The sequence below is a fragment of the Carettochelys insculpta genome, chromosome 2, assembly GCF_033958435.1.
Source record: "Carettochelys insculpta isolate YL-2023 chromosome 2, ASM3395843v1, whole genome shotgun sequence".
NCBI classification, from domain to species: Eukaryota; Metazoa; Chordata; order Testudines; family Carettochelyidae; genus Carettochelys; species Carettochelys insculpta.
Window position 1 is genome coordinate 8,939,821 of NC_134138.1, and position 144,179 is coordinate 9,083,999.

General features: G+C 46.3%; 1 protein-coding gene across 1 annotated transcript; it reads right to left on the reverse strand.

The window, feature by feature from the left end:
• Positions 1 to 11,896: 11,896 nt before the first annotated feature.
• On the reverse strand, positions 11,897 to 99,040 carry ADGRB1 (adhesion G protein-coupled receptor B1). Its single transcript, XM_074988051.1, has 13 exons — positions 98,940 to 99,040; positions 91,884 to 91,986; positions 84,208 to 84,358; positions 80,662 to 80,731; positions 67,831 to 67,897; positions 60,494 to 60,579; positions 43,263 to 43,434; positions 42,045 to 42,140; positions 38,701 to 38,755; positions 34,391 to 35,094; positions 31,963 to 31,998; positions 30,492 to 30,596; positions 11,897 to 12,094 (listed from the first exon to the last, which is right to left on the reverse strand). The coding sequence occupies exons 1-13, from the start codon at positions 99,038 to 99,040 to the stop codon at positions 11,897 to 11,899; spliced, it is 1,944 nt and encodes a 647-aa protein (XP_074844152.1).
• Positions 99,041 to 144,179: the final 45,139 nt, after the last annotated feature.

A 144,179-nucleotide genomic window follows, 5' to 3' on the forward strand; every position in this document is an offset into this window, starting at 1 on the left:
CCAAAAGCGACCACTTTGGCAAAGCAGCTCTGCTGAACCCCTAGGCTGTGTCTACACTTGCATTCCTCTTTCAAGAGAGGTATGCAAATGATATTCGTTTTTCAAAAGAGCTCATTTTGAAAGATCTTCCCATAAAAAAAGGGAAGAAGGATTATTTCGAAGATGGGGTTTACTTTCGAAAGAGCAGTGTCTACACTGGTTCTGTTCTTTAGAAAGAAGCTCTTTTGAAATAGGAATAGGCAAATGAGGTGCCAAATATGCAAATCTACACCTCATTTGCATTTTTGATACCACTAATTTGCATACCTCTTTCAAAAGAGGAAGGCAGGTGTAGACACAGCCCTAGACAGAAAAGATGTGTCTATGCAACTACAATCTGCTCTTGAGGGCTTGTATCCCCATGATATCACATGATGTTGGGGAAGAGCTCATTCAGCTCCTGCTGACAATAACATCACTAATTTAGTCGAAAGAGACAGGTTAATAGCCCTAAAGACTATAACCCTCTAGGAACCTGCAGGACAGGTTGACAAATATCAATCTTCTCACATCCTTCTCTACAGGGACCTTCTCTGGGATTAAAGTCAGAAGTTCCATCTCTATGGCCAGTTTTGTCATCAGGCTCTGGGCCAAGACTAGCAACAAGATGGCCAGAAAATGAGCCAAGACTGCCTAGTTAATTCCTCATAGGACACTGCAGATCCATCAGATATTAACAGCTACCCTCCCTCTAGTACTTACCATGCTAATGAGGCATGACATTTTTCTGGCAGACTGTGCACTCATAGACTGCTCAGTTTGTGTCCCTAAACATTTCACCTTAGTATAGAATTATAGATTTTAAGGTGAAAAGGGCTATTATGAGTCTCTCGTCTGACCTTCCATATAGCACAGGCCAGAGAATTACTCCTAAACAACAGGTCCTGCTTTAAACCTCCCTGCTGTGGAATGAAAATCTAAGTTAACACATCTGTGCTTCACCACGAGAGAAGCTTAGGCCCTTGACTACAGAAAAGATACGCATCCAGAGTGAAAGCAGGTCTGACCACAGTCAGTACTGGGATGGAGCACAGGATAGAACCATCAGACTCCCTCCATGCTGTCTGATGAGAGCTCTGTTGAAGGATTTTCTCTTTATCTAGTCAAGCATTGGGCAAGCTTCAAGCCTGGCCCCTTAATGAGGGGCCAACCTTTTCCTCTTTCCAGGGACACTCAAATGAGGGAAAACAAGCCAGGATGGATCAGTGCTCTCCTTTTTCTCTCATCTGCTAAGGGACTTGTCACACCCAGGTTTTTGATAGCATATCTTCAAGATTCAGAACTTAACTCCTTACCTGCTCAGTCCAAAGAGAATGACCTGGCCAGGAGAATAAAATGAAGAATTATTAATGAACAGCCTCCCTTAGCCACATTCCTGAAACCAGTTGGTCCAGCTGCCCTGAATGAACATTTTTGTACCACCCACCCACCATAAAAGTCACCATAGCATTAGAAGCAGCCCACGGGCTTTTTCTCGGCTGTGGGGCAGGAATGGACTGATAAATGCTGAGGCAATTTCACAGTGTTACAACAAAAACCACAATGCTACCTTGGGCTCTGGCTTATCTCCTCTCGGACATTACTCCACCTTGGTGATTCGGGAGGTTACCATCTGGAGTTGCCACAAGAGCAAATAAAGTCAGAAGCTGGTCCATACCCCTTAGTTCTGACAAATGGTGGCAGTCAAAGGGCTGGCACACAGAGATGAACCTCTTTCTCCGGAGCAAGGACCAGCTCAAGTCTTCACCAGAAGCTCAACCTGAACCCAAACTCTGAGCCCTTTTTGTGGTTGTACAGGTGTGTAGGAAAGCATGGAATTATTGAATGCACTGAGACACAGAGATACCTCCACTGGTGTCAGTGAATACTGGCTCAGACTCAAAGGCTACCTGTTTTAATTAGTTGATAAACATGTTAAGCCAATGGTGAGCAAAAAGAGGCTCCACTGGGAAGCCAAAAAGAGTCTTACAGTTTATCTAGGGGAAAACTAAGGATATGTCTCCACTGCAATGAAACTGCTGTGGTTAGTCCATGTTGGCTGACTTGGATTTGTGGAGGTTACCAAACTGCAGTGTTGACATTTGGAGGTAGACTCTGGGACCCCATGACCGGTGAGAATCTGGTGGGACCTGGGCTCTGGGACCCCATGACCAGTGAGAATCTCAGAATATGAGATCCAGCCCAAGCTTCTACACTGCAATTTTATTGCCTCCACAGCCTGAACTCCACCACCTATATTTAGTAACACAGGACATCCAAGATGTTGTACTGCAGTGTGGACACATCCTTTGTTTGCAGAAATCTGGGGTGCAAATCTCTGCCAATTTAGCCTGTCACACATTAACTGCCCATGTGGATCTTGCTACCATGTAGTAGAAGTCCCACCATGTGCTTTGACATACTCCTTTTGGAAACGTGAGCAACGGCTACACAGAAGACATGCAAAGCCAGCAAGTGCAGGTTAGATTCACACCCTGGCTTGACATGAATCGGAAGAAGAGAACGAAGAGGATCAGTTGCAGGATTGGTGGCTGATAAAATAGGTTAAACAAACTTCATATTTTGCGGTATGGTCCAGTGGGCTCCAGGATGTCCGTGTTCTATCTCCAGCTCTGCCACTCACCTACTTAGAAACTTTTGGCAAGTCCTTTCACTGGGCCTTAATTTCCGCATCAGTAAAATGAGTTGGATACAAAGTGCTTTGAATGCCATGGAGGAAATGCATGCTGGCCATGAGTGTTAGTATGGCTGAATATATAAAACTGAGATCAAAAATACTCAATAATAGGTCATTTCTTTGGTCTTGTTTTTTGTCCCATGACTACAGCCCAGTTTTACCAAGCACCAAATGCTGAATATCCCTGTCACGGTGATGACAGGTTCTGTCCTTCTGCCTGTCGTTGCAGTTGAAACTTGCCAAGTTTTCTTTTATCATAATAAAGACTTTTTAATACCCTTTAGTCCAAGTGGAGCTGACTGGTCTTCTCTAGTCTGAAGCTGAGAGACTTGCCGTTGTTTCATTTACACCAGGATGCTGTGCTGTTGCTTGATCATTCATCTTCCCAGCCAATTATGAAAGCCAGTGCAAAGACGCTTTGTCTTAACTAGGTGTTACCTGAATACTGCACCTCCTTCTGAGCTGCTCTTCTCAATTTTAGGGAGACACCTTCAGATTAAGGCTATTATTTAAGATGCTTTGCAGAGCGCGTGATAAAGTATGCAGGTACCTTACCCCAAAATTTAGTGCTGGTTTCAAAAGTGGTTTGTTCTTTCTGTGGTTGGCTGGAGAGCATGACAAAATTCCCACAGATGGAATGCAATCTTCCTTCCCCTCCTTTTTTTGTGGGTGAAAGGGGCAGGGAGATACACTCCTAAGCTGCCACCATTAAAAAATTAACTAGGACTGGAAGAAAGATTGATGGAAAGAAAACTCTCCAGTCCAGGTGCACAAATGATGCTAAGCTGTGTATGGTTTGGTCTAAACTAGGCAGGTAAATTGATTGCAGATATGCAGTTCTAGCTATGGCAATTGAGTAGCTTGAATCAACTTATCCGCAATCGACTTACCAGTCCATCCTCACTGATGACGGTCAATGTGACAGTGTCTCCTCCTGACCTCCCTTACTTCTTGTGATAGCCAGGAGTATGGGGTCGACTGCAGACCCCTGATAGCTCGATTTCACACATCTCTACCAGGCATGCAAAACTGAACCCTGGAAGATTGACTCTGAGTGGATCAATCTTCCCAATAATATAGATATGGCCGAAGGTGGTGAGGCTGAGATAAAGCCATCTCTAGCATGTTGTTCTCATCATGGTTAACCTTGCCATCAGCCTAGGGGTAGTAAAATTACCTTCTTTGAATGATCCTTGTTCAGACTCCATTCTCTCTTGACTGTCCACTTCCAAGAATTAGGCCCTGCATCACTCACTTCATACATCACAATCACTCACACCATAATCAATCCAGAAAGAGCACTTCTGCCCCTGAAACATCCCACAACTAACCAGACAAGTCTGAATCACAGAATCATAGAATCACAGGGCAGGAAGGGACCTCAGGAGGTCATCTAGTCCAGCCCCCTGCTTCAACCAGGATCAACCCCAATTAAGTCATTCCAGTCAGGACCTTGTAAAGCCGGGACAAAAACCTCAAGGGATGGAGAATCCACCATCTCTCTAGGCAACGCATTCCAGTGCTTCGCCATCTTCCTGGTGAAGTAGTTTTTCCTAATATCTAACCTACACCTCTCCCTCTTCAACTTCAGACCATTACTCCTTGTTCTGCTATCTGACATCACTGAGAAGAGTTTCTCACCCTCCCCTTTTGAGCTCCCCTTCAGGAAGTTGAATGCTGCTATTAAATCACCCCTCAGTCTTCTCTTCTGTAAACTAAACAAGCCCAAATCCTACAGCCTCTCCTCATAGGTCATGTGCTCCAGCAACTTAATCATTTTTGTTGTCCTCCTCTGAATCTGCTCAGGCAAATCCACATCCTTTTTATACTGGGGGGCTGAAAACTGGACACAATATTCCAGATGTGGCCTCACCAGTGCCAAATAGAGGGGAATAACTGCTTTTCTAGATCTGCTCAAAATGCTCCTCCTAATGCACCCTAGTATGCTGTTAGCCTTCTTGGCTACAAGGGCACACTGTTTACTCATATCCAGCTTTTCATCCACCATAACCCCTAGGACCCTTTCTATCGTACTGCTGCTGAGCCAGTCGGTCCCCAGCCTATAACAATGCTTGGGATTCTTCCACCCCAAGTGCATGACTCTACACTTCTCCTTGTTGAACTACATCAGATTTCTTTTGGCTCAGTCCTCCAATTTACCCAGGTCACTCTGGAGTCACTTTCTACCCTCCAACATATCTACCTCTCCCCTCTAGTTTTGTGTCATCTGCAAGCTTGCTGAGGATGCAAACCAGTCCCTCAGCCAGGTCATTAATAAAGATGTTGAACAACACCAGCCCCAGAACCGAGCCTTGCGGCACTCCACTTGAAACCAACTGCCATGCAGATATTGAGCCATTGACCACTACCCGTTGGGCCCAACCATCAAGCCAGCTTTCTATCCATATTATAGTCCAAGGATCCAATCTATATGTCCTTAACTTATGGACAAGAATGTTGTGGGAGACTGTATCGAAAGCTTTGCTGAAGTCAAGGTATATTATATCCACTGACTTCCCCATGTCCACAGAGCCTGTTACCTCGTCATAGAAGCAAACCAGATTGGTCAGGCAGGACTTGCCCCAGGTGAATCCATGTTGTCTACTTTTGATCACTTTCCCCTCTTCAAAGTGCTCAAAAATGGATTCCTTGAGGATCCCCTCCATTATTTTCCCAGGGACTGAGGTAAGGCTAACCAGTCTATAGTTCCCTGGATTGTCCTTCTTTCCTTTCTCAAAGATGGGCACTACTTTTGCCTTTTCCCAGTCATCTGGTATCTCTCCCAGTCTCCAAGAGTGTTCAAAGATAATGGCCAAAGGTTCAGCAATGACATCTGCCAAGTCTCTTAGTACCCTCAGGTGCATTAAATCCAGACCCATGGATTTGTGTACATCTAGTTTTTCTAGATATCTCAGATCTTGTTCCCTCCCACCAGTTGGCTGCCCTCCACCTTCCCATACTGTATTGTCTAGGACCATTATGTGGAAGTTGACTTGTCCATGAAGACTGAGGCAAAAAAAAAACATTGAGTACTTCAGCTTTTCCTACATTATCTGTCACTAGGTTACCTTCCTCATCCAGTAATGGCCCCACACCTTCTCTGATAATCCGTTTATTGTTAACATATCTGTAGAAACTCTTCTTGTTACTTTTCACATCCCTTGCCAGCTGCAGTTCCAATTATGCTTTTGCTTTCCTGATTAGTGCCCAGCATTCTCCAGCCGTATGTTTATACTCCTCCTTAGTCAACTGTCCACGTTTCCATTTCTTGTATGCATCCTCTCTGAGTTTAAGCTGACTAAGGAGTTCCCCGGTAAGCCAAGCTGGTTGCCTACCATGTTTGCATTTCTTACTACGCAGCGGGATGGTTTGTTCCCGTGCCTTCAGCAAGACTTCTTTAAAATACTGCCAGTGCTCTTCAACTCTTTTCCCCTTCATCTTCATTTCCCAAGGGATCCTGCTCATCAGTTGTCTCAGGGAGCCGAAGTCGGCTCTTCTGAAATCACGGGTCTGTATGTTACTGCTCACCCTTCTTCCTTTTGTCCAGCTGGTGAAATCTACAATCTCATGGTCGCTGCAGCCCAGGTTTCCACCCACTTCTATTTCTCCTACTAGTTCTTCCCTGTTTGTGAGCAGCAGGTCAAGTTGCACACAGCCCCTGGTCGGTTCCTTCAGCATGTGTACCAAGAAGTTACCCCCAACATTCTGCAAAAACTTCCTGGATTGTCTGTGTGCTGATGTATTGGTCTCCCAACAAATGTCTGGGGCTGTTTCTACACATGCCACGCTAATAAACAGCCCAAAATATGCTAATGAGGCACAGATGCAAATTCCCCATGCCTCATTAGCATAAGGCCACATGATTTGTAGTCCAGAAGATGCTCTTCCGGGCTCCAAATCACATGACCTTATGCTAATGAGGCATGTGGAATTTGCATCCGTACCTCGTTAGCATATTTCAGGCTGTTTATTAGCAAAGTGGCATGTGTAGAAACAGCCTGGATGATTAAAGTCTCCCATGAGAACCAGGGCCGGTGATTTGGAAGCTTCACTTAGCTGCCTGAGGAAAGCCTCATCTATCTCAGCTCCCTGATGTGGCGGTCTATAGCAGATACTATCTACAATATCACCTCTGTTACTTCTGCCTCTAAGCTTAACCCAAAGACACTCAACTGGATTTTCTCCCTCCCTATACTGGAGCGCTGAGCAATCATACTGCTCCCTCACACAGAGCACAACGCCTCCTCCTTTTCTCCCCATCTGTCCTTCCCAAACACTTTATAACCTTCCATGACTGTGCATGACACTCTGCACTTAGTCTGTACTACAGCTTGGGCTGTGGGCTCACCACATATTTCCAGTAAGTTATGCTAACCACGAGGTTTCACAAGAGGTGTGTTCAATTCCTCTTAGAGGTACAAACCTGTAGAAGATCCTCTGAAATTATGTGGCATTATTTATGATCATGTGCACAGAAGCCATGTACATTCCCTCATTCATCCTTAAAGGAAGAAAGTATGGCTTAGGCTACGTCTACCTTACCCACGCAGGGTCAATCTTCCAGGGTTTGATGTCACATGTCTGGTAGGGATACGCAAAATCGACCTAGCTAGGGTTGGCATTGACCCCGTATTCTTTATGAGACCCAAGAAGTAACAGAGGTCAATAGGAGAAACTCTCCTGTCAATCTTCCTCAGTGAAGATGACCAGGTAAGTCAATTTCATATGTCGATTCCAGCTATGCAATTGCCATAGCTAGAGCTGAGTATCTGAAATCAACTTAATTTCCTAGGGTAGACCTGGCCTTAGTCGATACAGCACTAAATAAGGCCTCAGGAGACCTGCATTCTCTTCCCAGCTCTCCTTTGCACCCACAGGCAAGACTTTGCTTATGCTTTCCTTTCCCACATGCTCTTTATTTAATATCATCCTTGTGGCAAGGACAGTCCCTTGTGATGTGTTTGCACCGCCTTTGCATAATAGGGCCTTCTGTTTAGTTGCGATTTGGATAGTAGTGCACGCTGATAGAATAATGTCATCTAGCTACAAATGCGATACAACACAGTTGGCCTCAGTCGTCAAGATTCCTTCATGGTGACGATAGGCCTCAACGTTGTGCTAGAGTGGCTCTGTAGGCCTGAGAGATGATTTTAGTCTTCACTGACTGCTCATCATTTTGGATGAGAATGTCAGTGAATGGGGTAGTTAGTGCTAATGGTGAAGGGTGAATGTTGGCTTTGGCTCGTTTGTGGAAGGCTGTGTGGAGCATGGCTTTAAGAACTGGCCTGAGGACCCAGTTCATTTTAGGCAGGCCCCCAAATAGTCAGCCGACACTTTTATCATTTGGGAGCTGCCAAGAGACTGAATCAAGGCCCTAGAATTTAGTAGTGCTGTATCCTACGTGCCTATCTCCTCACCTCTCCGTCATCCTGTCTCCTAACCTCAACCTGCAGCCCACGGAGTGGCATGGAATGGAGTCAGAGAGAAAAGAAAGTTTCTCCTTGGGAAGAGAATCCCTAGAACTTAAAAAGCAAAAGAAACCTGACTGTTTTTGCCTTCAGTGGCTTGGTGTCATTTTCTTCCCTAACTTTAGGTTTTATAGTTGGGTCACTGCATGGGAGCTACACTTCTTCTGGTGGTAACCTGGACTCCCTCTGTTTGCTTGGGGAGGTCTCTGATGACTGATTATACAGACTGCTGCTCAGTGGTAGGGTAGCAACAGTAAGAAAAGATCTTCCCATTGTAGCTCTGTAGTCTTTATAAGCATGAATAATTCATATTTGAGCCACCTTGGCCCATCATCCCAGCACTCTTCCAACAATCTGCCAATAACTGTGTCATTGGAATACAGATGTTACTAAAGGCTAGTACCATTGTGCCACATGACAGCTCCAGCTGGACTGTCGTCTAGTGTTTAGGGGACAGCTAGAGGGTTGAGGCTGGTGACATGACCTTAGTTCATAAAGACCTTTAAGGGGATTATATGCATGAAAAAAGGGAAATGTCCAGTGTCTGTGAAGATGGTAGGATGAGGTGTAATGGCTAAAAGTTAAGGAAGGAAAAGTTCAAGCTGAACAGTAGGATGATTATTTTAATGCTCATCACAACTGGGCTGTGGCTATGATTCCTAGGAGAAATAGTTGAGGCAACATACGTCAAGATATTTAGGAAGAAGCTGTCAGTGGGAAAAAAAAAACAAAACAAAACAAAAAGAAAACTTTGTCCTACAGAGGGCAAATGCTAGAGGTTATGAAACTGGCTGAGCATAGCAAACTCTTTGGCCCTTAATGTCTATGGGTGAAATTCTGCAATCTTCAACTACACTGGGAAGGCAGAAGGACTTTTGCATGAAAAAGAATAACCCTTCCATGTTTGCCACCAATACATGCCTCTCCCTCCTATGCTAGGTGCCCTTGGCATGAGACATGGAAAGGGCCCTTTAAAAAGCAGACAAGACTAGAGTTTACACTTTTTATTAGAAATAAGACACATTCATTTGTGCTCTGAAAACTGTACAGAAAAAACTGACAAACACAGAAATAAGGGATGAAGAAATGGGAGGGGCAGGGAAGGGTGAGGAGAAGAACAGAATTAACCAGAGAAACTGAGCAGAAAAAGTAGAATATCAACAGTTATTAAACAAACATTTATCTCTGTAATTACATAACACTGTTAATGTCCTGCATCTTGCTTGGAATGAGAGGAGTGGATGGGAAAGGTATGGAAGAAAAAGAGTGGGAAGATTGGCTGGGCAGGGAAGGGGTAAAAGAATTAAAACACAGTAGAAATATATTTGTATGCTAAAATTCATTATGTGTAATTATAATAATTACAATATCATACAACCCAGCATTTAAGGGAGGCCTTTGTGCTTTCCTGTTTCATAGAATAATCTAAAATCTGACAATTACATCACAGTTTTTATACTTTTCTTTTAACTATTTGGATTTTCTAACAAGATTAATGGCATTATACTTCAACAAAAATAAACGGCGTGGCCTGAAATGAAATTTTAAAAAGCGCTTGCATACCAAACAACTGCTGTCGGTGGGGTAGCACAAGTTGATTTCATTGTTTTCAGTTTTGTTCTCGTTAATAGCTTTTTCCTAAAAAAAGAAACACACACCCACATCCGCAAGTGTGCGCACACACACACACACGCACACACACGCACACGCACACGCACACGCACACGCACAAATCAAACCCTGATCTACATTACCTGCTGTTTTGGCTCAGTGTGATGTTTTACAAATAGGTGTGTCACAATGGCCATTTTAGAGCTCATGGAAAATGGTCAAAATTGAGATGACTTCTTTTGCTGAAACAAATGTAGTGGAAAATAATTGGTGAAAATTATGTAAGAAATTCTGATTATAGTTGTTCAAAAAGAAAAAAAAAAAACAAAAAACCCAATAACAATTGACCATGTTAAAAAATGTTGATGGAAACTATTTAGCTTTCAAAGTCCAGACAAAAAAATTGGTCTTTTTGGCAGGCGAGAGGGGAGGGATGTTTTGTGCAAACATCACTGGACTTTTTTGCATGTAAAGATGCAGATGAACTTTTTCCATGAAAAAACACTGATGCTCAATTTTTGATAATAAATGCCCATTTTGTGGCCAGCTCTACTCATTTCCTTTCCTTCCACTAGTAACAGAAACCTGTTTCCCAGCTCTGTGAAGTAGTGAAGACAGAGTGGGGGTGTAAGAAAAATAAGCAGCCCATGTATATGAGCTGGGATAACTACAGTAATACAGAACATTCCAACCTACTGTACACAAGGGCCTGTTCATTTCTTATCATCCCAATTTTTCCACAGGTGACTACCACTCAATGTTTGGGAACCAACATTCTTGTTCCTCAAATGCACAAAACCAAGCCACGGAAAGATATTTGAAATGACAAGAGCCAAAGAAAGGAAAGGTCTCGGGTTTCAAGTTCTGTTTTATTGAAGAAAAGAAAAGAAGAAGAAAAAATAGATTTTTTTCCAAGTGTATGTTACTCATTTATCAGTTCGTCTCAATGTCCTACGGCAATATTCTCCGTATATTGGATGTCTCCAGGTACATAAGCAGGTCACTGTGGTTTCCAGGGGAGGTGGCTGGAAATAGGATGAATCAAAACAAAAAAAGGGGGAAAAGACAATGAGGCCAGATGAACCTTTTTGCAAGGTTCGCCTTGAGTGTATCTCTTTGTTTTTAACAGTCAATGAAATGACCTACATTCTTTCTGTTGTTTTTTTAACGTCTCTATCCAGAGACAGGATGAATGCGTTTGTTGTTGATTTAAGAGAAGTTCTCTTCCCACTCTGCATGTTCCGCTCTTCAGAGAGTTCAGGAAGTTCTCTGCAGAGGAATGGGGCGGGGGAAAACCCAACATGCTTCTCTTGATGGCCAAATGCTACAATTGCTGGCACCTCCTGCCCAACATCCACTGAGCTGGCTTGTATAGGTCCTCAGCTGAGGACTTCATTTTTCAGATTGGCGCGGGATGGTCTTCTCAACCACAGGATGCAACAACTTGGTACCTCCAGTTCTCTTCTTCTCCAAGAAGCTGGGCCAGGAAGGGAAGGGGAGGACGAGGACTGAAGTGAGGGGGAATTGTTCTTTCTCCCTCCGACCACCAGGCAATGGGACATCAGAGGCCAGCCAATGCTGAGCTTTCCACTAGAGTCTTTGGCCAGCCACCATCCTGACTAGGTTCCCACTGAATTAATCCCTGCGTCATTTTCCACCCAAGAGAACCCCAACCCTCTTGGCTTTTCCGCTGCCATATTTTCTCCCAATGTCCTTTTATAGCTCCCAGTTCCAGAGCAGGAAGACTCAACGTATCTGGTGATACGATCATCCTCGATCATCCTCTCACCACTAAAGTGTTGTGTTGGAGTTGTTCCCCACCCACCCCTCCCTCTCCCCTCCATTATTTTTCCAGGCTCATCTCCTCTTTGGGCCTACCCAGGGAAGATCGCACTGTTCTGTACCTACTGCTACTGAGTTCTATAAAGTAATACTCCCCTCTCTGCTGAGAATAATACAAAAGTTACTTCTCTTTTACCAAAGGTTTCAAAAGAAACCAAACACTCTTCCTTGTATAATTTTGATTGAATTTAATCCGTTTTTTAAAATTTGTTTGTTTTGTTTGTTTTTCTGGAAAAAAAGTCCCTTTTTTCCTTTCCTCTCAGACCTCCGTCTGAAGGTCTATAATGTCTTGTCCCACCAGGGGTATGGTGGCACCTGTTTTCTCCCACTCTACAGTTTTTAGTTCTAAGGGAGACTGTGGTAATGGTTCCATGTCTTTTTTAACCCATGATGGTGGTGAATGGACCTTCCTGATTGCTTCCCAGGGTCTCTTGTTTGGTGTCTGCTGTTTTTCTTGCTACAAAACAAAGGAGAGAAAGAGAAAGAAAGAGGAAAAAAGTTATTGTCAATCCTGCTACCATCGTCTTTCACCTACTAGATTTCTTCTTCTGTCTTTTTGTTTTAAAGACAGGGTTGGGTGAAGAGTTTCTGTTACAAGTCTTTCTGGAAAGAAAATTAGCTTTTCAAATAAAGAGGTTTGTTTTTTGGTGTGTGAAAAATGACGGCTAGACATGGAAAATTTCAGGCTTTCTACAAAATACTGAACTCAAAATATTTCTGTCTTGAGACAAACATTTTAGGTATTCAATTTCCCACCAAAAATCTAACATTTACATGGAAAATTTAGAAGACTATTATTTAGTTTTATTTTTCATAGATTTTTTTTTTGCTGAAAAATCATCTTTCATCAGCTGTATTTAAAGGCATGCAGTCCATTTTCTTACATTCATACCTATAGATACCCCCAATAAACATCTCATAAATGTAATTGCTTCTTGTATTAACGATATCTGTGACGATTAAAGGCTTAGTTCTGCAAAATCAATAGGAGTTTTTTACGGATTCCAACTGACACTTTTGGGACTTGATTCACCACTATGTTAGTGCAATTTTATGCCAGTATAGTGCCATTGATATCAACCCAAGAATTGCATTCTGATGTTTCTAAAGATACTGTGGAATGCTCTGGTGTGTTTTGTAGGGGTAACAAAAGGTTCCATAATTTGTGGCATGTTCTCATGCTCATATATGAGTGAAAAGGCAGGCACAGGTAATATTACCAATCAGCATACCATGATGCTTCCCCACATTTTCCCTTTGTAATAGAGATCTATCTCATGCTTTATCAGCCCTACAAAGATTAGACTAAAATGTGTTCTCCCAGACACCAGAACAGTGTGAAGTTCTCTGCAAACCACCTGCCAAGTGAAAGGGTTCGGTCTGGAAGAAATATTGGCAGAAAAGACAGATAATTCAGGTTAAGAGGAGCAAGAAAAACAGGGGTGAAGGTGTCAGAGGGGGAGAAGATGCACCTAGATTCACTCTATAGTTCTTGTGCTATTATTCAGCAGTATTGACCAGAGGAATCATATCCACACACTGAACTGTGGTGTTTTGGTGTACTTCCCGTGTGGGACACATCGTCTAGTCCCCGGTCCTGGATGCTGTTCTTCACTCCGCTACTGTAGACAAGTCCTTCTAGAATTTAAGACTGGAAGGGGTCTCCTGGATCACTGTATCCAGTCACCTGCTGTTGCAGGCAGCCCCACCACATAACCTTTTTTATTAACCTAACCAGCTGGATCTTCCAGCTACTTAGGTTTTTCGTCCCACTCCTCCTGTTGTGAAGCTCTTCCAGAATTTCACCCTGCCAATGGTGGGAAGAACCCCTCATCTAACTTCCTGCTGAATTTTATTCTTGGCCACATCATCCCCATTTGTTCTTGTGCCAGCACTGTCCTGCAGCTTAAACAGCTCTTCTTCCTCATACTTACAGGGACCAACCAGAGCCTCTCTCAACTTTTGTTTTTCTAAGCTCAACAAGCCAAGCTCCATCAATGTGTTCTAATCAGCAAAACTTTCCATTCTGTGATCACCCTAGCAGCCCTCCTCTGTACCTGGTTAGGCTGGAAACGATATTTCTTGCAAACTGGAATTGTCTGCATTTCCTTTCATCCATGTACTGAAATCCTGGAATGACAGTCCCTGCTGTATGAGCACCATAAGCTTACTTGGGCTGCAGCAGTGTAAATCCAGAGTAACACCATCAAAATCGCAGTTGTTACTCTTCCTTTGCACTAACGTAACTGAGATCAGAACCTGGTCCTTCATGGGTACCTGTGCCATGATCTAACTCATCTCTTCCAGTTTCACACGAACTGCTTCAAGGAGCACTTGAACTCCGTTTGAGAACGAGGTGGGATGATAGGCACAGTGTCAGTAAATAGCATCCCAAAGACAAGATGTCACAATACATTGTAGAACCAGTGGCTACTGATCTCAGTCCAAACCAAGTCCCCATCTATGGTGCTTCACAGAAAGGTGCACAAATGGTTGGATGAGTACACGTCCATGAGGCAACTCCTCTTCCTTCTTTCAATGCAAAGACCTCCTTTGATCGGGTTATTACTAAGGCCATCTTCAGCAGCAGGACTTTGTTATTTTAAGACCTGAGCTCCCACGCAGTTTCAACAGTTTTGCCAATGCACCTCAGTCCTGACCATAAGCACCCTCCAGCCCTGCCTCTCCACTCCTCAGTTCTACCCACATGGCATAAGCTTAAGTTGGAACTGTCCCAGTCATTCCTGTGCTGCAGGTCTTCCAATCACAGGAACCCAAACAATCTAACCCAGTGGCAAGCAACCTGCGGCCCGTCAGGGCTCTCTGTTTGGCCTGTGAGAGACTGTGTTCAATATTGCCTACAGGCAGGCTTGCCAGATTCTGATGGTTTCCAAATACATAGTGTTTTTTCACCTTTCTGGCATTATTAAAGCAACATGCATATAAAGCAAGGGGGCACGAGAAACAAAGTGCATGCTGATTGCACACAACCCTGACTGAGAGCTATGCGCTCTCCCTGCATCCAATCCAAGTACTGCTAGAGTTCAATTGGCTCACCCCACAAATTCTAGGTGCACAAGGGCAACAAGCCAAACTACCTTATTGCAGGAGATCATCTTGGATATAATGAACTTGCTGCCCACTGCGATGACAGAGGGCCACTGGAGCCTCTCCAGATCCTCTGGGTGGCTTTGAAAATCCAACTAGAATGTATTCTCCTGGGCCCTTCAATTCTGGGGCCTCTCAGGACAGAGATGTCCAACAAAGAGCTGCTACTTCTCTTCTGGAACTGGACTGAGACCCACCTAAATCAGACTGCAGCCCTTGGTCAGTCTGATTGCCTGCAATATGTCTCAGACTATGCCCACATCGAGAAACCTCCCCAGTGCAAGTGGAGTAGTCGGATAAGCTTGCACGCAAGTATGTCTTTTATGATGTGTCCTGGAAGGTACTTCCTGCCTTGAACTGTTGAGTAGCTGTTCACTCCTAAAACAAACACCGGCCTCTATGCCAGAACGGAAGGCACTTCTATGAAAGCTGAAATGATTCCTATGTGTTGCACAGAGTTCATGTAACGAGTTGGTCAATAGCTTTGGTATGAGAAGTACTATATAAATAAATGATAAGTGAGGGTTTTTAAAATAAGTGCCTAACAGTTGGTTCCTACCACCATCTTTTGGCACTTCAACAAGTGCCTTGATTTTCAAAAGTGCTGAGCACCCACTTGCTCCCAAGGACTTCAGCTGTTTGACAAAACAGGACATTTTTGAGAAACTGTTTTGACTGAATGAAAGAAATTGAATCTTTCTGAGTCAAAGCCCTTTGATTTTTTCCTCAGCTAATTTCCCTTTCTAGCTGCACTTTATTTCTTATAAACTTTTTAAACAGGACTGAAACCCAAGCAGAATGTTCCAACTTTTATAGAAACAAAATGGGTCAATTGATGACCCAAAACAGTTTTTTTTTAAGATTATATTTTTTCCATCAAACAATTTTAAAGCTGGGTGTTTGTCCCAGTTTGGGATGAAATATTTTTTGAAATCTCAACATTTTTCACTGTACAGAAAATCCATTTTCTCACCAGCTCTATTACCACTTCAATTGCATGTAGTGTAACGTACCAGGCTCACTGTAACCCACAGGCCTGGTAGACCATGCACTACCCAAGAAAGGCAGGCAACACTGGTGCTCTTGGCCCACCAGACAGGCTCGACATTAACGAATGTGTCACCTACAGAGTTGGTGGAATCTCCACCCCTAGAGGTTTTTAAGTCCTGGATTGACAAAGTCCTGGCTAGGATGATTTTGTTACGGTTAGTCCTGCTTTGGGCAAGGGGCTGGACTCGATGACCTCCTGAGGTCTCTTCCAGCCCAATGATTCTGTGATTCTCTGAAGGAAAGGGAGTGTGGGATAACAGGCAGCAAACCCTGATGTGCCAGAAGTAAGAGGCACACCAGCATTTAGGAGCCAGGACTCTAGTGGAGCAATGGGAACCCTCTCATTGTTTTGGTGAGTATTTCATCTGCCTGCATAGACTGATGATGCAGCACCTGTTCCCAGCCAGCTTGTCTCATTTTCATTATGTTTCACAGCTGCATTTGACTGAGGCACTAACAGTGCAAGGCCCATATTTTCCAGTGTGCCCTTCGACTTCAAGCTCTACAACTACATGGGTGCGCAACCTCCAACATCCTGGGCCCAATTATAAGTGCTGACCACCTGCAGCCCCCCCAGCCCCTGACTTCAGCTGAAAACATTTGTCTCCAGGTACACGCCCCAAAGTTACAGAGGAAGTAAATGGCTCAGCCAGAGTTAGTACCCAGAATCCTCCAGGCTCATGCACCTTTGTTCCACCAATTTGATAAATCAGCCTCTTCTGTTTCAGAAAGCACTTGCTGCATGACAGGTTAGGGGACAGTGGGCAGAGGACGCATCCTGCAGTTCTGAAAACCATGTAAGGCAGATAATACTGGCTGTCCTTGGTGACAGTCCAGGGATGGTAGATGGGCAGCAGGGTACCTGATGTAAGTAACAGGGGATGGCGGGGAACAGATGAGCTGGATGGCATGCAGGACTGCTGATAGCCAGTATGTGGGACACTGGATAGGCTAGAGATATTTGATGCCTGAACTAATTAAGATTCTCTGTAATTTTCATAGCAGAATTTATTGTAACAATTATTAGGCTTCATGTCACATTCCCTGGAAAAGACACTTTAATTTTCCTTTTAACAACTGCTGGTTATTGTTCCATCAAGCCTTTAAGAAGTGCAGGGAGTATTAAACAGGAACTGTAGCAGGGCCGGCCAGCCTGAGAGTGCAGGGCCTGGCTGACAGCCTCAAGATGCTTAGGACTGGGTTCCTAGGAACAGACTCTGTATTTGAAGTCTGATACAGATACTCGCCTTGTACCCCTGGGTGCTCAGCCCAGAACTGTGCACTCTGCTCCGGCTGCTGGGGAATGGAATTTTCCCACCCTGAAGAAACACCTCCAGCTACCAAGCCGGCTGACTGAAAGACAGCTAGCCAGCCAATGAGTGAATTCGCTCTGATATGCGCTACTGCATGCGAGGCAGACACATGGCCCAGGTTACTAATTACCTACAACAGTATGTTCTTTGGGAAGATCTGAAAAGCCTTTGAAAGCTCAGACTGGCAGTGGGGGGATGGTAGAAAGGAGAGTTTCTTTGGAAGAGCCTTTGATGAGCCTCTGAACAATATGGAATGTTTCTGACAGTGCACACCTCCATCTAGAGCTGTGTTTGTAGCAGAGGTCATAGAGACACAAAGCAGAGCTCTTCAGACTTGTCCATAACAGGATTCCCACAGATAGACCCTTGCCCCTGGCAGGCTGGAGATGTAACTTAACAATCCTTTCTTCCAGTCTGAGATATGTTGATTGGTATCAGAGCTGAGTAAATTATTATTATTATTATTATTATTATTATTATTAGTATTAGTATTTTGGTTCTGTGGCCAAATCAGAAATATGAGGGTGTCAGGGTGGGAGATTATTTTAGTTTGAATGAAAAGTTTTGCTCAATCTGAAATGATTTTTATATATTTATTTTCCATTACAATCTGGTAGCTTTTTTGATAGGATAACAAGGCTTAGGGATAAGGGAGAAGCAGTGAAGGTGGTATACCTAGACTTCAGTAATGCATTTGATATGATCTTGCATGATCTTCTTATCAACAAACTGGGCAAATACAACTTAGATAGGGCTACTATAAGGTGGGTGAATAACTGCTGGATAGCTATTCTCAGAGGGTAGTTATTAATGATTTGCATTCATGCTGGAAGGGCATAGAAAGTGGGGTTCCACAGGCGTTTGTTTTGGGACTGCTTCTGTTCAATATCTTCATCAATGATTTAGATACTGGCATAGAGAATATGCTTAGTAAATTTGCAGATGAAAGCAAGCTGGGAGGGTTTGCAACTGCTTTGGAGGATAGGGTCAGAATTCAAAATGATCTGGACAAAGTGGAGAAATGGTCTGAGGTAAATAGGATGAAGTTTAATAAGGACAAATACAAAGTACTCCATTTAGGAAGGAATAATCAGTTTCACACACACAGAATGGGAAGCGACTGTCTAGCAAGGAGTACTGCAGAAAGGGATCTAGGGGTCATAGTGGCCCACAAGCTAAATATGAGTCAACAGTGTGACACTGTTGCAAAAAAAGCAAATACGATTCTGGGATGCATTAACAGGAGAGTTGTGAGCAAGACACAAGAGGTCATTCTTCTGCTCTTCTTTGTGCTGATTAGGCCTCATTTGGATTGTTGTGTCCAGTTTTGGGCACCGCATTTCAAGAGGGATGTGGAGAAATTAGAGAAGGTCCAGAGAAGAGCAACAAGAATGATTAAAGGTCTAGAGAACATGAGCTATGAGGGAAAACTGAGGGAACTGGGCTAGTTTAGCCTAGAAAAGAGAAGACTCAGGGAGGACGTGATAGCTGTTTACAAGTACCTAAAAGAGTGTTACAAGGAAGAGGGAGAAAAATTGTTTTTCTTGGTGCCTGAGGACAGGACAAGAAGCATTAGACTTAAACTGCAGCAAGGGAGTTTTAGGCCAGACATGAAGAAAAAACTTTCCTAACTATCAGGTTGGTTAAGTACTGGAATAAATTGCCTAGGAAGGTTGTGGAATCTCCATCACTGGAGATATTTAAGAGCAAGTTAGATAGACCCCTATCAGGGATGGTCTATGGTGCTTGTTCCTGCCATGAGGGCAGGGGACTGGCGTCGAAGACCTCTTAAGTTCCCTTCCAGTTGTAGCGTTCTACAATTTTATGTCAATGAAAACAGCAGTGAAACAGGCACAGTCCTCTGACAATTGAGAAGGAGTAACTGATTGCAAAGTGGCTGGCTTAAACCATGTCTGGAGAAGATCACATGAGGCCCAGGCATGACTATCTCACGGACAGAGCTAATTTTTTGTTCAGCTGAATTACTTACTTGTTTAAAAAAACAAAACCAAAAAAAACACAAAAGTTTCAGCCCAACTCAAATGACTTGTGAATTTGAGTTCAATCCAATGAATAGTTCTGGCCAAAAGGAGACAAATAAAAATAAAAATAGAACATTTTGTTTCAGCATTTCCTAAGTCACATGTTTCAGCTTTTGGTTTCTTAATAGTATTTTGTTTCAGTATGTTGCTGTATTATTTGACTAAACAAGCAAACAAAAATAGGGAACCTTTCCCCAGATAAGCCAAATGAAAAATAAATAAAGATCAAAATAAAATAATCCGCATCCCCACATTTTTCTGATTTCGCCACAGAACAAAAGCTCTGTGTAAGAACACCCTCTATCAGGAATCAGCCAAGGTACAAGGCTGGACAAAGGTTTTATGCCTACTTTCAGAGTTTGTTTCTGTGATAGGTGCCTGCCCCAAGCTGGGCTCTAACGAGTTAAGGAGGCCGTGCAGGAAGCAGCCAATCAGAGAAAGGCTGAGAGGAGCAGCCAATTAGGGCCTGGCAGGCCCATAGAATAACAGCTGCAGGGCAGAGCAGCTCCAGTTAATTCTGGAGCTCCAGGATGGCAGACTTAGCACAGGGGTGGTGAAGCTATGGCCCGCGGGCAGGATCGGGCCTACAACTTGCTTGGATCTAGCCCACAAGACGTGGGGCTCCCCTCACCCACAGCAGCACTCCAGCCACGTGGGGTGCCTCACAGCTGTGCCAGTGTTGACTGGCTTGTGCCACTGCAAGGAAGGGGAGCTCCTCGCCTCATTGGCCTGATACAGGCAAGCCAGGGCCCAATCTGGTTCTCAGGCTCTGCCACGCAGGCCAGAATGCCTCTGTGTGCCACAAGGAAGTACTCAGTGACAGCATCAGCCCCCACCCCTTTTGCTCTCAGTGGCCAAATCGCACGGCCAGGCTTCAGAAGGAGTATAGGGTCAGGTTTTAATGTGAGATGGACACTGGGATGAGCAAAAGGCCAGATTTTGGAGTCCAAGTTTTGGGATGAAGCTGGGACTGAATTCTGGGCTGTGTCTGGGCCTCTAAATATATATCTACACAGGGTTTTGGAATGGGTGCAAGCACACCCCCCAGCCCAGCTTAACAGATTCAGGCTAGAGCAAAACTGCTGCGTTACAGAGCTTTGAAGTCTTGGCTCGAGCTGGGCTAGGCTTCATTGTCTGAGCTCTTGTCTGAACTCCGCTTCAAAGCATTGTCTCCACCCCTATTTTCAGAGCGCTAGTGCCAGCTTTGCAAGCTTGAGTCTGATGACCTTGACTGGGAGGCTCACTTCAGCAGGCTCCCAAGCTCTGTGTAGAGGTACCCTACGTGACCTTCAGCCCATTTCTGGTTCTTCCAGGAAACATGACCTGCTCAGGTACACTGGCCCTTTGAACTCTGGACTTTGCTCAAAGCCAAAAGTCAAACTAAGGCCGAGGTGGGCTCCCAAGCCTTGAGAGCTAAAATTAAATGTGTGCAAGAACCTCCAGCACTAGGAATCCACAGCATTGTACCTGGCTCCATTTGGAATCACATTTGCTGGTGTCAGCGCAAGTCATGAGCCAACTGTAAAACTAGATATAAAGAGAGCGAGAGAGAGAAGGTGGGGGTGGGGGGAAGGGGACTTCAGTATTGCTCAAATTCTCCCAAGGTGCCAGATCAGAGAACACCCAGTGACAGGAAGTGCAGGAGAATCACTTTAACTGCTCTCAAAGCAGGTTCTAAGCCCAGCAGAAACAAAGGGGACCCTTACATTGAAGCTGGCAAGGGCACATCTTTTATACGATGCTCTTGCAGAGTGTATTGCCTTCCATCAACACTCAGTACAAGCCCTAGAACCTCTGATTAATTTACTTGAAGGAGCAGCTTAGTGGCGCTATATGGCTCTCTACGGCCCCTGCTTTAATGTTCACAGCTAGTGAGAAGAGAGAGAGACAGAGCTTCGGGGAGTGGATGCTGAGTATCTGGCCCGGTAGTCTGTAATGGGCAGGCAATGATTAGCATTTGAATAGAGAAATGTGTTAGCAACAAGGTTTCCAGCAGCTTTACTTGTTTTTAATATAGCAGATAGGATCTGGGCAACAATTTGCAACAGCCAAAAAAAATGATGCAACGGGAGGGACCCAAAGTGATGCTGACTCCTCTGTAGGTGGAATGCAAACTTATGAGCCAGTAACAAACCAGGCAGAGCGATGTAAAGTGATCTTAAATTGCCAGAGAGGGACACTGTAAGATCTCCTTGGCTGGGAGAGAATGAGAGCTGGTGGAGTCTTAACTCAGATTGCAGTGGGGAAACTAGACAAATTGGAGGATTAGGCCAAAAGAAATCTGATTAGGTTCAGCAAGGACAACTGCAAAATCCTGCACTTGGGATGGAAGAATCCCAAGCATCGTCACAGGCTGGGGACTGACTCGCTAAGCAGCAGCGCTGCAGAAAAAGACCAGAGATTATAGTGGATGCGAAACTGGATAAGAGTCAATAACGTGTCCTTATAGCCAAGAAGGCTAATGCTGTATTGGTGTGCATTAGAAGGAGCATTTCCAGCAGATCTAGAATAGTTATTATTCCCCTCTATTTGGCACTGGTGAGGTCACATCTGGAGTACTGTGTCCAGTTCTGGGCCCCCCAGTATAGAAAGGATGTGGATGCAATGGAGAGGGTCCTGCAGAGGGCTGGACTCGGAGACCTCCTGAAGTCTCTTCCAGTCTTATGATTCTACAATTCTACGTTTCTATGAAACTGGAGGGAGTGGAAGAAGGTATCAGCTGCTTCTGTTGAGGGAATGTGCCCATTTTTTGCAAGTTTAAGGTCTGTTGAATGCCCAGATGGCAACATTTCCCAAGAATGCTTTTAATCATTTGCTTTTGCTCAGGAGGCTGCAGCTACTTCCTTTTGGTGCAGATGTTTCTCTGGCTCTGTGACCCATTGTCACCTCCAGATGGGGCTGCCCCAGTGTGCCGTTCTGGGTGATAATGGCCTGAGAACCTTGGCAGCTTCAGCTGTGCCCGCTCATTTGTACTGGGGTTTTGCTTGCAGAGTGTGTGTTGTCCCTTCGCTCTGATATCTGTGCTCCAATGGCAGCATCTTACGAATTTTTAAATGAGCTGGGCCCTGATTACCTCAGAGATCACCCTTCCCCATACGCTGTCATGACAAGCAGCATCCTCAGAGGGCCCTGGGATAAAAATCCAACCCAGTTTAATCATGAGCAGATTGAAAACAGATGCTTCTTGGAGATGAGATTGATAGATTCCAAGGCCAGAGGGGCCATTATGACAATCAAATCTAACTTCCTCCATAACGCAGGCTGGAGAACCTCCTTCAGGGATGCCTGCATCGAGTCCACTAGCTGCTGCCTGAGTTACAGGAGATCTTTTAGCAAGCTATTCAATCTTGACTTGAAGAATCCAAGAGATGGTGAAGTTACCACATCCCTTGACAAGCTGTCCCAAGAGTACACTCTGTTGTAAAAATCTGGATCCTTACTTCAACTTGAACTTGACTGATTCAAAATTCCAACCAGAACTTCTTGTTATGTCTTTGTCTGATGGATTTAAGAGTCCTAGGGTGCGTCTACATTAGGAACTAACGTTGAAATTAACTTCAAAGTTAGGCACTACATTGAAGTAGCCAGCAGAGAGTCTACACACTTTTTTCCTTACTTCAAAGTTAACTTTGAAGTAGGGAGCCCGACTTTGAAGTCCTAACTCCATTCCTGGGAATGGAGTAGTGCCCTGCTACCAAGTTTAACTTTGAAGTAAGGTGTGTGTACAAACTCATATTTGAAGTTGCTTACTTCGAAGTTATTTTTGTAATGAAGACACAGCCCTAGAGTATCTTTTATCATCCCTTTAGCAGTGAAATGTCCCTGATTGGTTCATCAGAACCCAGATGTGTAAGGCCCATTTATTTTATCTGCAGGACTTGGGTAGCAATGAGAGGAAAGTCTTGCTTGAGATACAGCTGGAGTTGGAGGGCACTGCCCTTATGTATTGACAATCAGTCCTATTGGATGATGTCATTTTTATCATAAACTTCTGAATGTGCACCCACAGCACTGGATGGACATGTTTTCCTAAACTGAAATAAACAGAAGAAGAGGTACAGAGATTACATATTACAGGGGATGATCTTGGACTAGGTGACTTAATTGGCCTCTCAGGCAAAGGATTAATTTAATATTGGCAATGCTCTGGAAGAGGCATCTAAATAATTGCTGTTAATACTGCTACTTCAAACTGGACTCTTCTATCTGGACTAGCTAGGGCTAGGTTCTCTATATAAATGCTGTTGGGTTTTGTCACAGACCTAAAGAAACACAATAGTTTATCTCTCTCACTAGCAGGAGTTGGTCCAACAAAAGATATCTCCTCACCATAACCTAGGACACTGTAAGATCCCCTTGGCTGGGAGTGAAGGCAAGCTGGCTGAGTCTTAATCCAGATCATATTGGGGAAACTGCAGAGGTTGGGATGCTGTCTGGCATCTTATTCTGACATTGTAAGCAACTTGGGGCAGGGAATGTATTAGGTTAGTGTTCAGACTTCACCTAGCAGAATAGGGTCCTGGTGCATGACTAGGGCTTCTAGTTGTTTCTGTAATAAGAAAATCATTCAGAATAATGATCAATACCACTATTTCCATCTCAGGGTCTTTAGGTCTGAGTGCTAATATACTTGTGAGGCCAGGAAAATAGGGCATGAGAAGAATGACATTTTAGTAGATCATGCTTGTGGCTGGTTTACACCAATTGAGGATCCAAACATATGTGTACCTGAGAAAGAGTGTCTAACAGGCAGAACAAGATACATGTTGAACCTGTTACCCTCAGGACCTGACTGGTGCCGTTTCAGATAATTTGTTGGCCCACAGGAGGTCAACATTGTTCGGCAGCATTACTAACACTTTCACTACTTACTGGGCTCTTAGAAGACATGTAGAGGTGAATTACAACTAAATAACAGCACAGAACACTGAAAGGCAGGACTGGTGGCTGTAAACAAACTTTATGGGACCACGGGAAACTTAGCTGGATGTTCATTTATCATGGGTATGGCCAATGAAAATCATGCCAGACCATGGATGTTGCTAGATCAGAGTGTGCCAGACTACAGAGGTTTAACCTGTACAGGCATTCTGGACTCCTGAGTCCTAGTCTGAGTCACTGCTGAGCATCAGTCTTCTACATCTGTGAGAAAAGTGCAATAAGTGCAATCCAGTAAATTCTTGGATTGTAGTGGAGACAATTTTTTATTCCAAAAGGTTGAAAAAGCTACCGAGTGGAGGCTGTTTTAGATTTGATTTTAACAAATAGGGAGGAATTGGTAGAGAACTTGAAGGTGGAAGGCAGCTTGGGTGAAAGTGATCATGAAATCATAGAGTTCACAATCCTAAGGAAGGGTAGAACAGAAAACAGCAAAATAGAGATAATGGATTTCAGGAGGGCAGATTTTGGTAAACTCAGAGAGCTGGTAGGTAAGGTCCCATGGGAAGCAAAACTGAGGGGAAAAACAGCTGAGGAGAGTTGGCAGTTTTTCAAAGGGACATTATTAAGGGCCCAAAAGCAAGCTATCCCGCTGTGCAGGAAAGATAGAAAATATGGAAAAAACTGCCTTGGCTTAACCAGGAGATCTTGCATGATCTCAAAATAAAAAAGGAATTGTATAAAAAATAGAAACAAGGAAAAATTACAAAGGATGAATATAGGCTAACAACACAAGAATGCAGGAGAAAGATTAGAAAGGCTAAGGCACAAAATGAGCTCAAACTGGCTACAGACATAAAGGGAAACAAGAAGGCTTTTTATAAATATATTAGAAACAAGAGGAAGACCACGGACAGGGTAGGGCCATTGCTCAGTGAGGAGGGAGAAACAGTAACAGGGAACTTGGAAATGGCAGAGATGCTTAATGACTTCTTTGTTTCGGTCTTCACTGAGAAGTCTGATGAAGGAATGCCCAACCTAGTGAATGCTAATGGGAAAGGGGTAGGGTTAGAAGTTGAAATAAAAAAGAACAAGTTAAAAATCACTTAGGAAAATTAGATGTCTGCAAGTCACCAGGGCCTGATGAAATGCACCCTAGAATACTCAAGGAGCTGATAGAGGAGGTATCTGAGCCTTTAGCTATCATCTTTGGAAAATCATGGGAGACAGGAGAGATTCCAGAAGACTGGAAAAGGGCAAATATAGTGCCCATCTATAAAAAGGGGAATAAGAATAACCCAGGAAACTACAGGCCAGTCAGCTTAACTTCTGTGCCAGGAAAGATAATGGAGCAGGTAATTAAAGAAATCATCTGCAAGCACTTGGAAGGTGGTAAGGTAATAGGAAACAGCCAGCATGGGTTTGTAAAGAATAAAGCTTGTCAAACTAATCCGCTAGCTTTCTTTGATAGGATAACGAGCCTTGTGGATAGGGGAGAAGTGGTAGATGTGATATACCTAGACTTTAGTAAAGCATTTGATACGGTCTCTCATGATATACTTATAAAAAAACTAGGCAACTACAATTTAGATGAGGCTACTATAAGGTGGGTGCATAACTGGCTGGATAACCTTACCCAGAGAGTAGTTCTTAATGGTTCTCAATCCTGCTGGAAAAGTATAACAAGTGGGGTTCCACAGGGGTCTGTGTTAGGACCGGTTCTGTTCAATGTCTTCATCAATGATTTAGATATTGGCATAGACAGTACGCTTATTAAATTTGCAGATGATACCAGGTTGGGAGCAGTTGCAACTGCTTTGGGGGATATGGTCATAATTCAAAATGATCTGGATAAATTGGAGAAATGGTCTGAGGTAAACAGGATGAGGTTTAATAAGGACAAATGCAAAGTGCTCCACTTGGGAATGAACAATCAGTTTCACACATACAGAATGGGAAGAGACTGTCTAGGAATGAGTACAGCAGAAAGGGATCTAGGGATTATAGTGGACCACAAGCTAAATATGAGGCAACAGTGTGATGCTGTTGCAAAAAAAGCAAACATGATTCTGGGATGCATTAACAGGTGTGTTGTGAACAAGACACGAGAAGTCATTCTCCCGCTCTACTCTGCGCTGGTGAGGCCTCAGCTGGAGCATTGTGTCCAGTTCTGGGCACCGCAGTTCAAAAAAGATGTGGAGAAACTAGAAAGGGTCCAGAAAAGAGCGACAACAATGATTAAAGGTCTAAACAATGTGACCTATGAAAAAAGGGTGAAACAATTGGGCTTGTTTAGTTTGAAAAAGAGAAGATTGAGGGGAGACATGATAGCGGTTTTCAGGTGTCAAAAAGGGAGTCATAAGGAGGAAGGAGAGAACTTGTTCTTCTTGGCCTCTGAGGACAGAACAAGAGGCAACGGGCTTAAATTGCAGCAAGGGAGGTTTAGGTTGGACATGAGGAAAAAGTTCCTAACAGTCAGGGTGGTCACACAGTGGAATAAATTGCCAAGGGAGGTTGTGGAATCTCCATTGCTGAAGATATTTAAGAACAGGTTAGATAGATGTCTATCAGGGATGGTTTAGATAGTACTTGGTCCTGCCATTGGGGCAGGGGGCTGGACTCGATGGCCTCTCGAGGTCCCGTCCAGTGCTAGTGTTCTATGATTCTATAAGAATCTTCTCACAGAAACAATGAGAGGGAACCCCAAGTCATCATGCCTAATCCACTGTGATCATGGGCAAAACCACCATTTAATCCCATTCATAAATTTATCAAGGATGCATTAAATGATGTAAGTGTACAAAGTGTTTTAAGGGCACCTGGGGAACAGCATCCCACAGACTGCAGAGGACTCTTGTTACTAAGCTGTAGCTCCTTCCTGGAAGTATTTGGAGATGCATGTTTTAATAACAAATATGAACAACTTATAAACAGTGACCACGTGTCATGGCTGCATTCCCAGGACATCTTCCCAAGCCCCACCTGTGAGACAAAAGCCAGTTCCTCCTCGCCCTTTCTGAGAATGGTTTCAAAATGGTTCGTCTACGAGACTCAAGCCAGATGGTAGACTCAACATTTTCCAACAGAAGCGAAGCAGCTCAATGGAACAGCAAGGGGGATTGTTACGTAAATTCAGAACAATAGAGCAAGCATCAAGCCTACAATTCAGTAAAAGCATTTTAACTCAGGCAGATACTTGCCCTGAATTTCAGCAGCAAGTTTCCTATCTGAAGCAGGTGAAGAGGAGTTGTGGAAGGATTAGGTTCTTCATTCATTCATTCAAAGCTTCATAACAAGGAGAGGAGCTAAGGCAATGAAACATGCTGCCCCGTAGGGGTTGGAAAATTGCTGTTGCTGGGGATAGTCAAGGCAAGACTAGATCACTGTCAGTGGGAGAGGTGCTTAGGGAGAAGGAAATTGAAGCTTTAGCAATGCAGGTGAATGGGCTAGAACACCCACTAGCTGTCCCTTCTCCTCCATGATACAGTGGAAGTTATGGGGCATTCCATGGATGCTTGTGATCTCATTTGTGTACAAAAGATGAGGCGCTTTCTACCCATGAGGAAATGTTTTTGGACACAAGCATCGTGGCAGGGATTAGGACTTGTCTACAAGGCTCTCCGAGGTGAAGCAGAAAGGCAGACTTACGTTAATGTTAGCTTTACCACTTCCACCAGAAGAAACGCTCCATCGTTTTATAACCTAAACACACACAGGACGGAAACTGGGGAAGTGTTCATGGTGTCTTGTCAGTTGCCTTCTCTGGCATGGGACCTTCCTTTTAGGGCAGATGGGAGACAATGCAAAGGAACAATAGTTTTTCTTACCGGCTTAGGACCTTGCAAAAACAAACCCCACTATTGACCACTGAATACCAATGCTCAGAAGGCTTCTTACTTTGTGCACATAAGGAAGGAAAGGGCATGGCCAGGAAGTGAATTAGGCAGCCCAGTTTTAACATATACATCTTCTCAGTTTGACTCCAGCACAGGTTGGGACAGCAACACCGCCGTCCTCGAGCAAGGAGGAATCCCAACCATTCACAACTTCCTCAGGCAGCGGCGGCTCCGCTGGCTTGGACACGTCCACAGGATGAATGATGGAAGGATTCCAAAAGACATCCTGTATGGTGAGCTAGCCTCTGGCAAAAGACCTCCCGAATGCCCCCACTTGCACTACAAAGATGTATGCAAGAGAGACCTCAGAGAGGTAGACATCGAGCTGGACAACAGGGAAGAATTAGCAGACGACCGCAGCAGATGGAGGCAGGGGTTACACAAGGGCCTTCAGAAGGGCGAGATGAGGATCAGACAGCTAGCAGAGGAGAAGCGAGCGCACAGAAAGCACACTAAGGACTTTCCAGACACCCACCACATCTGCAAGAGATGCAGCAAGGACTGTCACTCTCGTGTGGGTCTTCATAGTCACAGTAGACGCTGTAAATGAAGTCCTCAATTGAAACTATAAAGGACGCAATCCATAGTCTATGCAGACTGAAGGATGCCTCCAAAAACCTCTGAAAGCTGTTACCATCCAAAAGCCTTTTGATGGTGTTTCTGGAACCCAGTCTCCTAACATTAGACTACCAAATAAGCTCAAATACTTCTCTGAGTTATCTGAACAACCTGGATTTGCCAAGCTGGTCTACGACTCTTTCATGGAGAGGCCTCCTTGAAATATCAGGCCCTTCTGCCTCCAAGCCTGGGCAAAATCAGGAAATATGGAGGACCCTAGAAAGTGAAGAGTAAATTAACTGTTTCTCAATCTCAAATAGCAAGCCAAGGCAAAGGTTAGGGTTGGCTATTGAACAACATGAACCTGTTTGCCAGCCCTAGGGCCTTAGTCAGTAAAAACAGCCAAACTCCACATGCAGAATGCCTGCAATAAACCACCATGCACAGTAAAACTGGGGATTGCATGGAGCAAAATCCTTAGTCCCAGCACCAATACCTATACAATCCTAGTCCAGATCTCACTGTAACATCCAGGCCTGGTGTTTACAATGAACCAATCTAGCTTGCCTCTAACTACATCCTATCAAAATGAGCCCCAGCCGTCACTCATTGGCTAGTCCTCTGGCCGTGCACAGATGGCCATGAATGCCAACTCCACCCTCTTTTGAAGATGGATGGAGGACATGCCAACCAAAACAGAAAAATTCCACCTCAGAGCAGTTCCCAAGGGTCTTATAGAGAACAGCCCTGATCCAGACCACCCACCACTCTGCAGATTAAGCTCCTCGCCAGCCATTCAGCACCCGGCTAGCAGAAATGGAGGGCTCAGACACCAGACAGATAGTCCTTCAGGCAGCCTGCTTTTCCTTCCTGGGGCAGCTGAAGGTCTTTGCTGAGATGGTTCTTTCATGCTGGAGCTCACACTCGTGTGAAATATGCCATCCCCAGTGGTTTGCTCAAACCCTGCATGAACCACCTCATTGACTCAATGGTTTAGGACTTTTCATGGATACATACATTGGAATTGATGGCAACAATATAATTCATAATCGTATAGGACCTGAAGCAGCCCATGGACCTTCCATGGTTCTACCTCTTATTTTCTGCCCCTCCATGAAAGGTTGTAGCTTTTCCCTGTATTATTCCAACAACATCATCTCACTGCCCCTGAAGGGCACTCAGGGGAAAAAACAAAACAACAACAACAACAACAACAAAAACCAACACGACTTCCTGGATGTTAAAATAGCAGGACAATGGAAGGGACCGCTAAGGGAGGTTGGCATCACTGGAGGTTTTCACTGGTTAGACATCAGCCTTGAATGGTTTAGACACAACAAACCCTGCATTGTGGCAGCGGGTTAGGGTATCTGACCCTTGCAGCACCTTCCAACCCTTGGATTCTAACCATCATGCAACAGGGCAGAGCTGCAAGTAGCTTTAATGGAACCTTATCCTGAGGTCAGAGTCCTTCTGCACCCTCACTCACCTTTCCCAGACCGTCCGACGGTGCTGCTGCTCCCACAGCATAAACCCCGTCTCTGGGTAAGTCCAAATGTGACAACTGATGATGTCCTCTCCTGTTCTGGACTTGAGACCAGCTCACACCAATGGAAAAGGGGATATGACCCATCCCCACTGCACCCTTCCTTTGCTCCCTTTTCTTGCTGTAAAGGTGTTAAAGACTCCGTTGACTAGGTGCAGAGCAAGGGACACCACAGACATGAGCTGAACCACACTACTCACAACACACAGGGAGCAGAACTCAGAACTCTCTGCATCAGCACCGCAAGCTAATGCCAAATGAGCTAAAGGAGAGGGAATATTCCATGGGCATTGTGTGTGTACACACACACAGACACACGCACACACACCAGTAGATTGAGTTTGAGAGCGGAGTAACACTGAAGTGCAGGGTTCCAATAAATGCCCCTATATTTTCCTCCATCTCTGATCCCCTCATGGTGCTTGGAGCTGGAAGCCAGGAGCACCAAAGGTGCATGACTAACCTTAATCTCCGTTGATGGAGACTCCTTCTCCTTTTCCGCATGCTGCAGCTTTCTGTTCAGGTCCTGGAACATGTCCTGGTGACGCTTTCTCGTGTGCATGATTTTCTGAAGCAAAGATGTGTGCGACAGGTCAGCAAACCCTTCTCCCCTTAAGGCGCACAGTCTGCCCTGCCCTCACCAACAAGAAAACTGCCTAAGTGGGACCTGGGTGCAAGCTGAGCATCTGAACCCTGGAGAGTATAAAACTAGATCTTGCTAGAGGCAGGAAAAATCAAACCTAGGCTAAATCATCTGAGTCCTGCCAGGTTATAGGATTTGTCGCAAACAGGAATCTCAGCCCAACAGCTCTCCAAGCATGGCAAAGCTTTTGAGGGACTGCGAGGCCTACATTCAAAGCTAGCCAAACACGGAGTTCCAGAATTTGGTCCTAGTAGGTGGGCCAGTTTCAGACATAGCCCAGGGTCCTGGGTTTTGGAGCCAGATTCACAGCCTGAGGTTTGAGCACACTCACTTCTTCCAGGGGCTGACAGCTGATTTTGGAATGAAGCAGTCGCTTTGAAGAAAAAGGACGGTTTCATGCCTTCACCACCCAACCACCCTTCCTCTGCAAAGCAACAGCTTCATGGCATTGCAATGGGACTTGGGAGACCTGTGTTCAGTTCCCAGCTCTGCCACAGCAACCGCATTCCTCTTCTGTGCTTTAGAGTTCCCCATCTGTAAAACATGGATGAAACCGCTCATCTCTGAGGGGTGTTGGGAGGCTCCTTTTCCTTGTGAAGGATTCCCAAGCAACAGGGATGGAGACCAGCTGAGAAGGTTTCACATTTTGGGTGGGTCTGTGCATACAGCATTGCACCAGTGCAGCTGTACCGCTTTATTGATGACACATCTAGGTCATTGGGAGAGCTTCTCTTGTCAGATTGGTTAATCCACTTCCATGGGAGGTGGGAAACTCTGCTACTGACAGAGCACTGTCTACATGGGTTGCTGTGACTCCATCACTTGGAGTGTGGATTTCTCACACCCTGCAGTGAGGTAGCTACAGTGATACAAGTGCGTAATGCAGACCTGGCTTAAGACTCAGGATACTTCAATTCCTCTCCCGCTGGCTGCAAAGTGGCCCAGATACCTGCTCCTAGTATACTGGAGTATCAACTTTCTATTAGCAACTCACTGACAGATGAGATTGTTTACAGACCTTGTGTGAACTGACTTAAAATCTCGATTGACAAACATTTACTCAGCAGTTGCTGCTCAATAAATTAAGCCGGGCCAAATAAGAGTAAATCCAACGTTTATTTAGCTGTGCATGGTAAACCCCTTGTACAGCCAGGGTGGCTGCAGCCGCCTGTCTGCTGTGAGACCTTTCCCCGGCTTTTTGGCTAGAAGAGCTGCTGCAAAGCAAAGCAGAGCCCGGTCCTCTCCCCCACCTCACCCCTCCATAAAAGGATTTAAAGGAGGAAACGCTCACCTCAAAATCTAGCTCCGCATAACGGGATTTCCGTCTCTGCAGATTCAAAGAGAAAGAGAGGTCAGTCAGGGAGGATAGGGGATGAGTACCTCCCTGAACAGTGGCTAGATAGAGAGACCACCCCTGCCTCATTCCCTGCCCAGATCTGACTGTGTTGTGCAGCTCGCACTCGGACTGAAAGGAGACAGCTGGAATGATTGAGGCAGCCTTAGTCACTGCCATGGGTCAGGGAACCGGTTTGGGTGCTCTGGGAGCAGCCGGCACCAAGGCCAGAACACACAAGAGAGGTTGAAAGCAAAGGAAACAGGTGCTGCAAGGCTGTTAGAAGTGGGCAAGAATAAGAACCACACTGGATTCAACCTCTGCTAAGAACCTAGCTGGATGGGAATTCTCTCCCCGGGAGAGGTGTTAACAGATGAAATGAGCTGCCAAAGGACGGAAAGCAGAAGAACCATCAAAAAACTCAAATGAAGCATTCAGACAAATCCTGTGCAATGCTACCAACACCAATCAGTCTGAACTGCGCACATGGAGCTTAACTGTGCAACCAGTGGTGCCTCTGAGGACAGGACGAGGAGCAATGGGCTTAAATTGCAGCAAGGGAGGTTTAGGTTGGACATTAGGAAAAACTTCCTACCTGTCAGGGTGGTCAAACACTGGAATAACTTGACTAGGGAGGCTCTGGAATCTCCATTACTGGAGAAATTTAAGAGCAGGTTAGATAGATACCTATCAGGGATGGTATAGATGGTGCTTAGTCCTGCCATGAGGGCAAGGGGACTGTACTCTTATGACCTCTTGAGGTTGCTTCCAGCTCTAGTGTTCTATGATTATATGATTGTAACAGATCTCTTTTCAGAGGGGCTGAACTCATCAAAGTCCACCCAGCCGCTTAGTCACCACATGCCTCCCATTAAAATGGATGAGAGCGGTCTGGTTAAACCCTATGAATCATCTTTAAACTCTCTCATTATGTCCAGTTTCCATCGGGCTGATGGGAAGTGGCCAAGAAGTTCAAATAAACACAAGGCAGCGGCCTATATCTGCTGGATTTAAAAATGGGGTCCAGAAACAGTTTGATTCTCTCCCTTCCTAAACCTTTAACCACAATACCAGTGCTGGAACTAGGAGAGAGAGAAGGCTTCAAAGACAGAGCAGAGGTTTGTAGGGAAAAGAGTGAGTTTCTGCAATTCATAGAATCATAGAATACTAGGACTGGACGGGACCTCAAGAGGCCATCGCATCCATCCCCCTTCCCCAACAGCAGGACCAAGTACAGTCTAAACCATCCTTCACAGACATTTATCTAACCTGTTCTTTAATGCAACTTAATGGCCTACAGCAGGAGTGAGCAGAATAGAGTTCGGAAGTGGGAAGAATTCAGCCCACCACACATGCAGGTCTGGCCCATCAGGACACTCTGGGCTGCCAAGGTCCTGAAGCCCAGGGGCACCCTCAGGCAGGCTCCCCACCCGCTGAAGCCCCGTATGCCACTCAAAGCATTCGGCTGGTGGGGCCCACGTGTGTCTCTATGCAGCACACACCCATTGAGGGGAGTGTTTCTGTGTGCTGCCACTGTCCCCAGCACAAGCCTTTCAGCTGTCACTGCCGTAAACTGCCTGGCCCATGCTTGTGGGTGCACGCAGCACGTGGAGACACACCGCCTCTCTCCCCACCAAGGGCCACGCTGTGCAGAGACACACACTGGCCCCAGTAGCTGGTCACTTTGAGGGGTGTGTGAAGGCACATTAGGCGGGCAGCCTGCCTGAGGGTTCCTCTGGACCAGAGCCTGTCCCTGGTGCCCCACCCCCTCCTGAACCCCAACTGCCTACCCCATTTACTACCCAAGTCCTCTGCACCCCTGCCCCAGGACACAAGCCAAACCTTCTGCACCCCCTCATGCAACCTTCCCCCAGGTCTGAATCCTCCCCTGCGGCCCATCCCTCTCCCAGATCCTGCACCTTCTCCTGCACCCCAATCCTCTGTCCCACATCACAACCCTCTCCTCCACTCAAACTAACACCCAGAACCCAACATCCCCTCCCACAACCCAAACTCCTAGTCACAGCTCCCTGCCGTACCCAATTTCCATCCGAGATACTGCACCACAGGCCTTGACCACATACAAGATTCTTGAAGTCACTCCCACGATCAAAAATTAGTGCCCACCCCGACCTCGGATGAAAACTATAAGGATTCTTAATAGTCAAACTTCAAGTCAGCTTGGTATCACTAGCAAAGATCATGAAATAAATCTCCCACTGATTAAATGGGCACTGAAACCACATTGCTGGGCACATTAAAGGCCGGGCTCTTTTCCTGGAGCGTTGGTTACTGTAAGACAGCAGGCATCAGCCCAGGAGGAAAAGGGTGGCATGAACAACAGAACAAACCAGGATGTGACTATGGGTGAAAGCAGCCTGTTTACCTCCAAGGAGCTCATGGAGAGGGTGGAGACGGTCTCGCTCTTGGGCACTAAGCCCAAGTTCCCTGAGTCACCTGGGTTGCACAGGCTGTTGGGGAGCTGCGACTCGCTGGAGATGTTCTTCTTCTTCTGCTGCTGCTGCTGCTGCTGCTGATGTTGTTGTTGTTGCAGCATGGGAGAACCTTGCACCTCGGTGCATGTCATAGCGAGGGGCTCCCTGGGTGGGCTCTTGATGATGAAACCCGGGTCAGTGGCCATACTGAGGTGGATGAGCCGGGTCTGGGGCATCTGATCTATGTTGATGCTGTATTTGCTGTCATCCTTGGGTGGCTTTGCCCGCAGGGTGGAGGAGCTATTGGTGGGGAGGATGACATAGCTGGTGTCCAGGGCTTGCTCCTGTGCCCTTGAGAGCTCAGTGTCCAGCTTCTTGAAGATGTCCCCATCGCAGATGTAGAGAGATTTGGGTGGCTGGTTCTTCTCCTTCTTCAGGGTGAGAGTGTGGTTGCTGAACTCATTCAGGTTAATGGCCCCCAGGTAGTGAGGGGAGCCCTGCAAGTGCATCTTGGAGACATTAGCTGGAAGACTATTAAAGTTCGAGGACCCCTTCTGGTGGTTGAGCTTCAGCTTCTCCTCATCCTGCAGTGAAGGGCGCTTCAGCGTCCCTGTGATGGTTGAGGTCCTGCATGTGGTGATGTCTTTATTCAGCACTGCACAAGAGACAGAGACGCATCCTCAGTACCTCAGATATACCTCCCCTGAGTTCACAGAAGAACATCAACATCTCACCACAGTCAAACTGCCTTGGCATGTTCCCTCCACTCTTTCAGAAAGAGGCTATAATGGCAGCTCTTAGACCTAATTTGTGTACTGTCCCACCATGGTGACTGGGCTGTGCTTATGTTCCAGGATAGTTATACAAGGGGCTTTGAAGTTAGCCCTCCCTGCTTGGAAGCCAATGGGAGCTAAATGAGTGCTCATTATTCAAAGAGGAAAGAACCTTCATCTGAGGGTGGGTCAATCATGCCAATTCAGAGATATATACAGGACACACACATAGACAGTATCATCCTTTGAAACAAACTCATTCAAATCTGCTTTGCTCAGCTGGTTCTAGGCTGCAATAGAAATGTTAAGAAGCCCGGGGTGTCAGCCTTGATCTCATCCAAGGAAAAAGTGAGACAGGGTTCTGGGGTGGGGCTGAATGCTACTTACCCAACAGTTCAGCCTGGAAAAGGGGAAACAATTCCAGCCAAAACCAAACTAAAAATGAAGATCTTTGTACATGCTTTTTTCCACAGCAGCAGGCAGAAGAGACAAAGAAGGAGCTTTGTTGTAACCTAGCACCGTTTAGCCATTCTCATTTATGGTCAAGGTATTGTATGGCATAGGTGGATTTCTAGGGCCAGAGAAAACACAGTGCTGCAGTTTCACTGCTAACTTGTGCCAGTGGGGTGTAGGAACTCTCCTTGCATGCAGGGCGGGCAGGTCAAATCAAAGGGAATACAGGAGAAAGTAACATTGTAAGTCAAACATGCTGCAGGGTGACCATCTTAGCCATTATATCTTTGCTACAGGACAGCACTTGGGTGGAACTTTGCTTTAGTCCTGTTTCATGAGCTAAATTCTGCCCTAAATTCGGCTCTAGTGAAAATGCCACCAATTTCCTCAGACCCAACTCATGCCTGTTAGGGAATCAAGCCACAGACTTGTGTGGTTTTTTTTACATTATGACATGTATGCAAAGAGCTTGGCATGTGCAGGGGGTGTGGGAGCTCCCTGAATTTGGCTCCCCCGGGGCAGGGGTTAGGTCTTGTCTTGAGGCAGTGGTACACAGCAGGTTGGCATTGTTCCATTGCTTCTCCACCGGGATTTGAAGACTTGAACTGCTGGCTGCCAGGCCAGGATAGTGAGCAGAAGTAGAGATCAGGGGGTCTTCTGTTCTGCAGTCACCTGAAATCAGTTGACTCCCTCCCCTTGCTCAGGGAGACCCAATCTGGGAGCAAGACACTGTACAGCATCACAAAAAAGTCTAATGCACTGGAGGAGCCTGTCTGAGGCTCACTGCTGATTTTTAGGATCCGATTCTCAAAAGCACAGGGCTGTGCACCCAAAATGGGCCTGGCCAGTTAGCACACATCCAGTAAGTCAGCCGGATGTGCAAATTGGTGGCTTGTGTGCACATCTGGGGCCATCACGTGAACTTCTTGTGTGCACTTGGTTTATGCAGTTTTTGCACCTGCCTTTTGTGAAAGTCAGGTCCCTAGCATGAGAAAGGATGGGGAGAGACAGCAGGAGAGAGAACGTTAGAAGTATGGTGTGAGAGAGAGAAGCTGCGTCTACACGTGCATGCTACTTCGAAGTAGCGGCACTAACTTCGAAATAGCGCCCGTCGCGGCTACACACGTCGGGCGCTATTTCGAAGTTAACTTCGACGTTAGGCGGCGAGACGTTGAAGTCGCTAACCTCATGAGGGGATCGGAATAGCGCCCTACTTCGACGTTCAACGTCGAAGTAGGGACCATGTAGACGATCCGCGTCCCGCAACGTCGAAATTGTGGGGTCCTCCATGGCAGCCATCAGCTGGGGGGTTGAGAGACGCTGTCTCTCCAGCCCGTGCGGGGCTCTATGGTCACCGTGTGCAGCAGCCCTTAGCCCAGGGCTTCTGGCTGCTGCAGCGGGGGATTCATGCTGCATGCACAGGGTCTGCAACTCGTTGTCGGCTCTGTGTATCTTGTGCTGTTTAGTGCAAGTGTGTCTGGGAGGGGCCCTTTAAGGGAGCGGCTGGCTGCTGAGTCCGCCCTGTGACCCTGTCTGCAGCTGTGCCTGGCACCCTTATTTCGATGTGTGCTACAGTGGCGTGTAGACGTTCCCTCGCTGCGCCTATTTCGATGTGGTGCTGCGCAACGTCGATGTTGAACATCAACGTTGCCAGCCCTGGAGGACGTGTAGACGTTATTCATCGAAATAGCCTATTTCGATGTCGCCACATCGAAATAGGCTACTTCGATGTAGGCTTCACGTGTAGACGTAGCCAGAGAGAGACCCTGAAGAAGGTAAAGACAGAAAGTGACTATGGAATTACATACCATGAGGATAAGGGCTATAGAGAAAGTGATAATGATACAGAGAATGGGAAGAGAGAGAGAGAGAGAGAGAGAGAGAGATGGGTGTGTTGATAGATAGATAGATAGATAGATAGATAGATAGATAGATGAACTCTTCTGTGATGCCCCCTTAGGCAATGTCTACACGGCAGGTGCTATTTTCTGATACAGCGGTATCCCAAAATAACTGCCCATGTCTAAGGAATGTGCCCGTTGCCACAAAACAGTTTGCAGGAGGAGTACTGGGATGCTTCACAATAGCTCTTTATTTTGGCATGTAGCTGTTTAGACAGTGCCACCTGCCAAACTCTCCCATTTTGAGGTTAGACTGTTGTGTAGACACAGCCTAAATGAGCACACAGAATCCAAAGTCCATGGCAGATAGAGGGAGATCCTGGTTTGGAAGAGGCGGATTATACACCAGGGCCAAATGAACTGGGAAAACTCTTGCTTGGGAAAGGGGGGGCTTCTGGGTAAGCCAATAAGAACTGGAAATTCTGCAAAATGGTTGATCAAAATCAGCCAATGGGTCAAGCATGCCGAGGGCAGGAGGGAACAGAACCTGCAAAAAGGAACGAGCAGCACAGCAGACTGGACAGCACTTTCAGACACAGCACAATGGGCACAGGACAAACGGGAGGGACCAAGGAGGTTCTGTGTCAGCAGGAACTTCTGGTCCATGCAGTTCTACAGGGCTGCAATGAATGGCTGTGCATGAGAAAGGGTGGACCATCTCCCTAAGCACAGTCTGCTCTATGACTGCCCAAGAGGTTGCAGCTCTGGATGGATCAGAAGGGCAATTGTCCATTCACCTATAGAGGTGGGATGTGCCAGATTTATACACATTTCTCAGGATACCTAAGAGGCGTGAGGCCAGCCTGAGAGATGACTCTCTGAGCAAAGACAAAATTGGGCACCCCATAGTGAAGATCCTGGCATCCCACCACCCCTGCCAGGCAGGACAGAGGCCCCAGATAAAAAGTGTTAAATTGAAACAAAACTTGGCAAGAGGCCAAGCAGGGTGTGGGTGGGGGAGAGGATAAGCAAAGCAAAGGGGCAGAGTTAGGAGGTGGTGTGGGGACGGGAGTGAGGGTAGCCCATACACATACACACACACAAAACACCCTGGGACGTGGACACACACACATAGTAAGGTAAAAAAAATGGCCAAGTTCAATCCCCAAACCAGGTCACTTGTTGATAGCTCACCTGTGATGTGCTCACCTGATCTACAAGCCATATCCACATCCTTCTCAAAATCGGTCTGAAAGACAGAGAAAGCAGAGGGTGTGGTCAATGGGGCAGGGGAGGGGAGCATGGGAAGTGGAGAGGGGAGGGAAGCCTGAAGTCCCGTGAACATGTCTACACACAAAGTAACATAAATTCAGATGGAATGTTGAAAACAAGGGCTCTGTTCACAGCTCTGGAGTCAGACTCTTTGCCTGCTGGCCTCGACGTAGGAGACGCAGGCCCTCCCAAAGAGGACAGTGGGCACTTCAGCCCTGAGCAGACAATGTCCTAAGTAGCTGTGTGAAGCTTGCCCTTCCACTAAACCAGTCCCTGCCTTGGAATGCTTGCTTGCCACCATCCCAGAGTATGGGAGAAATGGAGTCACACCAGAACATGGGCTTCCACGTAATACTGTTAAAAACGGCGTGGAAAAGACAGACCTGTTTGATAAATAGTAACAGAGAGGAAGCCGTGCTAGTCTATACACTATCAAAACAAAAAGCAGTCAAGTAGCACTTTAAAGACTAGCAAAATAGTTTATTAGATGAGCTTTCGTGGGACAGATCCACTTCTTCAGACCATATCCAGACCAGAACAGACCTGGTCTGGATATGGTCTGAAGAAGTGGGTCTGTCCCACAAAAGCTCACCTAATAAACTATTTTGCTAGTCTTTAAAGTGCTACTTGACTGCTTTTTGTTCTGTTTGATAAATATTTCCATTCTTGACTGGCTAAGAAGCTGGATGATATTCTCTTATCACAGGAAATATTGTTGAGCTTTCCAGTCCATTAGTAACACAGGAGGAGTTTACGCAACATTTACTATAGATAAATGTTTTGAAATCAACAGGCCCAGGTAATCCGCACTATTAAAAGAGTCAGCTGAGGAGCTCTGTAGGCTTCTGTTGTCAATTATTAATTATTCTTGAAATATTGGGCAAAGTCCAGAGACAAGAAGGTCACAAATGAAATTGGCAAGAAAGATCACTTAGGTACTATATGCTGGTTCATCTGACATCAATTCCACGCAAAATAATGGAAAAGCTAACAAAGGATTCAACTGAAAATAAGTTAAAGGTGAGGATTATAATTAACACCAGTCAACTTGCTTTTTTGGAAAATAGATCTTGTCAAACACACTTGATTTCATTCTTTGATTAGATGGCAAGGGTGGTTGGTAAAGTTATAGATTTTAGAAGGCATTGGACTTGGTTTTGCTCAATCTTCTGATTACAAAATTACCATTATAAAATAGTAATACAGCATGAGCAAAATGGATTAAGAACTGGCTAATTGACAGATCAAAAAACAAATGGCTTTCAATGGGGAATCTTCCTTGAATGGGAGTGTTTCTAGTGGGGATCTGCAGGAATTGTTACTTGAACCAATGCTATTCAATATTTTTATTCATGATCGGAAATAAATATAAGAACACTGATGGTAAAATTTGCAAATGAAAAACAAGATTGGTGGAGTGGTAAATAAGGATGAGGACACTGCAATCACACTGCGTAATCAGAATTGCTCGGTAAGCAAGGAGCTTTCAAGCAGAATGTATTTTAATACAACCAAATGCCAAATTATACTTGTAGGAACAAGAATTTCAGGCCGTACCTACAGAATGGGGGATTGTACCCCAGAAAGCAATCTCAGGTTAGTCTGTAGCTTAAACATGGAAACCTATATATCTGATAGAACTGGAAAGGACCTCCAGAGGTTGTGCCCAGTTCCCTGTACTCACAACAGGACCTATCATCATCCCACAGAGATTGTTCTTTTTTTTTTTTTTTCACATTTTGCTTTCCCCTTAAAGAGCTGAGCTCATTACCCTGGGTTTATTATGCCAATGCATTAACCACAGAGCTATCCCTCTCAAATAGCAAGCAGTCCTGTGGCACCTTAGAAACTAACAATTGTATTACTTCATGAACTTTTGTGGGTATAACCCACCAGTGACTCTGAAAATGATCTAGCTGTTCGAGGGGACAAGCAGCTTAACACAAGCTCTCAGAGTGATGATGTGACAAAGAGGGCAAATGCAATCTCCGTCTGTTTAAATAGAGGAACAGTGCCTAGGAGCAGGAAGCTGATTTGAACTCTGTAGACAACATTGCTGAGAACAACACTATAGCCTGTTCTCCTGCCCACATTTTTCAGAGGGCACAGAAAAAGTGGACATAGCGCAGAAATGAGCTCCAAAAGTGATCTGAGGGCTGGAGACGAGGGCATATGTGGATAGACTCAAAGAGCTCCATGTGTTCCAACGATCAAACAGAAAATTAAGAAATGACTTAATGACCATTTGTCGGTATCTTCATGAGGACAAAAGAGAAGGTCCTATGGAGCTCTTTCATCTAGCTGAGAAAGGTGTCACAGGGACAAAAGGCTGGAAGCTGAAGTCAGACAAACTCAAATTAGAAATAGAGAACAAATGTCTAGCAGTGAGAGTGATTAACCTGCTGAGGGAAATGGTCTATATACAGGAGGTCAGACTGGACGATCTGATAGGCCAGTCTGACTGAGAGCTTTATGAATCTATGAATATGTTGCCTCTCTGGGCCTGGCTGGCTGGATACTCAGGCAATAAAAGAGAGGAGAGCCCCAACAGGCCTGATGTGGAGCTCACAAGAACCTTGTAAACTGTGAGATTGACCTACTTACCCAAAGCTTAAAAATCAGACATGAAAGACCTCTTTGGACATCCAGTTCATCACAGAAGGGGCAGTGAAGGGTTGTTCTCTATAGCATATTCTCCCAGGGCTATATCTAGTGTAGTTTTAGAGGACTCATGTAAGAGGGTGAAGTTTACTATCTTTGCAGAAAATAAGCTTAAAATAAGCATTGAGAAAGGTACATTACTGGAAGGGGGACGAAAAGTACATTGGAGAGATATAGTCTCCTCATAAAGGTTGTCTTGAACATTGTGACCATGATGGGACATGCTCTGAGGGAAGAGATGTGAAACTGTTGTCTCCCAGCACCATGTTGTACAAGACAGGAAGAGCAGAAAGGCTTGGAAAATGTCTCATCGGAAGGCAGCTGCATGTGAGTTGTGTTGTCCTTAGACAGCAAGGGTCTGGCCTAATTGAACAACAGAACAGCCCTGTGGGTTGGGAGTCTGAGACCTTCCTTGTTATGAAGGGAATGGGAGATATAAATGGGTGGAACTGAGGCTCACCCAAGCTCTAGAATGGTCCAAGCACGGATGGAAAAGGAGGAGAGTGATGACTGCTAAGACTAAGCTGTTGAAACAGAGCCCTCCTTGGATCCAGGCTAAACACACCTGAGCCCTTTGCAACGAAGCGTGAGGCACTTTATCCTACCATTAGCTGAGCATGTCCATTCTGAAATGACCCTCCCGAGTCTCCATTGCCCTCTTCTTGACGATCCACTACGCGGCACTTCACTGCATCCTGGACCTGCAGGGGGACATGAATTTGCACACGACTGAGTCACACGACAGAGGCACTGTTTAAAGCAAAGCAGCGTTCAACCCTGCTGCAGACAGATTATCATTCCCATGGGCTCTCAGTTTGTTTAGCACTTACACAATGAGTTCCAAGAGGGCACGTATCTGACACACGAACAGGGCAACTCTGAGGTCCTCCAGGCATATTACATGGGATAACTGAACTTGCATAGGCAGGAATAACCACAAATCTATACTGTAACCCATGATATTTACAAAGGATCTGTTGCATGAATCATGACATGGGGGTTTATAATGTCAGTTCAGGAGTCCGCACTGTCTGACAGTAAGCTCACCGATCTCAATGGAAAGACTCCCAATGGCCATATTATGAGAGGGCCTAAATGCATAATGAAACTAGTTAAAAGACTCAGGTTAGGTCTTTACATGGTGCAACTGCCCTGATTTCAGTGGCCTGACATGGGAATCTATCAAGACCATTTATTTTAAAATAATTATATCAATTTCATCTGCTTGTATTAGAAAGCTACTTGTTGATGTTATCACCTCATTTTATTGCATGGAAAGAACTTAAAAATAAAAGATCTCACTTGGTTAAAGTGAAAGAATGTTTCACTTCTGCTTGCAGTCCATTTTAATTTATGGATCCCATAAACTAATACTATTCACGTAGTGTTTGGGTTTCCAACACAGCTGGGGACTATTTCAGTACAACTACTTGAAAACATGTTTGTTTTTTCTTGTTACAGTCTTTAAACATGGATGAAACCTTTTATGCAAATCCTAGGTTTTGTAAAAAAAACTTTTTTTTTTAAACAAAACCTAGCTTTTGGACCAAAGATAAACTAAATGAGGCTTGTCTCCAAAACTCTATGTCACTGTGCATTTCTAGCATGACTTCCGGCCACCTAGCCACACATCTATCCAGGCACGTAGGTTCATACTCTTCACTGGGATATCTGTATAGTTGAATAGCATGACCAACTGCTCAAGGGATCAGAGGACTCCCCAGACAGATGGTGGGAAAGTTTCAATTCCCTACCCAACCTCCAGGAGATGGGTCACATGGAGCTGTCTGGGCTATGCAGTAGGAAACACTGGTGGTGCCCACCTCTCTTCTCAGGATGCAATGAACCATCACAATGACAAAACCTTCCAAGGAATCAAAGACAGCGAAGAGGATCTGGAACAGCGCCGACCGCCGATCTGTGATTGCCAGAACTGCAGACATCCACGTGAGTGCCAGGAGAGGTAGGACGACACAGGAGCTCCAAAGTGACGCCCTATCAGGGAAGAGAAAACAAATCCAAGTTCAGATGCACCCCCAGCCAGTTAAACATTGTGCTCACTTGCAGTAGCCACTTCAGCCTCCTGATCCCAAAGGGCAGTAGAAGAATTTTCCTTAGTAACAATGGACTTGTTCTGGGTGATTTCTGAGCTCCCTGGGGGACGCAGGAGGCTGCTTGGCTCATCATTGCCACTCCCTCAGAGCAGACAGCAGGCATGTCGAGGGGACTGCTTCTCAGTGGTGCAAGCATGCACAGAAACTCGGGGTGGGAAGGAAGGAGGCAGGCATATCATGTCCCTCTCATGCCCCTCCCACTCCACGCTGCTAATCGCACGGGTGCTATTGTCCATGGATAGGACAGAAGATGCAGCCACTGTATGTTGCAAGAGGGAAGCGGAACATCTACATCAAAGCCAGATTGCCTTAGTTAATAGCTTCTGGTGCCTGGACTGTCATGGTGCTCAGCATATCAGTATTGTGTGGGCTTTTATGTGGAAGGTTAGGATGGCTAGGCTAAAAAGGAGAAAGAGGAACCTGGACACTAAGCTCATAGGAGCACTTCTTGCTCTCCATCAAATTTTCCTGACAAACAAGCAGCAAGACAACTAAGGAGGCCATTGGCATCTGTGTCCTCTTATCAAGGAGCTACTCAGTGCAGATGGAACCCTGCCAAATAAACACCCCCAAAAGAGCAACCAGTTCTAGCTGATGAACCTTCAGCTAATTTTGCAAGTGAATGTACTGCTGGCTTGCTGGCCTGTAGGATTCAAGTTGTCTGTTTAGCCATGGTCACACCACAGTCAACCGCAATGCAAACATCCCTGTGCTTTCTGAGCCAGGTGCTCCAGGACTGAACTGGACAGATCACCTCTCAGTATGAGAAGGCATTTCCATCTCCATGGACCATGCTCACCCTCTTCTTCAACAAGGGAGCCAAACAGTGCAGGCTATGATAATATATTCTAAAAATCTGGGGACAGAAGTACACAAAGGTAACCATGGGACCCTATCTACAGTAGATGCTTAGCAAGACTACACACAGAGATGGAAATAACAAGGGGACCTCAAGTTTTTCTGGGTGGAAAATCTTGACTTATGCATAAAGACACATAAATAGGTAGCATGGCATATTATAGGACACATATCATGACTCACTTTACAGCTCTTACATGGGAACCACTGACCATTCAATGACACATGGTCAAGTAAGTCCTTACCCAATGCACACTCATTTGTTAACTAGGCACAACTCTCAAGGACTTCGCTGAGAGTTTTGCCTGAACAAAGATGGAGAAGAGTGACTATGGACTTCAGGATTTACCTACACAACTTTTCTTGAGTAAGGATTCTCCAATCATTCCACTGCAATGACTGTAGATTGCAGTGATGCGTTATTTCTGTAATGAATTATGGTACATCAACATTTATTCACACCAACCCAGGGCCAAGCTCATGAATTTGGCAACTACCTGTGCAATTAAGCAACAACCTGAAAGAGCAAGTAAATTCCAGTGTCACTCCCCTTTCTCCACCAAGAAGACAGTTTTGTGTTACTGCATAAGCAAAGAGCCATAACGTGATATGCATGCCCTATAATTGCACATTGGACATTGAATGGAAAATTTGCAACTGACTTTTGAATGCTCAGTGTTTGCAGACTGGCTGTAGCTTTTCATCATAGTCATAAACCAGGCAAGTGTTTATGCCCCCTGCCTGCCTCCTGCTGAATTGGCTGAGTGCATTTGGTAACAGAACCCTCTGAGAATCATCCTTTGAAACATGATGTCAGTGAAGCTGATGGGTGAACACAACTGAAGTGGCAGAAAAGCCCAATGGAAGGATGAGATTTGCCTGATGCCAGGATGCCAGAGGTGTATGCCATGCCAGGGTCAGAGAGTCCAGCACACCAGCTGTCTGTCTGGGCAAAACAGCTCATTCAAGTTGCTCACCAGACTTGTGGTGGCTAGAAAAAAGGAGGAATAGAGGGCACTAGAATGGGTTTTGCCTCTGGAGTTCCCTGATCTATCACACTCCTGACATACAGGAATGGCTACATTAAGGCCATGAGCAGCGAAGCACACATCTGGCTCCAGATACTACAAAGGGCCTGAACCACAACTTAGGTCTGAACCACAAATCCGGTTGTGGATGAGATTCTACAGCTTGAAACTGTTGCTGCAACAGGATGAGTCCAACCACCAAATGCAAAAAAGTTTGGACTCAGGTTCAGAGTTCAGAATTGAGGCTAGATTAGGGGGCTTTGGCTCAGGCCTGGTTCTGATCACATTCACACCGTCTACTGCCGTCAGTGAAACTGCTTCTGATTTACGCTATGGCCAGCTTAGAATTAAGCCCAGGAGCTCCAAAAATAACACTTGGGAGTTAATGTGTGCACAAAAATGGACTCTAAGGGGTCAGGGTTGAATCTGCTTTCCAAAACTCAGACACAACTGCCGAAGATGGTTCTTGGATCACCTTAAACAACCCTCTTCCACCCTTGAATCAACATCCCTTCCATGGTTCTCCCGTCCTTCTGAGTCTAGACATTGTGTTGGATGTCACTCCAAAGCTCACTGCAAGCAACCTTTACAGCTGTTATGACACAGCAGATACAACCTGCTCTCTCTAGCTGTCTATACTACAAACCTCTGTCTACAAAAGAGGCCTTCTGTCTATAAAACTAAGGAACACCCACACTACAAATGCATTCTGTGTAGAACCTGTTGACAGAACTCAACCTTTTTCCTGGAAGAGTTTTGTCTTGAAAGTTTGAGACATAGCACCTCTGTAGACAGATTCTGTCAACTAAAAAATAGTGTAGGCACTCCTGCAGGGCCTCTGTTGACAGTGAGGGCTTCCAGTTCATCGGGTTGCCCTGTTTGCAGAGCTTCCAGTTGGCTGTTCTGTTGACAGAGGGCTGGGTAGTCTGGCTGCTCTCTGTCAACAGAGGGTGTTGACACGGGGAGCCTGTATTTGGTGTGGACGTGTTCTGTAGACAAAGGTTCTGTTGGCAAAACTCTGTTGACAGTCACTTATGTAGACAGAACTTTATAGTGTAGACTCAGCTTAAGTCTCCCCTAAAAAAATAACTCAGAGAATAACTATAAAAATAACACTGGGCTAGACCCTCAACTAATGTAAATTGATATAGTGAAATGTGCTGACACACCCACTAAGGATCTGGCCCAGCTTTCTGATTTGTTTCTGCTTCCTCTTAAAGGGACTTTCTCAGACATACTCACCCCTTACAACTGTGAGAGAAATGTGACTTGACACATGATGTGCAATTTTTTTCCCAGGTGGCAGATGGCAACGGACTATAAATCACTTTGATTCCCCTTTCACAGCTCTGCTTAGCTTTTGAAGTATTAAATGCAAAAGGGTTAGGTTATTTTTTAAGCACATGTCAAGCATGGGGCTTAAGAAGAAAAAACACAGGAAAGAGAAACACCTGCTGTGCATTGGTTCTGTACTGTGATTCACATGTCCTATATCTTTAGGACAGGGCTCTTTTCACTGAGTAATTTGGAATCCATTAAGCCTTACATTGTCTTGATATAATTCTTGAGGCCTTTTCACAATCATAGGGCCTAAATTCTATGTCAGCATGTCATGGCACTGGATTGCAACGTGACATGCAGGTATTGTTAACTAACGGTACTGTGATGCAAAAAGGTTATATAACAGTCCTCTATCATAGTTTGTTAGAGGGGATTAAACCCAAGACCCTTCTGACCTGAGATCAAGAAATAAGACTTTTGCCTGGCAGATGAGGTAGATGTTTGTCCTCTTATGTGTGTATCCATGCATTAGACAGAGAAAAAAGATGCACATTCTCTGGGGTCCTTATAGCATGGATACCATGTTATACCATAAGGGACCTTATAGCATGCATACCAAGCCACTGGAAGACTGAACTAAGATGCTGTTTTAATAAGCCATGATCATGGCCCATCACTGCTACATGACAGCACAGAAACTGTACATGTCCAGGGGATTACGTTAGTGTTCCTGTGACATTGTAGGATCCAGAGAAATGGTGTAATGACATCATGTGAGAAGGCCATAACATAGACCAATAATGTAACATTATGATGTCATGTGACCACATGCCATCCCAAGGCGGTGGCTGTCACATTTCATCAACAGAGCACGTTGGCTACAGTTACACTACAGCGATCTGTCTACAGAAGTTACTGTTGGAAGAGATGTTCCGACAAAACTTCTGTTGACAGACTTGAGTGTACACACGAAAGCCTTAGCAATCTTTGGATCCATTTTGTCAACTAAAGGGCCCTCAAAGCATCCACACAGCTTCTTTGTTGACAGTTTCTGTTGACAAAACACATTTTGTGTACTCATGTTCCACAAGTTTTGTCTACAAAACCCCAGTTTTGTCTACAAAACTCAGTGTAACTGTCATCATTGTGAAAAAAACTAGCAAATGCTAGTACGGCAGCTCATGTGGGACCATATTCAGCCTTGTAAAAAGCAAATAAATGTCATGGGCTTTAATCAGAGGATATTCACCAAAACTAGACCCCAGGAGCTGCCCTGTCTTGGCATTCCATTTTTGCTGCAGAACAACTATAAATGAGGGAGAATTCAGAGGGGAGTGCCACAAATGACAAAAATGCTTGGGGAACAAAGACCTGCAATGATGCAAGTTTAAGAGGCCAGCCCATACAGAAAAGAAGACTAAGGTGAGGAGACATAATGGCTGACTAGTGATGTAAAGGCATGGTATAGAGTGGACTGAAATCAGTTATTCTCATTGCTCCAGGATGGCAGAGCAAAGATAAAGATGCAGCAGGAAATACACTTAATAACTCAAAGAGCAGCTTAGGCTATGAAAAAAGCTGCCAGGAGAGGTGGAAATGCCAAAGCTGGAGACAGAGAAGGCTGGGACTTGACACACAACCATCATAGGTGATTTAGGGATGGTTATGTCTGGCGGACTGATGCAGAAAGTAGCAATTGGTTGATCTGGAATTCTATCTTAACCCAAATGCTTCTCTATGTCAATAACTGCCCTCCTGTAGGAAAAGTGGTTTACAGACCACAATATACCTGTTGTCCCAGACAAACCCAAAAGCAGCACAATGGCACTCCTCTTTCCAAGCTGCCCTCCAAGAGGGTGACTCCGAGTACCTCAAGAATGCCATAAAAAAGCTAATACTTGTGTTTGCAACCAACGGGCTCTAATGGATCCATCTGGATATGACTGCCCATTTCCCTACAATTGCTACTGGGGACTGCACTTCACTCAGGGGCTGGATTCTAAGCCTTGTGAATGGAAGATTGCAAGACCTGACATCTTGCATACATGAACCAACTTCTTCAGAATCACTTCGGGAGATGATACAGTAGTGGCTGGATGGGTGCCATTCTTAGACACTTCATTATAGCATGGATAGATAAGGCCATCTTGACAAATCAATCCAAAATATACAAACCAATAGCTTGCCCCACTAGGTCCAACTAGGTGAGACTGGACGAAATATAGATTTTTTTTAACCAGTCTACGCAGGGGCCTGAAGTGACAGAGAAGCATCTATATATAGACGGTCCAATCCATTAATCTTCACTCATGGTGCATAGCACTCCCTGAAGTGAGCAGTCCCACTGATGGTACTAACCAACCAGGGAAGAGCTACTTAGAGTTAGTAAAGGCCAGAGCATGAGGCCCCAGATGTTCAGCACTTGGAATTTTATAGAAGTGACCACCCACCAAGGAAAGACTTCAATGGTCTGAGATCAAGAAGCGGACTGAAGCATCTCTGGAGGACAGGGAACAGCACCTCAACATCCTGATCAATGAAAAATAGAAATGGAATGTCAAGTGCGAGGACGTCCTTCAAGGACAGTCTCCATGGGAGGCCAGAGAGCCAGAGCAAGGTGCACTAGTGTCTTGATGGAAGCTCATTAAGTGAAGGCAAGAAGCTAGGAAACCAGCAGCCATAAAGGACATGGCAGGGCACAGCTCATAGAACAAGTTATGCCCAAAGGTAGCCTGAGACCTCGTGATTCTATACCTGATTCATAGGGAAATTCCATAAACACAGCAAGCTTCAAACTCTGGAAACATGGATTCCCATTGGTTATGACTGTCCAGCAAGAGCCACCCTGGAGACGGCTGAGTGGAGGTGGGTAGCAGTAAAGGATGGCAGCACACTCCTTGGGCAGCAGGGTATCCCATAATTGCCCACTGCAGTGCCTTTTGCACCTTTCTCTGGAACAACTGGGACTGTGAACTTTTGGAAACAAAATACCAGAACAGATGGACCACCAGTCTGGTCTGCTCTGGCCATTCCTAAAATATAGGCATCCCTTGCTTCTGCTGCAATGAACAGACACTGCCAGTGTTCCTCCACAAACAAACTGGGAAATAAAGGACTGATCCAAGGACCACTGAAATCAAGGGGAAGCCTCACGTCAGTGGACTTCGAAATCTCCTTGTAAAGTTTCTGAGACAAGGTAAGATCATCATTTTTTCGAGGAATCCCCCAAATAATCATTTATTTGTTGAACACAAATATTGTAAGTTTTAACTGCATGTACATTCCAACGATCCTGATGAGAAAACATGCTGTACATTTTTTCCCCTAGACTATGTCTACATGGCAGCAGTATTCTGAAACAGCTATTTTGAAATATCTTATTCTGAAATAACATAACCACACACAAAACACATTTTGAAATAGCACCCAGCTATTTTGAAATCACATTTTCGGTCCACAGCGCTATTTTGAAACAGTGCCACTGGATTCCATTATGGCCTATTTCAAAATAGGTGTTATTCCCCATGAAACGAGGTTTACTGGAATCAAAATAACACAGCTGCTATTTAGACTGTATTTCAAAATAGTGTATGAGTCATTTAGTTACTGCCAAAGTTATTTCAAAATATCTGCTGTTATTGCAAGATAACTTCACCATGTAGATGCAGTCCCAATGGGGACACCGACCACGGGCTGGTTAACTATGGCCACCTGAACTGCCTTCCCATGTTTCCTATTTTCCTGAGATTCGCTGGTGGGAGGGGAATCCTAGGTGAAATCAATCTTGGACCACCTGATAGCCATGGGAATTTTACCACTGATTTCCCTAGGGCCAGGATTCCAGTCCTTGTCTTTGAATGCATCATAAAAAGAAGTATCTTCCCTGACAGTAATTCTAGCTCATTATCCACTGTATCAAAACAACAGTAACCCACATTTTCTGCAGGGCCACCCCCTTTTTGTAGAAAATATGGACAGAATTGGTAGGGCTGACAGAACCCTACATAGCAGACCAAACCTCTTCCCTTGCGGGGGGGCGGGGGGGGGCAAAGACAAAAGGAGGCACTGCTCAGGGAGGAGGGAGCAGGCATGCTTGGCATAAACCAGCTGAAAAGAAGTGCCAGGAGGAAGGAGGGTTCATTCACTATCCAAATGCCCATAGCATCTTATGAAACAACAGCCTAGCAGGGAAAGCAGTTCTACAGTACAGTAGTAGGGAGCACAGAGGAATTAATTACAGGACACCTCTGGGCTTCCTGGGTCAAAGAGGCCTAAAGCTTTCCACCTTCTCAACTGTTTCAGTGCTTCCCTAGACAAGAAACCTGGTAGTTTCCGGTACCCCTAATCTTTGCCCTGCTCCCATGTCTGACCTAGCCTGGTTTTATTCCACCCATTCTGAGAATGACAGAGGCCAAACTCCTCTTTCTCCACCTCTTCATCACTCAGTGTTTTCATGAGCTTGGTGTCTGAGAGTACTGTGACTTCTCAAAGCCAAGCAAATGGAAATCCTGCTGCGTATTTTCATGCACCATGGTCCCGGATGTGCTCTGCTTTCCAGGGGACTGTCATGTGTGATGGGTGATGCCTATGATGGACTGAAACATGGAAAAAACAAGCTCTTACTGTTCCCTCTCTGCCTTTCTCCACCAAGCACCACAGTCACTGCTACAGTCTGTGTCAGAGATAATCCGAGAATCCAGTCTAGACCTGCCCCACGCAGTCAACTATTCATCCAAAGTCTGCAATATCAAGGCCAAAACTGGCTCCAAACCTGGCAACCGTGACTTGAAGGCCCAGCATAATGAACCGTTAATATCAAAAAGAGGCATTGTCAGATACTTCACAACTTTCCCCCACTAGCAACCTTGTCTGCAACAGGCTCAGAATGGGCAAAAAGGTAATAATGAACCACAGAACTAAGTGGATGATGGGAAGAGGGTCGAGCCCAACTATAGAAATTCTTGTTCAGGTGCTCAGATGTCCTTTGTCAAAGGCAAGATCACCACCAAACAAAAACTTGTACTGAAATGTACTGACAGGGAAACAAGGCATATATATTTTCTTTTCCTAAATCCCTTCTGATTTTTATCAAACCAACTAAATAAACAGAGAACCTCTTGGGATCAATAGATGGTGATATGCTACATCCCAGTACCATTCACATTTTTATTTTACATTTGAATATGAATTAGATCATGTATTTTGTAAAGGAACAATGTCAAGTAGAATAGGACTATATATGTGAATTTGTTTCAAAAAAGTGTGGCTTAATATGAATTACATGTTTATTCCAGAAAATACATAATTTTTATTCATGATCGTGTTTCTGCTAGATTTAAACATTCCTCCTCAGTGGTAACACGCTGAAATTCAACAATGTGATGCTATTTCACATGAACTGGCATGTGACACACAAGAAAGTGTCACCTCCAGTGTAGTTTCACCAGTTTGGCTGGTGAACAAAGTAACACGGGATCAACACTGGAAAGTAAATATGATTTTTTAAATTCTTGCAGTTTCAAAAAATTTTAAAGTGGTAATGGAGCTGATTGAAATTTTTCATTCAAAGTATTTTGAGGAAATGTGGTCATTTTTGATAATGAAAATTTTAAGAGAGCCTTCCTGATTTCTTGATTTTTCCCATTTTTCAAAAAAAAATTCAATAAAACTTCACTGGGAGAAGGTATGTTTTGATTTTTTTTTTTTCATTGCAAAGTTTAACTGGTTAGTTTAGTCAAATGATGGGGATTTAAAAAAAATCAAACACATTCACTTTTGAAAAAAACATCAAAATCAAAACATTTCACTTTTGACAATCACAATAAACATGAAAAAAACACTGCTGCAAAATAGCTTTCCACAGAAACTTACAAAAACCCGAAACTCTGAGCCAGTAAATAACAGCAGAACAGAAACATACAGATTTTTTAAATTTTCAACCATCTCCAGTTAGTATCATCATTACGACATTTGACCATATTTTATTATTGTCACTTGACAGTGTCCCTTCAATGAATGACATCTAAATCCAGTGCAAACTTCTCCTAGTTTCGATAAGACTCACATATATAGAATCAGGGGTCTCTTTCCTTCAAGGTGATGAGCACTCTTGCATGATCCAGAAAAAAATGCTTAAGTCTTGATTCAACAAAACTTCAGAACATGTTCAGTTCTAAGCAGCCTGTTGCACTGAAGTCAAGGGGACTGAAGTACATGCTGAAATGCTTTGTTAAAGGAGAGCTCAAGGCCTTAATCCTGGGAAGTCTTATGCCTTGTGATAAGCAGGAGACCAGACTACATGATCACAATGGTCTCTTTTGTCTCTTATTTGTCCATCCATGAGCTATGAAAGTCACTAAATTTGCACCCTCAGGAGTCAAGCCCCAAGTGCTATGCTGAATCTGAGCTTTAAATGTGCGCTCAAGTTCAAGCAGAGGAATGGCCCCATTGATTTCAGTGAGACTAGTCATGTGCTTAACTTTAAGCACATATTAAAGTGTTTTACGAGAGTGCTCAACACACTGCAGGGTGAGTCCATCCTCCGCTTTTAACTCTTGGCTGACTTGCTCCAGGGGCATTTCAGGAAGCCCACTCTTAAAACGTCTTATGGCCCAAGGGGTTGGGCAGGCAGGAGGGCAGGTGGGACGTGGGGAGAAAAAACAAATGGGGAATAAAATGAAAGAGGGAAATCAACTAAAGAAAGTGAGAAAGAAAGAAAAGAAGTTGAAATTAGAGGAACTAACATGGCGTTACTGGTGGCTGTGGCCGAAACTTCAGCGGAAGAAACTACTCCACACTTGGAACATTTGAGCGTCATGCCGTAAAGAGGCACTGCCATCTGACTGCAATTAAAATCAAAAGACTGAAACAAAACAAAACACTTTGCTTGTGAACACAAACGAGGAAAGGAACAGAAAAGGAAAGGAAAAAAGGAACCAACCAACCACACCACACCCAGTTTGAGCAAACAGATCAAAAGATGGGAAGGGATAAAACTCTTGCCCGTGCCATTCCAGAAGATGGAAGCCAAGCCAATAGTCATGCTGGTGCCACTGGAGTGGATGGAACCGTGCTGGGAAAGGTTTTGCTGGACTCAGGGGGTATGTCTACGTAGGAAAGTTATTTTGAAATAACGGACGCTATTTCAAAACAACTTTGCTAGCATCTACACAATGCAACAGCTATTTTGAAATAGTAGATGGCTTATTTCAAAATTGGCAAACCTCATTGTATGAGGAATAGGGCCTATTTCGAAATATGGGCTGTGTAGACAGGGAATAAACCTATTTCAAACTAAGCCACAGTGCGTGCAATGGCTCTTTTACTAAACAAGCTCTATTGTTCATAGACACCTTATTTCAGAATAAGATTTACTTATTCTGGGACTTCCCTGTGGTGTAGATGCATTATTTTGGAATATCTCATTTTGGAATAATAACTCTGAATAAACTATTCCAGAATAACAGTGTAATAGCAGTGTAGACATACCCAGAGTGACTCTCTGGTGCCTCCATTGCTGATAACCTTTTACATTATGTTTTTGTTTACCTCCCAGCCCTGCCTGCCTGTTTTTGATGTTGAAAATATTTTCTCTTCCCATCTATCCTTCTTCTGTGTTGTTTTGGCTTCTGTGACCAGCTGTAGTGTTTTACAATTGAAAGGCAAGAAGTAGGTTGATGGGACCAGCACTGTGTTGACTTATTTTGTTTCATAAAGCAGAGTGAAGTGTAGATAACATGCTTATTCGACTGGTGGTCAACACTGTCTAGCACATTACCAACACTTCCACTGCTTACTGAGCTCTTAGAAGGCATTTAGGTGTAAATTACAGCTAAATAACAGCACAGAACACTGACAGCCAGGACTGGTGGCTGTAAACAAACTTTATGGGAAAGTAGGAAGCTTGGCTACACCCATAAGCGTACATTCGGCTAACTAAATTCATGCCTGACCATGGATGTTGCCAGATTAGAGAGTTTCATCCTGTATAAATCTTCTAGAAAGTGTGCTTCAAATTCGTGGACAGTGTAAATCCAGATAAATCAATGGAGTTGCACCAGGAATAAATTTGGCTCTGTGTGTGCCTTGCGGAAACACATGGACTGAATGACCCTTGAAAAGTGATTTCTCCCCAGATTTCCATTGTGGGCCACAAGGGAGCAAGAACAGTAAAGAGCAAAAAAAAAAACAGCTCTAATGAGACGTTTGATGGGACATAAGCATAAGTGACAACAGAGCACCAGGAGGTGGAAAGAGGTCTGCTGTCATGTGTATCAGGTGAGTAAACACAGGGATGGGTGGTTCATATTCCAGTGTGTGTTTTGTGTGGGGACAGTTGACTGTGTCCATTATGAGGAGCCCTGTGCAGTACAGTGAGGGCAACAATAAAGGTAAACTGTATTCAGAGACTTTAGCTTTGCTTTCTGCTAGCTAAAACAAATCACAGTCAGTTCCCAGGTGTTCATGAGGGGCTGGACTGTGATATATTTATTAACTAGAACCTGAAGCCATGACTGTTGAAGAAAAAAGTACAACTCAGTGTTCAGGGATCAGAATCTGAACCCATCTGAATTTATTTGACAACTGTGCAATTGTTTTAGTTGATACACTGACAGCAGATAGTGTATTCACAATTCATGCTGTGTGCATCAATAAAACCCAAATGCCTACTGTCTGCAGCACAAAAGGGATACTGTTAGGGAACTGAGTGAGTATTCAGTGAAAACATGATACACTGTTTTCTCCAGCTCTAGTTTACAGTGTGATGATGATTAGATGCATTGATTTATCTATCTCAGTGGTTCCCAACCTTTTCACGAGTGCAGACCCCAACCACCCAGAAACTTTTCATGGACCCCCATGAAAGCCAATTCTAGCTGCTATGTACACTTCATTAATTGAAAAAGGAAACCACAACATAAATTTTTTGGATCGCAATTAATAACATTATTGGCAGATATTTAATTTAAAAATAATAATTGATTGTAATTTGGCAATTTATTTAAAACTTATTTTCTTTGACCATTTTTATTTATCTTTTTTCAGAGACCCCCTGTAATAACTTCACAGATCCCAAGGGGTCGATGGACCCCAGTTTGGGAAGCACTGATCTACCTGCATGTTGTATCTACACACACCAATGTCCTATAAGACTCCAAACCTCAAAGGTACACAGGTATGTAATTCCCCACTGAAATCAGTGGGTGCTAGATGCTTGCAAACCTTTGCAGATCTTGGCCTAAGCACTAATATGTATGATATTCATCTGAGGTCATTACCATTAGAAAGTCAACATCTCCCAACAATACTGACACAATACTCAGTTATTTGCAGGTCTAAGTATAGGGAACAATTGGTTGCACCTCAGATATGGTGACTGTTGACTTTTTAATGAGAACTACTGCAAGCTGGGTATTTTTTGTGTTTTTGTGTCACATAGGCTGTGTCTACACGTGCACGCTACTTCGAAGTAGCGGCACTAACTTCGAAATAGCACCCGTCGCGGCTACACGCGTCGGGCGCTATTTCGAAGTTAACTTCGACGTTAGGCGGCGAGACGTCGAAGTCGCTAACCTCATGAGGGGATCGGAATAGCGCCCTACTTCGACGTTCAACGTCGAAGTAGGGACCGTGTAGACGATCCGCGTCCCGCAACGTCGAAATTGTGGGGTCCTCCATGGCAGCCATCAGCTGGGGGGTTGAGAGACGCTGTCTCTCCAGCCTGTGCGGGGCTCTATGGTCACCGTGGGCAGCAGCCTTTAGCCCAGGGCTTCTGGCTGCTGCTGCTGCAGTGGGGGATTCATGCTGCATGCACAGGGTCTGCAACTCATTGTCAGCTCTGTGGATCTTGTGCTGTTTAGTGCAAGTGTGTCTGGGAGGGGCCCTTTAAGGGAGCGGCTGGCTGTTGAGTCCGCCCTGTGACCCTGTCTGCAGCTGTGCCTGGCACCCTTATTTCGATGTGTGCTACTGTGGCGTGTAGACGTTCCCTCGCAGCGCCTATTTCGATGTGGTGCTGCGCAACGTCGATGTTGAACATCGACGTTGCCAGCCCTGGAGGACGTGTAGACGTTATTCATCGAAATAGCCTATTTCGATGTCGCCACATCGAAATAGGCTACTTCGATGTAGGCTTCACGTGTAGACGTAGCCATTGTGTGTCCTACAGTCAACAGTAATTCTTGCCTCTGCTACCGATTAACCAGAATATATTGGTTATACCAGTTCCTCTCCTGTGCCCAAATCCAAAGCTCTCCAGTGCAGTTATTTGTCTCGTTGGTCTCCAGAATTACTTTCCAACACGGCTCCCAAGCCCAGGCAGCATGTGTCTGGCCAAATGCAACAAAGATCTCTGAGGTTTTTCAAGGTTCTCAATGGGTGTGTTTCAAAAGGAGAATGAAATTGGCAAAACCGTTAAACACAGAGAACATTTAAAACAATTGCACACGCACACATGGAAATGAAAGAGGAGAAAAGACAAGAAGTGGGGGAACAAAGAACATCAGAAAAAATGCGCTTTTTTGTCAGTTTTCTTTTCCAAGTATAACATTTGGTATGATCAATAACCAGCTGGCATCTTTTAAACAAAGACTTTTGGGTGTTTCTGGTCAGAGAGGGTGCGAGACAATAACCCTCTCCTCGGCTTATCCAATCAATGACTTAACCCAACATTCACTGTCAAGTGTAATTATCATGCAACAGACTCTTGGTCTAGGTTAAAGTATTTTCTCTAGTCCTCTCTTTGTAGGGCAGGCAGTAAAGCCCTGGCTCTTAGTAGCAGCAAGGTGCAACAGTGCACTAAAAGTCTCTCCCATGTTCTGCTCTGGTCCCCAGCAGCATGGGCTGATGCATTTGCAATCTTTCCCACTGTTATACATTGGTGTCAGCAATTTATGCTGGTGCAAGAGAAGAATCGGGGCCTGATCCTCAGCTCTTCCAGCATCAGTTTAGCTCTGCATAATACTATTTTAGATGCAAACACTGACTCCGCACTCACAGGAATGATCCTCTGGCACAAAGGGCACTGGAGGGTCTAACATCTGTGCTCTTTGCTTCTCTTCTCTGCGACCTCACTTCCCAAAGTCAAGCCAGAAAAAAACACATGCTAATGTAAATATGCCCCAGGGCTGTCTAACTGGAAAGACTGTCATCAAAGAACACCTCATCTCATTTTACCAATTACCTGTTCCATTTGGGAACCTCAATATCTTGAATCAAAAACTCATTTTATTGAAATCCTCTTATTTCTTAGCAAGGATTAGGAGCATCAGCGAGAGTCAGGCATAACACCATTAGCCACTGACTTCAGATGGACTCTGTTCTTACTGTGTTTTTCACCACTGGCATTTTAAGGCATTATCAGGGCCAGGAATCCTGTCAAATCCTTTGGCTTAGAAAGAAGCTAACTGCATGGTGAACTGATGGCAAAGTGGAACCTGGCAGCAACTGGACTGAAATGAATACCTGGGGACTGTCACACTGTGGTTTCCCTCCCCTCCAGAAAAAAAACCAACCCTTTTTCCAAACAAAAACAAACAAACAAAAAAAAACCCACCAAGGCATTCACACAGCCATGCAGGATGAGTTGAATAAGAAGGTTTTTCCCTCAAAATAATTATTCCAGCTCTGTGAATGACTTTTGCTGTCCTGCCTCCCATTTCAAGGTGGAAAAGGAATGTATGCGAACATAGCACAGCTACGATAGCTCATGTGAAGGCTACTTTCATAATGTGGTGGCTGTGTGAATGCAGTTTTGCAACCTTACTTATTTGGACAATAGAATGTCAAAAAAAGTAACCTGGGGAAAAAAAACCCCACAGAGTAGAAATAGGATTAGTGATTATGGCTCCTGGTACCTGCTCATTGGTATCAAAGGACTGTCAAAGTGACGGTTCAGAGAGAAAAGACTGGGGGGAGGGTAACATCTTTTACTGGACAGACTTGTGGTGGGGAGAGAGACAGACCTGAAGAAGAGCTCTGCATGACCCGAAAGCCCATCAGACGCTGGGCCAATAACACGTTACCTCTCTCAACTTGTCTCTGATATTCTGGCTCTGGCATGATGATGACCACATGGCCAAGCTGATGGTTTAACAGCCCTTGAGACTGAAGCTATGTCTACGCTAGGCAAAGTAAGTTGACCGCAGAAGTGCAATTCTAGCTATGGCAACTGCGTAGCTAAAATTGATATATCTATGCTCAGCTAATGTGGCCATCTCTATTGGAGAAGATCAACGGGAGGCTACAGAGGTCGACTGCGACCCCCGAGAGGTCAACTTCATGCATTCATAGTAGACACGTGAAATTGACCCCAGAAGATCAACCCCGGGGTAGTGTAGATATAGCCTGAGGTACTTCAAACAGAAGAATAGCAGCACCTCTTTCCCCACTTGGCTCGGTGTCTCTGACTTCTGGAACTGGAGGGAAGAGGGCCTGAAGCTCACACTCAGAGTCCAAGGCCAATCAAGTTCATGGCCTCTCTAGTATTCTGTGCTACAACCCAGTATTAGAAGTCAAGACCCTTATGTGGCTCTCCGGCAAAAGTATCATTTATGAGCTCTGGTTTAGCCACCTCCACAATGGGTATATTCCGATCAGCTGCACATACAGTAAGTCTTGTCTCTTTCCTCCCCGCCCCTTGTGAATCCAGTCTCCTCCTCTCTTGAGAATTTAGCCTGTGGTATGCAGACACAAACACTTGACATTTCCTAAACTACCACAGCATCTGGAATGATAAATCAAAGACCATCAGCCTACAGCAATGTGTAAATGGGAGCAGATGTTTGTGCACCCCCTTGGAAGTACTGGAGTGATGGGGCTGGACAATCTGTAAGTGAATTGGCACAGACTGGGCTGCAGGGTTTCATGTATTATCAGAGGAGCTGCACTGTACTATCACCATTCTGACCTGGATTTAAATAGACCCCTGGAGACCATGGGCCATTTCCAGCCCTTTTCTTGAAGTCAGACAGGGAGCACAGGCTGCCAGTCAGGCCGCGATTCAACTCTGCACATGTGAATTAACTCACCAAAATCCAAAATCTGACCCCCCTGAAGTGAATGGGAAAAATCTGTTTGTCTTCAGTGGAAGTCGGGCTTGGTTCAAAGTCAGCCAAGCCCATAGCTTGGTATTTAGGGCTCAGTCCAGAAGCCCACAGTAATACCGCTGAAATCAAGTCAGTGAGGGACATGGTATCTGAGTCACAAAGCAATCAAAATTGCATTTCAAAGCAAAACCAGGGGGAACTACACTGTAAACAGTCTCTGGGATACCAGAATGGCTGAGAAGATGAGCCTCGCTCCATCCTTCGCTCTCCCCATCATTATATTTGCGGAGTTGCACATGCATATGGAATCATAAAGCCAGCAGGGTGCAATTCTGCAATGCACTGAGTCCCCTTTTTCGGCAGGCTTTCAGGACACCTTCCCTCCACCTTTATTCTCTCCGCACCTCTCCCCAGCTCGTACCACACTCCACACACTCATGTCCCTCTCCTAGCCAGCTGTTGTCATGGGGAGTTAGCATTAACTGAGATTTCTCCTAATTGTTCCCTGGTCTGAGGCCTGCTGAATGCCTGACCCCCATGCGTGCTAGCACAATGCTGAGTCTCACATCTTTTGTCTCTGCTACACCCAGTGACAGAGATGACACATCGTGTTGTTTTAATTTGGTACTTTCTTGCATTTTTTTTCCCCAGTCTGTCTTTCTGCACTGTGCCTGGTTATTGATCATGGCATTTGTTTCACTCTTGGCTTAGATGTAGTGATAAGGCATACCCTGCCCGTTCCTTCAGTTTCTTATCTGTTATCCCATCTTTGGATACAAGTTTGTTAAAAACCAGAATGCCAATAACCATGTTCACCTGTTGAAAGAAAAATAACAGACAGGTTTGTTTTTAAAAGGCTCAGGTCAGACTCAGTAACATAAAAACATTTGGTAAGGTTGGCACAAGCACATCTAATCCAGCTGACCGGCAGAATCATCCCCTTAACCACACCCTCTCTCACCACCCCACCACAACTCTCCTGAATCCAGCCGGTGGGCTTAGCAATGCCCATGTTGCTGCTAGCAGATCTGAGAGGTCATTGTGACTCAGGACAAGATTGCAAAGCTCTCCGATCATTGTCTGAGTCCCTGAAGCTTGGTGGGCTTTGGGTGACAAAGGCAGGGTGTCTAGAAAGGCAAACACAGGGAGCACAGCTCAATTTTCAGTCCTGGGGAACACAAATAGAAAAAAGCAAGTGGAGGAGGAGACGGAGGTGGATTGCAGATGCTTTACAGCATCTCTAATATGCAGTGATGGAGCTGATGCAGTTACAACAAGATGAGACCATGCAGTGCTGAGACTCTGGCAATCTCACTGCCCTGTGGATAGCCACAGCTCTGCCACTATGAAGTCAGAGATGTGGTGAAAGCAGCCATATTCAGGGCACAGGGGCACATCAGAAATCAGGCTCCCTCAGCCTGGTCTAGGCTTTGAGGATGATGCAGTTGCCAAGGGTGGGGAGCCTGCCTCAGCCATCCATTTCTAAGAGGTGGCAGAGGACTAGTCCTGCCCTGAATGCAGATGATGGGACCAGATGACCTATTGTGATGCTTTCCAATCCTCTATTTCTAGGAGCAGGAACCACACAGTCACTGAGTCTGACTAGTCAGGCAAGGCCCACTGACAAGGGAGGCAAACAGAATAGCTGCACAGGGGCCTGAGGCTCTACTGCCCCACATAGCTCTGAAGGGGGTGGGGCAACACCAAGGTCTGACCACTGCTCAGGCCAAACTAACCTAACCCCCTGGCCTTAGCCCTACCCCTTCTGAGAGTGCAGAGCCAGACCCCTCTCTCACCTTGCCCTATGGCCCACGGTGTCTGTTGGCCCTGCTGGGTCAGGGTCAGCACCGAACTTCGCTGACTGTACTCATAACTGTGTATGTACAGCATAGGTGCGCATGTGTTTCCACTTCTACGGAGCCTTATGTCCTGAGAGCTCAGATCACTTACAAAAACATGAATTAGTATGCGCACCAATCAGACGCATGGGAAACCATGACTGAAGCAACAAGGACCTCACGGAGTTCCGATCTCGCAAGGTGAAGCCAAGTCCCTTAGAGGGCCTGAATACGCAGCTTGACTCACTTTCTGCAAACACCCCTGGCCTTTCGTTACATGCAATGGAGATGTGAATGTGCCATTGTCGAACAGGCGTCACTCAGGTCACAAGAAACGTATTAAGGGGACAGTAAGGATGCAACAACCACGATGGAAAACCGACACCCTCCAGTTTTTGTTGCTAAGAAGCCGTGGTACTATTCTGCGCCCCTCAGATGCTCAGAAATCCCAAGCATGGGGCTTTTGAGGATGTTTGTTGGGGCAAATGCAGAGGAGACATGGCAGAGGTGTTAGTTACAGATTGGTATGAGAGGAGGAGTTTAAGTAACTATGTTTAGTAGCATCTCAAGGGCGGGCTGCACTGCAGCCAGGAGGTGCGGTTACATTTTCTGCCTGCAACATAGCCCCCAAGCACTCTAAAGGCAGGTGATGCTGGTATACAGAACACACGGCAGGGCAGGAAGAAAGCATACATCACACAGACTAACCTTCCCTCTGGTCTCCTTCAGACTTTCTGCAATTTCAAATGACCTCTGCATTTGACCCACTGGCTTCAGTAGGAGTAGGATGGAACTCTCAGGAGGGGGCTCACCACTGGGATTGAACCAAGAGCTCTGAGGCGGGTAGAGGATAATCCTGCAAATTCCACCCATCTACTCTAGCCATAGGAAGTGCTTGACCCCAGGTTGTCTCTAGCTCTGGGTTATTACCTAGAGATCCTGCTTGGGAGGCAGAAGGCCAAATGAAGCGTTTTGGTGCTTTCTAGGGTAAATTACAGAAGGACAATCAAAACCAGTCATTGGGCTGATCACATCAGGGCAGCTTCCACTGAAAGGCTCCAACAGCCTTGTGGCTTTTCATTGAAAAGGAGAAGGGGAAAAAGTCTGTGCAGCTGAATAATCCATTTGCCTAAATTCACTGATCTGTCGAGAAGACAAGGTCTGTTTTAATTGTTTTCCAATTGCTCCTATAGCACCACCCAATGATGTGAGCTAACTGTCCATTAAATAAAAGCCTGCTTCGGTGGCGTGGGCAAGCAGGCCCTTTCATGGCAGCCAGTCTGTTTGTGTCTATAAAGGAAGCAGAATTTGGACTTGCAGAATCTGTGTTTCCCCTGCTTGGAGCCTTCCATGTAAATGACACAGGCAACTTTGTGCTGGCATTCTGTCAAGGCAGCTCCCCGACCCCATCCTCCTCCAGTCACACACTACTGGTGTAACTGAATGTACCAAGGCAGGGAGGAGGAGAGTCAGACTCCTGGGTCACTGGTTCCACAGATACTAATAAAATCCAACCCCACAGGATTTGATTGGCGAGGAGAAAACACTGGCTCTGTGATGAGGCAAAGCCACTCTGAGCAGTAAAGCCAAATCATCTGCAGGAAATTGATTGCTGGCCGATCAGAGAACAGTGTCTGTGTTCTGTTTGATGTACCTACTTGGCCTACTAACATGTGTCCCTAGCACATCAATGGGTGCAAACTTCCTTGTACACTTAAGAGCACAAGAAGTGTGTTCTTCCTGAAATATGGCTGATAAATTCAGGGCCTTATCCCTGGTAAACACAGCATCATAACAAATGCACTTCACCTGGTAGTCGATGGAATTTTAGCTGCAACCCAAAGGCTCTTTTGTAATCTCAGGGTAAATCATTTATCTCCAGAAACATCCATCTTATTTAATGGTACTCAGTAACTGAATCAATAAAAGATATTTCAGCACACAATAATCAAGACCTTGGTTTTTTGGCAAATAAGCATTGGAGTAGGTCAATAACCTGCTTACAAAGACATCCGCTCTGAATTATGTGCATCGTAGGCCCCCCCCTTTATCTCAGGGATGATGTCTAAAAGTGAATAAACAAAGCTGAGATCCAGCTCTCAAGATAACTAGGAGCAAGAAGCTGATGATTATTCTTTGGCACGTTAGCCAAGCTCTGAGTGTTTCCATGTCAAAATCTGCTTCCGTAAACCACACGTTTGTGCAACGAGGCACTATCTCTGGGGTTCATGTAGGATCAGGTGAGCGAAACTGACTACAGTCCTGAATTCAGCTTTGGGAGCTTGGCAGAATCTTAGGCTCAGGATCATGTAGTGCCTTCATTCTTCCATGGCTGATTTCCCATAAGAGATGCACTCACTGGTGGAAATAGGAAGGCGACCCTCAGACATTTCCAAGCCTGAACGCAGAGTTTGATCCAAGGAAGAAGACTAAAGAAAGGATGGTCTTGTGGTCAAGGCACAGACTTGAGACTCAGGTGGCTATGATTCAATTCCTGGCTTGGCTGGAGGCTTCCAGATTGACCCTGACCAAGTCACTACTTTCTCTAAATTGCAGTTCCTCATTTATAAAACAGTAAAAATACTGCTTCCTCTTCCTCTGCTTCTTCATACTAAGTTCTCTGGGGCAGAAGGTGTGTCTCAGTAGGTGTGCATAGTGCAATGGGTTCCTGCTTGGAATTTCTGGGCAGTGTTTCCTGTAAGCTGAGTGCTTGGGCGGCCAACCAGGAAAGATTCAGGTGCCACACAGCTAATTATCAGAGTGCCCACAGCCACCCACCTCTGGCAGCATGTCTTTCTATTGGTGGTGCACATCTGTACATGTCTTGGCACACGAAACAAAATTTATTCCACCCATGGATGGAAAAGTAATAGAGGGAACATTGCTTCTGAATGTTACTTTATCACCGGTAGTAATAATTGGAAGATGGATATGGGATAAAAATCCTGTGGCTGGCCAGGGTCAGCTTACTGGAATCCATGGGGCTTGGACTCCAGGGCTGAAAAAATCACTGTGCAGTTGTTTGAGCATGGGCTGAGATCCAGGGTTTTGCAAAGATCCAGCCCCAGCCCAAATGCCCACACAATTACTTTTGCCCTGCTGCCCAAGCCCTGGCTACGTCTACATGTGCCCCAAACTTCGAAACGGCCACGCAAATGGCCATTTCGAAGTTTACTAATGAAGCGCTGAAATGCATATTCAGCGCTTCATTAGCATGCGGGTTGCCGCGGCGCTTCGAAATTGACGCGCCTTGCCGCCGCGCGACGCGTCCAGACGAGGCTCCTTTTCGAAAAGGACCCCGCCTACTTCAAAGTCCCCTTATTCCCATGAGCTCGTGGAATAAGGGGACTTCGAAGTAGGCGGGGTCCTTTTCGAAAAGGAGCCCCGTCTGGACGTGCCGCGCGGCGGCAACACGCGTCAATTTCGAAGCGCCGCAGCAGCCCGCATGCTAATGAAGCGCTGAATATGCATTTCAGCGCTTCATTAGTAAACTTCGGAAAGGCCATTTGTGTGGCCATTTCGAAGTTTGGGGCATGTGTAGACACGGCCCCTGTGAGCATGTTAGCTGACTTACGCCAGCCATGGCTGTGATGCAGGTCACTTATCTCTCTGTAGATACAGCCCAAAAGACAAACCATCTGGGGTGGCCAGAAATGAATAAACAAGGAAAATGGGAAAGTGACGTAGTGGAAGAGCTCTGCAGCCAGCCAGTAGCCTGGAGAAATAGCGGTAGCTGTGTTTTGAACTCTCATGAGCCTTGCTAAATGCAATGCTCTGCCTCAAGCCTCAGCTCCTGCAGTCAGGTGGCTGCATGAGAACAGAAGCTTTGACTTCCAAGAAAGTAAATTTCTAACTGTCATGACTGCAGGGAAAAATACTGAAGCCTAGAACCGTAAAGGCTCAAGCACTCACAGCTGAATAAAAATAACTCAGCTTCTTGTTTCTACATAAGAAAGTCATGATTTCTGAATGCTTTGGCATGGCAATGCTGCGAGAAATCAAGCGGGCGTTTCTCTACCCCATATGGATAGTGAGTGGGAAGGCTAAATTTATAGGCCTGGTTCTTCAAAAGGCCACTGTCCAGCAGAGAGAATGCCCTGAATGCACTGCGCTCAAGACGACTCCCCCTTTCTGGAGGCCAATAAGAGGGTTAAAAGGACAGGACTGTAGGTGGCTGGAAACGTGTGTATTGCAGGGGAAGATGTATCATGCTTCTGTTTCCAAGTCAAAGAGAATCTCATTCAAAGAAAAACTGAAGGATAAAGTTCCCTGCCTCCCTCACGCCTTGGTCATCAATGCAGCAAAAGCAAAACAGGTGAAGAAGTGGCAAAGATTCCAGTTTCTCTGGACGCTGCCAAAAGGCTTTTCAGATCAACCAAGGAAGAGTATTCAGTACTGTTTAATTTCCCTTGACCACCACACTGAAGTTCTCTGCTGCTGAAAATATGGTACAAGGGCAAGTGATTGGCTGATCTGATAGCACATCTTTGTCTTCCTTGTATCCTCCCACCTGGCACCAGATGATCGTGCAAACATCTCCCATCTTCATCTGCCCATGGTGGCATTCAGATCCACCTGCTCAACATCTTCTTTGCTGGAGTCATCCGTCAGTTCCTCTGCTTTCCCTAGGCTTCTTTCCCACTACTCACTCCTGCCAAGCACCTTTCCCCAGGTCCTTCTTCATTCATCCGCTGCATGTGTCCAAATCAGTGCAGCCACAGCACTGACACTGTAGCACCCTATTATTAATTACAACTGACTAGATGAAAAAATTGTTCTATAATAAAAATGACCCCAACTGCATCATCACTAACTAAAACCCAACTGATCTTCTAACCAGTGAGATATATTGTGCTGGCTAGTGTGTATGCTGAATATAATCTGAACAGCTCGGCTGTGTGTCATAGACCCGATATTGCTAACCATTTATGGAGAGTCACATTTCCTTTCACCTAAGCTGTTAGAAGCTTGCTCTAGAGCAGGAGATCCTGAGTTCTGTCTCCTCCATCACTATGAAGCTGAAAAGTTCTGGGGGATCATGAACAGTGATGTCCTCACTGGCCACAGCATTGACACATTTACTCCTTTCTATACCTCATGATGCTGTGGGATTGTCACTTAGGCCCATAGGGTGAAAAAAAAGTGAAAGCTTGATATGGAAAGGAATATTAAGGCATTGCAAAAATCCCAATCTCTCTGACATTCTCTAGCACCTGAAAGCAGCGCCCAGTGCTGGAAAGTCACCATGTATCCTGTTTGCCAGCACAAGATTTAGTTTCATCCCACCTCCTTTAGTCTAACGTAGCAGTGGCTCTGCCCCATCCATGCCCTCTGGATCACACTGAGCAAGCTGAGCTGCAAGCAAAGGGCCCTTGCCCTCTGAGCTGCACAGAACCTGCTCAGCACTGTTTGACCACTGATTTCAAGAGCTTCATTTAGCCTCTTAAACAGAAAATCTACTGCACACACTTCCAGTCCGGAAGAGTGATCACATACACACTGGCTGTACTGGCTTTGTTTGGTTCAATCTCAATGGGAAAGGGCAATTTTTTAATGAGGTTGTGCCAGGGTTTCCCACCGTTGCCCTGCAAATCCAACCAGTTTGAGTAACAACATGGCAGCTTTCACCGGCTCGGTTCAGAAAGGGGGATCAGAGTTGAAAAGTTATATTTCAAAGCAAATCCTTCCCTATGAGAGTCGGTGCATGTGGTGTCCTTTGGTGCTACAGGTTGAACCTCTCTAGCCCAGCATCCTCAGGACCTGACCAGTGCCAAACCAGAGAATAAGCTGAACCACAGGAGGTCAGTATTGTCTTGCAGCATGACCGACACTTCCACTGCTTTCTGGGCTCTTAGAAGACATTGCGGGGGGCGGGGGGGGGGGAGTAAATTAGAGCTAAATACCAGCACAGAATGCTGAGAGCCAGGGCTGGTGGTTATAAGGAAACTTTATGGGACAGCAGGATTCTTGGCCACACCAGTGATAAGTGGACATCCGGCTAACTAAAATAATGCCGGACTGCAGATGTTGCTGGGCCAGAGAGGGTCAACCTGTAGTGAAGTCAGCACATTTCTGGCCTCTGCTCCATTTGCTTTTTCCTACAGGGTTATTTCTCCAGTCGGGGAAACAAAAAGGAGTGGGGATAGAGGGACCAGGGAGGTTTGTGGGGTGCAGGGAGAGAGGAAGGCACATGGGGGAAAAAAGAAATGTGTCAAGTGAGATCCAATACCAAAACGACTGCAGCTGCTGGTCCCACAAAGGCGTAGAGAAGGCCTCCTTCTAATGACAGCCAGCAGCTGGAAAACAAGGAGAGAGAAAAGACGTCACCCAGGCAAAACCGTCAGCCCCAATGGCCGAGCATTGCTGCAAAGCAAGCTAATACCAAAGGGAATCACGGCACTCTCAATTCTATCATACACAGAGGTTCTCCTGTGACGCTGTTGGATTGCTGTGCATGACTGTTATCTTGAATGGTGCAACACTCTGAAAAGGGCAGAGCTAGTGCTGGACAAAAAATTGATTTTGGGGCTAGCCGGCAATTCTAAAAAGTCAAGGGCAAAATCATTCCAAGGGGTCCTGAAAATGCAAATTTTGGCAAATTACTAAGTCTAAAAAAAGTTTTTTTTTTTAAACCAGATGGTAATGTTTGAATGTTGCTCTTTTTAACATCTTTTAATTTTTGAACAGGAAAAATTGAAAGAAAAGGTAATTTTGAACTGAAAAATGGAAATGACTCTTTTTTTTAAAAAAAAAGTTTAGATTCTTTTTGTTTCTTCCCCATGCAAACAATTCAGCGAAGCTGACATGAGTTGCTAAATATTTTGGGGGTTGTTGAATCTGAATTTTTCATTGAAAAACAGTTTCAGCCAGAAAATGACACCTGCCTTAGGACTTTACCATGTCTTTAAATACAGTCAGTTTCATTTCTGGTTTCTCAGGTATTAGTACAAAGTGATCTAAGCTCTTTGGATTGTCTGCAAAATAGTGTTTGTTGAAAAATGCTTGCATTCAAATAAAAGCAACTCTGTACCACCTTCCACAAAACCCATTTTGATATTTACAGAACCCTGGAGGCTACATGGTGCCATTGCTGTATACCGAAATAGCTCTGCAGTGTAGCCTAAGAGACCAACGCAATGTGGCAGGGGTGCTAGATAAGGGTCCCTGTATGTTTCAGTACTATAAGTGATGACCAGTAAGAACTAGAGAGGTACGTGCACCAGAACTTCGGCTTTCAGGGAATTTTGATGATTTCAGATCTTATTTAGATCCAGCAAGGTTCTGGGATATTTTAATCTCATCAAAATGCTTCACTCCAATGTCTTTTTTTAATGAAATTTTGCAGAAATGAATGCATTCCCCCACAAAAGCTTCTCGTCCATCAAATCAACATTTTCCAGGAGAAGAATGGTCTGTCAGAAAATGTTTAACCAGATCAAACAATGTTACTAAGGGGCAGAAAACGGATCTCCATCAAGGGCTGCAGTAATGACTTCCTTGCTGTGTACAAGAGATGGACAGCAGAGGAATGTGACTCAGGGAATGTGACTCAGAGCTATATCTTGGACAAGGTCTCCTACACCTTACTCAGCATTGTACATAGGACTTGGTGTAACCCTACCTTAGGACCTGCTTCCCAGTGTCACCTTTGAGTAATGGGGAAAACGGTGGCTGAATGGAGCAGCTTTGAAAGGGAAGAAGGAAGTGATCTGCTAAGCCACCAGCCTCAGCGGCAGACAGGGCAGAAAGCTTTTGAGTGATGGAACTGACAGCACTTGGTCCCATGCTTCAATTAGCTGGGAGGATTCAGACTGACAAGGGCTTTTGTTCTCATCAAATCCCTGGCAGCCCCTCTCCTCCCTTTGACTGTCAGGCTTTGTGAAGGGAAATTCACACATCACCAGGCATTGTCCTTCATCCTTTCTGACTGCCTGGACCACTGTCTAACAGGACTTAATTGAAGCACTTTCATGCAAAACTGTCAGATGTAGTGGCTGGTGGCAGAGATGGGGAGACAGCAAGGCTGGCTTCTACAGGTGTTCCAGGCAGGAAACTCCAGAGAAGGTCATTAGCTTAGCTCAGCAACTCTCAGCTTTTGTGTAGCAGGGTCTTGGGACTCCCTGAAGTCCAGTCAATGAAGGCAATTATAGCTAACATTTCCAGGATATCTTTCACCAAGGAATCCCAAAGTGCTCTATGGATGGAACATAGAAGGCATCTCTTCAATGCCACTGAAATGCAGCCATGTCTGGGGTAGAAGAAACCAGCTGTTTAGCAGCACAGCACAACAACATGCAACTCTTTAGACATGTTGCTGCTTTCATTGTGGCTCCTTGGTCATTTGTGAACTGCTCAGGTACAGAGGCCTGGTGCCATGATGCCACATGGCATTAAGCAGGGCGTTGTGGGGTTCTCTCTCTGGGACACTTGGAAAAGCGTCCTCCAAGCCTGGCACTTGTATGGCTCTATGCCATCAGCAGGCATGTGACCTAGTGGGGAGAGTGGGGGTCCTTCTCTTGCTGAGCCACACAGGCTATGAATTTTGGTTTTTTAGCTCACACTCTAACAGTTCCTGTTTATAGCTCTGGTGGTCAATCCCTGTTCAGTCCTCCATATGTTGGCAAAGGGTGGCTGCCACACATCCATTCAAGAGAGCATGGTAAATGGTGGCTAGGCATGTGGAGGGTTTATTGCACTTAGGACACCCATGTGGCTAATGTTCCCTCTCTTTTTTTCCCCATTCATGGGTGGAATAAATTTTGTTGCATGCACCAAGGAATGTGCAGATACGCACCACCAGCAGAAACATGTTGCCAGCTGTGGGTGCTGGGGGTGCTCTGCTAATCAGCTGGGCAGCACCGGACTCTCTCCTGGGTGGCAACCCGATCACTTAACTTACAGGGAACGCCGCATGTGGCCTATGGAAAGGATGGCACATGGGCTTCCAGATAAATGCAGTGGTTTCCATCAAGAGTTTTTAAAAACGAACTGGAAGATTTTTTTCCCCTTCTGCACAGATGTTGCAAAGCACCCAAAAGCAGAGCATAGAGCAAGGAAGATGATAAGCTGGCATAGGGAAAGATGAGATCAAGATGATGACCAGTCAATAGGCCTCAGAAACAAACTCTGAAGTCCTTAGTTTTTATTCAGGGCAAATTCCCCTTATATCTCTTAAGGATAAGCTCATGGGTCCATGCCCCTCCAAAATTATTTCAGGACTCACAAGCCGCGTCTACACGTGCTGGCTACTTCGAAGTAGCGGCGCCAACTTTGAAATAGCGCCCGTCACGGCTACACGTGGTGGGCGCTATTTCGAAGTTGACATCGACGTAAGGTGGCGAGACGTCAAAGTCGCTATCCCCATCAGGAGATGGGAATAGCGCCCTACTTCGACATTCAACGTCGAAGTAGGGACCGTGTAGTCATTGCACATCCCGCAACATCGAAATAGCGGGGTCCTCCATGGCGGCCATCAGCTGAGGGGTTGAGCTATGCTCTCTCCAGCCCCTGAGCTCGATGGTCGCCATGTGCAGTGGCCCCTTAAAGGTCCCCGCCCCCTGCCTTCCTGTGCAGGAAGCTGAGAGAGTGTGCAGGCGGCAGCCCAGCCACGCGGACAGCCTGCACGCTCCTCTGCAGCCACCAGAACCCCCCAGCGCTGCGATGGCCTCCCCCCAGTCCCCTAAGTGCCCCCAGGGCACCCCCCCCAAGGGGAGCCAGGGCTCCCAGACCAGCAGCCAGGCTGGGAAGCGGCAGCAGGGCCCCTCCTGGATGGAGGCCAAGCTTCGGGACCTGCTGGGTCTCTGGAGCGAGGAGGAGGTGCTCCAGGTAATGGGGAGCAAGAGGCGGAACGTGGATGCATTTGCTCGGCTGGCCGAGGGCCTGGCCGCCCGGGGTTACCCTGCCTGCACTCTGGATCATGTCCGCAGTAAAGTGAAGGAGCTGCGGCAGGGTTACGCCCAGGCCCAGGATGCGGCCGGCCGATCTGGGGCCGCCCCTGTCACTTGCCCCTTTTACAGGGAGCTCAGGGCCATCCTGGGCCCCCGGCACACCTCCTCCCCTCCGGCCACTCTTGATACATCGGCTGACGAGCCCCAGCCGGCCCCGGAGGCGGAGTCCGCCCCGGAGGCAAGCCCCGCACCCCGGGGACCCCCCCAGGAGCCCACCCCTGGGGCACTGGAGGAGGAGGAGGAGGGGGAGTCCTCATCCAGTGACGCAGGGCTGCACATCATCCTGCCATCAGGGAGCTCCAGCAGGGCGTCCGCCCACTGGGTGTCCCCCAACCATGGGAGCAGACCATCAGGTATGTGCCCCCCCAGTGCACACCCCCGGGGTTGAGGGGCGGGGGTAATAGATATGACCAGGGCCCTCCACATGCCCAGATGACCATGGCCCCAAGGACAGCAGTGGCATGTCCCTCACAGGAGTACATCAGCCCCTGCCCCCCTAGCAGGACAGTGCCATGCCCCATCCCTGGGGATGGGGGGAGCGGAACCTAGGGTCCCCCGGGGGGAGGGGGTGGGACACCCATCATCATCAGCAGCAGCATCTCCCAGGGATGGGGATGGGGAACCTGCAGCAGAGGAGTGGGGGGACAAGGGCCATAGCTCGGGGCCCACACTAACGGCCGTCTCCACTCTTCCTGCCCCCCGTGTTCCGCAGCTGCACCATCGGAAGGACTGGAGAGCGCCGGCGAGGTGTCAGTGGTCCCGGACAGCCCACCAGGGCCATCACTCCAGGCCAGCCCCTCGGCAGAGGACCAACTCGCCCCATGGCGGGGACGACGGCAGACCCAGCACCACTCCTGGACGGTGATGGACCCCCAGCTGCTGGAGATCCACCGTCGGCAGCTGGAGGTCACCGAGCAGCACCTGCGGGCGGAGGAGCGGCGCCTTCAAATTCAGGAGCGGGTGCTGGCCTGGCGCCAGGAGGCATGGGGGGCCTTTATGCGGACATTCGAGCGTATTGCAGACTACCTGGGCCCCCCATGGCGCGCCGGCCGCCGCTCTGCCCGCCCTGCCTGCTCCACCCACTGCTCCATCCGCTGCTCCATCCGCCGTCGCACCGCCACCCACCACCGAGGGCCCTTCCGCCGAGGGGGACCTGGGGCCAGCTGACACCCGCTGGCCTTATCTCCCAGTCTGCCCGGCCCCCAGCCAGCCCCGGCCAGGGCTGAGGCCGAGGCGTGGGTCACGGCCGCCCACTCCCAGCGCTGGACATTAGGGGGTGTGGGGTCCAGGACGTGGCCCCCCTCCTCCCCCTTTGTATATATCCCCTTCAGTTTTATCTTCTTTTGTAAATAGTTTCTATTAGACCCCTGTTGTTATGTTGTTATGCTGATACCTGCCCCCCCATGTACATAGTTCTCCCCTTCCTTGTCTTTCCCTTTTTTTCTTTCATCTTATCTGACTTATAATATATATATATATATGTAATATTTATTTGGCCTGTAAATAGTTAGTTAAGATAATAATAATGAGAGTTCAACATATATCTGGTTTGACGAACAAATGTCTGCTTTTATTTACAAGAAAAGTGGGGGGGGGGCTCTTGGGTGCTCTGTGGTGTGGGCGTAGGGGCAGGGAGTGTTGTGGAGGATGGGGGGGTGCAGTGGGGGGGTCTGCCAGTGTTCACCCCGCGGCCTCATTGAACTGGGCCCGCAGGGCCTCCCGGACCCGGGTCCCTTTGGGGTCCACCTGGCGACTGGGGGCAGTGGGTGGCTGCACATCGGCCCCGCCAGCCTCCACAGCCCAGCCCTGAAAGAAGGCTTCCCCCTTGCTCTCCACCAAATTGTGCAGGGCGCAGCAGGCACCCACAATCTGGGGGATGTTGGTGGGGCCCGCATCAAGGTGGGTGAGGAGACAACTCCAGCGCCCTTTGAGGCGGCCAAATGAGCGCTCCACCACCTGGCGTGCGTGGTTCAGGCGCAGGTTGAAGCGCTCCTGGCTGGCTGACAGGTGGCCCGTGTACGGGTGCATGAGCCAGGGCCGGAGGGGGTATGCCGCATCTGCGATGACACAGAGGGGCATGGTGGTGTCCCCCAGAGGGGTATCCCACTGGGGGATGTAGGTCCCCGCCTCCAGCCGGTGGCACAGGCCCAAGTTCTGGAATACCCAGGTGTCGTGGGTGCTGCCAGGCCAGCCCACATAAATGTCCAGGAAGCAGCCCCGGCTGTCCACCAAGGCCTGGAGGACCACTGAGTGGTAGCCCTTCCGGTTTATGTAGCGTCCTCCACTGTGCACCGGGGTGCGGATGGGGATGTGAGTCCCATCCAGAGCCCCGAAGCAATTGGGGAAGCCCAGGGTGGCAAAGCCCGCGATGGTGGCATCTGGGTCCCCCAGCCTCACGAGCCTGTGGAGGAGCATGGTATTGATGGCGCAGACGACCTGCAGGGGAAGCACATGGGAGAGCACCAATGAGGGGTGTGCAGGGTGTGTGTGGCCCTTCCCTGCCAGGGCCCCCCTCCCCTGCCAGGGCTGCCTCCCCCTCCCCCCGTGGGTCCTCTTACCTCCATGAGGACAGCCCCGACGGTGGCCTTGCTGACGCCAAACTGCTGCCCCACGGATCGGTAGCTGTCTGGAGTGGCCAGCTTCCAGACAGTGATGCCGACCCGTTTCTCCACGCTGAGGGCGCGCCGCATGAAGGTGTCCTGGTGCCTCAGTGCGGGGGTGAGCCACTGGCACAGCTCCAGAAATGTCTGCCGGCTCATGCGAAAGTTCCTGAGCCAGCGGTCGTCGTCCCACTCGCCGAGCACCAGCCGCTCCCACCAGTCAGTGCTCGTGGGGTAGCTCCACAGCCGGCAGCAAATGAGGCGGGGGGGGTCGGGGTGCTGCAGGGTTGGGGGTTGCATCCTCCTCCCCTGCAGGCCGCTCCTCCTCTGTAGCAAGGATGTGCTCAGCTGCCTCCTGCATGGCATGGAGCAGGGCGAGCACTGCTCCTGCAGGGGTGGCTGTGTGGACCTCTGGCGGCTGCTGCTGTTGCTGCTGCTGCTGGGGGTCCATGACTGCGTCGCTCGAGGTGTGCATGCCTATGGCTCTGAAGACCGCGTGCTGTGCAGGCTGAGTCTGTCTGGCAGGGGCCCTTTAAGGGAGTGGCTAGCTGTTGCCCTGGAAGCGCTAGTCTGCCCTGTGACCCTGTCTGCAGCTGTTCCTGGCACCCTTATTTCGATGTGTGCTACTTTGGCGTGTAGACGTTCCCTCACAGCGCCTATTTCGATGTGGTGCTGCCCAACGTCGATGTTGAACGTCGACGGCACCAGCCCTGGAGGACGTGTAGACGTTATTCATCGAAATAGCTTATTTCGATGTCGCTACATGGAAATAAGCTATTTCGATGTAGTGTTCACGTGTAGATGTAGCCACACGCTCCCAGCAATATGTTCGTTATGTTAGTTCACAATACAAAGAGATGGAGGGGTCATGAATCGAATCAAGATGCTGATGTGATGAAGCAAACATTACAGCTCATTCTCAGGGCACCGAAATGCAGAAAGCGTTGCCCTGTAAAACATTTGCAAATACCAGGTACTACTAGGTTTCTCCCAGTGCCTCTCCACTGGGTGTTATCATTTCCTTCCCTTGCAGGCAAGATCAGAGTACAAGTTTCTGAAGACCGAAGAAGCGAGAACCAAAGTCTATGTTCCCCTGAGCTGTGTCTGCCTTAACCATGCATCTCCAGGAAAACACTCTCCCGCTTGCCAATGACCCAGAGCCGATGTTTGCAGGGAATGGGATCTTTCCGAAGGCGCTCTGTGCACTTCCCTGGGTGACTCGCTCAAACAGCTGCAGTGTGCATCACCACCGAGGCGGGCTCAGAGCAGGGGTGATGGCTGAATCCAAACACACACACACACGCGCACACAGAGCAAAGGCATCTGCTCAGTGGCTTTGGAGAACTTGTGATGTTTTTCATAAAAAAAGCTCTTTTTGGTCGGAAAGGTGGGATTAGTGGTTTCCTTTGCCCACTGCCCTCTCCCCAGGTACATTGCCAGGATATGCACCTCACACGGGCATGGCTGGTGCAGTCACTGTCCAAGCTGGGCTGCGGGTTCACGCTGCACTGGGCTGGGGCATTTGAGTGCCTCTAGCTCCAGCAAGGAACGGTGGTGGGGCTGCGCATGATAAATGGCCGATGGGGGCTGTTTGTAGGGCTGTTGGAGTACGTAGCTCTTCTGCCGTGGTGTCAATGACACAGCGCACCAGTGTGGGTCCTGCTCAGAGTGTTCGGCCGGAGTAAGGCTGAAAGCCTTAGTGTGTGTGTGTGTGGGACAGAGAGCGAATTGTGCCCTTCACCCAGACAGACATCACTTGCTCCTGCATTCAGCTACTCCCGCTTAGCGCAGTAGAGGAGCTCAGCATTCACAGTCCCCTGCTCTTTGTGCCTGGCCCTGCTCCCTCTGCAACCAGTGGCCATCCTGTTAGCACCAGAAGGAACAGGCCTGGGCCCTTTAGGCTCAGGATCTGGGCCCAGGGGCCGCCCTGCAGACAGGACGGCTGAGGCTCAGCTCCAGGAGCTGTCTCTCACCTATGCACTCTGGATTTTGGCACCACAGGACCCTCCAGGGGAGGAGACTTGCTGGGACAAGTGCACTGGCCCATTCGGCTCTATTGGAGACTTAGGGACGTAGGCACCAGAAGCAGAGGCAGGAATCAGCTGCCTCCTGCCACAGTGCAGGAACATTTACACTGCACACTTCTTTCAGCACCATGAGGTGGCGTACGGCCCCCGCCCCCCACCCACTGCATGGGTATCAGCAGCAGAGTAGGGTTAGGCCAGTGAAGACCTGCCTGAGGCTCTCTGCGTGCCCAAGCCAGCTCTTCCTTTCTACACCGCTGATGTAGCCACGTAGCACCCAGCTGTCTCCTCGCTGCCGGAGCCTTTCCCCACTGTGGGGAGTCATCAGGGAAGGACTGGGGCAGCTCCTACTGCTGGAGTCTGTGCCCTGCCAGAGCCTTTCACTGACACGTGCAGTGCACACTGCAGCCTTTTCACTGCAGCATGTGTCTACACGTACCCGACCTGCTGCTACCAGTGTCGTTCAGTGAAGACATATTCTCAGAGGGACGCGCTGCAATTCAAGCTGCTGCCCCTGCTAGGGGAGAGGGATCCTCTTGCACCGGCCCAGCCAGCCAGCTCCAGTGATGGCTGGCAGCCAGCTCTCCTGCTGAGCAGTCCAGCAGCCAGTACCTGTCCAAGGGTGTGCAGAGTGGCAGGGGCTAGCAGCCTAAAAGGAGTCAGGGATTAGCAGCAAAGGGAAGACAAGGGGAAAGGACATCAGCTTTACTGGGGAGGTTCCAGCTTGGTTCAGGTGCAGGCGGCTGGTCTGCCCCCGGGGGTGATGGAACGTCACAGAGGCCTGCTGGCCACTTTGCAGATCTAACGCCAGTCAGGTTTCTCAGTTCACTGGTGCCCGTTTGCCCTGGCATGGGATGGCCAGGGCAGAGAGTCACTGATTACTGTGGGGTCGAGCTTCGTTTGAACTGATTGGATCATTGCAACTGAGAAGGAGAATTCTGTGCTGGGTCTCTCCCCTTGTCCTCACTGCTCCCTGTTTCAGGGGAAGCATCTCCCATCTCCAACCTCTATCCACTTTCCTATACCTCTGCCAGTCGGGAGCTGGGTGCTGCACTGCAGAGCCAGGCACCCTCCCTGAGGCATGAGCAGTGATACTAAGCCCTGCACACCTCCTTACCCCTTTGATCCCTAGCTCGGGCTAAACTCCAGGCAGTGACTGACACGGCACAAAGGCAGGAGGGTCTGTACAGATCTGGCAAAACAGTCCTGGCGCTGCCACTGATGTCAGAACACCATCATCAACCGCCTTAGATTCCAGGGCACTGCTTCCCCATGGCCCTGCACCTTGTGTGGTCAAACACCACTGCCGTGAGCGAGTAGCGCATTGCCCTCTCTTTCGGCATCCTTCACTACACAAGGCACAGAGCCACAGAGAACCAGGCAATGGATGAGCTGAGTGCTGAAGCAGGTCTCAGAACATGCCAGCTCACACTCCTCCTTGGCTTGGGTGCATATTTAAAGGGGTGAGCAGGGAGCCTGTTGGACACTAACAGCTTGTCTGTGCCGGAACAAGTGGGCGTGCCCTCTGGAAGAGCACGAAGCTATTGCACAGTAAGGGTGGCCACACAGGGAGTTAGTACAGAGGAGTGGGTGCGCTTTAAATTCCCATCCTAATTTGCTGCACACTAACTTCCGCATGTAGATGAGCCTGAGGACAGCGGGTCTGTCTAAGGGTATATCTACGTTACATGGAAGTTCGACCCAGTCCGGGTTGCTCTTCTGGAGACTGATTTTGCGTGCCTGGTAGAGACGCGCAAAATTGAACTATCTGGGGCTGGCAGCCAACTGCTCTACTCCTCAGTATCGCGAAGAGTAAAGGACGTCAACTGGAGAGTTTCTCCCATCAGCCTCCCTCTGTGAGGTAAGTTGATTGTAGATAAGTCGATTCCAGACACGCAATTGCCATAGCTAGAATGGTGTATCTACAATCCTCCCTAAGGTCTAGTGTAGACCTGGCCTAACTCTGCTGCTGCTGCCTAGGTGGCCAGCATCGTTCCTGGGGCTGCCAGGGAACAGACCTGCTACCACATGGGGACAGGGTAGAATTCGGGTGGGGAGCAGATGGGCGTCTGTTGCTGTAGCTGCTGTCGTCTGGGTGCAGTGTGCCTAAATCTCTATGGCTAAACTGCCTTCCTTTGCACACTTTCTCAGCTTAGGCTCTCTGCTGAGGGATTCCAGCCTGGGCTATATTCCCTTCTCCTCCCCTCTCTGTCTTATTCGGCCATTTTCCGCCCACTCTCCTTATCCCCAGCACACATCTCAAAGGCAGGTGCTCTGCTGCTCCCACTCAAGGTTTTGTGAGCAAGCGAATTTGCTGGCTTCCAAGTGAATAAACAGCACGCGGCACAAAACGTGGCTGGAGAAATTCTGACAGTTCAGGGGTGACATGAAAAGTGAAAATCTTCAAGAACATTTTGTGAAAAAGTACGTTCTCCTGCTAGCAGGCGCTAGTGATCTCAGCCATGCGCCAGCCCTGACCCCATCTCCAATTCCCAGACCTGGAAAACCTCATGATCAATAGCTTTCCCAAAGGCCAGTTCTTGAACCCACTCCACTGATTCTGCATTCCCGGATGGCCAGCAGAGCACTGGGGTGAACCCAGACTGGAGAGCTTGGATCCCTGTTAAGCGTCTCTATAAAGACTATATTTTCCTAGTAAAACGCAGTCCTGTTGCACCTTAAGGACTAACAAATGCATTAGGTCTTGATCTTAACCATGAAAGCTCATTACCTCATACATTTGTTAGTCTTTAAAGGGCTATGGGACTGCTTGTTATTTGTCAAGCTCCTGCCAAACACAGCTCCCCTCTGAGACTATTTTCCAAAGTGCACCATTCACAATGCGATCCCTTTGAAAATCACACACGGATTTCGGTGTCTACCTTGCAGCCGAGCTCTTTTGAAACTCTGGCCTGGGTCATACTGTTCCCAGCAGTGACTAACAAAACACACCCCGAGAACAATCAAGCGGGTGTTTTTCCTTCTTTACAGAACTTCACTATCAAAGCTACCCCAAATGTACATCTTGCACACTAGCCTTTTACAAACTCTCCAAATACCACATACCTATGTCCAAATGATGCCATAGATGCAGCAGCTAAATCTAACCAGCCATCCGGCCTTTCCTGTGTCAGGACTGAAGGAACTGCAATGCACAAACTCATTAAGGTTGTGTCTGCAGTGCATGTTAAACTCAGATCTATGGGATCCGTGCTTGTGGACTTGGTGTTTCCAAGTGTGGTCTTGAGCAACCACACTGCACTGCAACCCTGGCTTTGCAATTGCTAGATTCAGCTCTCACAGCTGTGATAAGGCATTCGTGCTACACTAGGCTAGGGTGACCAGATAGCAATGCTTACAAATTGAGATGGGGAAAAGTAATACATCCCCATAGACAATATAGACCTACAACACCCCTAATATCAGACCAGTAATGATAAAATTGAAGTGTCTGCTCACCCTACATTATGCAGACCTTCTGTCTTATTTAGTCCCCAGAAGAGAAGAGTGAGGGGGGATTTGATAGCAGTCTTCAGCTATTTGAAGTGGGGTTCCAAAAAGGATGGAGAAAGGCTGTTCTTTGTGGTGACAGATAGAACAAGGAGCAATAGTCTCAAGTTGTGGTGGGGGAGACCTAGCTTGGGCATTAGGGAAAAGCTTTTCATTAGGAGGATCGTGAAGCACTAGAATGGGTTGCACAGGAAGCTGGTAAAATCTCCTTCCCTGGAGGTCTTTAAATCCCAGCTTGACAAAGCCCGGGCTGGGGTGATTTACTTTGGATTTGTCCTGCTTCGGGCAGGGGTGGCACGCAATGACTTTTCTTCCAACCCTATGATTCTACGACTTGGCTATGCAGCTTGAGCTGTGTCCATGCTGCAGAATGACAGAGTTTTGACCTCAGTCACAGCAGGAGTTGTGCTCTGAGTTACACCTTTAGCAGGTCCTACAGCCCTAGTCCCAATCGCTTTCTGACCGGAGTCAGGCTGGGGTGAGTGTGGAGTAGATTTGCCCTCTGAGTTTCTCTCATTCAGCACTTGGACTCTTGGCAGGAGCCATCTCTAGATGACTCAGAGGAAGAAGGAGAACAAAACAATAATGCACCTGGCCAACTCTGCTACCTTAGGTCACGGTGGGGGGAATTGCTTTCCAGCCCTCTAACAGGGGAAGGAATATAGGTGCTGGTCCTACTCACAGTCAGACCTACAGCAAAGCTCCTGCTGAACTGAACCCCCAGGTAAGCCTCCATGCAGACCCCAAGGAGAACAAAGAAGTCACACAGCCTCCAGACCAGATGGGCAGCCAAGAGGTTGGCGTGGCCAAGCACCATGAAGGCTGCTTCCTTTCTCATCATCCCCATGGGAAGGGTGCTGGTGTGACTGGTACCTCGAGGCCCCTGCTTCCTAGAGGTGCCGTGAGAGGCAGATCAGGATTGACCATAAGGGCAGGGGGTAGGAAAAGAAAAGCCTGGAAGAGGCAGCCTGTTACTCACTAGTTGACGGTGCCGTACCCCTTGGCTTTTGTAAATCCCACGGAAATGGCGACCACCAAGGCAGGCAGGCCTAAGAGAATGAAACAAAAAGAGCATCAGTCATGTTAGCGAATGCCCAGGTTGCCCCTCACTCAACAACTCAGCTCCCACCTGGAGAAACCTGAACCTTCTGGGCTAAGCAAACGAGGCTCCTGCTACTCGGGAGTAACTCCACTGGCTGGTACTAGCTCTGGTCCTCTTGTGTGGTTTTGCCCCTAGAGGACACAGAACTGCTTGTTTCAGAGGGACTCACTTTCTTCTAATGCCTGCAGGGGGAGAAGGAAGGCGCCCCAAGGCGGAGACATTCTGTAAGAACCACGGCTAGTTGGGGGCAGGTTTCTGGCAGGAAACTGTGTTGTTTGTGTCACACATGCACCAAACAATTTACTTCTGGAAGGTTATTCATCTGCAAACGTAGTGAGTGATGCTGCACTGACAGTACTAGAAGCTAACGATGCCCTTCACTTATAATCACAGAGCAAAGGCCATGCAGACAGCCACGGTGCTCACTGCCCCAGGTCATGGTGTTTCCCTTCTGACCCAGCCCCATGTCTCGCCCTCTCTGCCAAGGCTGCCCCCAAGCTGGGGGCTGATAGAGTGAGCTCGTTATTGTGACGTGCAGCCTGGATCACTCACAGCCAGCCTGAGACACAGATTTGAAGTCACAGGGAGCACTGAACAGCGACGGGGTGCTAAAAGAAGGTCCTGGGTGGTGTTCCCTGTAAGCTGTGTGCTTGGACAGACACTCTGGAGAGAATCAGGTGCCACCCAGCTGACTCGCAGAGCACCCCAGCCAGCAGTATATGTTTATATGGGTGGTATACACCCACACATGCCTCAGTGCATGTAACAACATTTATTCTGCACTTGGATAGAAAAATAGAGCATACCCATGCCCAGACTGACCCAGTAACCCAGAGGTGACAGGCCCTGCATCCCACTAACAGTCTCCTGAGCCTTTCCGTTCCTGCAACATACTCAAGGAGCTATGAAGGAGACCAGGGTGACTTTCTGGTTCACTGTCCCTTGCCTGGCCCTTTCCCCTGAATAACGGATAGTAACATCTGCCCTGTTCAGCTAGTGATGTCTCCATGTAGCCGTTTATAGCCTGCTCCTCCTGATATGGTGAGGTAAGCCAGCTAAGTGCTAAGACAGGCAAATCTCTTTAGCAATCAGTGGGATCACTAGCGAACAAGGATTAGCTTTGCTCTGACAAAGCCCCTATACTTGGGTCATAGGGTTCAAGTCAGGCTGTGGAAAAAGCGATCTGGGTTTGGCAGGTAGCCACTGACCCTGAGGATAGCTACGCATAGCAGTCATGTGTAGCCTCCAGGGATGCAAATCACTTTAAGACTCATCACATGTCAAGGTGACCGACCAGTCTGCAGCACAGTGCCTTAGATTCTGGGATCACAGGATTCCATTCCCACCTGACTTCCCCTAGTGCAATTCACCAGAATTGCTTCATACCCTCTAACCATACCAGTGGCTTGGAGAGATTTCCCTACTTTCCCACTCTTCTACTCTTGCGTCTTTTTCTGCACACACCCTATTGTTGGCCTTGGGACCTGTGCCAGGAAGCCCAGGCATTTACATGCTACATGGTTTTGCCCAAGAAGGCAGCATGAGGTAAGAAGCTGCTGTACAGGTGACAGTCAAGACAGGGCTCTGCTGAAAATACAACTTTGTATTTCTCTGGATCCTTCTCCTAAAGGGGTTGCATTGAACCAAGTTATATGTGATAGCTCCATAGCCACACAATCTGGATAGTGATCTGGTCAGCTCTCAACAGCTGACAGGTTAGGCTTGTACAATCCAGGCATCCCACATAGTCCAGAGAATGGTGCTGGTTATTCAGAAAGCTGTACTTTTAGGAATCAATATTTAAGAAGTATCCACCATGGTTTGTAAGGGTGCTGGGTGCCCTCCTGTGCCACCTTTGAAATAAGCCATCTACTAATCTGAGCAGGGTGATAACTCTGAGAAATGATTTGCAAACATCTGCTTAAATGTCTAAACAAATTAAGAAAAAGCATAGAAATATAGGGCTGGCAGAAGTATTCAAAAGGTCTTCTGGCCCACTCTACGCTGAGGTAGGAGTCACTGTGTAAACTGATATGTGTGTAGACTGGCAGAGCTAGTTGACATTTTTCTAAATGTAAAACGTCCCTGGGTTTTTAACTGAATGTTTGATTTGCTACAAAAATACAAAGTAAAATGAAATGATTATGCAAATAAATATTATGGAGGCAACATTTGCAAAAAAAGGACAGATCTATTTTTCAAGCACGTTCATGAAATTCACTCTCACTGTGTTCATGTCTCCCATTACATCTGCTTGCCACAAACACCCTAGCAAGTGAGTTTACTACCAGGAATGTCCATTGTCAAAAATCCTAGTGTGGTGACCAAAGTCTAACTACCTTCTTTCTACACATTTAAAATTTTCGGCCACATGAATGGAAGATGGCGTTCTTCTTCTTCCAAATACACTGGAAGGACAAGTTCAACGTTGTAAAACAGCTTGACTCAGATTCTGCTTTTACACATATGTATGTTTTCCATTCCTGACCAACAGGCATTGCAAGAGTGCAGACAAGGGCAGAATTTGACCTGAAATGCTCTGCTGGTAATCTTAACACCTTGACGTTGGTAAACTTAGACTTCTCCCTGCAGCTTGTGGGGGTATATTCAACTCACACCTACCATATATCAGTAGGAAATCGCAAGAACTAAGGGGATAAGAGCGAAGAGCCCAGGTCAGGTTAGCCAGCTCAGACAAAAGGAGGTCAACTGCAAGATCGAGCACATGGATAGGGAATGTGATTACTCCAGAGCTGAGATTCTGGCATGAGACGGCTTCTTGAAACGCCACTCTGCATCACACCAAGTCCTTTTATAGGCATCTAATATCCTGCCTAAGGAAACGTGTTTGATTTCACGAGTGAAATGAGTCCCTGGTATAGTGCAATGTTTTCTCTGTGCGTGTGTTAGGCTTTTTTCACTTGCTTTGGGATAAGCTTTCTGTGCCCTTGTTTTTTTCCACACACCAGCTTATGACATCTGTGAAAGTCCATGCCCCACTACTGCGCTTATTTCCTCTGACAAAATGCCTCATTTCAGGCTAATACGTTAATCAGGTGAGAAAAGACAGAGGGAGGAAAAAAAAATAACTGCAAACATCTGCACAAGCCTAAGATTTACTTTGCTTATGGAAACCCCTGCTACCATGGAGACAGAATCTCAGAACTCATTTCACTAGCAGGGAGAAAGTGTGCGAGAGACACTATCAAGGGCAAGGAGGGAGAATGTGACAGAGCAGAAGGAAGAGGAAACCGCAGCGAGAAGGGGAGGCAGAGAAAATATCCAGTCCCCCAACAAACCTCTTCATTATCCTTCCCTTCCCCCACTTAGCAGAAAAGTGCACTGATGTTCAGATGTTAAAAGGGCCCCCATGTTCCCTCTGTATGCTGGTTTCCTGTGGAGTCACAGACCCATAATTCTCACCCCATCCAAGACACAAGAAGCGCTTGCGAATGATGCGGTTCCGTAACCGGCCCGTCACTGCCATGTAGGACTGCCAGGCCTCTGTCAGCACCCAACAGAAAGAGGAGAGGAAGAAGAAGTGCAGGAAAGCCGCCACCAGTGTGCATATCACCTGGAGATGGGAGGGAAGGTGCACAGGTGAGATTAGCAGCCAGGAAGGGGAGCAGCTTCCAAATCACATTCTACAGGTTGAATCTCTCTTGTCCAGCACACTAAGGACCTGATCGGTGCCAGATGAGACAATTTGCTGCACCATGGGTGGTCAGTATTGTCTAACAGCATTACCAACACTTCCACTGCTAATTGAGCTCTTGGAAGACATTTAGGGGTGAATTACAGCTAAATAACAGCACAGAACACTGAGATCAAGGACTGGTGGCTGGAAACAAACTTTATGGGATCCCGGGAAACTTGGCCAGCCCCTGGATGAGTGGTCATCTAGTTAACCAAAATCATGCTGGATTACAGACGTTGCCAGATGAGAGAGTTCCAGATTAGAGAGGTTCAACCTGTCAAAGGAAGCTCATAGGAGTCAGACAATGAAAAGACAAACATGCATCTTCCTCAAGGTCCTGATTCAGCAAACCACTGGCACACATGCTTCAATTTTAAGCATCCCACTGAAGTCCCTGAGAGCTGAGCATATGTTTCAAGTTAGAAATGCGTGTAAGGCCAACCGGTCTGGGTCATCAGCAGGAGGGAATGAACCTGCCTCCTTAGGGGCTAAACCAATGTGTTCTACAGAATGAGCTAAAAGCCAGGTAGCTCTCATCTAAGGCTGAGAGCAGAGACTTCACTATTCCCTTGTCAGTGGTCCTGTTACTTATGGGGTTACATGTGTATAGGAGTTTTGCTGAAACAGGGTCCAAACACATTCAATGTGGAAAAATTATTGTTCTATCCCAGTCAACAGGATTTTTGTCCTTGATTTCAGTATCTTATTTTATGAAGTGGCCAAAAAGGTTTGGGATGAGATTTTTAAAGTATTTGTGTATTTTTTTCAGGTAGAGAATAGATCAACTCAGGCAATAAACTGCCATACTACTAGCAGCAAAATCACAGAGGTGAAATCTGGAAAAAAGGGACTATTCTAGTCCCAGCCAATCCAGGACTGAATGAATGGAGAGCTGGGGAGAACGACCGTGGGGCTGGAGAACAGCTGTCTACAATGAGGAGAGGAATTGTCCAAAAGGGCATAACAAGGCATAATGGGATGGCATTAAGAAAAGGTAATTTGGGGATGGAATATTTGGAGAAATTTCATAATAGCGAAAGCAGTCTCCCAAGGGAATAGGAGGAATCATAGAACACTAGAACTGGAAGGGAGCTCCAGAGTTCAGTCCCCTGCCATCACAGCAGGGAGAAGCACCATCTGTATCATCCCTTTTAGATATTTAGAAGCATGAAACAGTTAAAGCTAGACTGGAGAGAACACTCAAAAATGTACTATAGTCCCCACACTGACAGGGGGATGCACTGAACAACTCCATCTCTCATTCCTACGAGATGGACCTTCGCTAGTGCAAATTATATAAATGTAGCACTGTTAACTTTGACATAGAATATGGTCCTATGATTCAAATTCCAGAATGAGAAGAAGGCAACACATTCTTGTAGCTCCAAAAGAGAAGGAGTAACAAGAAGCTGCTTTTAACATTCTGGGCAGGCACACGGGTTCAAACTAGATGCTAAGGTGCTAGTCTTTTTGGAGAAAAAAAGTGAGACTAGCACTAAAAAAATATATTGTTGGTATGTGGTCACTGAATTGTCCTTTTCTTCATCCACCAATGTCCTTTACAGGCAGAAGTAATCATATGTAGTGCAACCGTTATCAGGGTCTGACCAGACTGATTTCAATGGATAGTGATTTGAACTGAGGCCATCAGAAGTGGCAGGAAAGATTTTAAACTGTTGTAGCAAGGCCATTTTTTCTTTATATGCACAACACCAAGCACATCAAGGTCCTGGTCAAGGTCAAAGCTTCACCTTTTTTCCCCAAAACCAATTTATAGGTCTGAGTGGGATTTTCAGAAATTCAAAAGCTTGACTAAATATTGTCAAGAAAAAATTTCAAATGATTCCATAAAAAAGTCACTATTTTCTGGCCAGTTCTACAAATTCCCCCATGTTACTGATTGTATCTTATGCCAACACGATTTTGCCATTTTGGGCAGCAGTTGGTCTGGCGTTGTGCTTTCTGATTTTGCAGCATGCCAAAGGGCTGCATTACATTTTCTAGGCATTTTTACTTTTTTCAGAGATTAGCAAATAATGTTGAGGGGTGGGGGAAATAGCGAGCAGGTAAGAATTGTATGCTTCCAATGAGAATGAAATTTTGCATTTATCTTCAAAAGAGGGAGCTGCAGGAGATTCTTGTCCCATGCTCTATCATGGCTGCATCAGCCCAGACTATCATGAAAAGGCCAAGCTAAGTATGAGAAAGTGACAGTGATTCTCTCTGGTCAACTCAGCACTCAACCTCTCTAGCGAGGGTACCAAAAGGGCTTCAGATGGGAACATATTGGGGTACCTGTCTTGCTGCCCATCCATGGTAGCTGCACTTCTATTTAAAGCACACAAGCGTGAGCAAAACAAGAGTGGGTAAATCTGCCAAAGCTGGAAATTACATTTTGCAGCTGTAGTGCAGACTTGCCCATTTTTCACCAAGAATTCTCAGGCTGGAAGGTACTGATTTTCACTTTTTGCTCAAGTCAATTTACCCAAGCTGCTGTACTCAACCATCCCGCGTTCTTACACTTTGCTTTCTTAAGAAAACTTTTTCCTTTGAAGGACAAAGGGTTCTAAAGAGGATGGAGAGAGGCTATTCACAGTAATGATAGGTGGCAAAACAAGGCACAGTGGTCTAAAGTTACAGTGGGGGAGGTCTAGGTTGGACAGTAGGAAAAACTATTTCACCAGGAGGGTGGTGAAGCACTGGAATGTGTTACCTAAAGAGGTGGTAGAATCTCCATCTCTAGCATGTTTTAAATCTCAGCTTGACAAAACCCTGGTTGGGATGACTTAGTTAGGGTTGGCCCCACTTTGCACAGGAGGCTGATCACAAAAGCCATACAAGTGCCCCAAAATAATTTCTGGAGCAGTTCTTTTAGAAAAAACATCCAGCCCTGATATAAAAGTTGTCAGTGATCAAAAATCCACCACCACCTATGGTAAGATGTCCTCATGTCCAGCAAAAAAAGTATGCCTTTTTCCCTTCTGAATTTGTCTAGCTTCAAATTCCAGCCATTGGCTCATGTTCTTCCTCTCCTTGCTAGACTGAAGAGCCTATTATAAAATACTTCATCCACATGTAGTTACCAATAGAGTGTGATCAAGGCATCCCTTCACCTTCTCTTTGTTAAGCTAAATAGATGGAGCTCTTTAAGTCTGTCACTGCACAGCAGGTTTTCTAACCCTTTAATCATTCTCATGGCACTTCCCTGAACCCTCTCCAATTCATCAATCTCTTTCGTGACTTCCTCTATTTTTACAACAGATTCCTTTGTTTATGTCACCCAAGATTGCACTTAGCTCTTTTGGCTCCAGCATCACACTGGGAGATCATGTTCACTTGATCCTCCATGACCAACATTTTTTTCCCCAGAATCACTGGTTCCTCGGATAGAGTCCCCCATCCTGTAAATCTGTCCTATTTTCTTTGTTTCCAGATACATACAGTTACATTTGGCCATATTAAAATACATGTTTTTGGCATGTGCCTAGCTCATCAGGTGTTCTAGATCAATGTTTCTTCAGCTATGCTCTGTGGAACAACTCAAGGTGTGCCACGAGCATCTGACACTTTTTTGATATCAATCTTGATGGTGTTCATTTTCTGTTATTAAAACCAGACATAATGCCACTTCTTCACTTCATTCTTTTTTTTATTTTTGGTCTCATAACAATTTTTGAGAAAATTTTCACACGCCTCCGGAATAAAAAATATTATTGTTTGGTGTTCTGTGGTCTCAGAAAGTTTAAGAAACAGTAATCTACCTCATTGTGAACCAATGACCTGTCCCTTTCATTGTTCACCACTCCTTTAATTTTGTGTCATCTTGAAACTTTACCAGTGATGTTCTGATGTTTTTCCTGACAGCATGTCTACACAGCAAAGTTGTTTCCAAATAACGGACGCTATTCCGAAATAACTTTGCAAGCGTCTACACAATGCAACCAGTATTTCAAAATAATTTCAAAATAGTGGAGAGCTTATTTTGAATTTGGTGTATCTCATTCAGGCTGAGTCTACACTACAGTGAACTTTTGAAAGGCGATCTTCTGGAAGGCATCTTTTGAAAGATCAGGTTTTGAAAGAGCGCGCATTCACCCAAAAGCAGATCGACCTTCTGATCTGACCTTTCAAAAGAGTGAGGTGCTCTTTCAAAAGGGAGTGTCCACACAGCTGTGGGAGCCCTTTTGAAAAAAGGAGCCAGGAAATGCAGCAGACAGGGTCGAGTGGCGGACAAGCCCTTCCAGGCCCCACAGCCAGCTGCTTCGTTAAAGGGCCCCTCCCGAATACCCACAGCCTGCATACACACACAGCACCACACACCCTGCGCCTGGAGCTAACTCAGGATCCCGATGACCCCTCACGGATCCCATCCAGCTCCCCAGTGGGAGCCACCAATGACTTGGTCAGACTGCTGGCCACGATTGTCATCGCCATCTTCTAACTCCTGCAGAGGCCAACGGCCCCCGCCCCGGTCCTGCAGGTCTTTGACACAGGGCACCACCCACACCCCATCCCCTGTGCCATCTGGCACTTGTGGAGCTATCCCACCAGTGCTGAGTGGTGATGCATGAGTGGGACGATGAGTGACGGTTTTTGGAAGGGACATGTTAATGAGCCACTTCAGAACAGGTTAATGAAGGGCTGACATGAATATTCAGCACCTCATTAGCATAATGGTGTCCAGTCGCACTTCGAAAGTGCTGCTTTTGAAATGCAGACTGGCTGTATAGATGTGGGAACCTCGAAATAAGCACCACACTTCGAATTTCCCTTATTCCCATAACAAATTGGGAAATCTGCATTTCAAAATAAGACTTGTGTAGACAGGGAACAAAGGCTATTTTGAAATAAAATATTCTGGAATAGCTTATTCCAAAATAAAGTTGCTGTGGAGACAGGACAGCACTTCCAGGAGCTCTAATCCGAAATAAGTTCTATTGTGTGTGGACACACTATTTGGGAATAAGTTTTGCTTATTTTGGGGCTTCATTGTACTGTGGGTTCGTTATTCTGGAATAGTTTATTTTGTAATAATAATTATGGAATAAGCTATTCCAAAATAATTCTGTAGTGTAGACATTGCTGATAAATATATAAAATAGTGTATAATCAAGACCAATGCCTCCAAAACCCACACTAGAAACAGAACTCATTGATGAAAATTCCCTGCTTAAAATGATATACTTGATTATCAGTTAGTCAGTTTTTAATCCATGTAATATGTATGGTGGTATCTTTGTATCATTCTAATTTTTAATCAAAATATTATGCAGTACCAAGCCAAATGCTTTATAGAAGTCTAACTATATTCTGTCAAGACTATTAAATTTATCTGCCAAATATAATCACATCAAAAAAGATATCTAGTTAATTTGACAGAATCTATTTTCCTTAAACCCATGCCAGTCTGCATTAATTACATTACCCTCCTTCTATTCTCTATTAATCAAATCCTAACTGATACCACTTAATAGGGCCTGCAATATATTAATAAAATCACAGACATGTACGCGTGACTGGATGATGCAGGGTTCGCTCCTCTTGTACTACATTACTACTACTTAGCCCCTATCCAGCACTTTCATCTTCAAGGAGTTTTGCAGATAGAATCAGACTCTGGCTTTTGGAGTTCAGCAGGTGGAAACGAAGGAAGAATCCACAATATTGAAGCTTATCAATGCCAAAGAAACCCTTGGAGAAAAATAGAGCAGAGAACCCTTGCCAAATCAAAGCTCCAGCATCAATAATTCATCTTTTATAAATTCCTAATTTAGACTCCCAGGAGTCCCAGCCTTTCTTCTGCATAATTTCTTTCTCTGTACCCTACTGGAGCCTGTTTACTAGAAGGTTGAGAGGAAATCCAAGAATAACCTTTCTGTTTATGGAGTTTCCTGCATATTTATGTGCAAAGAACTAAACTATCTCTTGTTATCACAGTGAGAAACTTGGAATCCCCAGTAAAGGCTCGGATGATGCACATCCATAACATGGGGAGGAAAAGCACCCAGGACAAGCAAGGCCCTAATTTTGCACCAAAATGGGACAAAAATAAATCAAGGCACAGAAGTAGATCCATCAAAATTGTGGATTTTCCTCTCCCCTCCCTCCCTCACCCTAGGGATGAAATTGATCGTTTAATGACCAAAGCCAATTTGGAGCCATAGCTCTGGGGGTCCAGGTTTATTAAACGGGAAGGCACTTGGAAACATTCTGCTTTTCACAGCCCTGGTGCATGTGCATGTGCGCGCGCACACACACACACACACGCACAAGCACACGCACACGCACACACCCTCCCTCCCTCTTCGCTTCAGCTGAAATTCCCAGCAAAAGGGCCAGCAAAGCCATTCTCTGCATCCCTCCCACTCCACTCTGCCACTTAACAGACCAGGCACGCTGCACAAAGGTGGCCAGCTCATTGCTTTGCAGGGTTTACTTTCAAAGCACACACTGCACTAGGGAGAGGAGCCAGACTTGCAGGTCTGGAGGCTGAGTCCTTCCATTTATCCACAGATCGTAGGTCCTGGGCAGCAGGGAAATATTTTCCACATTGCCCCGCAGATATGCTCTAGCCCTGCCCAGAAAGGCCCTTGCTAGGAACCTAAAGGCTTCTCAGTCACCATGGCTCAGTCAGTCGTGGGACCTCTCTTTATTAAATATGCAGGAAACCACAGCCTGCCCCTGAGGATTGTGTGCTTATAGTACTCTCGTCAGACATGGCCTTCTTGTTCCAGCGTAGCCCTCTGGGTGACTTTGGAGGAATCTCTTTCACAATTTAGGACCTAATTCCCTGATCTGTAAAATAGCGATAACACAGTGACCTCCTCTGCAAAGTGCCTTCAGAGTGATGGATGATAAGAGTTAAATGGGATGGGTATTAGAAAAGGTGCCTATAGGAGAATGAAAGCGCTTTGGCTGGAAAACAAATCAGACAGGCATTATGATATTCTACTGGGTAAAACAGAGAAGATGTGCACTTTAGCAGTTGCATCAGGGTAATGGGCTATTCCTAGCTTTGGAACATGGAAACTGCTCAAGAAGTGCAAAGCATGCCCAGTGCTGAATGACTGAGGGTTCCCCTCCCACCCAACCTGTCTTTCTGAATTTCTGGAAGATAAAATAACTAAAGTCTCACAAACAAACCCTGATCCTTTTCTGTGCCATGCACCTGATAACTCTAAGCAGATATTCAAAAATATTGCATTGGCTTCTTTTTGTGAAAGCCCCAAGGCTGCTCCCAAATTATCAAGGAGCGAGTGAGAGAGAAAACCGAACTCTGACATTTAGTGGGATCTCTGACACGTGGCTAATTAACAGAGGGAGGCAAAGAGGGAGGAAGGGGGAAGCTGACTGAACAGATCATCTCAGTGCTAAATCAGAGCAAAATGAATTTGTCTCCTACCTTATTCCGAGTCTGGGTTTGTCCAATCAGAATGAGAGCATTGGAGGAAATGATGGACAGGCAGAAGTTGATGAGAATAACAGAGCGTTCTGAGCGGATGTATCTGAAAAGAGAAAAGCGGGAGGGGACTACTGTATTTTAAATTTGCATTACAGGAGCACCTAACAGGTGCAGCCAGATCAGGGCCCCCTTGCGCTAGGTGCTGTACATACACCTAGTAAGAGATAGTCCCTGCCCTAAGGATTTTATAATTGCAATAGACAAAGGAAAGGGGATGGGGAAAGAGGTACACTAAACTTTCCCAAGTGGTCACACAGCAGGTCTGTGGCAGAGTCTGTAATAGATCCTGGGTCTTGGGCCAATGATCTAGCCACTAGACAATGCTACATTCCTAGATGAAAGAGAACTAAAAGTATTTGAAGTGTGTGAGCTGACAAACTAATGGTCTGAGCCGGTAGCCAAAGTGGGATGTTTGAGGGGCAAGCACAGGACCCCGTTGTACAATACTACACTATGAGAAGAAGCAGTTTCCTTCTTACCCCAGGTAGTGGTTGATCCTGGTGTCCTGAAGGACAAAGATTAAAAAACTGTGTAATTTTTACCCCAGCTGCTGTCAGCAGAGATGCTATTCTAATTCCTAGGCATGGTTAAACCTTCTCTAAAACTGGCTAAGCGCTAAAAGTTCTGTTCAGTTCAAATGACTTGAAAAGGGGTCTTGAAAAGCAGCTTTAAACAAGAGCCCAGACGTGCTGAGATTTACAAATCAGCAACAGAGCCACAGGCATGCAAGCTATAAAAGGAGATCACAAATAAATGCCTTTTCTCAACAAACTTCTTGAAAGCAAACTTCCCCCCTCTGCTTAACCTGACAAGAGGTCCCTGGAGCAGCAAACAATCCTCACTTCTTTCTAACATTACTGCTCACACCCTTTGCACAGAGGCTGGGGGGAAGAAATGCCTTCCAAAAACAGGCCATTCACAGAGGTGTCTAAATAAGGATTTTGGTGCGGGACTCCAGGAATTCACAAGAATAATTTGACTTTAGCACCTCCCAGGCTCAAGCCCTTACTCCCTTCCGATATTCCCTGCAGAGCACAGCAATGACTTGCTCCTGAATTGCGTGCGTGCAATCTGATTAAACTCACTCATTATTCAGGAGAAACTTCTCACTGCCTTTTTAATTACTTAATAAAAATAAAACAATACATGCAAAAATACAGGGAATGCATGACTCAGCAATCAATTTCAGGCTCAGTCCCATGCTCACAAGCATGAGTAACTTTACCCATCTAAGTACGCCCACTCCGCCAGTGGGCGTTAGTCTGAGTAGAAAAAGGTCTGTAGGCCCATGGAAATTAGAGTGTGAGATCTAGTGGCATCCTTGGAGGTTATGGTAGGACTGATCTCTAAAGCATGCTGTTGCCTAGTAATTTAGTGTCAGTGACTAATTTTAGGCAATAATCAATATGTTGGGCTTTGAGTTCTGGGTTTTGGATTCACTGCTGGCCCAGCCAATGCAATATTCACTGCTCAGCACTCCAGGTGCACATGACGTGGTGCATGGGGCAGTGTGCTGGTGATACACAGGAGGACCAGCATCCGTCAGCTCCACTTCCCTTTCCATTTTGCATTCAGGCAAGTCTAAATGCTCAGCATGAACTCCAGCCATGATGACGAGAGTTGCTAGGTTTGCGGTGACAAAGGAATCAGCCCAAGTTCCCTGAGAGACTCAGCTCTCAGGATGTCACTGAAACTGGGTCCCCAGCCCGCTCTCTACAAAACTCATTTCTACCCCATAAAGCCTCGCTTGGAAACTTCAGCTTGCGATCAGCTTGTCCAGAAATGCAGCTTCCGTTTCCCTTCAGAAACGAGCCCAATCTGTCCATGAGCTTGCCCTGATATACACCTCGGCTCAGACCCCAGGCACTCCCTGGTTCCCCACTGTACTAATCTAGGCCTAATGTTCGGACCCTCTGTCTCAGCTTATGGGCAGGTGAACCTTGCCTGTCCTAATGCCAATATTCCGAAAGCATATAGTCTGCAAGCATCCCCCTTCTATCTGCACAGATAGGCTCCATGCCAAGAAACCACCGCTGCAGCTTTTGGCTCTTAACCACCTGCCCTCTGTTGCTGGTGCACAGAAGGCAGTGTATTGCTACATGGGGTGGTGGAACAAGGAGCCTAGGTGCGCTGGGGAGGGTGGGGGAGTCTTAGCAAATGAGGCCAGCCTGGCTTCGTCTAGAAGCCCCAGTCTGGTCTCTCTGCTTTGCAACACACTCTCCCAACACAAAGTCCCCTAGACACTACCGTTAACCCAGGGCCCTGGCCAGTCCAGAAGGCATGAGATACCCTAAGGCTTGGTGGTTGTCTGACAGGTTAAATATTACCTGAGTGGTCAGAAAACCTTCACAGTTCAGCTTTCAATGTTATGTCCACCCTTGCAAAGACTAAGAGGGAACTGTATAACTGGGGGAGACCAGATCATTTTCACCACAGTAGGGACATACACAGGTGAGAAAGAAGGGAAACGCACTGGGGATTAAAGGAGAGAACTGGGAACATCTACACCACCAAGAAACAGTAGGGATTGGGGACCACTAGGGACATGACCAATTGTCTTGGCTCCACCATTTCCTATCAGTGCATGCCATGCACCAAGGCTGGAAGAACACCCATGTTTCCTTCTGTCTGGCATGAAGTAGCCATAAGAGGTACAGGTAAGCAGTTCAAACTCTCAGTTGGCCGGGAGCCCAATGGAAGCTGTTCAGAGGCAGCTGAAACAGGTGCTGCAACCAAGCATGCACTTGCAAACACAATCCAACAACCCTGAAGGGTTAGCCTGGGTGAGGCAGATTCTCCAGCAGCAAGCCATAAACTCTGCAAAGACCCTCCTTTGCCACTTTCCCAATTCCTCAGGCCTAACAGCCCTTTCCTTTCATGTCGCACTCAGGTGGGGCAATGTGTTTTCAGAAGGCAATGGGGGAAGACTATAACCATCTGCTGAGATTCCTGGGGGAGGGCGGGGTCAGAGAGACAGCACAGAGGGAGACCCAGAGTTTCGTGTGACAGTGAAGAACACACAGAGAACAAAGGATAATACAAACCACACACAGGGGCAAACACAAGCTGTTGATGGAAAGTTATTTAGATGTTCATAGAAAGAGGGTTGGCGGTGGGAAGCAGAGGGAACCCCCTTCTTTCTGTGGCATAAGGTTAGAAACAAGCATACCCTCATTTTGGTTTTCCAGCTAGGGAGGCAATGTGCAATGGTCAGAGCAGATGGCCGTACCTCCTCGGCTCCATTCTGATTGGTGTATGATAGTGGGTGAGTCATTTAATACAGGCAAAGTGCTTTATATTCCCAGGATCAAAAATTACACATTGGAGGACTTTAATCCATGTCAACTTGCTTTCTTTTTCTTAGACTCAACACAAGACACTAAATTGCAATCCAGATTCTTGAGTCCCTAGAGTTCAGCGCTTTTTGGATTCGGGCTGTTTGGACAAATCTCTTCCATTGTTATTATTATCATCATCATAATCATCTTGTCAACCACATGGCCTGACATAACCCCAGAGAATGGCTCTGGTTCCCCAAGGCCATGTACTGCCTGAAGTCACCTACACCAATGAAAACTGGCTGTAAATGCTGCTGTCCCCATCACACCTATTCTGCCCCGGTTATAAGTAACGGCACAAACTACCTGGCAACAGACAATAAGGCACAGTTATCTAGCAGAGATCATTTCTAACCTACTCCAGTATCCATGCTACCCGAGCTTTAACTTGACAGAAACAAAGCGCCCTGCTTTCACTGTTACCCTCATCCTGGAATAACCCATGAGGCAGCAGTTGTCCCAGCTCATCTATACTTCACTCGACTCTGTGGATTCTGACAACATCAAGATAAGGGGACTCTAGGAGTCCACCCACTCCTACTTGCCGAGCATATTGCGTCCAAAGGGTGTTATGATCCAGTACCCTCACCAAAGCACAGTCCTCTCCTCCATTGCTGAAGTCACCACCCAGGCACTTGAGATAACACATTGTGATTCTCCAGGGTGCTAGTGATGGGGCAAAGCTCCAACCCATTTGAAGCAGCTGGCAACAAGTGCTGCAGTCTCTCCAAGCTGCAGGGACAGCTACGCAACCTTCCTTCCTTCTCCTGCAATACCGCCACCCCTCACAGCATCTGAGCACTTCTAGCAAAGGGAAGACAATTGGATTTAAAGCAGGGCCAGCATGCAACCGGAAGCAGCAGCCCCTTGGGAATTCACAGGCAGCCACCAAAATGACACTCAGCTGCGAGGGACAAGGAGTAAGACAAACTCATGCTGATATCTTGCAGAAAGACACGGATGTAGCTGGCACACAGCCATCAGCGGCAAACCACAGAGGCCTGGGCTTTTCTGCATGTCGGCTGGCTGACGAGAGAAGCAGTGGAAGAGCTAATCAATATGAGCATTGATCATGCTGGTATGGAAAGGTCACTCCAGCTCAGGGAGCTGTTGCACAACAATGAGGCCAAGGATGGAAAATACACGAGAACACCCATAAATGCTCCTGAGTCTCAAGAAGCAGAGCAAAAGAAGTCACAACAATCAAAGCTTTGCAAGAAGATTCAATCACCTGGCCCTTCTCCAGCCAGGGCAGAGTGAATGTCCCCTACAGTCCATTCCCCTTGGCTTTGCCCATTTGTGGGGCAGTTTTAAAGAGATTTCTGTATGGACACAAGGCTCAGGATGGACTGTTCTGGGGAGGGAAGTCCTGTTACTCACAGGGCATGTAGAGCACAACGGGCCACAAGCAGGCTGCATCTCTGAGCCTGACCTGCAGGCACTACTGTTGGGGACAGGGAAGTAATTCAGTTTCCATGGTGCATTAAGTCACTGGCTGCTCTGTGGAGGACTGAGACAGGGTTGTAGCCATCTGTGCAGAAGGAACTGTACTGAGGTCACCAAATGGCCCATCAGACAGTAACAAGGTTCCATTTGGAACCATGTCCTACCAGCTGGATTGTACCTGAACTGGTCACTTGAACCAAAAAGCTCGATCCCTCTCTCTTCGATAGCCTGGCAAGTATTGGTCTTAGGAAACAGCTTCTCAGGCTTTGACTAACAAGCAGAGGATTGTTTCGTGTTCTCGTGGTTATCTATCCCATTCTCCAAAAAGTCCTTCCCTGTCTCCCACTCCTGTTCTCTCTTTGGGACATTTGTTCTCTGGGACATCTATTCATGAGGAAAGGTTCATTTTCAAGCTGAGCTTCCACCCACATGCTTCATCTGCTTGTGTCCAAAAAGTCTGTGTGTGAAATTCTCAGCTACATCTCCACAAAGCAGCTGAATTCCTGTAAGTGCTCTCCAGAGCACAACAGGTGGGTAGAACATTGTTGTGACAAGAAGTTACTTTCCCGTACATTGGCAAAAGGCCAGGTTTGTGGAGTTCCTGGACTTGGATGGTAATGACATTGGAATAACACTGCTGGACCCACTTCTGAAAACTCTCTTTTTTGTTGGTAAGATATAATGTGACTAACAGGACTGACTTGATCTTGGAATGTGTAATAAACAGAGGAATGTTGAGCAGGAGGTATTACCTCTGCATACAACCTGGCTGAGACTGCTACTGCTCATGAATCCAGTTCTGGCGGCCTCACGTTAAAAAGGAACAATGGGGAAGACTCAGAGGTGAACCATAAAAATTATGGAGATCTGGACACCTGCCTTTATTGTGAGAGATTAAAGGGCCTCACAAATCATTTAGCTTATCAAAGAGATGTTTAAGACTGATCTCAGTCTGTAAGTACGGGAAGAAAAATTGTCATCCTTCCCCGGATTCATAACCCAGGCAATCTTGAATTGCAGGCTCACTCGGGAACTCCTGTTTGTCGGTGGCTTGCTTGGAAATTCAGCCTCTGCTAAGCATAAAACTGAGGCCCAGTCTTGCTACAAACTAGCCCCAACATTCACCTCAAACTCACCTCGACTCACTCCCCAGGCATAGGCATACCAAGACCCAGCGGGTGGAATCGGAAGCTAAAAAATTCAGGCTGGAAATAAGGTGTACATTATTAACACTGAGAGCAGCTGACAATTGGGACAGTTTACCGAGCAATGTGGTGCATTCTCTGTCACTTGAAGCTGTTATAGCAAGGTTGGATTTTCAAAAAGATACACGCTTGCTCAAGCACAAGCTGTTGGGCTCAGTGAAGGAATCACCAGGTGAGGTTCAATGGCATGTGCTATACAGAAGGTCAGATTAGATCCCTTCTGACCTTAAATCTACTGTTACATAAATTTATGACCTGGGCTTTGGGTTGGATCTCTCCTCTGTAGGTGCTATGCCAGTGCAGGCTTGGATGGATCAGACTTTGAAAGTTAACGAGTCACAGTCACCACAAAATGCAGCTAATTCTAGGGTAATACACAGCAGCTGTTTAACAGTGAACAGTAACCCTATTCTACAGAAAGTGACGAAAACCCCCATATTTGAAACTGCAGGGGACGTTGTGGCAGGCAGATGGTAGCTATATAAACTGGGCCTGGACCAGGACTCTCAGTTAAATACCCTTCAGTTTATGACAATTGCTGAGGGAACTTAGGACCTCCATTTTCAGAAGTGACCAGTGATTTGGGGTGCTTCGATTTTGCCTATCTCCAAGTTGAGACACCACAAAGGAGACATCTGATTTTCAGAAAGTGCTAAATACCCACCCTCAGGAAATCAGGCCTCTTCAGGTGACTCTAGCTAGACACCCAAGAACCAAGGCACTTCAAACAGCAAGTCACTTTCGAAAATGTTAACACCTCTGACTCATGTGCTCTTGGCACTGACTCCATTGCCTCTCTAGCCAGAACCATGCTGGGTTACATGCCAGAGAAGAGAATGCCACCTACGGAGCCACCAACACCACTTCCTTCAGCACCGGCTCATCAGAAAATGGTTGTGCCTCGGATACCCAAACATCCACAAAAGGAGGGTGGAACCTCCAGTATCCACCCAGACCAAGTGACAGCTGCTGCGCCCAGTGAGAGACATAGAGAAAGAAATCTGTACCTCCAGACAGAGACGTAAATGATAATCAAGAGCAAAAGCGTCAGTGATGATACTCCACAGCCTACGATTAACGTGACAGAAGGGACCAGCACCTTTTCCATGTTCTGAAAGACAGAAAACGGGAGACAAAACAGGCTGAGCAAATGCTACCAGCTCATTTTCATCACCAGATCTTTCCCCCCAGAACTGTCCCAGCCCCTGTCATTTGACCTGGCGATCACGTCAAACTAAACAAATAGGGTGTGAGAAACAGAGATATTTTTGGTTGACTCAGCCTCTCATTGAGCCTGATCCTATTCTCACGTATACTGGTGTAAAGCAGAAGTCATTCCACTGAAGTCCATGAAGACAAATGGCTGTGAGAGCAGAAGTGGGCCCCTCATCTTTAATACAAGACTCCTGAGAGGGGTAATGAGGCAAGGATGGTGAGTGGTAGCTCACTTATTTACCAATCAGCTCTTCTGGGAGCTGCTATCATTGCCACTTGGAGGAATGAGAAGACAGTGAAAATCTTCCACCAATTAGAAACCACCATCTGGCAGGCAAGGAGACAAAACAAGTGAAGAGGAAAATAAATAAATAAACTCATGTGATTGCATCCAGCGGGAATGTCCATTGTTTCCCCAGCCTTCCCTGCCTGCACACAGCAAAGCCAGTATACTGAGAAGGCATTCCATCAAATCACAGGAGCCCTCCTGTCCCCTCACCTGGGGAAAGAGAGGATGTCACTAGCTATCCATTCACAGCCAACACACAGCATCATCAGCTGGCATTTGACTCCCTGGCAGGGAAAGATGATCATATAATGGTGATTCCGCTCCCCTCGGGTTCCCCCTTTTTGCCCCAAACTTTCTGTTAAATTTATGTTTCAAATCCCATATTACTTTGATTCCCGACTGATCATCGTGATGGGTGCCATGGTCTCACCCTGGAGGAAAAGTTTGCTTGTCTAATTTCTCAGCTCAACTGTCGCTGTTCTCCTGCCACACAGCGGGGTACATGCAACGTGGAGGGGGACAGAGAAAGTAGTTTCCCTCCTGGAAGGAAAGGGGCAGTCTAATAATTAGTTTAGACAGGACAGGAATAAGGAATGGTGTGAAATGATCTCCTGTGTGACCAAGTCTATGTTCAAAAAAAAAAAAAAAACATAACAAAAAACCCACAAACAGTTCTGTAACATCTTAAAAACTAACAATTTATTTATTAGGTAATGAGTATTCATGGGTGAGACTCACCCATGCAAGCTCATTACCAAATAAATAAAATTATTAGTCTTTAAGGTGTTACAAGACTGCTTGTTTGTTATTATTATTATTTTTGTGAAACTTCAGACTAACATGGCTTCTTCTCTGAGATGATTTATCAAGTCTATTTAATGGATCTACTTCCTTGTTGCTCAGAACAGGGCACTGGCATCAAAGGATTGTCTTAAATTCAGAAAAGCCAAACTTACTGCAGCTCTAATGACACTGAATTCAATGGCAGTATACTTTGGCTTGTTATTCATGCAGAAGGAGGTCTCAAACATTAAGGCTATGTCTATACTACAGAATTGTTTCGAGATAACAGCTGTTATTTTAAAATAAAGTTGCTTGCATCTATAAATTTGAAACAGTGGGTGCATTATTTCAAAATAGGCAATCATCACTGCAGGAGGAATAATGCCTATTTCAAAACAGAGATTTCATTATTCAATGTTTTAAAATAGGTGTCACTGAGACAAGGAAGAGTGCTATTTTTGAAATAAGCCATAATGGTGTCCAATGCCACAATTTGGAAAAAATGCTACCTGTCCAGAAATGCTATTTTGAAATAGCTGGGGTCTATTTTGCAATGTATTGTGTGTGTTGCTGTGTTATTTCAAATTAAGATAGTTTGAAATAGCTGTATCTTATTTCAAAATACCTCTGTAATGTAACCATACCGTAAGGTTGTGCATGCTTTTGCTTGAATCTAAATTTAGTCAAACAGCAAGGGGCCTCATTGGTTACCAGATACTGAGCTGAGAGTTTGTGGGTAAGCCTACTTCCAGGTAGTTTTTAAAAAAATTTGGTGGCAGAGGGCATAGGAGAGGGAACCTGGGTGGGTAGTCCTTCTTATGTCTTAGGTCTGACCATCCTTGAAAAGACATGGACTGGAGATGGGAAAGAGGGATAGTAATCCCTAGATGTGTAAATCCACAACTCCGGTCAGTTATGTGTCCTTCCCCATTTGCAGACCACGCTTTGTATTTCTCTGTTGCATCTTCCTTATCCCCCATGCTTTCTGCCATCTTTACAAAACGAAATAAAAGCAGTCCTGTAGCACTTTAAAGAATAACAAAATAATGTACTAGGTCATGAGCATTTGTGGGATAGACCCACTTCTTCAGATCTGGAAAATTTTGTCATCTTTGTCAGGGCTCCCTGCTTGGAATGAATACAGAACAGCTAGCTGAAACCCACAATGCTGATGGTGGAGGAGAATGAGCACTTGTGATTGAACTAATTGAGGCAGCTTGTGGAGGGTGAGAAAATGGCAGCAAGGATGTTATTAGGTTTTCCGGTATATGCATTTATTACTACAGGTGCTGAAACGAGGTGGTTTTGGACATAAACATTCCCCACACTGCCCTTGCTTGGATCTGTGGAACATATGCATACAGCCCACACGTGGTTATCATGCTGCTAACTAGAGACAAGCAAACCAGATTTGATCATATGAGAACTGAGCTGAACTTTTGCCCAGATGTAAACTGCATCTCATTTGAACCCACCCTGCAGTTTGAGAAAGTTAAGTGATTTCTTCTGCTTGTTTCATTTTGTTGCCGTGGGCCCTTGTCACATTTTGGCAATCATTAGGGAGCAAGTGAAGAGCACGGCTCTGTATAAACTGTTTCTGAACTGAATCCCCCTAGGATGCAGTGGATGGGAGAAAGCTTAATTGTGCAGGATTTCCAGCCCTAAGACTCTAGGATAAACTTCGAGAGAAGTGTCCAAACATAAATGAGACCTGGGCTCTGACCCAAAGGCCACTACAGTCAATGGGAGTCTTTCCATTAACTCCAAAAGGTTTTGGAAAAGGCCTTTGAAAAAATCCACCCATTATTATATACTGCAGTTTGTTTTAACAGCTGTTTTTCCATACATTAGCTCTCTCTAACCCGTAGCTCCTAGCTTTAGCTACTTCTTACTCATCCAAACCACATCATAATGCCCTCACAAGGATCAATATCAGCAATCCAATATCCCAGTGCCCAACTAGCCATGTCTCCAATCACCTGTAACCACATCGCAGTGAATCCCGACACACACACCAAACCTAAAATCTACCCTGTCTCATGGCTCCAAGCAACATGACACCTATATCACCCATCAGCTAGAACCCCTTTCTTCCTGAAATGCCATTAACAAAGGGCCATCTTTGTAACTTTCTCTAAAGGTTAACAAAGCCATCTCTAGCTGACCAAGCATGGGGAAGTGAATTCCAGAGTCTAAGGGCCCCATGCAGAATGCCATGCCCCCCCAGCTCCTTATTATTATTTGTTACTGCCTTCACACTGAGGAGCTGCAGCCATGGATCAAGTCCTCTTTGCGCTAGGGGCTGTACAAACTCAGAACAACAGCTAAAAGCATGCATCTGACCCAAGGTGCTTAAAAGGTAAGGTGATGCCCACACTTACAGTGGTGTATAGAACACAGGCAGTATGCACGTAGGTACATGCCACAGTGAAAGGCAGCCTGCATCTCATGAGTCACAGTGGTATGTATTTGTAACTGCCCACAGGCAGACTCAAACCTGGGACCTCTGGAGCTTAGGGTAGGAACCTCTACAGTCTGAGCTAAAAAGCCAGCTCACACTCAGCAAAGGCTATAGAGGAGACTTGCTTTTTCTTTCTGTAAGCGGGCTATGTGCCACTATATGGTACAATGGACCACACCCAGGAGGTGTGTGGGTTACTTATCTTCAAGCCCAGAGAGAGGCTGTGGCACCAAGGATGCAGCAGGGAAAAAGTGGAAGTGGAGACACAGCAAGAAAAGTATCTGGCCCTGTGCCTTACCCCACCACCTGAGCCTTTCACAGCATTGGGGAAAGGCTGCAGTAATGACCAGGCAGTGGGATGGAACTGCTAAACATATCAGTGTAGAAATTGCACTGCTTGGGCATTTAGAGAATGATGTATGGTATTAACCCTGGGGGTTTACACATGTAATGCACTCTACCCCACTCCTCTAAGCCATGCCCAGCATCTATATGGCTATTTACACCTGTGCTAGTGTCTCTGCACCACACTGCTGTAAGGGTAAACATACCCCCAGTGAAAGACGAGACCACATAAGGATACAGAGAGATGGGGAAGTACAACCAATGAGATAACCTGGCCCAGCATGGTAGAGAGTGGGCTGTGCTTGCCAGCATGCTCCCCGTGGTTTAGTTTTTTCTAGGCTTCACAGCAAAGAAGAGTTGGGAGGAGCTATTTGTAGGAGGATACTAAGGTGGCTTTACAGATGTCTGCAGGGAGCTCTCCCCAAGCCTGACAGGCAGCCTGGGAGCCAGCCTAAAGGTGAATGTTTGAAAACTGAACCAGTGGGAAACAGCCTGGAAAGTAAGAACAAGTTCCAGCACTTTTCAGTGTAGTCCAGGATTCTCCTAACTCGGGTACCACCATCACTCACCACAGTGGCAGTATGGTGTCTGTTCCAGGCTTCTCCATTTCTATTTAGAAATCACTTTAACGATATGGTTTCCACTGCTCCTCCCTGGGAGACCAGGGTGCAATCTGACAGCTCTCACCATCAGGAAACATTTAATGGCCTTCAACCTTGCTTTTGTTCAGTTTTATCCCAGGACTTCTACTGTCCTTAGTGACTCATCCAACACTCAGTGAAATGAGTAGGAAACTTCCCATTAACTTACATGGGGATCTAGCTCAGGCATTGTATAAGTGGGGCCTTCCTGGAAATCTCTGCTTCCTCCCTTTGTGTTTATACCATTGGGCACTGAAACACTGTGTGCCCCTCCTTGCAAAAACAAATCTGGGAAAGGCACTCCATTTGGCAACAATCTGAAGCCCTCACTCCAGAGAGGCAGGGTGGTCCTGTGGTTAGGCTGCCCAAAGCCAAGGTTCAATTCACTGATCTGCCAGACTCTCTGGCTGTGTCTACACTAGCCCAAATCTTCGAAATGGCCATGCAAATAGTCATTTCAAACATTACTAGTGAGGCACTGAAATACATATTCAGCACCTCATTAGCATGCCATCGGCCACGGCTCTTCGAAATTGCTGCTTTTTGCTGCCGCGTGGCTCATCCAGACAGTGGTACTTTTCAAAAGGACCCCAGGATCAGCAGATAGGAATAAGGGGATTTCGAAGTTGGTGGGGTCCTTTCCAAAAGGAGCCCCGTCCGGACGAGCCGTGCAGGAGCAAAAAGCGGCAATTTCAAAGAGCTGCAGCTGGCGGCATGCTAATGAGGTGCTGAATATGCATTTCAGTGGCTCATTAGTAATCGTCGTATGGCCTTTTCGAAGATTTGGGCTAGTGTAGACGTAGCCTCTGTGTGACTTTGGGCAAGGAAGTTGGTCTCTCTTTGCCTCAGTTCCTCTTCTGTAAAAGAGGGATGATGATAATGCTGCCCTGGAACAGTGGGAGGATAAGCATGTTTGAGGAGCATGAGGAGCTCTGGTAACGGGCACAATATTATTCCCTTAGATAAATAGTCTCCTGGCCTTCCCTCTCCCTACCCCCCCGCAACATTCCCTGCCACAGGGAGTTCCCTCACCCCTGTTTCCTGCGACACAAAGAGCCTAACAATGGCCAGGGGTTTGCAGCAAGTGTGATATGGTATGCAACAACATCTTGTTTAAGTGAATCTCCATGATACCCGGAGAAAGGATAAGCCTACACAGTTACACTGAAAACAACCCTCTCATCACCTCCAAAATATGCCTCCAACCTGGCACTGAATGAATGCAATGCTTGTGTTTTAAGTTAAAGGACAGAAGGTCTTTGATTCTGATCCTGGGCAGCCCAGTGAGAGAAGCAGACTGAAAGTAATTCCCCCATATTAAGGCCTTTGTAAAGGCACATTCCCTCGAGGTGAACTCATACATGACATACTGGCCCTTGCAGAGAAGTGACAGCTTGGCGGGCTGGACAGCATGCTTACGTGGTTTATAGAGAATTAGGTCTAAGTGCTGAATCTGTGTCTTCATTTCCCTCAGAGTCCCAGTTTTGGCAGGTCTCTTCTATGTCCTTAAAAGTTGGCCTTGTAACTAGGACAACGTTGTTTCTGGTGTGATATAGTTCAGATGAGGACAGGTGCCTTAAACCAAAGAGGGTTACGTCTACATTGAATCTGAATGTGTGATTTCCAGCTCAGGTAGATTTACATGTGTGCTTGCAATAACTTTGATCTAACGAGCATGTCACAAATAGGAACAGACACAGGTGGCTAGTTTGAGCTGCCACACCTGCCATTCAGCTACACTCACGTTTTGAGAGCACTATTTCAATCAAACCCAGTACACATATATCCACCCAAGCTGGGAATTACACCTCCCAGCTGTAGTCCCAACCACCTCCTTGCCAAGGCAAAATTCTGCAAAAATTCCACTTCCACACTACCAAAAATCTCCCTGTATAAAAGACTTTACCCCCAAAATTGACAAATACTCAACCCACGTGACAAAACTTCTAGTTTCACCTTCTAAAATCATCAGCAACCTGCACACATTCTGGTACTCTGTCTCCCTGTGGAATGAGTTCAATAAACAGAGGGCTCTGTCATAGCATGAGAAGAATTATTTCATTGCTTTCATCCAAAGGATCCCAAGGCACTTTACAACTATAGTACCTAACCAGATAATTGCAGAGAGGCAGCCAACACTAACAGACACTGAGGTGAATCCTTACTCCTATAAAGCACCCAATGAATAGGACTCCCTTAAACACACACACACACACACACACACACACACACACCCCTTACTAATCACCAAAGAACACAGCTAAAAATTCTGACTTGCCGACTGCAGTACAAAGTCTTACTGCTTTCATTAAAACATAGATATGTTAGCCAGAAACACTCTAGGAACAGCGATTTGTAATAAGATAAAAAACTGTAATAATTTCCTCCCCAAACTATCAAATTCCTGGACTTACCAGACACACAAATGCATTCCTCTTTCCCTGAAACCACTCCAACAGAGTGCCTTATACTAGCAAAAATATGATATATTTTAACTAGAGTCACATGCCATATAGGCTGAAATTAATAAAAAAATAAGTCTTTATTCCCCTCACAAATTGAAGGTGTATCTCTCTGTATATTCTCATACAGTCTACATCTAGGCTGTGTCTACACTTGCATTCCTCTTTCGAAAGAGGTATGCAAATAAGGGAAATCAAAAATGCAAACGAGGTGCAGATTTGCATACCTGGCACCTCATTTGCATATTCTTATTTCAAAGGAGCTTCTTTCAAAAGAAGAAAACCAGTGTAGACACTGCTCTTTCAAAAGTAAACCCCATCTTCGAAAGAATCCTTCTTCCCATAAAAAAAGGGAAGAAGGATTCTTTCGAAGATGGAGTTTACTTTCAAAAGAGCAATGTCTACACTGGTTTTCTTCTTTGGAAAGAAGCTCCTTCGAAATAAGAATATGCAAATGAAGTGCTATATATGCAAATCTGCACCTTATTTGCATTTTCAATTCCCCTCATTTGCATGCCTCTTTCGAAAGAGGAATGCAAATGTAGACACAGCCCAAAACTTGCATTCCTCTTTTGAAAGAGGGATGCAAATGATAGACTCAGAGAGCTCAATGTGTTTAATCTTAACATAGAGAACGCGAAGAGATGACTGAATTCTCGTCCATAAACAGCTACGTGGGAAGCAGATATTTGACAATGTGCTCTTCAATCTACAAATGTCTAATGCAATCCAGTGGCTGGAAGTTTAAGCTAGATAATTTCAGACTAAAAATAAGGTGTAAAAATTTAACAGTGTGAGTATTTAACCATTAGAACAACTTAGCAAAGGTGCTGGTAGATTCTCCATCACTGACCATTTTAAAATCAAGATTGGGGTGTTTTTCTGAAAGATCTACTTGTTTCTGAAGAGCTCTACGTCATGTGTTATGCAGCAAGTCAGACCAGGTGAGGACAAAGGTCTCTTCTGGCCTTGGAATCTATGAATATGTCACATATTTTAATTGCAATGTACAATACTAATAAGACAAATTTGGGAAAGCTACTACTCCAATTCAAAACAAACTACTGCAAGATGACCCCAAAATTTTAGAAATTAATATTCCTCAAAGGGTCAAAGCATACGGTTGTTCGTTATGTAAGTGTAAATGGGTAAAAGAATGTTTAAAATATTAAGGATAGCCTTCATTCAGGGATATTTAGTATTAAGGTTGTACCTCTCTAATCTGGAACCTCTCTAATATGGAATTAGGTTTAAGGTTGAACCTCTCTAATCTGGAACTCTCTCATCTGGGGCGATTTAACCCTGTGTTGTTAGGATTGAAGAATGTGTGCAGAATTTGGAAAGGTGGTTCAGAATGCATGGCCTGATCCTGGAAGCCCCTCTGACTTCAATGGGAGCGTTACAACCCAGATCCTGAGAGGAATTTCTATACCTAACTCCCAGAGAAATCTACCAACACCTTCAAGTATTGGGGCTCAAATGATGTCCTCAGGAACAGGAGATCTCACAGGGATGGTCCTAGTGAGCTCAGAATTCTGTTTTGTTTCTTTATTTACAAAGTTGTGGGTTTTTTTCCCTTTCCTTTTTTCTCTCTGGCAAGAGAGGTGGCCTTTCTTTTACTCCTTCTGACTAACTAAAGCCCCTGATAGACAGAGATCAGCTACTGTCAGGTCTCAGCCTCACCAACAAAATTCCCTCAAAGGAGAAAAATCATGGGTTGGATTTTAAAAAAATGTAATAATGACAACAAAGCACACCAGCATAATAAATCAAAGAGACAGGCTGGCTAGGACCCAGGGAGATTCTCATCTTGAGGCTTATAAAACAGGCACTACAACAGGGAAGCAAAGGAGCCATTTCCAGATGTGGAACCCAGAGATGCTGGGTCTCCACTACTTTCAGAACCACTAGGATCTGGAGGATACCATCCAAATCTTTAGACTTTCAGTTCCATCCTCACCCACCCTGCCGGGTGCCATGCGGAAGCAGTGAAATGCAAAAGGGACAATACCACAGTGACTACCACACAAAAGGGTATTAGCTCCAGGCAACAACAGGTCAGTCTTCTCTCCAATTCCTACCATTCTGTCATGGTACAAGGACAAGGAAGGGAAGGATTTGCAACCAGTGACATCAACAAGGGTGGCATAATGAATGCTCCTGCCTCAGGCTGTTTGCTTTTTCCAATACTTAATCTCTTTGCCTGGCAGGAAAGATGGATGTGTCTTCTTTTCTCTTGGACATCTTTCCCCTACTTTGTTTCTCCCTTTCCTGATTACCATTCTGTTTTCTCTTTTCCTTCTTCCTTTCACTGGCCATGTCTATTATCTCTCTTTCCTCCCCAGTTTCATGGAACACTAGAACTAGAAGGGACATGGAGAGGTCATTGAGTCCAATCCCCTGCCCTCACAGCAGGACCAAGCACCGTCTAGACTATCCCTGGTAGATGTCTACCTAACCTGCTCTTAAATATGTCCAGAGATGAAGATTCTACAACCTCCCTAGGCAATTTATTCCAGTGTTTAACCACCCCAACAGTTAGGAAGTTTTTTCCTAATGTCCAATCTAAACCTCCCTTGCTGCAGTTTAAGCCCATTGCTCCTTGTCCTGTCTTCAGAGGCCAAGAAAAATAACTTTGCTCCCTCCAAAAAGTATGCCCCCTTTGCCCTCTATTTCCCAGCCCTCTTTATAAATCCTGTTTTTTCCCCTTTCTTACATTAGTCCTCCCTCTTATTTGCCTCTCTTTAGCTGTCCCCTCCGTTCACTTGCACTTTCTCTTTCCACCTTTCCTTCATTCCTTCCTTCCCTTGTTGCCCAGTAATGATGCAAAAGTGACTGTTAAAGCAGCAGCATTATCCTTGCTCCATTTCCCTGCCCATGCCCCTGCATCAAGTTCGCTCCATTTAGAACTAAGTCAAAGAATGATATTTTCTCAATGTTGCATGTGCTGTTTTTTCTGTCCCTCACATCCCCAGTGATGATCAGGGCAGAGCAAACCATTTGTCATAATCACCCTAATAATGGAACTGACACGTTTGACTGTTTCTTCTGTTCCCAAATTATCTGTAAATACACTTTGGTTTTTTTAAAATTATGTTTGTAATTCAAAATGGTCTCATGGCTATTTTATGGATTTGCTCATTGCAAACAATAAAATCTTTCCATTAGAACATTAGAATTGGAAGGGACCTCGAGAGGTCATTGAGTCCAATACCCAGCTCTCATGGCAAGACCAAGTACTATCTAGACCATCGCTGAGAGATGTCTTTTTAACTTTATCTTAAATATCTCCAGAGATGGAGATACCACAATCTCCCTAGATAATTTATTCCAATGTTTAATCATCCTGACAGCTAGGAAGTTTTTCCTAATGTCTAACCTAAACCTTCCATGCTGCACTTTAAGACCATTGCTTCTTGGCTTATTCTCAGAGGCCAAGGAGAACAATTTTTCTCCTTCCTCCTTGTAACGCTATTTTAGATACTGGTAAACCGCTATCATGTCTCCTCTCAGTCTTCTCATTTCTAAACTAAACAAGCCCAATGCTTTCAGTCTTCCCTCATAGCTCATGTTCTCTAGATGTTTAATCATTCTCATTGCTCTTCTCTGGACCTTTTCCAATTTCTCCACATCTTTCTTGATGTAAATGCTTTGTGGGAGGGACCTAACTATTGGACCATGCTAAGGCTTGGTGCCAGTTGAGGTCTCTAATTACAGCTGAAATACAATCAGTATAGTAATCTGCATGGGGTTTTGATAACACCTTGAATGAATATATTTCACACCAGGGATTATTCACCAACCATTTTCTATTATGAGTTTAACTGGTCAGCATCCCTGGCTTAAGAGTGGCCGCCTAAGTCATGTGGTATTGTTTCTGTTCACTGGCTCAACAACTGAAACTTTACAAAAATGGGGAGAGACTTCAAAAGATTTTTAAAGATAGACACAAAAATGTTTCCAGTACAAACTTCTGCACAGACATATATCTGCAGCACTACTCAGAACAGCAAACTTTTTCATGAACCAATCAACCAAACAAATGCACAAAATGTGCACAAATGTTTGCTGAAAATCATCAAAAAGAGTTGAATGCCAATGAGCAGAACGTGCTTTTCCCATCTAGCTGGCTGTCCTCAAACACATTTTGGCAGCATTCTCTCAAGTCTACCAATATAAAGATCCTGAGTCTAATTCTTATTTACACTGTGGCCACTTCGCACCATCCCCACAGTCCAAAGGGGACTTAACATGGGTGTAAATATGATTCACTTTCATTTTAAGGCTTTTTTAGTAATTAGTTAATTGCATTACAGATTAAATCACTCTAAACTGGTACTCTCTCGTCAGGCAAAATCCATAATTCGGCATGATTTTAGTCAGACAGATGACCACTTTCCATGGCCTTGGGCAAGTTTCCAGTGGTCCCATAAAATTTATACAGCCACCAGTCCTGGCTCTCAGTGTTCAGTGCTGTTGTTTAGTTCGACTTTACCCCTAAATGTCTTCTAAGAGCCCAGTAAGCAGCAGGAGTGTTGGTAATGCTGCTAGACAATATTGATCTCCCATGGCCAGGCAAATTCTCTCATTTGGCAGCAGTCAGGTCCCCAGGGTGCTGAATGAGAGAGGTCCAACCTGTTGGTCCCAGCAGCCCCAGTCATGGAACAGGATCCCCACTGCACTAGGTGCAGTACAAACCCAGAATAGCTGATCCCAATGAGTTTACAATCTAAGTCACTCTACTGAAGCAATATATACTCACTTTAAAGGCCCCTTTGCACTTCCAGAACAGTGCACAGGTGCTCTTTGGCAGCACCTTAGCATTACGTGTGTCAGCAGAGGGAGCAGATGGGACTTGCATGCATCCAGGGAGCAGAGCGATTGGATTAGCAGGCGCTGTTCTTACCCAGTCACTTTTCTGAGCATCACTTGGTGCTCAGTGTAACTCATGTTAATGCCCAGCCATCCCGACATGATCTGTTGTGCCAGTAGCTGGGGCCAGTGGTGACATGTCCCGACAAATGGTCCTTCCAATGGGAAGGGTCAGTTTTTGCCTCTTGGAAGAGTAACTCCTGGAATGTACTGGTATTGTGGAGCCTGAAGGCTGCTGCAACAGAGACACATGGGCTAGATGGGAGGAAGGGCAGGACTGGGCAAGGGGTAGGTCCCACATCACTGAAGTGAGCAGGATTTTCACCACTGTCTTCCAGGAGAGATGCTCAGGCTACAGCTGAAGTGAAGAGAGAGAATCACATTAGATTCTATGAGAAGGTGTTGCAATGGGGAGCCACAGGCTACTGCGGGGGTAGATGAGGCGAACTCTTCAGTTTTACGAGCATCACCCCTTCAAAGGGGGAAAGACATTGGCCCCATAGAGGATGCAAGGACCCCCACTTTGCACCTGTTATATAGTTCCAACACAGACTGTTTCTTCTCTTCTGCCCTGTTTCCCCCACCTCCCCACCCCCATATTTTGCACCAGAGGAGAAAGGTCAGGGGACTTCCAAGAAACAGCTGCTGCACCTTTTAAATAAAGTGGGCGATAAAGTGAGAGCACCGAACTGCTCCTTTGGAGCAGAGAGGCCACAGGATTGCGACTGTCCTGCAGTGCAATCTCTCTATGTCCATACCTGGGCTGATGTGCCACCACTTTATTCAGGACGGGACCCAGACTTATACATGGCACCTAAGCTCCTGGCCAAAATAGCACTTCCCATCCTTGGTGAGGTGCTTTGGGATCTCTGCCTCACTGAGCTAAGCTCTGCAGTTCAGCACCACCTCTCTCTCGTTCTTGCTTTCCCTCACTGGAACAGAGCCTTCCTCAGCGACGTTTGTATCCCGTCAGCGAGACAAATCCAAAGAATCATGACAATTTTTTTGTTCTTTCCTACATGTGGTAACAAGCATTATCTTTAATCCCTAATAGCAACCTTACTGGAAATGTATTCTTGGAACTTAGCATTCCTTTTATGCAATTTGGCCAGTCCAATGGGCAATTACACATAATTATAGCAAGTAAAAATCACCCAGAGAGACATCTTAACGTGCTACTATTTATTAACAGTTGCTAATTCTTCACTCTGTATTGAGCTCACTCCCCAGACAGCACATGGCAATTTGTATTTACCAAACAGCTCTCAGAGAGCTCTCAGTGCTGAAGAGTGATCACAAGGCTGACTATTAATAAGTAGCGTGGAGACAGCTTCCTTCAGTCACACAGAGAACCACAGAAATTAAGGGAAAGAAAAGATTGATTTGGTCACCAAGTCTCTCACCCTGGCCAAGGTGAGATGTTGCCATAGTGTATATTCTCCAGACCTTTGTTGACCTCACTAGCAAATTACCAGAGGATAACGCTTCCATGACTTCCCTTTGGAGATTATATCATAATCTTAAAGCCGGAATTTGCTACTAAAAGTCCCTGACTTGAAAGGGAGCAGGATTGGATCTATACAGACTCTTAGGACTGATTTTTTTACATTTTTTTCTTTTTTTTTTGTCCTCTACTCATCTAAATAGTCAGAAGGTCAAAATCCTGGGTTCTCCTCCCGGCTCTGCCACTGACCTGCTTGGCTAAGTCATTTAGGCTAGGCTTTTCACAGGTCACTTTTGGTTGGCCCAACTTCAGACAGTCAAGTCTGACAACATTGGCCTTCATCTATGAGCCACACCAAGTAAAAGACTGAGCAGGTGGATGTTTGCTTCCACCTTCCAAGGGAGACCATGACTGTTTGTGTGTCAACGGTGATGGTAATGACTAACGTGCCTCACATGGAATAGTAATAGCCACCACGTCCCTCCCTCCACCACACGAGAACAGCTGGTGGGAGGGCCCACTTCTTCCTCCCTGCTGCTATTAAAAATCCCAGGACTGAGCTAATCTAGCAATTTCTGAGCAGTCTGTGAAACCATGATTTTTCACAGGCCCCTAGTCAGGATAAGGAGTTGTTATTGGTGCTGTCCTTGCACGACATTACAGTGTGGATGGCCCTCAGGTGGCCTGAAGGAAGCATGAGGGGGTTTTCATTTAGCCATTTGCTGACTGGACAGTTCATCTTTTGAATCTCGACTCCTTAGTGAAGATGTAAGTGTTGCTCCCTCCCAGCCCTTCCCTTCAAGCATATGCCAGATTCCAATGAGGAAGGAGGAAGCAATTCTGTAGCCTCAGCCATTACCTCAGAAAAACTGATAACAATCAGGAGAATCTATCAGTGCTGTTTCCTGTCCCTTCTGTGATGACTGAGTCCAGGCCTTGGCTGTAGGGAGACCCTGGGTGGTGATGGGAGGACATGCATGCTCTGAGAGAGGAGGAGAGGCCCACAGGGTCTGTCTAAGACCAGCAGCTTCAATAAAGAGTCCCCTTTACATTCTTCCAGCCCAGCCTCATCTCCTCTCTGCACTGCCCAGCTGATGATCAAGGAAAGAAAATGTGATTAGCTCCCAATCCCATGCTTCTATGAGCTCCCACTGATCTGATCTTGCACCCTCACCTTCCATCAACTCCGTGGCAGGAGCACCCAGAGCCGGGCAAGACGGGGCTTGGCCGGAAAGCCATCGTGCAACCATCACCCAGTTACAAAATGAGGCCATAGCAGACTGGGAAAGGGAAGGGAAATCCAGACTGTGTTTATCCTGATCTAAGCGGCATCCTGGGAGGGTGCCAGTTGACAGCACTCCACCAAAGCATTCTAGCACAACGCGCTGCTTGTTTTCCTCTTCAAATGTCGTGTTGGTGAAAGACACCAGACTGACAGCCCTTGGGAGGGGAGGGCTCCCCCCAGAAAGGCCATACGAGCTCCCTCCACCAGCATAAACTCACCCACCAGGTGCGAGCCCTGCCCTCAGGGAGGGACCAGCCTGCAGGGAACTTAGCATCCTTGTCCCATTCCAGCCTCATTTCTCCAGCAGATGCCAGCCAGGGGCCAATGTGGCATCAGTTTTTAGGATGCTAGACCACTCCTGTTGGCACTACTTACTCCCAGACCTTGGGCCTGCTCAGCACGTAGGTGAGAAGGGCTCCTAGTGCCTTCAGCGAGGACAATCTGAGTTCATGCAAAGCACCGACCCTGCTCTCTTTATTCACTCGTACAGAGATGGCACGAGTCACACCCATATGACAACCTAACCTGGTGGGACCTTCCCCAGCAGCACTTACACGAACCTACCGGTGGTCCTTTGACAAAGGACACTAATTAGTGCCAGCTGTGCTTTGTGTGTGTGTGTGTGTGTGTGTGTGTGCATGCGCACACACATGCACACTGGTACTTTACTTTCTGGTACTGAGTACCAGCACCTCAGCAGCCCCAGACACGGGATTGGGTCAGGGATCCAGCTGAGTATCAGCTAGTCTTTTTTTTTTTTTTTTTGATAAAAAATGTCACCGGGTGCCAGTCACTGCTGTTAGGATCCAGGCAGACGCAGGAGCTCAGTAAAGAGCTGTGGGCTGGTAATAGCCATTGGGGATTTCTGACCAGAACTGGATTCAGATGGGTGATCTAGAACAGCTCTGTCTCCCATTGCCAGTCCTGTGAGAAACTGCCTTCCCCATCGGCTGATATTTTAGTCACAGAACGGATATGATCTGCTGAGCCTCACAGGTGCTTGTACCATTATGGCGACACCGGCACCTTTATCTAGGAGCCGTCTGTGGTGCCCATACGATCAAACATATCTTCACGCTCTCAGTCAGAACAATACATGGAAATGTGCCAGCAAAGTCCCTTTCTGAGCCACTCACTATTCTCTGGGAGCATCTACCTTCAACTGCCATTCAAGCCGTAAGGCCATGATGCTGATGCTCTCCTCACTAATGCTAATGTAAATCAGGGATAAACTCCACCACAGTTAATGGTATAAAGAGAGTGAATGTCAGAGCAGAACCTGCCCCAAAGGCTTATAAATTCTTAAATTCCAAGGTCACAAGGAACCACTGCAAGCATCTAATCTGACTTTCTCTATAACGCAGGGCACAGCACTTCTCTGAAACCATCCCTGTTTGAACTAAAGCAAATATCTTAGAAAAAATTGAATCTTGATTTAGAAGTCGCTAGGGATGGAGCCTTGGGAAGTAGTTTCAATGGTTAATGACCCTGACGATTAAAAATAACGAAAAGTCCTGCGGCACCTTGTAGACTAACAGACATATTGGAGCATAAGTTTTTGTGGGCAAAGACCCACTTTGTCAGTTGCATGCATCTGACAAAGCAGGTCTTTGCCCACGAAAGCTTATGTTTCAATGAATCTGTTAGTCTATAGGTGCCACAGGACTTATTGTTTTTGGGAATAAAAACTAACACAGCTACTCCTCTGATACCATTAAAAATGTTCACTTTATTACCGCTCTGAAGTTATCTAGCTTCATCTTCCAGTAACTGGATCTTTAATATTTCTTCTCTCTAAGTCCTTCCCTTTATGGCTTGTTTCACTGGCAGCACTTACACTACTATAGTACTTACCAGAGCAGGGAGAGCAATCTCTAAGGAATACTGTGTAGCCTCTTTTTGCTTTTTATGAACTTATTCTTCATTTGCCAGTTTGTTCCTAGTTCACAGACTGTTCACATGTAGCTAACCATGGGTAGTCAACACAGTATAAATGTTAACTCTGTTGGTACTTTTAACTGGGCAGGTAGCACATTTTATCCTTTCCTCTCTGACTGGACGATCATAACTCTTATCATCAGGTTGCTGGCTCAAATGCACATTTGAAATCTGCGTTTTGTTTGCTTTCCATTCATATTCCCCAATTCTGTTCAAAAGTTTGCCATTTCTGCCAACACGCTTGCCAATAAACTCATACACCAGGCTATTCATGGGAAGCAAAAGTATTACAACACACAAGCATGGCTGAAGCCAATTCATTTTGTTTTAAGTGAGGAGATATTGGAGGGGGAACATAACTTATTCTCTTGGCCTGAGTACTTGCTAACTCAGAGACAGCCCACAGCATTGCAGGCAGGGAAAGGGGACTCGGGAAAGGGGACTTAAAAAGGTTGGTGGAGTGCCCTGACATAAGCTATTCTTTGAACTTAGATACAACAGAAATGGGTGCCATAAATGAATGTCTGGACAGGGAGGAGGGTTGGTTGAGTGATTAGTTTCTGCCCCAGGGCCTCCTAGCACAAAGATCCCAGGGAAAAGTGTGTTTCAATTCCATACAGCCTACCCCTCTTCACTTCTCTCTGAATCCCACTTGCTACATTATCTCAAGGGACAAGCTGCTGGTGGCTACAACTGTGCCATAAAGGCTCCTTCTCAGGCAGCCGTAGGTATGGAACTGCTATTGTGCAGTTCATGCCCTCCTCCCCTATCTTGATTTTCACATTCTGAGTTTAGGGTTTGAGCGGAAACCAAAATGCCAAAGCAGAAGCTCAGCAAAATTTAGCCGGGCTTTGAGCCAAAGCCAAAATCAACTACTGAACTATCCACCAGACCACAAACAATACTCCCTAACTTTTATATGGCACTTTTTTCCTTGTAGATCTCAAAGTGCTTTTCCAAGGAAAAGCCTGAGGCACAGAAAGGAGAAATGGCTACTTCATCCCAGTTGCAAAGCAAGGAACAGAGTCAGGTCTTTTGCATCCATGTCCAGGGTGCAATCCACGAAGATACACAGTTCTGGGTTGTGGAGCTGACATCGCTCCTTATTGCACTGTTCATAAGCCTTTCACTGCTACCTTGTGCTCCACTGGTCTCCTTGTTGTATTCACTTGCTGTCTCTCAATGTCTACACTGCCATGTTACAGCATGGCCGCCACGGCCTGTGACCTGAGAAATGCAGTCAACCTTTAGACAGCTCTCTTAGCGACCTGATTGAGGGGTGATAGCTTCACTGCCAGGAGCTGTATATACTGGCACTTTTTGGTGCTAAAATGTTTGTTGCTCAGCAGGTGTTTTCTAACACTTCTGAATGACTCAAGTTCGAGCGCTAAAAGCGGCAGAGCAGACACAGCCATCGATTGTTAGCACTCTGTCAATGACTGTTCTTTAGTTAAATGTGTGTACAGCACCTGTCACAATGAGGTGCCAAAGCCTGATTGGTCCCTCATGGCACAGCAACGACATCCATCCGTGGCACCTGGAATTCAGTCTAGGTTCTCTCCAAATTTGGCTCATGCTTATCTCACTGTCTTCCCAAACTCAGCACTGCTTCTCTGCAAACTCAGGCCAGACTCATGTCAAACCCAGCCCATGGTCATCCCAGATTCACCCTGAATGACATAAAAATTCTGCCTGGTGTCTCCGAACCAGCCACAAGCTCCCCAGAGCTGTCCAAATCCCAAGTCAGAAATCAATCCCACATTTCAGGTTTGTGCAGCTCCATTCTCTATGCACTCAGAGACCCAGATTTCAGCTGCTGTACATTGGCGTATTTCCATTTGGCCCTCTCTGCAGTGCTTTAGGGATACCAATGGCCTGTAAGGTGCTGTTAGAATCTGGGTCCCATTTCAAAAGTATCTAAGAGAAAGTTGGACATTAAACAGGAAAATATATTTCATATTGCCTGCTTGCACGTGCATGAAAGAATTGCCTGAAGCAACAGACAAGCTCATTCCATGAAGGCTGAGACCACAAAACAATCATATGCTCCCCACAGATGAGCCTTAAGAGGAACCTGCAGAATAGCCTGCTGAAAAACTTCATCTAAACCACTACAAAATTAATATGTAAGAGAGAAAGAAACCCCAGCAGCTTCCCCTTACTGTGTAGATTAGACCTTGAGATCCAATACAGAAAGGCCCTTCAGGATTAGAATTCAGTCCCCTGTTAATGGGATGGAAGGGAAATACAATGCTGATCCTTTCAGAAGCCCCCCGTCTCTTGTTACTGCTACACAGATCCTCAGGACCAGAGCTTCTATAAGGCTGCGATGTCCCACCACTTCTGTATGGGAGAAAGGAAGCATTGGGGGAATTTGGGCTCCACCCCCACTAAATGCTGGCGAGCATGGTCATGCCATGGGATACGCTCTGTGCAAGGCACTGTCTTGGTGCAGGGTACATGCCCTGACAAGCAGGAGGAAACCAGCAGATTGTTGACTGTCAGAAACACAGCCTGAAACAGAGCACTGATCCTTTCTCATGAGAAAGGCAAGCTACATCAGGCACTACAGCTGATGCTGTTGCGGAGCAGGGACAGGCAAACTAACCTGGATAAGAAACCACTGAGACTTCATCTAAAACTCACACAAAACCCTGATGAACCTCAGGAAAACACCCTTCTGAGACAAGAAAGAGCTTAGTCTGATCACGATCTTCTAAACTGAAGTTTTTGGGCTGGAAACCTCATGAGAATTCCTGGGTTTCTCTGGTTTGATCTCCATTGCTTTCAATAAGTCCTCTAGGGTGGATGGAATTGTAAGGGCATAAAGTTGCTTACACGAATGCAATTTTACCCAAGTAACACTATAAACACCCTGAAACCAGTAGATCTGCAGCCACGCTTGGGGGCTGCTTCAGTTTCCCAACTGATGTAATTATATCACTGCAAGACATGGCCGGAGCCTTGCTTAATGCAACCTCCATTTTACTCAGGTTTGCTGTTCCTTTCCCACTCCATCTGAAGAAGAGATCCCACATGCCAAGCAGTGGGTCCTCACCAGAGTTCCCTGAAAGATGGGAGCTTGTGCGGCCACTCAGGGGACACTGCAATGCTGCCCCAGCTGATTAGCAGATCATGTGCAGGTAGGCCATGTTTCTATAGGTGGTGCACATGCGCACATGCCTCAAGGCACATCAAATTATTCTGCACAGGGATGGAAAAAATGTTCACATGGATTCCAAAGATCATTAGAAGGAACATGGGTTCTCACCACCAGCTCATGCCCTAGTAATAGTGAGGGATAGCGACTTCCATTCAGTGAGTCTTCATATGGGCCCTGCTTCATGTCAATGAGCTATTCCAAGCCACAGTGGGTTCCCGCAAGTGTCATGGCCAAGGGTGTCATTTTTTCCATCAACGTGCAGAAAATAATTTTGTTGTGTACACCATGGCTCGCACATATGTGCACCAACCAGAGAAGCACAAGCTGCCAGCTGTGGGCGCTCTGCCAATCAGCTGGGCGACACTTGAATTTCTCCTGAGCAGCCTCCCAAGTGCTCAGCTTACAGGGCACACTGGTCGTGGCAGGAGTAAAGTCTTGCGTCACCTTAGGTGCCATTCCATGGGAGGGTACATATACCAGCCACCACCATGGTCACCACTGATGATTGAACTTGGACCCTGTTGTGCGTGGAGCTGGAGCCTCCACCACATGAGCTAAAGGGCTGAACTCCCAAGGCAAACACCTGTAGCAGTCTTGGAAACTCTGCAGATCAGGCACAGGGAGGAAGGTGGGATAACACGTACCAAAGCATAGGTTACAAGAACTCCACTGAGTGGCAGGTGATGGGCACTGGTTGGCACCGCTGCTCTCAGCCTGGCACGCTCATGCAGCTGCCCCAGGGAAGCCGGGAACTGCTCAAATAAAACACTAGCCTCGCAGGTTACTTTCACCCAGCCAGGATTTCACAATGGCTGGGAGCAGGGCAATCACTGCCCATGCAACAAAGGATGGGGCATAAGCGTGATGCTTCTGCCCGTAAACATTACTTGCCAGCCTTGCAAGGATATCTAATTAACCCTCCACCATCACTGGAGCCTCAATCGTTTGAGGCTACAACTTTCTAGCAGAATCAAAAGCGACTTCAGGGACCACTTGACCAGTCAGTCACCACCACTGGGGAAGTTGTTTTGAAGTGGGTTAATGGCTTGGGCCTGCCTGGGCCGAGGCCCACACAGCCAACACTGTGTCTTTAAAGCCACTTCAGAGCAGATGTTGTTTCCATGGTAACTAGTGGACCAAACACATTAGCGTTTCTAACAATAAACCAAACCTTTATCTTGGAAAATGTGCTTTCCCCACCCCTGCTGCCTTTCCCCTCCTTTGTCCTAAATAAAACCACCCTTTACGGAGCGAGGTGTAATTGGTAAATAATTGGAAGGGCCTAGTGGCTCCTTGCGTGGAAATGTCACGTGAGGAACAGCATTCACTTGTGAATCGATGTGCACCTGGGCTCTGTGCTGAAATGGCTGATTTATTCTTTTTTTTAAAATCCCAAACTAAGGACATCGGGATGACTCTCTGAACTCATCCCAGCAATGTCCCGGCACTGAGTCGGCACGCTTCACGTTCCAGGAGTCCTGGCACGATTCTGCACCAGAGCCAAGGTCAGCGCGAGGAATACTTTACTTTTTCAGACGCTTTCCTAGAGAGCCAACATTTGCTTCCCGTCAAGTAAAGCAGCAAAAACTTCACATATACACATAGCCAGCCTCCCAGGCACTCCCCTCTTTAAACAACAGCCAAGTCACCAAAGCAATGGAACTCAGGGGCTATCCATCAGGGATAAGCTGCAGCCAGCGGTCGCACCAAGGCTGACGGGGAGGAAAAGGAAGAGGTGGCAAAGAGGAGGAGGAGATGCAAAATAAGATGTGCTAAGATTAAGTGCGGACACTGACAAGGGTGCAGATGTCAGCCTGTGCATGTCCATCCCCCTCCCCACCCTGGTTCCACAACATTTATATTCAAATCCACAGCGCAGGGAGAGAGCGAGGGGTGGGCGGGAGACCGACCCGGAAACCAACAATACAATTGCTGCTGCAGCGACACAAACCTATTGCACCGTGCACGCTCCATCTCACGCTGCAACAGGGGGAGGGGAGCAAGTCGGGCATGGGAAGCAGCTCTCTGTGTCCCAAGAGCTGGCTGCCCCCAAACCTCCAGCCTGAAGGCAGCACTTCAGTGCTGCTGGCTCCCTTGGCCGGGTTTGTTTTTAGGTCACAGCCCCTCTGAGCCGCTTTGTCGGGTTCTTGTGATGCCGAGCTTGCCTGGCGTCTATGCACACGCGCTCGTCTCTCTCGCCAGCAGAAGTTGGTCCAATAAAAGATATTACCTCCCCCCGCGCCCGCCTTGCCGCTCTCTCCACACTCACACACACACACACACACAGATCCTCCAGCAGCATCCTGGTCCTTCCCCCTCCCACCCCCCACACACCCAGGCTGGTATTGGCGATTGATTGTCATTTAAATGTCGCACACTGGATGCTGTGCCTTTCTGGGCAGAGATCTCCCCCCCGTCACCACCACCGGTCTCCTTTCTTTCGTGGCATTGTGTGGTTCTTTCTTCATTGTCTGGCATTGGCAGGACTTACCATGTCTGAGCTGAGCTGGGCTAAGATGGCGAAGGTGGAGAGTCTCTCACAGAGGCATTTAGTTCGGAAGGAATCGACTGGGACTGTTCGGCAGCCGCGCCAGGACCAGGCTCCAAGCTGGGAGGAGGAGGAGGAGGAGGAGGATCTGTTAAGGGAGGGGGTGGCAAAGTGCAGGGAGGCGAGAGAGAGAGACAGAGAGAGAGAGAGAGAGTAGAAAGAGGGGGAGAGAGGGGGAGAGACAGAGTGAGAGGAGGCAGCAAAAAGCAAAACCATCACCAACAAAATGCACGAGACAGAGCCACAGCACTGACCCCCTGCCTTCTCCCCAGCTGCTGAGTGCATCCACTTCCCCCACAAGTGGGGATCCTTTCTGGGCACGCAGCATCCCTCCCCAGCCCAGCCCGCACAGCTCCCCTCCCCACCACAGCACCCCCATCCCAGAGCGCAGCTCCCTTCCCCCGCAACATCTCCATCCCAGCCCATACAGCCCCCCACACCCTGCAACACCACTGTTCCAGCAGACAAATCTCCTCTGTCTGCGACACCCCATCCCAGAACACAGCTCCCCTCCCCCACAACACCCCATCCCAGAACACAGCTCCCCTCCCCCACAACACCACACCCCAGAACTCAGCTCCCCTCCTCTGCAACACCCCATCCCAGAACACAGCTCCCCTCCCCCGTAACACCCCATCCCAGAACGCAGCTCCCCTCACCCACGACACCACACCCCATACTCAGCTCCCCTCCTCCGCAACACCCCCATCCCAGAACACAGCTCCCCTCCCCTGTAACACCCCATCCCAGAACACAGCTCCCCTCCCCCACAACACCACACCCCAGAACTCAGCTCCCCTCCTCTGCAACACCCCATCCCAGAACACAGCTCCCCTCCCCCACAACACCACACCCCAGAACTCAGCTCCCCTCCTCTGCAACACCCCATCCCAGAACACAGCTCCCCTCCCCCGTAACACCCCATCCCAGAACGCAGCTCCCCTCACCCACAACACCACACCCCATACTCAGCTCCCCTCCTCTGCAACACCCCCATCCCAGAACACAGCTCCCCTCCCCTGTAACACCCCATCCCAGAACACAGCTCCCCTCCCTCACAGCACCCCATCCCAGAACACAGCTCCCCTCCCCCACAACACCACACCCCAGAACTCAGCTCCCCTCCTCTGCAACACCCCATCCCAGAACACAGCTCCCCTCCCCCACAACACCACACCCCAGAACTCAGCTCCCCTCCCCCACAACACCACACCCCAGAACTCAGCTCCCCTCCTCTGCAACGCCCCCTCCCAGAACACAGCTCCCCTCCCCCGTAACACCCCAGCCCAGAACACAGCTCCCCTCCCCCACGACACCACACCCCATACTCAGCTCCCCTCCTCTGCAACACCCCATCCCAGAACACAGCTCCCCTCCCCGTAACACCCCAGCGCAGAACACAGCTCCCCTCCCCCACGACACCACACCCCAGAACTCAGCTCCCCTCCTCTGCAACACCCCGATCCCTGAGCACAGCTCCCGTCCCCTCAACACACCATCCCGGAACACAGATCTTCCCTTCCCCAGCACAGTGCACTCAGCTCCCCTCCTCCAAGCAGCACCCAGCTGCCCCCGTCCCCAGTATCACTCTCACCACAACACACAATACTCCTCTCCCTCTCTAATCTCTTGCAACACCCTCCCCACCCACATCCACCATTCCACAAAACCTCCCCCTCTGTTCCTTTCCCACCCTATGCCCCTGGAAAGCTGGGGAATAGCTCCCTTCCTCCCATGCAGACACCTCCCTGTGCCAGTTCCCATGTGTTCCCCACACTGCCAAAATGAGGTTGGCTGGTCCCCCCACCCCACCCTCCCCAGTCCTGGGAGGAATGGGACTCTGGGAGGGGTGATCAGAGAGGACTGAGCAATGGAGAAGAAGAGAGCACAAGAGGAACTGATGGTGGTGGAGGTATACCCTGCAGCCCCACTGCAAAATGCACTGAGAGCCAGGTGCGGTGAAGGGGGGTGTTATGTCAGTCCTGAAAGACAGGTAGTTAAAGCTAGTCTCCTTTGGCGTGGGGCTGACCAAAGAAGTCACCTGCTGTTGCTGAGGGGATGGGGTCTAGACAAAAGCCACAAGGTGCTGGAGAAAGGGAAGGAAGCTAGGAGAGAGGATGGAGGCTCTTGGGTGTCAAAAGCTGGTTCCCTACATTGGGAAGAAGTGATCTGGCTGAGCAAAATCCACCCCTAGGATTAAAGGGAAAGAGTTTCTTGGGTACAGTGCCACTGACAGAGCGAGGAACACGGGACCCCTTCTGCCCTCTCTGTTGGGACTGCTCCGTCATGCCCACCTCAAGCTAAGTGTGATAACCTCAACCCCTGCCCTCTCCCCCACCTCCTTGTTCCAACCACTAGCAGCGGCCAAGAGAGATGCAATGCACAGGTAAGAATGGAAGTGAACTACTGGAGCCAAATCCCCACCCCCACAACCTGACCTCAGTGCTCAGTGCCCTGTGATATGGGAGGGGCCCAGACCTCAAACTCTTGCCTCAATCCAGAAGTCAGCGCAGCAATGAAACAGACCCACAGTGTGAGCCCTTGAGGGTTTGTTTGTTGGTTTGCTTTTACTGTGGAGAAGTACCCCTAATCAACACCCCCACACACACACTCCGGAATATCCTAAATACAATCTGGTTCTGCCTGGCAATTGAGAGCACGTCTACATTCGAGTTGTTGTGCCCCTTGCATCGAGTTTGTACACCGCACTGTACAAACACATTGCAAGAAATAGTGCCTGGCCTGACCTGCATTCAGCCTAACTGCAAAGACAGACGAAAGCTGGGAAGGGAATCTAAGAATGCTCACCCATGTTCATTAACACACAGGGTGCAGGCTAATGTGGCCAGGACACACATTTTACAGCGGCCTAGTGTTAAGTGCAGCATTTGTGTCCCACAACAAATCTTTGTGGGGTATCATGGCTAGAGTTTTCAATGGTGGTGGTGAACACATGTGAAAGGGTTACCCAGTGGTCAGTGTGTGCGTTCCAGGTCCCACCCTGGGCGACTCCACAGAAAATAGCAAGCTCAGGTGGGCTCTTCAGCTCAAGTTGTAAGAACTCTTGTTTTTAGGGCTCTCTGCTTTGAGTGCCAAAGATGGCAGCCATTGCTTAAGTGTAACTGCCCACAGAGAGACCTGAACCTAGGATCTCTATAGCTTAGTGCATGAGCCTCTACAGTTTGAGCCAAAAGGCAGCTGCTTCTCAGCTAAGGCCTTAGATGTGACTCATTCTTTCTTTGGGTAGATGGTCTAGGTGCCACTACCTGGAACAGTGACGCACACCCTGTAGGTGTGTTAAATACATAAGCATGACGGTAACATCAAGCAGGCATTCCCCAAAAGGCACGGCTACTAAAAACTGAGACAAATGAAACCAAAGCATATGTCTTGTGAGTTAACCATCATATTCCAGCATTACCTGACTGGGTCTAATACCACACTCAGGAGATGGAAAAAGAGAGACATTGAAGCCGTGTCTGCACGTGCATGCTACTTCGAAGTAGCGGCACTAACTTCGAAATAGCGCCCGTCGCAGCTACACGCGTCGGGCGCTATTTCGAAGTTAACTTCGACGTTAGGCGGCGAGACGTCGAAGTCGCTAACCTCATGAGGGGATCGGAATAGCGCCCTACTTCGACGTTCAACGTCGAAGTAGGGACCGTGTAGCCGATCCGCGTCCTGCAACGTCGAAATTGCCGGGTCCTCCATGGCGGCCATCAGCTGGGGGGTTGAGAGATGCTCTCTCTCCAGCCCGTGCGGGGCTCTATGGTCACCTTAGCCCAGGGCTTCTGGCTGCTGCTGCGGCAGCTGGGGATCCATGCTGCAGGCACAGGGTCTGCAACCAGTTGTCGGCTCTGTGGATCTTGTGTTGTTTAGTGCAACTGTGTCTGGGAGGGGCCCTTTAAGGGAGCGGCTTGCTGTTGAGTCTGCCCTGTGACCCTGTCTGCAGCTGTGCCTGGCACCCTTATTTCGATGTGTGCTACTTTGGCGTGTAGACGTACCCTCGCAGCACCTATTTTGATGTGGTGCCACGCAACGTCGAAGTTGAACATCGACGTTGCCAGCCCTGGAGGACGTGTAGACATTATTAATCGAAATAGCCTATTTCGATGTTGCTACATCAAAATAAGCTACTTCGATGTTGGCTTCACATGTAGACGTAGCCCGAGAGAGTTAAGGAATTATATTGCTTTTTAATGAATTTTTTTTCTTTTAGGCAAAGGGGGGAAATCCTGGCAAAGTGTCATAAAGTTCCACAGCCCTAACGCACCTGTAATAGGCGCCAGATCATCCTATCCCAATGCTTTCATGGAAGGATGAAAACAATTGGAATTTTGGAGGCTGGGTGGAAACAAGCCCATGTGCAAATTCTCAGGGCACCATCAGAGCAAATGGAGGAACATAGCAGCGGTATCACAGGGACATACCTGTGAGAATCAATGCCACTCTCCAGCAGTGGAACGATCTCTCTGCACAACCAGTTGACCTCCGAGGAGAGAGACAGTGCCAGCAGAGGGCCACAGGCTCTACAGATGGACCCAGGCTGCTACATAGCTTAAGGGTTATAACAGATGGATTGGGCTTCTGCAAAGATGCCTTTGCTTTTGGCAGATGCTCCATGATTTGTGAAAGCTCCCTGCAAGAGTGTGGCTGTCTGTAGCCCAAGAAGTCCATACCACTCCTACAACATAGCAACTCTCTCATGGGATATAGTGGAACCTCCTTCCACAGCATCGGTTCCACCTGATCTGTGGGCAGGCAAAATCTGGGGCTTGGTGTCAGAGAAAGAGCTGAGAAAATGGCAACTGAGTTGAAACTGAAATGCAAAGGTCCAAGCGTGAATAGAACCTAGCAGAATCAAGGACCTCAAGCAGCCCTTTCTGCTACTTAATCCAAAGGGCAGCTGGGGGGAGAATGATGCCTTCATATTTATTAGCTTCAAACTAGAGTACCCTTGAAGAAGCACAATAAAATGACTTCCACTAGCAAGATCAAGCGTTGCAGGTGAAGACAGCATGATGGAGACATAAGAAAGCACAGGAGCTGCATGCAGAAAGAGCAGCAATCAGGGAGAGATGCCACAGGATGGAGGATAATAACGGTCACATTTCATAATGCAAATAAGGACCCCGGGGTTCAGGCAACCAGCCAAAGATTATTGTCACCACGTTAAAGAAAGATATATTTCACAATGCTGAATGTAGTAGTCACTGAGCACTTTGCAGCAATGTGGAATTAAGATTCCAGCCCAGTCTCAAATGGGCATTGACAGACAGGGATAGAGGGGTCATGATTCTGTTTTAGATAGATTCATAGATTATAAAAACAGAAGGGACCATAACTCAAGTACCAAAACAGATCAGAGAAATTCCCTCAATCAATTCATGTTTAAACCAGAACAGATCATGTCGAAAAACATTCAATGTTGGTTTAAAAATTGTCAGTGATGGAGAATTCACCGTTAACTTTCGTAAGTTATTCAAACAGTTAATTATCCTCACCTCTAAAAAGAGATTGAACTTTAGTTCCAGACAAACTTTGAATAGCTTCAGCTTCCAGACTTTGGATCTTGCTAAACTCTGTCTACTTGAAAAAGCCTTCTATCAGGAAATTTCTGTTCCTCAAGTAGACACTTACATAGTATAAGTATCATGACTCTTCTCTGAGTCCTCTACAATTTATCAACAGTCTTTTTGAGTTGTGAACAACAAAACTGGACACAGTATTCCAGTAGTACCAGAACAGTGTCAAATACAGAACAATATATTTATTCAACATTTTTTTTTTACTTTTCTGAATTATTGTTGATAATTCTACCATTTCTATCTAGTAAGGGAACAAAACCTTTGCTTGTTTTTATTCCTAAAATACCTATAAAGCTTCTACTTATTGGTCTTAGTTTTGTTGGCCATAAGTGTCTCCTTGTGTTCTTTTGCTTCCTTTATCAGTTTTCCACAATTTGTAGCTTCTGACATATTCATTTTTATCAACCACCACTTTCTGACACTTATAACTGCTTTCATTTAACCTCTAAACAAGTTAAAAACAAGCAAACAAATAATGGAGACATTTTTCTCAATAGTGACATCCAGGAAAATGTTCTTAGTAAATTTCCAATTATAATTTGCACTTTTTCTATTTCAATTCTTTCTCCCTCTTGCTTTGACTGTTTTCAGCTTTGTGAAACCAGCCATTTTAAAACACCATGTTTATCTATGACTAGTTTGGACTTTATTCTCTTTGCACTTAACAACTGAAGTGGATACATTTGTGTTAATGATAGGCCTGGACCAAAAATCCCAGCTTGAGTTACCAACAATAATCAAAGATGATAAGGTGGGTATCTGGGCTGTACAACTTCACTGGGCCAAACGGAAATATCAAATCTAAACAAACCCGGAAGTCAGTTCAGTTCCCATTCCATTTCTAGACATGGTAAACCAACTCGCACATCTAAAATACATAGTGTGATGCAGAAAAGAAAACATTTTTTATAATAACCATGCTTTGGTTTTATGGAATGTAATCTAATATCCACTGAAATCAGTGGAGAGAATCCCTTTGAGTTCAACATGCAATGGCCCAAAACCATATAGCTTTTATATAAAAAACCACAATAAATTATATAACAGGCAGTCTGGGCTATCCTAGGTCAGATGTTCAGCTGGTGTGCATCAGCATAGCCCACTGAAGCAGATCTATGTCAATTTATTCCTTTTATGGATGTGACCACCTCTTATCACAGATCACTTGTTAAGCATCTCAGTCCTCTCAGTCTCTCCTTCCATTATCCTTTCCTTCATCTCTATTAATCTGGTTTTAATCCTTTGGCATGTCTGTGACCCATCTTGGGCGGGGGAGGGGGGCACCATTCTGCAAAAAGAGCATCATGATATGAAAAAAAGCCAGCCAATTCCCCCAAACGGTAATCAGACTGCTTCTCTACAGTGGTGGTTTTCAACCGGTGTGCCATGACACACTGGTGTGCCGTGACAACTGTCCAAGTGTGCCATGACATTTCATCAATTTCCCCTTGCCGAAGTTCTTTACAGACTATCTCCTACTCTCTGGAGCTGCCTCCTCCCCATCCCCTGCCCTGCAAGGAACTGAGTAACTGCTGAAAGCAGTTACTTGACTACTCAACGTCCCTAGCGAGGCACATGTTTATTCGCCCGCTTTTTTTTTCCAACCTGTAGGTGTGTTCTGTGGTGGATTTGAAACATTAATGCATTTGATGCTTATTTAACTTGTGTGCACTTCTAAGCTGCAAACCTCTCTAGTAAGACTGTAACCATAGTAAAATGTTAGTAAATGCGATGTTTATGAGCAATCAATTCAGCTGAAAAAAATGGATGTGCCATGAAATTGTTGTCTCATTTCAACACGCCGTGTTACTGAAAAGGGTGGGAACCACTGCTCTGCCAAGCATACTGTCTTCCAAACTCTTTATAAAATGATTCAAAGCCAGTCTTGAGCACAAGACAAGTGCAAGACTGTTAGATCACTTAGACCCAAAGGCTTGGTCATCACCTTACTCCTATGCGAGCTAAAAGACCCTTATGCTGAACCTCTGCCCAGGGATAGATTTCACCCGCAAAGGAAAAAATCTCCACACCACGCCAGGCATATTATTAGCTCCATTTTACAGGAGGATAAATTGAAACAATGTGGCTTAGTCCTGTGTTGCCATATCTGGCCAATTTTCAGCAAAGCTTGAAATATTTGATGTTTTTATTCAAGACACAGTCCCTCCAGTCAAATGATTGATGTGTGAACCATAGTGTTCAGCTCGTTATTTTTTTTTAATGTTTGTAGCCCTCATGGTTGCACAGAAATGCCTAATACTGTGGTCCAATGCTCAGAAATGCAGCAAATTAAACACTCAGAAACTCACTGAATTAAACAAAACCTAAGTTTTATGTTAATATCTTCTAGATTTTAAGCCATTCTCACTAGTTGTCTGTGCAGAGGGGACCTGACCAGCACCACCAAGAGAGTCCACGTGATAGCAGATTGCAAACTATAGAGAGTGGAAGCCACAAAATGGGATCCCTTGTGCCATATTACTTATACAAAATTCCCATTGATTCCAATGGGAGGCTGGCTTTCTGACTACAGCAGGGCTCTGGGCAAGGAGAAAATCAGAGCCAAGGGAACACTAGATCAATTGCATCAGGGGGAGATTTGCCAAAGTAAGAGACTGTAAGATATGGGCAAATGCCACTTAGCTTCAACTCATATGAGCAAATGCCACTTAGCTTAGCACAGAACAAAGATCCCGAAGTGTTTCTCCAATGCACATTGTAACAGGCACATGTTTTTCTGAGAATGAACCTCTGCTTGGAGTGATCTTACTATGAGTAAAGAATGACTTTGTTACAGAACTCCAGGGGAGACTTTTCATGGACATCAATGGGAGTTTGAACTGGACTGTGTTGGGCAGTTCACTCCACACAAGGCAGACCTGGTAAATTATGTCAATAATTAACCTGATAGACTACACCTGGGAAAGAGCTTGAGTTTGCAGGACTGCATGAAGATGGAGCCCAGGAACAAAGGAATTGGAGGGACAGTTAGAAAGCAAGGAAGTTTACGCTGGAAGATGGGCTATAGTCATTCCTTGGAAGATCTGAGACTAGTAGTCTGAAGTTATTCTCTGTGGTGGGGGATGGGAGCAGATACAACCAGAGAGATGGAACCAGAAGCTGCAGGAAGCAGTCCACGGAAAGGACAAGAGGATCCAAGGGAAAGCACCATTGCCAGGCCAGGCCTGACTGGAGCCTGATGGAGTGAGGAGATTGGTTCACCCTATCGGCCACTGCAGAAGTTGCACAGGTGGGGCAGTGGAGGAGAGACTGCCTAGGATGGTTGTCCAGTGGGATTTGGTTCCCTGAAAGGGGGAGGCTATCAGAACATGGCCAGAAGGATAACTCACAAAGAAAAAGCACCCCAAGCCCCAGGGAAAGCAAGACCACAGGTCAAGGAAAGGGTTGTTGGATGTGATGGAGCTAATCCCCAGATGTGGCCACCAGGAGGTGCCCAGTGGTAAGCATACCATTTGAATAGGTCCTATAAGCCAGCATTTCCCAAAGTGAGGTCCACGGCCCAGTACTGGTCCTTGGAAAAAAAAAAGACCAGTCCTTAGAAAATATACAAATAATTGCTATGTACTATTATTATTTATTTATTTTTTCATTTTTTAAGTGTGTTTCTATTTTTGGGCTGCAAAAAAAGGCACTGAAAAAATGGGTCCCAACTACATAAAGTTTAGGAAACCCTATAAGCAATGAGTGCACGTGCCTATACTCTGGGCAATTCAATACCTAGGGCTATATCTCGCTGTATACTTGGGAGAACCTTGCCCAGGGCAATCCCCAGTGGAAAGCATTAATCCATGAGGGGATGGCACAGTTTGAAAGGTCCTACTGCAGTGCAAACCAGGAGAGATGGAGAAGACAAGAGTGGCAAAAACTGCCCCGTGTCCCTGTAACAGCTACCAGCACCTGCCTCTTCTGTGATCAGATCTGCAGCTCCAGAATTGGGCTGGTCAGCCATCAATGGACTCACAAATAGGAGGGTGACATGAAGATGTCCTACTCGTTACCGAGTGACCTCCAAGAGAGACCTTGCTAGTCAGGCTCTTCAACTGGACTTGCTTATTTGTTTGTTTGTTTGTTTGTTTGTAATTTCATGGGGATGCGTCGGGTTTAATTTGTCAGGGAAGTCAGTGGATGTGATATACCTTGACTTCAGCAAGGCTTTTGATACGGTCTCCCACAACATTCTTGTCCATAAGTTAAGGAAATATGGATTGGATTCTTGGACTATAAGATGGATAGAAAGCTGACTTGGTGGTCGGGCCCAACGGGTAGTGGTCAATATCTGGATGGTGGTCCTGTTTCAAGTGGAGTGCCACCAGGCTCGGTTCTGGGGTCGGTGTTATTCAACATCTTTATTAATGACCTGGATGAGGGACTGGATTGCACCCTCAGCAAGTTTGAGGATAACACAAAACTAGGGGGAGAGGTAGATTCATTGGAGAGTAGAGAGACAATCCAGAGGAATGCTGTATAAATTGGAGGACTGAGCCAAAAGTAATCTGATGCGGTTCAATAAGGAGAAGTGTAGTGTCCTGCACCTGGGGCGGAAGAATCCCAAGCATTGTTACAGGCTGGCGACCGACTGGCTCAGCAGCAGTACGATGGAAAGGGATCGAGGGGTTATGGTGGATGAAAGGCTGGATATGAGTAAACAGTGTGCCCTTGTAGCCAAGAAGGCTAACGGCATACTAGGGTGCGTTAGGAGGAGCATTTTGAGCAGATCTAGAGAAGTAGTTATTCCTCTTTATTCGGCACTGGTGAGACCACATCTGGAATATTGTGTCCAGTTTTGGGCCCCCCAGTATAAAAAGGATGTGGATTTGCTGGAGCAGGTTCAGCGAAGGGCAACAAAAATGATTAAGGGGCTGGAGCACAAGACCTATGAGGATAGGCTGAGGGATTTGGGCTTGTTTAGTTTACAGAAGAGAAGACTCAGAGGTGATTTAATAGCAGCCTTCAACTTCCTGAAGGGGAGCTCTAAAAAGGAGGGTGAGAAATTGTTCTCAGTGGTGTCAGATGGCAGAACAAGGAGTAATGGTCAGAAGTTGAAGAGGGAGAGGTGTAGGTTAGATATTAGGAAAAACTACTTCGCCAGGCGGTTGGTGAAGCATTGGACTGAGTTGCCTAGAGAGGTGGTGGATTTTCCATCCCTTGAGGTTTTCAAGTCCCGGCTGGACAAGGTCCTGGCTGGGAAGACTTAGTGGGGGTTGATCCTGCTTGAAGCAAGGGGCTGGACTAGATGACCTCCTGAGGTCCCTTCCAGCCCTTTGATTCTGTGATTCTGTGACTTAACTACTTTCAAAGCATACGAAAACTGGTTTCAGAAACAAAAACAAAGGACAGCAGGAGGATGGACTACTCATGGGGGGGTTCACGTGGGGAGTCCTCCATGAAACTTTTGATTCTGCATGCGGGTGCCCCAAACTCTGTGACTGAAAACCACACACTCATATCTGTGAGGAGGGGGAAGGGAGTTCATAGGTGTTATCTACCAATATTACAGCCTGTGAAGGCCAAGGACAGAGATGAACAAATTAGGGTGTTGTATAGGTGGAGGTGTAATAAGTGGAAATTGATAAAAGGGAAAATCCAGATGGGGATCTCAGGAAAATTCTTCCTAGTAGTCAGATCTAGCAGAGGGAGGAACAGTCAAAGGGAGGGCAGGAAGGTCTAAACTTGAGAATAAACTAGTGAGTGCTGGAAGCATTAGAAGGACACCTGCAAGCTTTATTCCATCTCTAATGTCTGTGGGTTTGAATTCACCCCAGTCCATTCCATGAGACAAAATCCAGCTACTGGTTTTCATTGTGGATGTAAACACTCAGAATTTCATTCAAGAAAGCAACTGAGGACACAGTCCCATAGGCTTCCACTGGAGTTAAGTACATGCTTAGGAACCTTCCTGAACAGTGATTAATAGAAAATTAAGGGCTTTGTTGTGAGAACTGGCATGGAACAGAAAGAAGATTTAAAACAATGGAGCATATACTTAAGGCTTAAACAATATGTAAATACTTCTTGATTCACAGGGGCTTTTTTCCTCTCTCTCTACTTAACTTACAGGTCAGTCAAGCGCTTGGCTTGGATCCATCTAGCAGCTTGATTATTAATTTGGAGAACTGGAAACTAAAGTCAAAGTTAATCCCTTTGCAGGATTCCCAAAGTAATTTTCATTTCCAGAGAATGTCCATTGCAAAGCTCCTTCTGAACACTCAGGAAGTACAAACGGGGCTGCCTTTGTACAACTAACTTGGAATAAAATTTATTTTCTCTTGATGAGTGAGTTCTGGCCACAGTTTCTCTGGGAGCTCACAGTAGGTTTGGCTTAGGAGTTTAATGAGTACAGAAGGGTCTCGACATTCACGAGTGGTGCATTCATTAATTCAATTATTCGCAAGTGGCCTCACTTCCCTGGGGCTCCAAGATCGGGAGCGCCAGTAGCTGCTGCAGCTTCCCTGGGGCCCCAGGCGGGGAGCGCCGGTGGCTGCCACTTCCTGGGGCTCTGGAGAAGGGAGCACCAGCAGCCACCACTTCTCCAGGGCCCTAGGAAGGAAGTGCTGGCAGCCTCTGCTTCCCAGGGGCAGGCAGGAGCGCCAATAGCTGCTGCTTCCCCAGGGCTCAGGGCCAGAGCGCCAGCAGCCACCACTTCCCTGGGGCCCCAGGCAGGAGCACTGGCAGCCATCACTTTCCAGGGGCCCCAGGCAGGAGCACTGGCAGCCATCACTTTCCAGGGGCCCCAGGCAGGGAGCAATGGTGGATACCACTTCCTGGGACTCCTAGCCAATTCCACCCACATTTGCGAAAATCAACATTCACGAGGGTTCTGAACACAGAACTCTAGCGAATGTTGAGACCCTACTGTACTGGGGAAAGGTGAAAGGAAGAGCTTTGTCCTTTTCCTTCTCTCCTCCAGTAAAAAGTACAGGAGGAAAAAAAATCTAATGAGTCATCAACCAGCGAGGGAGAATTCTGCTATCTTACAAATGAAAACTAGTCCCAGAGGGGTAGTGGTGTGAGTCTGTAGCATTGGTCAGCAACTTTTCTGAGCTGGAGTGCCGAAATTTTACCTTTTGACCTCAATGTACGGCAGGCGTGCTGGTGATACTTTTTAAAGTCACTAGTAGTCCTACTTACAACAGCTTCATTAATAAATAAAGATGCAGAGCTTTACCCTTTAGATCGTGGTTGGTAGTATTAGCTGGTCTTTTGTCTTTGGCTTTAAGCAAGCTCCCAGCTGCACGGGGGAGGGGGAGGATTGGGGCTGGGCTCATGCCTTGCACGCTGATAAAAATAGGCTTGCCTGCCACTCTTGGCATGCATGGTGGGGGCTGCTGGCCCCGAGTGTGCAGCATCACAAAAACAAGCAGCCCTGTAGCACATAAAGACTAGCAATTTTATAGTGTCTGTGCCACACACGAATGGACATAAATCCGACATCGGGAACTGGGACACACGTAAACCTAAAGGGGAACACTTTAACCTCCCTGGACATTCAATAAGAATCTTCAAGACGCCCTTCTCCTACAAAAGGACTTTACCACAAGATTGCAAAGGGAGACATCTGAACTGGAATTCATTTGCAAGTTCGACACATTTAACCTGGGGCTCAAGGGAGATCTCAATTATCTAATGCATAACAAGGGAAATTTCCCCACCGTTGATATTTGCAGGAATGACATCCATCCCACCTAACTTAACTTACTTCTTCCACAGATCCCAGTAACGACAGGTGATTCTTCCCTCCCCCACCCAGCTGCTGCCTCTTTTTTTCTTTTTCTATCTTCTTCTCCTTCCCCCCCGCCCCCGCACTATATAAACGTTGCATTCTTATTATTCATGCCAAGAAATGAAATCAAATGACACTTTAAGAAGAGTGGAGCCAAAAGTCAACCTTCATGTTCAAATACTCTGCGAGGGCCAAACCTTCTGATCCAATGTCCATGATGACTTGGTTTGGCCTGTTTGGGGCCCTTAGGCATATGAATGAGGACATTAGGCTAACAGCTTTATCACACAAGGTACCAAACACCTAACAGACAGTAATTACTTTCAGAGGCTGCGCCAGTGGTTTGGGGCCGGATCCTGGTCTCAGTAACATTAGTTTGAACCCAGAGTGACTACACTTCGGTTAGCTTGGATTTAAAGTGATGTATCTGAGAGCAGAACGCAGCCCCTAGAATTGACAGATGCTTCCTCCGAGGGCAAATGTCAAAAATTCCGCTAGTGTCTTGATTCTAAGGCTGTGCCTACACTCGCAAGTTCTTCCTAAAGATTTTTTCAAAAGAAGGGGGCTCTTTCGAAAGATCCCGCAGAGCGTCGACACACAAAAAGTGCTCTTTTGAAAGTAAATCAAACGAATGCAGTGCTCCTTTCACAAGAGCTCTTCCTTTCCCTCTCCAGGAAGAGCGCCTCCTTTTGAAAGCTTCTTTCAAAAGAAAACATGTAGATGCTTCACAGGCCCTCTTTGTTAAACGAGCAGTCCTCATAGGGACTGATTTTTTGAGCCTTTGCCTGTTCTTTTCAAAGAGCTGGGGCTGCGGGGACACTCTCTTTTGAAAGAGCAGAGCACTCTTGTGATCCTCTTTTGTTTGTGTGGCCGCACTATTTTGAAAGAAGTTCTTTTGGAAGAGATCTTCCAGAAGGGCTTCTTTTGAAAGATCTCTGTAGCGCAGACATAGCTTACATGTGTAATTGGCATAACTCTATTGAATTCTATCAAGCTGAGGATCCAGTCATCTGCAAATCTCAATGAGTTTTACAAAAGGTGTGAATGTCACTGGCCCCATGTTACAGATGAGGAAACTGAGTCACAAAGAGGCAAAATTATCCTTCCAAAGTCACCCTGAAGGCAATGTGTAGAACCACAGTTTTCCAAATCCTTGTCTGGTTCTCTGCTCTTCTCAACCAACAACTGTGCCCATACAGCCGTTCAGTGATTTAGAACCCAAGAATTAATATATTTCAATATAAAAGCTTTCTGCAGCCACTTTAAAGCAGATATAAAAGAAGTTCCATTTCATCTGAGTTGTGAAAGCATCCACCCACGACCACACAGCTATATCCCCCTTCACTGCATTTACCCAGATTCAAGAACCCCATTTCATTCACAAAGTCAAATGCTCTTTGTGAGCCATGAGGCTCTTCCTCCAGTCACAAATATTCTTCTGCCCCAGGGTATTATCCAACACAGGGCTTAAAGTGGGATTTAACTGGCAGGTAAGCTTTCTGACAGATCGCTGAATTTCATTCAACTGCAGCTGTTGCTATATATCCGTGGCTTAAACCCCTTTTCTCATACCATTCTCTCCAGCACTTATCTGGAACTGTGAAAAACAACTCCATGCTGACAGGAAAGAATATATTATTAGATTAGCAACTATGATTAAATTAACTCTTTTTTAAAAAGACAGCAATTGATCTGCTTAGTCTGGGAACAGAAAGTGAATCCTGAAGAAACACACTCATTTTCAGAGACTTACAATTCAAAAGCAGCTTGGCTCATTTGCTTCAGAATTTAAACAAATAAAATAAGGGTAAGTCTGACCTGAGAATCAACTCAGGGATTATGAGGCAAACAGGAAGTTCTGAAGTGCAGGGAGGAAGTGGAAAAGAGGTTAAAAATGAGGCCTTCTCCCAGCTGTGAATCCATAATCACGTCTAATGCAACTGAAGCGGCTCGCAAAGGACAAGGTTACTTACTCTCTGCAAATTAGCTGCCGAAAAATGAAGCAGCCCATATGCAGCTTCCAGTCTGAAATCTTAATTAACACAATGTTAAATGCACAAAGAAACGCATGTTGCCATCAAAATAAAGCATACGGCTGGCTAAATACCCGTAAGATTACCTGGAGATAATCTTTGCAAACACCATAAATAGAGCTGATGCAGGGCCATAATGGATCCCATCAGCAGGCCAACACATTTCATTCAAGAGGAAACTGCCAAATTACCAGGCAGCGGTGGGCTTTTAGCCCGTTCCAGCTCTGAGTTTAAAATGCATGAAAAGTTTCAGAGCATGGGCTGATTATTAACCTGTATCTACTTGTTTGACATCACCAGTGTAAATATATTATAAAGCCTGAGACACGCATCTTGTCAACACCTAGTACAATGGGGTCAAATTCCCTGACTAGGCCTTCTAAGGACTACCTACCGCAATAAAAATAGCTAATAGTATTAATAAAATAAATATCTCTGATGTCTTATTCTACATTTGGACTCTCGCCAACCCCACATGCTCAAAAATGAGGAATCGGATTTCAACAAAATCATGAGGTAGCCTTAAAATCATGAGATTTAAAACAAAATAAATCGCAACGGGAATTGTTTAGATATGCCTTCTGGGTTTTTTAGCCTGTGTGGAGCACATTGCCAAGCTCTTTGCAACCTCGAGGGCTAGAAACTCATGAAAACAAACATTCTCACGTAAAACACAAGTTCAGGAATTGGGTCTTAAACAAAAACCATCAAATAAGGCAAAACCCTTAAAAAATGTGAAACTCTCCAGCTGGAGATTTTGGGATTGTGCATGATGCTTTCCACTGAAAGTCATTGAGCTTCCTTCCTGCAGAAGGAGAGGAACTGGAAAAGGTCCAGGAATGCTGGCACTCTGTTCTCATGGACTGGAGGGTAAAGCGCTAGGATGGGACTCAGGAGCCCTATATTCAGTTCCTAGCCCTGCCACATAATCACTAAACGACCTTCAGAAAGTCATTTAATCACTTTGCGCCTTGGTTCCCCACCTGTAACAAGGACACAAAAATCTTTCTATTTCCTCCCCACTTTACTGTCTTGACTGTTTAAACTGCATGGTCATTGGGGCTTACTTAGGCTTTCTCTTACCACATGGACGTACAGAACGTATCACAATGGAGCCCTGCAGAGCTGGCCCAGTGGTGCCGGGCCCAAGATGGCACACTGACAGCACGGCCTGGCCAGTTTTTGCTAAGATCATTTGGAGTGAAGAGCCCTGGAGGTGTGGGGCCCCAGGCAACTGCCTTCCCTAAGGACAGGCCTGGAGCTCTGCTCTTAGCCCAGACCTCTGAGCGCTACAGGTTATACCTCCCTGGTCCAGCGTGGTTGGGACCTGACAGGTCCCAAACGACAGAATTTGCCAGACCAGGGGAGGTCCAGGGTTTCTGCCCCTGACAGGCCCAGCCTCCTGCTCCCTGGGGACTCTGGGCTTCCTGGGCCTGACACAAGGCTCTAGTAGGCAGGGGCTCCAGCCCTGCCTCATGCTCCAGCAGCAGCAGGGCTAGCACGGGCTCTGGCTCCAGCCTGGGCCAGGCTGCTGGCCACAGCTGTAACTCCAGCCCCTACCCCATGTATGTGGTGAAGCCCTAGCCCTGGGACTCTCTGGTCCTGCAACATCCATAGTCCTGCCAGACCATGTGTGATGCCCGATACGAGAGTACCAGACTTAAGAAGTTCAACCTGTAATGTAAAAGAAATATTAATAAGACCCAGTCCTGGAGTCAACGGACACACAGGATGGAAGGAGGGGGTCAGTAAGACCACTGGCTCTCTGGAACCAATCAGCACCGTGCTACTGCTTCCCAGAAACCTAAATCACAAGCTTTAAACGGCTTAGTACAAGAGTACACAATAGAGAGATTAGATGAAATAAATCAAGCAAATGAGAGCAGGGGCCAGAGGGAGTGGGAGGATGGGTAAAGCAGTTAAATCAAGAAGCCAAACTGAGGTGCTTCAGGCAAAGATGAAGATGCTGGATTAAAGATTAACTGTGAGTGAGAGGGGGGTGGCAGTTTTCAAAGGCACAAATGGCTCTGAGGCATTCCGCAAAAGCCATGGAAATCTTGCAAGAATAAAGTCTTCAGAGATGCAGCATTAAGAACTCCTCCATTCCTACACACTCAATTGTTTGTAGTGTCAGATGACAATTAGAAGTGAAGCAAGGGGACTCCTTGCTAAATAGAAACGTGCTACATGGGCTGGGCTTTGCAGGGAACACAGAAGGAGAAGGACGGCTTTTAAAATGGGAGATGAGGCTGCTATTGCCATTGTGTCTTCAAAGTAGTGGCAAACTAAACTTAGAGAGCAGAGATAGTCCTCAGCTCTGGATGGCTTCATGGGCAACAGCCAAACTCTGGGATATCTGCCTGCTTCAGAGTTTCCTCTACCGTCCCTTGAAGTGTCAGGTGCAGAGTAGTGCCAGAGACAGGGCATTGACCTGATCCAGTCTGGCAGATCCTAGGTACCTCTGTTCCTACCTGAACAACACAAGTGCACAAAAATAGCATATACAAGATTGGTGGGTACACACCCCCAGGTCAGGTTGAGGCTACCTGGAAAACCTATCACTACATTTTGCAACAATCTACCTGCTACTTGTGTTTTATCCTTGAAATCAGAAAGGTCTAACAGTGTCTGAGAACCTGTACTGCAAACAGCTAACAGGGTTTCTTCTTTCCCCAGAACAGAGACATTCTGGCACCTGCTTTAGAGCAGCAAAATTGTGCCTTGTAGTCGAACGTCCAGCAGAGACTCTGTCTTACTTTTGGGAACCCGGGGAAGAACTTTTTTAAAACAAACAGCCTCACAGTGGTTTCTAGCATATTGTTACAGCCTCACTGACAATAAAGAGAGCCTTTCAGTCACTGTTTGGACCACTCCAAGAACGTTTCTCCTAGGGCTGATATTTCTGCTTGCTAGTTCAAAAAAGCATGTGACCAGCATTTTGTGTAATCAGAGGGAGTGTTAGCCTGGCTACTGAAAAAAATAATAATTCCTATTATCAGAAACTCCTGGGCTCATCCAAACCCTAGTGAAGTAAATGGGTGACCTCCCATGGACCTCAAAATGCTTTTGATCAGACCTAAACAGTTTGGATAATGGGGATAACAAGAAACAATGAGACAGCAGGATAGGGAAGCAGTTCTACATGGGGGGAAGTTCAAATAACTCTGTTATTATATGAAGGATATTCCTGGGTCGTCAGGGCTCCTTTTGTTCTCTTTGCCATCTGTTTGCTCTATGGGCCTCAGAATGCTTGCCACATGAGCTAAGGCTTAACTCCAGGTGGCACTTAAAACTGTGTTGTTGTTTTTTTCTTCTTCCAATTTATCCTTCATAAAACTTTGGCTTCTTGTCCTGGAAGGTCACGCCAGGGTTATCATATAAAAAAGAGGACACCCCTGAGAGGGAGTGTATCTGTATCTGTAGCTACTAATTCACCTTGTGTTAATGGGTTACAGTATATACAGTACATTAATACAAGGTGGATTGGTAGATACAGATGCACACCTCTCAGGGTTGTCCTCTTTTTTGAAAGGTCAAATATGGTAACCCAAAGTCGCACGGTTCTCGTCTCCGAGCTGCTGAGTTGCTTCTTTGTCCTCATCCTCATTCTGCACTTGTGACTGCCCTGATGTCTAACCTCAGAAAGTAAACAAAAATAAAATGACAAAACAAAACAAAACAAAACAAAACAAAAACCCCATGGTGGGAATGGAAGTATTCAGAAAGGGGCTGATTCCTATCTCCTTTAGGTCTGGTGAAACGCCAGGCAGCTAATGAAGTCTCTCCTGGTTTCCATCCACACAACCTCAGTTAATAATAGCAAATGAGCCAGATGTACTGGTGTCCATGCAGCTGAACTGAGCTAAAAATCAGATGCTCTAGTGTACATACAGCTGCAAAAAGTTAGAAGCCAGGGGCACTAGTGTTGCGGCAGATTCGTGAATGGGACAGATGCAGTAGTGCTGATGTAGCTATACAAGGAACGGCCAGACACAGTACCTGGCCTCATGGAGAATACCCACGCAAAAAATCAGGCACCATCATTGCTGCAACTATCCCATAACGTTTCTGCCAGAGCTTATGTGTGGGATTCAGCTTTAATTTATGGCCAGGGCTCCAGTGGACTGAATCAGCTTCTTCATTGACCACCATGACTGCACCCCTTCTCTGGAAAGCGAGGCCCAACCTCTGGGCTTCTCTGATTTCCCCGCCCCCCCAAAACTCCCCCATGCCCCAGCATCCTCACACTACTGCACACTGAGTGGGTGTTTAACCCCTGGCCTGGACAGAGTTTACCTGGGCAATGCCTGTGTCAGCCAGCTGCAGCTCTTTGGGCACAACAAGGATCCCGCTGCAGGACAGAGTGTTGCCTGGCTGTTGCTATGTCAGCCGGCAGCACACAGGCATGAGGCTGAATTCGTCAACCTTTAATGGAACCCCACCACCAATAACAGAGCTCTGTAATGATCCAACCTGCATGCTCATCTACCAAGCTCATCTACATCTCATCTACATCCTAAATGCTGATAGGAATAAGGGGACTCTGACATTTGCAGGGTCCTTTCAAAAAGGACCCCCATGTAGATGAGCCGTCCATGAGCGAAACGCTTTGAAAGTGCTGTGGCCAGTGGCATGCTAATGAGGTGCTGAATATTCATTTCACAGCCTCATTAGTATTCTCCAATTTGGCCACTAGCATGGTCATTTCAAAGTTTTGCCCAAGTGTAGACACGGCCAAGTGTTAAATCTCCGGATCATATTCATCTGCAACTTCACACTGCACTGCCAGGGAGCCTGGCCTGGAAGGACAGGAAGTGATAGAATCATTCAGTTCCCAGCCCCTTCTCTGCTCACGTGAGCAATAAAGTAGCTGAATAGGGAACACTAATTTGTGTCTTGCTGCTGACAACTTATTTCATTTAAACCATTCTAAGCCTGAGCCTCTGCTCCCCATCTGTATGAGAGCAAAGTGAGGATAAGATACTCTCAATCATTTTAAAATCAGTTCACATTGAAGTAAGTGACTACCCAAAGTATACGGCAATGGATAATCAGGCCCTGTAGGCTGGCACTTACCATCCATCCTTTCCTCCTACTTTATCCCTCTGTCTCGTTCATAATACACTTCGGAAACATGAACTAAAAAGAATTCTCTAGGTAACACAGAAAGCTAATTTCATCTCTCAACCTGCCTGTCCCTCCAGCCAATCAGCTTGTTCAAAACAGAGACAGATGTTGTGACATCTGTGCCATCTTCCACTAAACTGTCAGCTGTGTTTCACACGCTGGCATTAATCTTTGCTGCATTGATGAATGCCAGAGGGCTCAGGAGAAGAATTCAACCAAAGGGCAGCTTCCTGCTGTCACTTGGCATGAGAACATTTTAATTTAATACCTGTCAATGTCATGGCCGCAGAAAAGAGGAGGCTCCTAGTTAAATCAAGTTGCATGGTCCCCCGCTGGAAAGGGCATCCGCTCCTCCATGCATTGGATGCACCATCATGAACATGTTTTCCCATAAATCTAGAATCATGAAGCAGAATTCCTCACTGCAGATTTGTAGCATCTACTGGGAACACTCATCTGTCTGTCCCTCCTTCCATCCATCTTCATCTCATTAGCTACCCATTGCTACACTGTACATCACCATGACAGCTAGATGCCAAATATACACCCCCGTCCCTGGGCATGAATCTCTTTCTCTATGTATTAGAGAATGTGTCTGTCTGTCTCTGCTACATTTGTTCAAGAACTCCTCTTAAACCATAGGCGCTAAGACCATACAATTTGGAATGCATCTTTCCTTTACCCAAACTCAAACTGACGTCAGGGTTTGGTTGTGCCTGGAAAGCAGGACAGGACAGACATCCCCCAGTTTTCCAGAACATGGAAAGGGACGGGCAGTGAGAGAAAAGACATCATACATCAGCCTCACCAGTGGGATCAGCGATTCTACAGAGAGACCGCTGGGGGAACAGAGCAGGAACACAATGGATACATGGGCTATGTCTAGATTATGGGGATTTGTCAACAGACTTTTTTAATCAGAAGATATCTTCTGACAAAACTTCTGTCGACACTTCACAGCCCAGCTGCCAAGGGGGGTTGCAAGATCAATCCGCTCTCTCAACAGAGAGTGGCTGGCCTGCCTGGTCGCTCTCTTGACAAAATGGCCAATCAGAAGCACAGCAGACAGGGCTGCCCAGTGTCCCAGAAGCCCTTTCTGCTGACAGCAGGCCACCTGGAATGTCTCAATTAGCTTTCTGTCAACAGAGCTTTGTCGACGGAGGAGTTCTGCCTCATGAGGGAATGGCAGATCACTGTCAACAAAGGTGCCACATTCTGTCAATTTATTGTCAACAGAACACCTTTGGAATCTGAATGCTCCCTGGGTTTTGACAACAAAATGCTGCAGACCCCTAGTTGAGAACCATGTCCCCAAAACATGCAACAAAATGTAAACTTGTCTTTAAAACCAAACTGTTTCACCATTTCTCGTCCCAAAGCCAGTCCTCCAAATGCATTCCAATGGTCATGTGTGCCAGAGGCTTCAGACCATCTGGAACCATAACTCTAAGACAGGTATGAGCTGTGGGCGATATTAATGTCTCTATTAATGTCTCTATTGCTAATACTTTTGCTTTTGCTCACTGAAAAAGGAAACACCTTGTTAAATAAAGGACCATTTGCTGTCAAGAGTTGCTGGGGTTTTCAGACCAGGGATGAAGCTCATAAATTTGAACCAATTTCCAGGCACCTCTGTCCTGGCCCCTCCAGAAGAGGGAAAGAGGAGAGGAACTCAACTTACACCAGATGAGGATTTGGCCCTTCCCTGTAGGCTTTGCCCCTTCATATCATCCCGTTAGTGCCTGTTCCCAGTTTGTCTGCTTTACTGAACAACTCCTTACCTGTAAAACTCAGCAAAAATCTCTGCCCCCACATAAACGTCCAGCTGAAACCATGTGTCAATGCCCAGCTAGGGCCCTGACCCTGCAATGAGCAGTACACAATTGTTCCCCTGTGATTATGCAGAGTCTAACTGACGTCAGTGAGCTCCACATCCGGGGAAGCATCCACCCATGGGGACGTAAACAGCCTGTTCACAGACTCCCTGAAGGATCAGGTCCCTTATTTGCACCTCAGAGCTAGAGATTTTCCCATGTGTATTTCAGCTCTTCTGCACCATCCATGATCTGCAAATATCGCTTGGCAAAACATCAGCTTCAAACCTGGCACCACAAGCTCCAGATTAAAATGAATCAATGGGATAAGACTATTATGCTATTAGTTACTACTATGGGGCAAATCTGTGTCAGTACCGAGTACCTGGAATACCCACCAGCTCTCAGAGATGCTGCGTGTGGCCAGCAGATACTTAGGGTTTCTGAGAGTTTGATCAATTATTAAATATTGAGAATTACATTAAATAAAACAATAGC

Coding starts and splice junctions, on each gene's coding strand:
- ADGRB1 (XM_074988051.1), bottom strand. CDS start 99,040: ATGGAAAAGGTGCTGGTCCCTTCTGTCACGTTAATCGTAGGCTGTGGA. Junction 80,732..84,207: donor CTTCTTGTGTCTTGGATGGG/GTGAGAATTATG, acceptor TCATTCTCTTAG/GCCTGCCTGCCTTGGTGGTC. Junction 30,597..31,962: donor ATGCGGAGCTAGATTTTGAG/GTGAGCGTTTCC, acceptor TCTTTGCTTCAG/AAAATCATGCACACGAGAAA.